At 43.7% G+C, this 121,896-nt stretch overlaps 1 protein-coding gene across 1 annotated transcript; it reads left to right on the plus strand.

Annotated features, from left to right (window-relative positions):
• Nucleotides 1-55,643: 55,643 nt before the first annotated feature.
• On the plus strand, nucleotides 55,644-101,007 carry LOC120031499 (semaphorin-6D-like). The gene is made up of 18 exons (XM_038977280.1): nucleotides 55,644-55,846; nucleotides 60,275-60,389; nucleotides 60,758-60,815; nucleotides 66,329-66,385; nucleotides 66,788-66,889; nucleotides 68,941-69,031; nucleotides 69,281-69,403; nucleotides 69,641-69,729; nucleotides 71,632-71,849; nucleotides 72,164-72,295; nucleotides 72,490-72,645; nucleotides 73,499-73,672; nucleotides 73,974-74,111; nucleotides 76,193-76,270; nucleotides 78,966-79,024; nucleotides 79,409-79,459; nucleotides 85,023-85,187; nucleotides 97,231-101,007. The coding sequence occupies exons 1-18, from the start codon at nucleotides 55,699-55,701 to the stop codon at nucleotides 98,595-98,597; spliced, it is 3,321 nt and encodes a 1,106-aa protein (XP_038833208.1). The 5' UTR covers nucleotides 55,644-55,698; the 3' UTR covers nucleotides 98,598-101,007.
• Nucleotides 101,008-121,896: the final 20,889 nt, after the last annotated feature.

The following is a 121,896-nucleotide window of genomic DNA, read 5'->3' on the forward strand; positions in this document are numbered from 1 at the left end:
CAGTGCCCTCCCGTGTACCCCATTGTGGTCAGTGTATTTGCCAGCAGCGTCAAGCAGTTGTAACTATGGTGACTGTGCTCTGAACCCCTTGAGGTTTCAGAGCCCCCAGGGAGTACCACTGAGCTATCTGAATCTGGATGCCTAGCAGCCCTTGTTACCTTGCAAGGACTTTTTAAAATGGTTATATTATTATGTGTTGTCAACCGTGACAGAAGTGAGAGTGTATACATATCTAACCTGCTCACTTCCCAAGCGACACTATAATTATACATACAATGAGATTACCAATAGGTTAAACAAAATTAACATTTCAGATGCTCTACTCTCTCCCAACTGTCCTTATATCCCTTTGGCGTGAATTTGCAATAACACAGGGGGGATATGGGAAGCTTTAGCCTGAGAGGTCACTCACGCAGGGTTTGAATTCTGGGCCCGCAACAAAGAAAAGCCGTATTCCCTGTCCTCAGGGCTTGATTCAAAATGCTCGGCTTGGGTTATATGGAACAAATAGGCGCCCTCCCTGTGACTGCATGTGCTGTTTTCTGCCTCGACTAGCACCTGTCTGCTTATCAGTGGGGCAGGCAGGTATTGAGCTTCTGCAGATGACAGAATTTCCGGGTTCCATCTCTGAGCCTTGAACAAAAGAATGAGACTGGCAGGGAGGTTGAAAAGATGGATGTCACACAGAGGCTGAAAGTAGGACAGCTCTCAGAAGGACAGCGGAGTGACAGCGCCAGGGCAGGGATGATACCAAATGGCAGACGGTTCTTTCTTAATTCGTGGGGAATACTGGCCTGAGCACACCTGCACAGACATGTTTATTCATCAGTCTCCTGCGCTCTGGGGTGTTGCGTCTGCCATGTTTTAATAAAGAATTAGTAGAAGTGTTTCTGATGTGGTGCACCTTGAGTACACCTTGAGTAAAAATCAGCTGTGCATCCACTTCAAATACAACCTTTCCCCTTGATTAGCAGATCCTGAAATCATTGTTTTCATATCTATAACCGTGGATGAACTCCTATATATAGCGTTTCTGTCTGCTCAGGTCTCTGGACAGTCTCTCGTGATCAATTCCTCAGCCCATCTGTCGGCCAAGCTTACTCACAGGGCAGCGCAGTTGGGAGACGGACTCTCACGGCAGGAGTCTTCATTAAACCAATCCCTCCCTCCACCTCATCCTCCCACACTCCCCGGGCCTGGCCAAAGTTAATGAGAAGATGCGAGCCCCTTTGAAACCCTCCCCCTCATCCCCAGTTCCTTATCACCGCCACTGCTTTTCTCTCATGGCTGCTTGAATCATGGCTGTAAGGGTAGTGGCTGGTTAGCCACCTCCCAGCCTTCTTTAGCTTTGTCTCATTCCTGCTGTTTACTCTGAAGGAGTGGTAAGGAGTGGTAACTGGCTGCAGGGTGCTGTGTGGGGAAAGAGCAGTGTGGATCAGTTGTTTTCACCTAGAGAAATGGATTTGCAGTGATGGATTGCATCAGTTGAGCCCTACAGGACGCTGCCTGTAGCTGAATCATAGCTTTAAACAAATTACGTGGGCATAGCGGAGCCGTTGTGCTCCGTGCCCAAACTCAAGACCTGGCTCGTCGAGTGCACTGCTAGGGCATGCATGCCAATTACCCCTGCTGACTTGCCAAGAACAATGAAAGAGAGAGAGATAAAATAGAGGTATTTTCTCACTTGCTGAGACAAACACATTTCTAAAGCACCATTTCTATTCACTACATGAGTCAAAAGAAACAGTCACGCAATGTAATGACGTTTCAAATGACAATGTTTTTTCATGGTAGGTTATGGACTGCATCCATAGGCTTTGTTTCTTTCACATGTGGCTTGGCCTAACTGCATAAGGCTGGCAGTGTATGGTCTGTGCTATCCGGGATCCTCATCACAACCCTTGGGCGGTGTAGGCCTGTCTTCATATAGATTGTAGGGACTGCCATAGCAATACAGAGAGCACAGGATCTGAGTAATCATTTGTTGTTTGTATTGTCTCATCTTTTACTGGACCCAGAAAAATGCATACACTCTGTCTTAAGGGAGGTTGAGTGGCAGTAAATAACAAGGTTAAACTCCTTTGATAGCCCCGCCAACACCTCCCCAACCCGAGCAGGGAGGTTGAGGCAGGGCTGCACGACCCGAGCCCTTGCTTTTGGGTCTGGCGTGAATTAAGACGAATGGAGCCATCCGACTGTCAGATGATGAATTGCAGTCTGGAGGAGAGCCTCTCCTTTATGTAAAAGAGGTGCTCGCAGACATGGCACTTTCATCAATCAGACGGGGCCCACTGTAATTTCATTACAACGGCAGAAAGAGGAGCCAGTGTGCCGATGCAGCAGACAGACTCCTTGACAGACCGCTGTTTTCCTTTTGCTGTTTGGAGACTTAACCCTCTCTGGGTCTATGGCTGTGACTGGGGATGAGACACTTTCACTTTATTTGGAGGCAAAAGCTATTCGTCCCACTATCTCAGTAAGGTTATACATTGTTGCAAAGTTAAAATGTCCACCCACAATTCAGTTGTATTGCTCCTACAGCAGTATCTCAGTCTCAATTAAAGTGACACCTGGGTCTCACATTCACACCTTCCACAAAGCCCAGTACAGCTCCCTGACAGTGGCCCCCCATGCTTAGTCAACCCTTCACAGGCTCCGGAGATGAGTTTGGCACAGAGCGCTGCCCCAAATGGAATTCCTGTGCGTTACATTGGGACTATATTGAAATGGCAGCAGAGGAGGTGGAACGAGCCGTGAGTGAACAGCGGAACAAGGCTAGTGTAATCTCCAGGTGAGGGAGTGCAAAAAGTAGAGAGAGAGTGTGATTCCTCCAACCTATTTTTTCTTTCCCTCTACCACGCTTTCCAATTTCCTCTTTTTATACTGTTTCTCTCTCTCTCTACGTGGGGTCATTCAGTCGCGGCGGCGCTCACAGCTGGGGATGCGGAGCACTCCAGCTGCTTTGGCAGATAAGCCGCTGCCTGCCCGCCTGGCTTCCTGCCGCTCGTCAGTCGAACGGGACTCGCACTGTCACCGTTATTCACGCGGGACGGGCAGGTTTCTACTGCGAACGAGACCCCATCGCCAACCTTCGCCTAATCCCCTGTCCCAGAGAGAGATGGCGAGAGACCAAATCAACAGAGCAGCTCCTTCTCCTGCTACACAGATAGTGACGGTAATGGAAATAATTAACTGAAAATAGAAAACCCTTGTCCACATGGCTGAAGATCCTATGCATCACAGCGATGGTATGTTCGAAGTAGCTTATGTTGCTAAGATGGTCTTTAAACAATAGGACAGAACTTTCTGAATGATAATAATTCAGTCATTTATTTGGACTTGCTCGTACAAGTGTTGCTGTAAACTGTCAAACCAAAAGCTTGTTGCCAAAAAGCCTGTTGCCAAAACTTTTCCAAAAGTTTGGCGCTGAGAAAGGGTGATGCTGAAAAGCTGTAGTTCTATAATTTTCACATTCTGTCCTATTGTTTATTTTTTTTCCTTGTATGTTTTTATAAAGATTCAGTATCCCATAGACCAGAAAGTGGCTTGCAATTTCACACTGTCATAATATGGAATGTTGACATTCACCCCATAAATGAATGATGTGTGTTCCTATGGCAATCAAAGGGACATGATATGAGTACTCAAACAGTGTGCGCTGCATTCAGACATTGTCTCTCACACCCCCTTGTGTATGGAGCCTTTCAGCTCCATTTATTACAGTTAATTGATTTGTTATTCCACTAATTATTGCGATATATCTCATTGTCATCCATGATGATTTTATCAACTCTGAAAGGAGTGACAGCTGACACTACTGAGACGTACAGTCCCATAGGCGCTCGCAGCTGTACCCTGACGTACCCTGACGTACGTCCCTGACGTACCCTGATGTGAATGGAGAATCAGGGTTAGCAGCTCCATCCAACTGGAAGGTGGCGAGTTTATAGCCGAGGGCAGAGGTCTTAGATTATATTTCTGTATCTGGAGCAGGGAACTGATTGCCTGATGAAAGCCCATGCAAAAGGTCAATAAACAGCGGCCCAGTTATTGTGTGGCAGATTGGAAAGGAAATTGTTTTGCTGTGCTGGGAGGTGTGGTCTGTGTGTGCAGCCTCGTGCCTGGATCTTTCCGCTGTGGGTTTCTCTTGGCAGCGAGTCTTCCAGCTGACCTGTCAGTGTTAGTCAGTCTGTGGGACTGTGAAATGGCCCACCACGGGGCACGCTCGGGGCCCCACCACGGGGCACGCTCGGGGCCCCACAACCTCTTTAGCTTTCTCCTTTTATTTTGTCTTTAGCTTGCTCCCTCTCTTGCACTCTTGTTTCCCTGTCCCCCTTTCTCTTCACGGGAGGTTTAGTGTTTCCTGTTGGGATCCCGTTTGCCTGGCTTGAATACGAATCAGTCGAAAGAGAGAGACACATGTTTCATAAAGCGCTGGGAGCACGCCAAGAATCGGAACAGGCTATCTCAACAGACCATCTTGCTTTCAGTTTTTTTTGGCTGTGTCTGCTGTTGAAGTATCAGGTACGGGGTGAGTTTGCCGAGTCGCTTTTCTCTTTGTATGTGGGTTAGTTTGTGTTAGAGTACAGTCCTGCTGCAAATATGTTCCTCCATGTGCAATACATCCACCTTTTGTGTACAGTATTCTATGTCTATGCCTGTGTGTTTGTATGTTTGTTCATTATGAGTGGGTGTGTGTTTGTGCAGGGCTGGCCAGCGGGACTGCAGTATTTTTACTCAGGTGGAGCGATGGAAAGAGGCTGGTCCTTCTGGCATTCACATCAGTCGGGCCGACATTGGCAGCCACAAACCCCGAGGACCATTAGCAGACCAGAGTAGTCCTGTAGCGGGCCTGCCTGGCGGCCCATGTCCCACTGGTTTCCATGAGTCTCCTTCCAAAACACTGGCTCATGCCAGGCTCCGACATGTCAGTGTGTATGGGCACCCTTGCTCCCTGGCCCTCACTACATCCATTCATCCAAACAGCATGTTGACATATGGTAGTGCGGTCATTAATGTGCACCCTCCAATGGTTCAAGGGTCAGAGTTTTTTTTGTATTTTCTGAAACATTTCATGAGTAATGGTTTATAGTAACTCAGTGGCTGTCAAAAATGAATTTATTATCTAGTAAAAAAAAAAATTGAATGTATGTTTTACACCGCTTTTGAAACATGAGGCATATCCAAGGCTGGGGAATTGTAATTTTTGTGAAATGTTAGCATTACATTGGAAACATGCTCCTTTTCCAACTGGATGTGTAACAATTTGTGTTGATTTGATTTTGAGGAGGAATTTCACTGCTCAGCAAGTCCTCTCTTTATTTTAACTGTTTCTCTACTGGGTGAGAGGTTAGCTTGCCTGCGTTAATTAACCAAGCTCTGTAAAGAGACATTTTGTTTTTCTGAATGTCAGCATGTGTTTTCTCTTTGTTTGAGCAGCTGCTTTTGTTGAGGAAAAAATCTCTAGTTTTTTGTTAAAATATATATAATGAGTCCGTTATGGGGAGAGAAGCATGAGCTAATTCTAACCTGCTGCCAGAACTCCAAGTCTGTCTGCTATAGTAACTGTTAAATTAGCAGTACATTAAGCACCAATGGATGTTTGAAGGGATGAACAGTATGAAGTAGCCTAATAAGCTTTTGGGACTGTAGATGAAGTTACACACACCCTTGGGTTTAGTAGAACTTCCCATTCTAAAAGTATTTTAAAAGACAAATAGGTTGAGTAAATACTGAGAAAGTCCATACTAGTTATTCCTGTTTGACCTTTTTAAAGTCATGTTTTATTCACAAGGTGAAGGCAGTTAGAGGTAAGAATCACTTAAGCAATGAATATACAAAAAGCTAGTCTGAAAAATGGTCTGTCATGCATATGAAATGCTTAAGAGAAGCGGAGTTAAAAAGTAGAGCGTTAACCTGAGGTATGAGGACGTTTTGTGTTACCTAGAGGTTGAGAATGCTGAAAAGCTCAACCTGTGAATGTTTCTCTGAACCGTAATACCAACACATCACACGCTTTTCATTTTACATACATTTAAAGACATTTCTTTAGTCATGGCAGACTGCCTACATCATGAGGAAACAACTTTTCAGTTTGTCTGAATTTGATGTTTTGGAGTATGGTTGACACCATGTTGTTACAGAGTGCTCCCCCACAGGAAATGTCATAGTATGCTGTGTCTTCTCAAGTCATGTAGTAGAGTGATGAACCTAAGAGGGCTTGAAGCAAAACCAGAAAGTCAACCACTTCTAACCAGAAACCAACCACCATAATTACAAGCCAATGCTCACTTCCGTTTGATGTATGACTTTAGGGAAGTTGGTTGGATACCGCCCTATAGCGATAATTGTGCTGTGAGCTTACTGGTGTAAACTGGCTGTAGTGAGTCACCCAATTGGGGACGAGATAATTTTTGTTGCTCAGGGTGAGTTCGTTCCACCCAATATAAAGGGCTATTAAATCCTCTGATATAAAACACCCCATGTATTGTCATTGTTATTACCAGGTTGCTGGCTTTGAGATCGGAGGCAAAGCGTGACCTTTTCCTTGAGGAGCATTTTACATGTTCCCCTTATAATCATCACCTGCGTGGAAGTAATCAAATCAAATGTTATTTGTCACATGCACCGAATACAACAGGTTACAGTGAAATGTTTACTTACAAGCCCTTATACAACAATGCTTTAAGAAGTTTTAAGAAAAACAAGTGTTAAGTAAAAAATCTAAAATAAAAGTAACAAGTCATTAAAGTGCAGCAGTAAAATGACAATAGCGAGGCTGTACACAGGGGGTGCCGGTACAGAGTCAATGTGCGGGGGTGCCGGTACAGAGTCAATGTGCAGGGGAACCGGTTAGTCGAGGTAATATGTACATGTAGGTAGAGTTAAAGTCACTATGCATAGATAATAAACAGAGTAGCAGCAGTGTAAACGAGGGGTCTGGGTAGCCCTTTGATTAGCTGTTCAGTCTTATGGCTTGGGCGTAGATGCAGCCAGGGTAGCCCTTTGATTAGCTGTTCAGTCTTATGGCTTGGGCGTAGATGCAGCCAGGGTATGCATGCTCCATTCCTGGTTTCCAATCAGAGACTGAGGGATTTCAGACAATATGAAATCTCATCTGCCTCCTGGACCCCCATGATTACCAAAGAGCCTGGTGGGGAAGGAATGGGCAAATGGGAGCTTAGAGCACGGTGGTAGAAAGGACAGCGTTGACAAGGCAACTAGAGCTCATTATTTCTCCATCTATGCAGGGGCACGGCGCTCCGTTGATGGGCACCAGAGGAGAGGATGGAAGGATGGATGAGGTTACGCCCACGTCTAAAGGGCATCCAGGATATGACACGACTGGACTGTAATCCAGGATTACCTGTCCGATTCTGTCGTCTGTGTCAACGATCCACGTCAGCAGAGATAACGACACCGGCCAAGACTTTGACTCACAGTATGAGTGTTTCTCTGTGTTATGGCTCTGCAACATCAGCACAGCAGCGGTAGTTGGTTGTGAGTTGCCCAGCCTGCACAGTGCCCAGGTTTCCACGGTGGGTCTGGGAGGATGTGTGGTATTGACACAGGTGAGGGGGCTGATGTCTGCTGGCAGAGAGACTGGGGGTGTCTGGTTCTGAAGCATGGCAGGGTGTGATAAAGATCTATACTGAAGCTCTGTGTGTGTGAGAGAGGTCCTCTGAGACTTGCCTCTTGTGGTTCAGAACTACAGGTCACATTACAGTGGAATGGATTACAAGAAAACCCCAAGAACAGCCCTGACTCTTGTCTTTGTATTATCCACTTCTTCAACGGTATTGCTACAAAATAACAACTGCTATTTAAATATCATGTCTTCAGTAATGTCTTTCCACAGTAAGGCTCGGTTTGGAGGTTATGTTCCTCCTGCAATGTTTACAGAGGGGCACTTAATGTGTACACACGGATTGGAGGGGAAAAGGGTATTTGGGAGTTCTCTCCTTTCGGAATTTGCATTATTTTGGTTGAGAGTACTGAGACAAATTCAGCTTTCGCTGCCTTTCATTTGATTGGTACATGCATCGCTCAGTGAGTTTAAACAGTCAACGGCTTTGCCTCTAAAATTAGACACTGTCTAATAGATTTCTCTACCAAAGTTCAACTCAAAATGTCACTGTCAGCTTGAGCGACTTGTACTCAGTGAGGGGTTGGTAAATGTACAGTAAGCTTCATTTGCCCCAATGAGCGATGGATCTAGTCTCTTGACAAAGATTCAGTGAGTCTACAGTAAAGTATTTCTGTGAACTTTAAAGAGAAAGCTTTCATAGATCGAAAGAGCACATAATCATTGTCTCCTTCTCAAAATGTTAATGTTTTTATAATAGGCCTGCTGGTCCTTCAGGTTCGATAAGCTAGACCTGTGGGATGGCTTATAATTGCCTGTTCATTTAGTTTTATTACGTCCCTGGGCCAATGTTCTCTCCATTTTGGATGTGCTATGTTGTAATTTCTCTGTGTGACTGTGCTATAATTATCGAGAGAGCCTAAGATGGCTATCTTAGACCGTACATTGCTACGGTTTGTCAGAATCCATGTTTACGTTGACATTTTCCAATTAAATGCTGTCAAAATTACTAAAAGGAAACAAATGCATGCATGGACCCATGCAGGCAGGCAGCCAGGCAAAAACCAACCATACTGTGTGTATTTCTGCACATACAAACACACAGACATGCACTGAAGTGTGCTTCTTAACTACAGCCATCACGCTAGCATTCATGACCCTCCCCTCTCAGGCCACATGTCATACATTTACACGGCATGTATAGCATCTGTGTGTGTGTAAAGGATGTATGCTTTTCCAATGGAGGATAGTTGGAGGGAGAAGAGGGGGTCTCCCCCGTATAATGTGGTCTTTAATAAAGACACAGGTTGCCAGGTTGGAAGTGTCAGTGTGTTGCAGCATGCAGTCTCTCAGGGTGATTTATGACTGTGCTGCGAGGCTATTAGATTATGGGCTCTGCTCCGTGTGGGTGATAAGAACAGCCTACCGCCATGGGAAAACTCCCTGTTCACGCGCCTCATTTCAGGGGGGCATTGCTGTTTTTTTCACAACGTGCCATCTGAAGGAAATGATATCTAAGCACATTGCCTGTGTTGTGGGTGTATCAGAGTTCCAATTTAATGTTTTATCCTTTAAAAGTTTGGGGAGTCTCGCTTAGAAAGGGGATGTAATGAATGATCATCAGCAGCACTCAAACAAAGTATTTAAACATCACTGTCTCATTTACACCTCTTGGGTTGCTGGCTCTAATAAGTGGACCATTATTAAAATGACTTAATCCACTTACATGCAATTCTGTCTAATTTTGACAAACCATTCTTACCTTAAGCAGAACAACAACCAAATCTGCAACTCTGCAGTTTCTCCGTTTCACCATGGGCCTGAAAATGGGATGTGGGGGGAGAGGGGTTAGATCGAGAGGACAGAGTGCTGGGGTCAGAGTTTGCGCTGCAGCACGCCGCGGCTGAAAGGCCAGTTGTCAACGGCCGGTGAAAGAAAACAATGGGGCATCGGCTGGAGCGCTGGGGGAAAGGACGAGTCAGGGTCGCTTTCAATTAGCGCAGCGGGCCATCTCTGCAGCTAGCCACAGGGGCCGGGAGGAGGTGGCGGGAGCGGCTGAGGAGCGGAGTGGGTGGAGGCGATGGGGGAGCAGGTGCAGCACAGCACGAGAGAGAGAAAGACACCGAGTGAGAAAGAGAGTCGTGCTTGCCCCAACTGCTCAAGGAAGAACGCTTTTGCATGCCTGGAAGGAAAGTGTGTGTGTGTATGTGCGCGCTTTGAGAGTGAAGTGAAGAGATTCATGTTTAGATAGGCTTACTGTTTGAAACCATGATGGAATCCTGACAACACCTCGTTGGGAAGAAAGCGGAATGATCTCATACTGTCAAAAATCCTGATGAGGGATGAGGATCTTCAAATGATTCATAAGACAGAGAGGATCAGACAAAGGACCTCCTCTATAAATCCCATTACAGTAGTGTATCACTCTGACATTCTATACTGGGGAAAGGATGAACAGTATGAAGTAGCCTAAAAGGATGAGGCAGTCCTGCTGTACTGTATTCAGGAATGATGAGTTGCCTTTGTAAATTGTATTTTCCCTTCAAAATAACCTGATGAGATTGGAAGTAGGACAATACGGTGTGTTGTTTCACACACTGTACACACACTCCTGAGGTTTCTGTGCCCCAGCTGGCAGGATATGACTTGCTATGCTTTAATGTGGACGCGCGTGCACACACACACACACACACACACACACACACACACACACACACACACACACACACACAATGATGAGTGTCAGATCCATGCATAAGTGGATTTGTTTCTATTGTGGGTGTTGGCGTGTTGTAATAAGTTTGGTCATACCAGCCAAAATATACAGTATACACACAAATACACACACTAGTTATTCCAACCATGATCTATGCCTGACCACCAGTTACCAATGGCAACACATATAAGCACAGCATTAGACGCATTAATATGCACATACATGCCAACACTGCACCACAGGGCTCTCCAGAGGGTGGTACGGTCAGCCCAACGCATCATCAGGGGGAAACTCTGCCTCCCCTCCAAGACATCTACAGCAACCGGTGTCACAGGAAGCCCAAGAAGATCATCAAGATCCTTAGCCGCCCAAACCTCGCCCTGTTCACCCAGCTGCCATCTAGAAGGCGGAGACAGAACAGGTGCATCAAAGCTGGGACCGAGAGACTGATAGAAGCTGTTTATCTCCAGGTCATCAGACTGTTAAACAGTCATCACGAGCTGGCCTCCACCCACTACCTTGCCCTGAACCTTTTAGTCATGGCTCATCCTATATAACAAATTTTCTATTCACATACTGTCTATACACACCATTCACATACATTGTCTGTGGAGTTTATTTGGTACACCCACCACGTTCACGAAAATGGTTCGCTCCTATAGATAGTGAGTCACGTGGCCGTGGCTTACTATATAAAGCAGGCAGACAGGCATTGAGGCATTCAGTTACTGTTCGATTGAACGTTAGAATGGGCAAAACTAGTGACCTAAGCGACTTTGAGCTTGGTATGGTTGTCGGTGCCAGGTGTGCCGGTTTCAGTATCTCAGAAACGGACGGCGCCCTGGGATCTTCACGCACGACAGTGTCTAGGGTTTACCGAGAATGGTGCGACAAACAAAAAGCATCCAGTTAGCGGCATTCCTGTGGGCAACAACAGCTCGTTGATGAGAGGTCGAAGGAGAATGGCAAGAATGGTGCAAGCTAACAGGCGGTTCACAAACAGGCAAATAACAGTGCAGAATGGCATCAACAGTTCCTGTTGCATTTTGCTGATGGCAGAGTCAGGATTTGGCGTAAGCAGTCCATGGCCCCATCCTTCCTGGTGTCAACTGTACAGACTGTTTGCTGTGTTGTAATGGGGTGGAGAAGGTTTTCCTGGCACATGTTAGGTCCCTTGATACCAATTGAGCAATGGGCCAATGCCCCGAAGCATTCAGGCTGTTCTTGAGGCAAAGGGGGGTCTAACCCGGTACTAGATGAGTATACTTAATATCTGGCCACTGAGTATGTGTGTGTTATATATATATAACACACACACACACACACACACACACATAGCAAACATTAAGAACACCTTCCTAATATTGAGTTCCTAATATTATTTGTGTCCTTTTCCAATTTCGTGGTATCCAATTGGCTGTTAGTCTTGTCTCATCGCTGCAGCTCCCGTACGGACTCGGGAGAGGCGATGGTCGAGAGCCGTGCGTCCTCCGAAACACAACCCAACCAAGCCGCACTGCTTCTTGACACAATTCCCACTTAACCTGGAAGCCAGCCGCACCAATGTGTCGGAGGAAACACCGTACACCTGGTGACTGTGTCAGCGTGCACTGTGCCCGGCCCGCCACAGGAGTCACTAGTGTGCGATGGGACAAGGACATCCCTGTCGGCCAAACCCTCCGCAAACCCGGATGAAGCTGGGCCAATTGTGCGCTGCCCCATGGGTCTCCCGGTCGCGGCCGGCTGCGACAGAGCCTGGACTCGAACCCAGAATCTCTAGTCGCTCAGCCAGCACTGCGATGCTGTGCCTTAGACCACCGCACCATTCGGTGGGCAGATTACAGAATGTTTCTGATGAATAACACTATCATTACACACATTATACCAAATCTACATCTCTGTCATATCAAAGTGTGTAGCCAGATGTTGATGGCTAAGCAGATACATCCAAAGGAAATAGGAGGAAATAGCTAGCAAATGAAAGTAACGATATCATCAGGATGGGTGATTTGGTATACAGGGGGTTGAGTTAATTTCGTTCAGCAGACACACACTGTGCAATAATGGAGAAAGCCTCCATTGAGAAGCCGCTTGATCAATTCCTCATTTCTGTCAAGTGCATGTTGCACAAATGTTACAGTATCTCAAATGACATACACTCTCAACCCTGGCGTCAACCAAAGAAACTGAACAGGCAACCCCAGTCTACCCAACCCCCTCACAGTTTACGCTACCCGTTTCAGCATTCGGTATCCCTATCTCTGAATGCCTGCATGCCAAATGCACTCCCCTCTCAGTTGCCAGCTAGGCCTCCAGACTATTACATTCTCCTCCCCTAAAAGACGGCAATTAATCCAATTAGTAATCAATCAGCCGTCCGGGCCCCATGTCTCCCCCAAGCTAATGGAGGATATGACAGCCGGGCCCTGCATTATTAATACCTCAATTTCAGGAGCCCAGGGGCCCAGAGGTGCCAGGGGCCATTGATCACCTCTACAGCAGCACGAACCACCACACTGTGCTATGCCTGCTGGGAGATATCTGGAGGGAAGAATGATCTGAGAGATGGAGGGAGGGTGTGGAGGAGGGAGAGAGGGTTTGCAAAGACTTAAGGAGGACACTGAATGGTTTTTTTGGAAGGCGGGAGGAATTGCACATAAATGGTAGGTGAAGGTTGGAAGTGATAAAAATAGAGAATAGGAGGCGAGAGGTGAGGAGCCTGCAAGGGAAGAAGGAGGGATTTGAGGGCAGAGATGAACTGGGTACTGGGGGAGGGTAGTGCCTTTTTTCCCCTGGTTTGCATTTGCCCTTTTGCAGGTTTTACTATTATAAATTCTTCCATCCTAGCCAAATGTCCTCATCTGCTTGAATGCACCTCCCCTATATCAAGGTGTTTTGGTACTTCCCATGCTACTTCCCACGCTGTCTATCCTGCCCTCCATCCACCATTCATAGTGACAATAGTGGTAGGTGGATCGTTTGTCCAGTTCTGCAATATGCAAACTAGCAATCATACTACACATACAATCATTCAAAGCTGCACCAATTTTCAATATAATTGGAAAGAACAGTGAAGACATGAGACACGCAGCTACCTTATTGATCTTGTTTAGGAACAATACAATGATCCTACCTAGACTAGCCTACAACACCACCTTACAATGCATAATTGCATTATTGTTTTCAAGTGAGTACAAAATTCTACTCTAGGCCGTAAACTGCAGTGCAAATGTCATTTGAATAATGCCCTGTGATTTTGAATATTTCATCCCATTTGGATCAGGGGTCTACTGAACAGTTTATAAGGCATAGAAAGGCACAGTAGCAAGCCAGTCTGGCTGTATTTTAAGTTGTGATACTGAGATGCGCTGTCTGTTGTGGATCATCATTCTCTCAAGTCGTCCTATAAGAATGTGGCCACATATGCTCCCAGCAGGCCCAGTTATTCAGGAAAGGTTAACGCGCACTCTGCCTCCTCTCCGATATTCCTTACGCACGTAGAACCAATAAAGCTTCAATATACCCTAAATATTTGTCATTTAACTTTTAAAATGTATTACCTTTTATGTGTGGCATAAACACATCCAGACACAATTAGGGGACGGAACGATACCAGTAATACCAGATACTCGTTACTATCGTGGCAAGGAGACAAATTTAACTTTAGGAAAACTGCCCTAATATTGGAAACAAACATCCCACTGGGCAAAAACGGGTGGAATCAACGTTGTTTCCACTGGGGATGGGCATGAGTACTCAAATGGATGTCAAAGCTCAATCTTTAACCAGAGATCACAATTTTTTCAAATGCTGTAAAACTATTTGGTGGAATGTGCTTTGTGGCTGCCCAAAATGGCAAGTGAAATTGTCTTGACAAGTTCATTTGCTTTGACTCTAGTGTTACATGTGTTCATGTGTATTTGTGGGGCACAACAAAGAAGAAACCTAGCGAAGAATCACACAGTTCTTCTCCCTAAATGTCTCATTCACTCAATTGTGTTCCGACCGCTCCCTAAACACATGCGTGCTGATTGCACACACAAGCTCCCGTTAGGCCTACAGAATGAAATGCCTATAAAAACGGATTTATCTAATGGAATACACAAGCTACATTCCTTGCCAAATGACAACAGTTTTATCACAAATTCAAAATGGACTGGTTGATTTGAAGTAGGAAAATACACTGTGTACAAAACATTTCCATGACGTAGACTGACCAGGTGAATCCAGGTTAAAGCCAAGATCCATTTAGAATTGTTTAGGCTTAACATAGACAGGTTTCACACTGAAAATACACATACCTGCTCACCAAACAGATGCCATGGCCATCATTTATCACCATGCAGTATTCAATGTGGAATTGTTAATCCATTTGGGAAATTCCAAAGAACAGTTTGAGTATATTAAATGAAATGTCTGTATATTGAAAATGATTTCAACTCAACATATTGAGCCCTGTTTCAAATGATCACTCTTTGAAAATAGCTGTTCCAGACTCGAGATGTGCATCACTTTGCACTGGCATTATGTTCTATTTTAGTCTGTTATTTTAGATGTTTTTTTTACTATAAAATAGGTGTCTTGACTGTGATAAGGGCTCAGGAGATAAGGGCTGCTATATTAATAACGCTAAGCTATGCCGTTGCAGTCATAGGCTTCTACAAGCAAGCCCCACTGCTGAGGTTACTACTTTTTTGAAGATTGTGTTTCACAATATAATATAACTAGTTGACTCGTACACCCCAAAAAAATGTATGCGAGTACTTGAACAGTAATAAAATGTTAAATCCCTAGTGTCCATATCATTTCAACCAAGAAAAGCAATGTGATCAAATAAAATGAATTTGTCACATGCTTCGTAAACAACCGGTGTAGACGAACAGTGAAATGCTTACTTACGGGTCATTTTACAACAATGCAGAGTTAAAAGGGATGACATTGAATCAACGTGGAAAACTGATTGGATTTTCAAAAAGTAATCAATGTAAGGGCATCTTGTCTTTTTCCCCGACTTTTAACCTAAAACTATATTTGTTGTTGAATTCAAGTTAGTTAACTCAACCAAATGTAAATCAAAACTACATTTTGAACTGACATCTGTGCCCAGTGGGATCATCATGTTGTCATCCAGAGTCACATTTATTTATTTTTCAAGCACACAACATTTTACATACAGCAGGATTTTAAAGGACCAAAGAGTTTGGGCTGCTTCATGTTTTCATTTTTGCCATGGAAAAAATATTGCGATACTGGTATCATCACAGCTCTAGTCACAATGTTTTAATCTGATTAGACTACTTCAAAAATCTCCTGTAGGCTACCTGTCCACGTTCGTCCAAAATATAATTCCAGCCTCCAAACTGTGCAGATGGTGGTGTTGAAATCGCAAACCATGACATTGAAGCGGCAAACGTCGGTATGCTTTGCTTATTGGTTGTGATGCGTTGGCACAGAAACCTGTTGGTGGAAAATTTGTTTCATATAAAATATATATGATTATAAATATAGCATCAAAATGTTGAAAGTCTGATTTCCACCTAGCTGATCATTATCTTCAGCCAGCTATGATCGTAGTGTAGGTGTAATGAGAAAGGCAGGGAGAGTAGCTTGTACGTTGTGGTCGGCGAACCCTTAACCTTCTGGCCCTTAGCCCTGCTTGGCATCGACTGAGTCACAAAAGCATGCTGATGTGGCAAAGTCTATATCCACGTTAATAAACACAGGGTCGCTACAGTTAGGGGAAGGGTGTGCACATTTTTTGTTACAGTACAAGGGGAGGGTCATATGAAAACATTTGTAATGTTGGGTACATTTTTTTTTATGACACCAAGTTGAACAAGCTGTCTCTAAGGCAGGTGAAAGTGAGCCGCAGTGCGGCCAATTCAAGCAAATTAGATGATAAATTATTGGACAAAATCTGAACAGTAAAAACGTGATCAATGCTTTATATTCTCCATATTTATGTGTGCAACAAAACCAATTCTCTCAACTTCAGTTCCAGGGCATGGTATTGTTTGTTTTAAGAAGAAAAAAAAGTAAAGACCCCGTCTAGAAGTTTTTTTTTTTTTAATTTTGTGAAATCAATACCGCAAGTCATTCAATGTTGGGCTGGGGAAAACAAGCAAGCAAAAACAACAAAACCCCTTGCTCATGCCTCCTCTTAGCCTCTACTCTGAAAAGACACGTTGTGTGCCAATGAAATCAGCTGACCTTAATTTGAGCTATCCTTTGTGCCAGAGGCTGCTAAATTAGCTATCTAGGATGCTTGTTGTTGTCGTCTTTCAACACATGTTGACAGGGCCTCTGCAACGGTTTAGTGTGACTCCAAAATGGCTGCTCTGTGCCAAATGTGACCACTGTGGTCTTAAGTATGTGAAAAGGGAAATGAGTGGTAGAGGGTATTTGTAGTTGAACCTGGTGATCTTAAACAAGTCTTTTGCACTGACATCAGTCCTATACAGCAAACTTCTGTTTCCCATGATTGGGAACCTTTGTCATGTAGACCAAAACGCATCCCCTTACCGACCCACACTGTGCGAGTGAAGGGTCGAGTCCCCCTCTTCACCACATAGGTTTAGTCACTGTGGGTCGTTATGCCAAGGAACCCACGCTAGCCTAGTTAATGTGGAGAATGCTGGGGTGGTTCTGGGTTTATAGCCTTATTCATGGGTGCATTAGACCACTGTTGGTTAGGCTCCTGAGTCACTCTGCAGTCTATAGCAGCTGCAGTCAGCTGGGTTAATATCCAGGGGGATCAGAGAGATTGATGTCCTTCATCTGCTGGGCTGTGTGAGTCAGTTTAGTGAGTGGACATACTTTAGTAATCACAGGATGTAAGGGAGAGCTCCAGGGTCATGACCTGCAATCCGCAGCCATTTGTGTGTGACCCTGTGCGCATGAATGGATGTGCGGCGGGGGGGGGGGGGCGTATTTGCGGGCGCAAGACGCATCGACCACAAGCCATTAGTCAGTGCTGGTCGTTAGCAATGGGCGCAAGATGCATCGACCATATGCCATTAGTCTGGAATGGATTGAAGGGAAGTTCATCTGTCACGGGTTCCCATCACTGCAAGGGGGTTTCTTTAGGAGAGATGGTAAAACCATGACGATACAGTTAGCTGACAAGGCCGGTTATAATTCAAACCCCCAGATAGTTCCGAACCGATGAGGCTCTGAAGCTCTTAAACAAGCTTCACTGGAATAACCATTTGTAACAGAGTTGTTAGCAGCAACTTTATATGAAGAACCATTAGGCTGTTAGCGTTACTACTGTATGTAACAAACAACCTTCGGTGATTGACAGCTCTTTTTTTCCATTTAGTGTCTATATTACACATCCATTGTAGGCTGTTTGAATAATCTAAATAATTTGGGACTATGGGGAAACTGGCTATTTAAAACTTCTTATGGCTGCATCCCGCTACCGGGATCGATATGACAACAGCCAGTGAAAGTGCAGGGCGCCAAATTCAAACAACAGAAATCTCATAATTAAAATTCATACATGTGTCTTATATAATTTTATAATAATATAATTTTAAAGGTAAACTTGTTGTTAATCCCACCAAAGTGTCCGATTTCAAATATGCTTTTCAGCGAAAGCACTACAAATGATTATGTTAGGTCACCACCAAACCACAATAGGCACAGCCATTTTTCCAGCGAAAGATAGCTTTCACAAAAAGCAGAAATCGAGATAAAATGAATCACTAACCTTTGATTATCTTCATCAGATGACACTCATAGGACTTCATGTTACACAATACATGCATGTTTTGTTTGATAAAGTTCATATTTATAACAAAAAATCTGAGTTTACATTGGCGTGTTACATTCACTAGTTCCAAAAACAAGTGATTTTGCATAGCCACATCGTTTCAACAGAAAAACTCATCATAAATGTAGATGATAATACAAGTTATACACATGGAATTATAGATATACCTCTCCTTAATGCAAACGCTGTGTCAGATTTCAAAAAAACTTTACGGAAAAAGCAAATCATGCAATAATCTGAGACGGAGCTCAGAACAATAGCCAAATTAGCCGCCATGTTGGGGTCAACAGAAACCAGAAAATACATGATAAATGTTTCCTTACCTTTGAACTTCATCCGAATGCAGTCCTAGGAATCCCAGGTCCACAATAAATGCTTGATTTGTTCGATAATGTCCGTTATTTATGTCCAATTAGCTACTTTGGTTAGCGCGTTTGGTAAACAATTCCAAAGTCACAAAGCGTGTCCACTATAACGTGACGAAATGTCCAAAAGTTCCGTAACAGTCAGTAGAAACATGTCAAACGATGTACTGAATCAATCTTTAGAATGTTGTTAACATACATCTTGAATAACGTTCCAACCGGAGAATTAGATTGACTTCAGATGAGCGGTGGAACGGAGGTCTTCATGTGAACGCGCATGTGAAAGCATGGTCAGCTCGTGGCAGTGGTGACTAATTCCTGTCTCCTTCGGCCCCCCTTCACATTAGAGTCATCAGACAAAGTTCTATTGAAGTGGAATCTAGTGGAAAACACATCAATATCTCGCTGTAATTTCAATGAGAGCTTGGTTGAAAATCTGCCACCTCAGAAAAAATTCAAACAGGAAGTGGAACTTCTCAGGTTTTTGCCTGCCATATGAGTTCTGTTATACTCACAGACATAATTCAAACAGTTTTAGAAACTTCAGAGTGTTTTCTATCCAATACGAATAATAATATGCATATATTAGCAACTGGGACTGAGGAGCAGGCAGTTTACTATGGGCACCTCTGTGCACCTTTCATCCAAGCTACTCAATACTGCCCCTGCAGCCATAAGAAGTTAAGAAAGGGATAAGTATAGAGATAAGTTCTCACTATACTGTAGCGCCGCAGCGTCTCTGTCGCCTCACCGCCTCTACCCTTGTGGAGCCCCATGCATCTGGTTCTATTTAGAGCTCATCTGCTTGTGTTATGCTGCTATGTTATGACAGTAAAGCGACTGAGGAGATTATGCTAAGAGGAAGTTTGCCCCCCCCCCCCCCCCCCCCCCCGCACGTCTTCCTCAGTCATGGGTCAGTGGCCCGTTGCAGTATCCTGCCGAGGCTGTGCGTTGAAAAGGCAGAGGTTATTAGCCTGTGTGTTTGCAGCGCAGCTGTGCTTTGAGACTCTCCCTCCTGTTGTTTTACATACTGGGCCATCACTGCTGCAGTGCACCGCTCATGTTGTTTGTCTCTTGTTTTTTTCTCTCACAGGAAGTTTGCTGAGGATTGCAAAACGAATTGTGAAAAAATCTGAGGGGGGGTTCAACCCCCTGACCCTCCCCCAACTGCACAACCCCTCCCCCTCCGTACTTATTGGATCGGACCCTCTGAATTCTTCACATCTGTTGGGAGGAACCAAAGATCGACTGGGCCATTTGGCGGTGTAATCCATCTGTACTGATACAGAAAGTGAGTACTGTCATCATTAATCTTCCCTCTTCATGTCTACATTTCAGACATAGAAACTTGGCTTGAAAACAGGATCCAAGTAGTCTAACCCATGGGTTGAGATGGAGTATGACGTCAAACATGCTGGGTGTAATAAATGCTGACTCGTATCTAATGGGTGTTCTATAACTCAAGGGTCACAGAGTGGTGTGCTATGATGCCTATAGTAGATGGTTCAATGGCCTTCCGGATAACACCCGTATCTGATTACGTAAGCCCTCACATCATGAAGTGATTGTTGTCCGCCGTGGAAATGAGCCCTTGAGGACTTTCATTGAAGCCTTACCTGTACAGGCCCGGCTTTGATGGACAACCGCCCTCAATGCTTTATATAACAACAACACAGCTGCTATTCTGTCTCTGTCACCCTTTTCACTCCCTGTTGCCCGTATTTTCAACCTTTTGACGGGACGAGGGTTCACATTGGACACCTCTGCTTTCATACCCCTTTATGTGCATTGGCTTTGTACTGATAGCCCTCTTTTGGCCGGCTATGTATACAAACACCACGGGCCATTGTGTAGCGTTGTGCATCAATCAAAGTGAGTGCAAGCCAGCCACTTGCATTGTTGTCAAATATGTTAGCAGGCAAACAATGCATTAGGGTTTGGTGTGCAGGCCATGTAAAAAGAGGATATAGGTGTTGTGCTCAGTTGGTCACTGGCAGAGTAGTTGGGTGTCTACAGCTGGCTCTATGGTTGGACATTTTCTGCTTTTCATTATGGCTGCCACAAACGGTAAAATGGGAAGGAACACCAGTCAGTGGGAGCATAGGCATGAAATGTGATCAGACGGAGCACTGAATGGAGGAATTGTCAGAGCAAACTGTGTGTGTGTATGTATATGAGATGACTGTCTCGCATTGCTTTCATACCTTGACACCCACTCACTTCACAATAAAGCACAGTCCCCGTCCCACTGGCCTCACACACTGGCACAAGTGTGTAAAATTCTATTCAGATCTTCCATGCATCGCTGCAAAGGTTGTTTCACTGCTTTTTCTAGTGAAAGATGGTAAGAAATAAGCTCTGATTTGTAGTGTTGGCACCAGTTTATTGCCCTGTCCCAAACCTCACTACTCTATAACAGCTCATATAAGACATTCATCCAACTGTTTCCATTGCCACTGGAGGGTCTTCACTGATCTGTCTGAACTAGAAAACACTAATTTCCTCCACAAAACTGAACTGCCTTTCAAGTTTTCAAGCAAGTTCACACACTCAATGCTGGATACTCACGCTAGCTAGTGTAGTGAAATTCTAGCCAATAGCACTAGTGAGTTTTCATGATAAGGCAGTTTCTGTTCTGCCGTGACAAGTGCGCCGAGTTTTGCATTATGGCGTTGGCCAAATGTTACAAAGTAGCGAGCCACAGTGCCAGCTGTCAGACGCATGCAGATTTCTTAGAACAGTCCCATAACTTTGGTGCCGTACAACTTCATCAGCAAGCTGGCAAACTACCTACTCTAATGGCCATTCAAACAGGGTAGCACTAGTTGGCTCAGCTGATCGAGCATGGTTTGCTGTAGTAGCCAGTGCATCATAGGTTCAGAGAGTGTAGAATTATGAACTAGTGTTAGGTGGATGAGCAAAATCATGATTCTTAGAGATGAGTTCCACGTTTGTTTAGACAGATGGCTCCTCGCAACTGTGTGTCACGTTAGTGACGGCATCTTACGTGAGAAAATGCTGGAGGGTGTTCACCTCAATTAGGTAATTCTAATTCAGTTGGGTGCAAACTAAGTTCTGACACCAGTCCAAACCAGTAGTATTTCAATAAGTTCCCAAAAGTTCCTTAGCCAGTTTGCCTTTGCCAACCGTTCTGAACTCCTGCCGCCGTTCACACTTGGTTTCCAGGGTTTCAAGCTTAAACCCTGTGCCAATGCTATTTTCTCCTTCCTTCCTTCCTTCCTTCCTTCCTTCCTTCCTTCCTTCCTTCCTTCCTTCCTTCCTTCCTTCCTTCCTTCCTTCCTTCCTTCCTTCCTTCCTTCCTTCCTTCCTTCCTTCCTTCCTTCCTTCCTTCCTTCCTTCCTTTTCCCCACAGCCATCTTCCTCAATGTTGAAGGAGGGCATCGCCACACATGACTGTGCTGTGACAAATTGGCTTGGGGACAAGGCAGATGGTGACTGGGAGGGGACTGGTTGTCACGCCATTTGCCATGGTGACATGAATTGATCTCGCGGAGCGGCACACATGCTCCGCTTGTGTAATCCTGACTTGCTAACCCCCCTGCATACACACTTTCTCACACACACCCCTCCCTGCCTACTTTACCTCCCCATTACTATCAATGATGTGTGCAGTGGATGCACGCGTAACATGTCACAGGCTTTCCACTCCGCTCCCCTTGAAAAGAAGCGAGGGACAAGGAGGGATTTGACAGAGACAAGAGTCAGACTAATGCCAGGCCTAGGAGACTCTGGGGTTTACAGCAATATAGGAATATACGCACTGTACATGTCAGGATGTCAACAACGAAATGTTCTGTTTACACAGTTGCCGTTGTTGACGTTTGAGCAATGAGTTTGTGTCTGAATGCCCGAAGTCCTTGTGGACACTATTCAAATAAATCCAGTTCCTGCGTTTCAACGCAGGTTGATGCATGTTGCTTACTTTTGATTTATGCAGCAATGTTTTGCTTACAGATGTAGCTCTCGCATTTTGTAAATCGACAGACTCCTACCTGAAAGTAGTTTTTCCTCTGTTCATTGATACGATTTGCATTTGATCATCTCAAACCGTAGCGTGGTGGGTGGGTGGCTGGCTTAGGATAATTGTGGGCTTTGGCTCTTTTCACCTGGAGCGTGATGGGATAACTTTCCCACGATGACTTAATATTCTGTGAACACACTGCGTTAAGCTCCGGATATTGATCCACAGATCCTTGCATCCTGTGGGACTTTCCCCTGAGCATCTGTGGGATCTTCTGTGTGGGAATGCTAATGCACCCCAACCTCGGCTGGTCCTTAGAGACCATGGGAGGCAACACAGTGGAGATGAGTGAGAAAGAAACGAGCTAGGCTGGAGAAAGCGTTCACAATATCTCCTCTGTGTGTTCTTCCTCTCAAGGAATTAAATAGCGACGAAGCGAAAACTTTATTAACTGTATTGTTTGCATTTTGATTGCATTTTAATATAGGGAAGATAGGCCATGTAGATATGTTCATATTGAAACATGTCCTCTTGTTTGTGTTCCTAACTTGTTTGATAAGATTAGTACAGATTTTCTCAGGGCACCCCACATGGGGCCCTGACCCCAAGTTTCGGAACCACTGTAATGACCTCTCTCTTTGCTTGCTTCCGTTCTGTCTGTCTCCTCTGCTTCCTCCTGCAAGCATTGCAGCCTGCCTCAGCCTCACCACTGAGCGCCACCTCACTGTCTGTCTCAGGAGCCTACTCTCTGTAAAGAAAAGTTATTATGAGAACTTAGTAGCCTATTTTTTTTATCCTGCTGAGGTAGGCTCCATTTATTGTTAGCTTCTTACTTCATCCTTCTAGCTGGCTAAGTAATACTAGCCAGACCAGCGACCCTTCAACGTTACTTAAATAAAAGTGTCTGCTGGCAGCTAGCCACCTGACTGAAGTGCCTTCAGAAAGTATTCACACCCCTCCCACATTTTGTTGTGTTACAACCTTTAAAATTGATTATATTTTCATTTTTTGTCACTGGCTTACACACAATACCCAATAATGTCAAAGTGTAAATACACTGAATAAAAATATAAATGCAACATGTAAAGTGTTGGTCCCATATTTCATGAGCTGAAATTAAAGATCCCCGAAATGTTCCATACGCACAAAAAGCTTATTTCTCTCAAATTTTGGGAACACATTTGTTTACATCTCTGTTAGTAAGCATTCCTCCTTTGCCAAGATAATCCAGCCACCTGACAGGTGTGGCATATCAAGAAGCTGATTAAATAGCATGATCATTACAGAGGTGCACCTTGTGCTGGGGACAATAAAAGGTCACTCTAAAATGTGCAGTTTTGATACACAACACAATGCCACAGATGTCTGAATTTTGAGGGAGCGTGCAATTGGCATGCTGACTGCAGGAATGTCCACCAGAGCTGTTGCAAAATAATTTTATGTTAATTTCTCTACCATAACCCGCCTCCATGGCCCCATGTTGCAAGGATCTGTACACAATTCCTGGAAGCTGAAAATGTCCCGGTTCTTCCATGGCCTGCATACTCACCAGACATGTCACATATTGAGCGTGTTTGGAATGCTCTGGATCGACGTGTACTACAGCGTGTTCCAGTTCCCGCCAATATCCGGAAACTTCGCACAGCCATTAAAGAGGAGTGGGACAACATTCCACAGAAAGGTAACGTAAGGGTAATGGCGGACTGAAGGGATTTATGTAGAGCACCTCAAGATAAAACATAATATTCGAAATATCTGCTAAATTAGACTAAAATATTAGCACTACTTAATCTGGTGAGTGATAACCTTCAATCTGGACAATAACACAAAACAAATCCTAAAACTAGAGACATTTATCGACAAATATTACGAAAACAGGCAACAACCAAACATGACGGAGAGTAAGACAGGGGAACCGATTACAAAACGAAAACGTGACTCTTCTACAGACACTGATGACTTAATATTCTCACCACCGGGAATGGTAAAGGTCGAAACCGATCTGTTAAAATCAATAAATGATAAACTGGGTATACTTGAATTAGTTAGTAAGGATATAAAAGAGTTGAAGGCAAGCCTAGAGATGAGTGATGAAAAAGCTGCGACATTGGAGAAGCAAACACACGCGCTAAAAGGGACAGTCAATAAGATTGAAACCGAAATGAATGGAATTAAAAAGGAGAACACCGTTCTGAAGGAAACCTTACTAGACATACAAACTAGATCCATGAGAGAGAATTTGGTACTTACAGGTATCCAAGAAAAAGAAGGAGAAGTTCCTGAATCTATAGTTAGAGAGTTCCTCCTTACAGCGCTTCAGATTCCACGTGAAGTTATCGACAAAATCCAACTTGAACGCGTTCACCGCTTCGGACAGAGAGGGCAGAGGTACGAACGCCCAATCGTTGCCAAATTTGCTTCATTTAAAGATAAAATAATGGTTAAAAGCCTGGGTAAAAGACTTGCTGGGACCAAAATTGGCATGAATGATCAGTTTCCGAAGGAAATAGCAGAACGGCGCAAAGTTCTGTATCCAATTTTCAAAGAAAATAGATTAAAAGCGAAACGAGTAGCTCTCGTCGTTGATAAACTATATATTGATAACCAGTTGTTCAGAGACACAAAGACTACTCCATGGTTATTTTAAAAATTACAAAGTTCTCATAGACGAGGGAAATAAACACAATTCAAGCCCGGTTACTGATTGTAACAATACAATAAAAAATATAGCTTTTCTATAAATCTTCACATATAACTAATTGAACACACAAGCACTAATTCAACATAGTGAAGATAAAAACTAAGTAAACAGAAGGCACAGTATGTGTGGATGGTATGGTTTGTGTTTATTTTTTATTTTATTTGTTATGTTTGGAAAGTTGAGTGAGTGAGTAATGAAATGGTTGCATATCCCAGAGCCAATGTATTGCTGTGAGCCGGGTATGAGAGGGCTTTCAATGTTGTTCAGATGATGGATATACCTTTATAATGAATTATACGTCTTATTTATTTATTGTCCTATCATGGAGAACTACATTTTTTATTTATTTTTTTATAAATTATATCTAATTATTTATTATCCTATTTTAATGGTACGGTCCATGGCACTATACCCTAGACACCCACCTGAATGACCCAGATACTAAGGAGAAGTCCCTAACTGTTTTATGTGCCCGCTGTAAGCGGTCTGTATGCAGCTAAAATGAGGTCAGAGACCAAGAGCAGCACTGCCCCCTCAAGATTCTGAGCCTGCTTGGCAGGGTTGGTCCTGCAAAGCCAAAGCCCCATAAAGGGAGAGCATAATATACAAGGAAATTCTCAAAGCTGCTAATGAGAACCTTGACGACCTTGTACCTAGCCGGTGGGGATTCCGGTGGGGTGCCCCCACCTAGGCAGTGGCAGTGCTGGCAACACTAGCTGCAGTAACCCATGGGGAGGGGGTCACACTCGGACATTCAGAGAGGGGGTATATTATTGTGGCCCTGGCGGCACAAAATCAAAGTCGGACTGCATGGAGATGCGTGGGGACATGGTCATGACGGGTGGCCGTATTGTGGGTGTTTCAGGAATAAGGTGTACATTTGACCTCCATTATCTAGGATATGACAATGGTAAATAAATCTCTCAATTTTTGCTAATTTTTTGTGCGGTCTTGCAGGCCTTCTCATGCAGCTGCAACTGCAAGTGCATTTGTAAATCATGACCCATCTTGAGTTGGGCTCTGGGATGGTGCAATTGTTGAGAAAGTGAGCTTATGGTTGTGTGGGGGTAAGGGCTGAGTGTGTGTGGGTGTATGTGTGTATCCCACAACTGTTGCGAAGGAAGAAGTAAAAGATGTTAGGGACAATAGAGGATGATCCACAGATATATATAATACAAATCGAGGTGAGGGCAATGGAAATGCATATGGTAATTGATCTTCTTCAATTCGGTAAATGGCACTGTATGCTCTTTTCAAAGAATGGATCCCAGTCAGTTCAGGGCTATGGGATACAGGGGGTCGAGGGTGGTCTACCGGGCATTGGGATGACAAGCCATCTCGAGATGAGGCCTTTTAGCGGGTGGAATAGTAGGGACCAATTGGAGGTTTACTTAGTAGAAATGCAAATATCATGGTACAACTATATAGACACTCAATCATTATGTTACTTTTTAATAGTACGTTTACAAAAATATATTCTGATTAAAAGAATGAAAGGTGTGTCTCATTATGGTAAGTGGTGAAATAAGTATAGCCAGTTACAATTGTAATGGCTTAGCAGATAATAAGAAAAGACGATCAGTATTTACCTGGCTAAAAGAGAAGGATTATAATATCTATTGTTTACAGGAAACCCATTCAACAGTTTTAGATGAAGTTTTGTGGAAAAAGAACTGGGGGGGCAAAATATATTTCTCCCATGGGCAAAGAAATTCAAAAGGGGTGATGGTTTTAATTAACAATAATTTTGATCCAAATGTGCAAATTGTCCAAACAGATCCTCAAGGTAGATGGATTATTTTAAATATGTTATTGGACAATAAACAAATATGGCTTGTTAACCTATACGGTCCGAATAATGATGATCCAAGCTTCTTTGAAAATATATATAAGAATTTATCAACTCTACAAGCAACACTAGACTCTATTATTATAGTGGGAGATTTTAATACGGTCTTAAATACCTCTATAGACCGGAAAGGAAATCACACTACAAACTATCACCCTCAGGCACTTAAGGAAATCATGAATGTCATGGATATATTGGAATTAGTGGATATATGGAGACTTAAATACCCTGATTTAGTGAGATATACATGGCGGAGGCTGAATCAAGCTAGTCGTCTTGACTACTTTCTTATACCATTCTCTCTGGCACCAAAAGTTAAAAAAGTGTTGATAGGGGACAGAATGCGGTCGGATCATCACATAATTGGCATATATATTTCTCTTACAGAATTTCCACGTGGGCGAGGATATTGGAAATTTAATCAAAGTCTACTAGATGATAAATTGTTTAGAACTAGGACAGAAGATTTTATAACTGACTTTTTCAGACATAACATAGGTACAGCAGATCCCCTTATTGTATGGGACACTTTTAAGTGTGCCTTTAGAGGCCATGCAATTCAGTACTCATCTATAAAACAAAGGGAATTTAGATCAAAAGAGTCCATATTAACAAAGGAAATTGAAGGACTAACAGTACAGTTAGATAGCAATAAAAACGGTACCATAGAGGCACAGAATAAGTTAGAGGAAAAACAAAAAGAAATGGAGGAACTTATTCAAGAAAGATCCAGTGTAATATATTATAAAAATAAAGCGAACTGGATGGAATATGGGGAAAAATGCACCAAATTCTTTTTCAATCTTCAATATAGAAATGCTACCAAAAATGCTACCAAAAAAAATGTATTAAAACTTGTTACAAATGATGGAGTCACGCATGATTCACCAAATGATATTTTGAAAGAGGAAGTAAAGTACTTTAAGAATATGTTTTCGTTTCAGGCTCCTCCATCTCCACTAACTGAAACTAATTGTATGGATTTTTTTCCTATTAATAATGTAAAATTAACATCTGTACAGAAAGACTCATGTGAAGGCCAAATTACAGAGGAGGAACTGCTTGATGCAATTGGGGCCTTTAAGGATGGGAAAACTCCAGGGCTGGATGGCATACCAGTGGAAGTATACAAAACTTTTTTTGATATACTCAAAGGACCATTATTAGCTTGTTTTAACCACTCCTATATAAATGGTAGATTATCAGACACGCAACAAGAAGGTCTGATATCGTTATTACTGAAACAGGACCCAAGTGGTATATATAAAGATCCAGTCCAATTAAAAAATTGGAGACCTCTTACACTTCAGTGTTGTGATGCAAAAATCCTAGCAAAATGCTTGGCGCATAGAATAAAAAAAGTTTTGTCAGATATTATTCATCCTAATCAGACAGGTTTTTTACATGGACGATACATTGGAGATAATATAAGGCAAGTACTGGAAACAATAGAACACTATGAAATATCGGGGACACCAGGTCTGGTTTTCATAGCTGATTTTGAAAAGGCTTTTGATAAAGTACGACTGGAGTTTATATATAAATGCCTAGAATATTTCAATTTTGGGGAATCTCTTATAAAATGGGTTAAAATTATGTATAGTAACCCTAGGTGTAAAATAGTAAATAATGGCTACATCTCAGAAAGTTTTAAACTATCTAGAGGAGTAAAACAAGGTTGTCCACTATCGGCATATCTATTTATTATTGCCATCGAAATGTTAGCTGTTAAAATTAGATCAAACATTAATATTAATGGTTTAGAAATACGTGGCTTAAAAACTAAGGTGTCATTGTACGCTGATGATTCATGTTTTCTTTTAAAACCACAACTAGAGTCTCTCCACGGCCTCATAGAGGATCTAGATACCTTTGCTATCCTCTCTGGATTAAAACCAAATTATGAAAAATGTACCATATTACGTATTGGATCACTAAAAAATACACATTTTATATTGCCATGTAGTTTACCAATTAAATGGTCTGACGGAGATGTGGACATACTCGGTATAAAAATCCCAAAAGAAAGAAATGATCTCACTCCAATAAATTTTTATAGAAAGTTAGCAAAAATAGATAAGATCTTGCTACCATGGAAAGGAAAATACTTGTCTATTTGTGGAAAAATCACCCTGATTAACTCTTTAGTCATATCACAGTTTACCTATTTGCTTATGGTTTTGCCTACACCTAGTGACCTGCTTTTTAAATTATATGAACAAAAAATATTCCATTTTATTTGGAACGGCAAGCCAGATAAAATTAAAAGGGCCTATTTATATAACGAATATGAATTCGGAGGGCAGAAATTATTAAATATTAAAGCATTAGACCTCTCACTAAAGGCATCAGTCATACAAAAGTTATACTTAAATCCAAACTGGTTCTCTAGTAAATTGGTACGAATGTCTCATCCTATGTTCAAGAAGGGCCTTTTTCCCTTTATTCAGATTACACCTGCTCACTTTCGGTTGTTTGAAAAGGAAATAATCTCCAAAATATCCTTATTTTTTAAACAAGCCTTAGAAAGTTGGTTGCAATTTCAGTTTAATCCACCTGAAAGGACGGAACAAATAGTACAACAAATATTGTGGTTAAATTCAAATATAGTAATTGATAAAAAAACTGTATTTATCGAAGAAATGTTTAAAAAAGGTATAATTTTTGTGAATGATATCATAAATAGGACTGGTGGAGTTATGTCACACATGCAGCTAACACAGACATATGGAAATGTCTGCTCTACCCAAAATTACAACCAATTAATTGCAGCATTACCACAAAAATGGAAGAGGCAAGTAGAAGGGGAAAAAAGTAAGGAACTTGTATGTCGGCCCTGTATTAAAGAACATAAATGGTTAAAGAAAAGTGTGATAAATAAAAACATATACCAATTTCATTTAAGGACCAAAAAACTGACAGCTGTGCCATATAAATTGCAAAATAGTTGGGAAGAGATTTTCGATGTACCCATTCCATGGCACATGGTTTATGAATTGATACGCAAAACAACGCCGGATTCAAAACTTCGAATTTTTCAATTTAAATTACTGTACAAAATTCTTGCAACTAATAGAATGTTATATATATGGGGTATACAATCTTCCCAGCTCTGCAGATTCTGTTGTGAGGAGGCAGAGTCATTAGATCATTTATTTTGGTATTGTCCATATGTAGCTCGTTTTTGGTCACAGGTCCAGGAATGGCTGAAGAATTGCAACATTTGCCTAGAACTAACGCTACAGATAGCAATACTGGGGGATTTGAAAAGCCATAGTCAATCAATCAATAATATAATAATTATTTTAGCAAAAATGTTTATTTTTAATTTACAATCTGTAGAAGCTATGAGAATAGGAAGGTTCAAATCTTTTGTGAAGCATCACAGCACAGTTGAAAAATATATGGCAAATAAAAATCCGAAATGGATGATGTTGGAAGATAGATGGGAAGGGTTGAGTGGAACTGAAGGGTGGGACTAATAACAAGATAAACAATGTAGGGCATACGGGATCTGTGAAATGTGTATAGGTGCGGAGCTTTTGTGAAATAGCACAGTTACAAGTGGAAATAAAATTGGATGGACAACAGAAATAGAGGAAGGACTAAGAACAAACAAGAGAGAACTATTATAAAGTAGTCTGTGTCTGTAAAATAGGTATAAGATGTATAAATTGAAGGTAAAAGCAGAAGTGTTTATTAGTTTACTCCAATTGGGGGAGCGGTGGTAGGGTTGCGGGGAATAATAATAAAGGTATATTCTTTAAAAAAGTATGTATGTCTATATAGGTATGTGTATGTATATATGTATATATGTATGCATGCGTGTATGGATATATATATTTACCCCAAAAAATATGGGGGATTGGAAATGATGCAGACAATTACATTGAAAGCAACATTCTTTCCGCAATATTAAGCTGATCCACCCCAAAAAAAAAAAAAAAAAAAAAAAAAAAAAACATTCCACAGGCCACAATCAACAGCCTGATCAACTCTATGAGAAGGAAATGTGTTGCGCTGCATGAAGCAAATGGTGGTCACACCAGATACTGACTGGTTTTCTGATCCATGCCCCTACCTTTTTTTTAAGCTATCTGTGACCAACAGATGGATATCTGTATTCCCAGTCAAGATAAATCCATAGATTAGGGCCTAATTTATTTATTTATTTAAATTGACTGATATCTTTATATTCAAATCTTTGAAATTGTTACATGTTGGGTTTGAAATATTTGAAATATTTTTGCTCAGTATGTTTTTTTCAATTTTTATAAATAAAAATGAAAAGCTGATAGTCTTGAGTCAATAAGTATTCAGCCCCTTTGTTAGGAGGGTATTCACCTCCTAACAAAGCCTAAATACTCCATGTTCAGGAGGAAAAATGTGCTTAACAAGTCACATAATAGGTTGCATGGATGGACTCACTCTGTGTGCAAATATATTGTTTAACATGATTTTTGAATGACTGCCTCCTCTCTGTACCACAAACATACAATTACAGTGCATTCAGAAAGTATTCAGACCCCTTCCCTTTTTCCACATTTTGTTACGTTACAGCCTTATTCTAAATACATTAATAAATACAAATGATTATCAATCTATACACAATACCCCATAATGACAAAGCAAACACAGCGTAAAAACTGAAATACCTTATTTACATAAGTATTCAGACCCTTTGCTATGAGATTCGAAATTGAGCTTAGGTGCTTCCTGTTTCCATTGATCATCCTTGAGATGTTTCTACAACTTGATTGGAGTCCACCTGTGGTCATTTCAATTGATTGGACAAGATTTGGAAAGGCACACACCTGTGTATGTAAGGTCCCACAGTTGACATTGCATGTCAGAGCAAAAACAGAGACAGGATTGTGTTGAGGCACAGATCTGGGGAAGGGTAGGAAAAAAATGTCTGCAGCATTGAAGGTCCCCAAGAACACAGTGGCCTCCATCATTCTGAAATGGAAGAAGTTTGGAACCTCCAAGACTCTTCCTAGAGCTGGCCGCCCGGGCCAAACTGAGCATTCGGGGGAGAAGGGCCTTGGGTTAGGGAGGTGACCAAGGACCCGCTGGTCACTCTGACAAAGCTCCAGAGTTCCTCTGTCGAGATGGCAGAACCTTTCAGAAGGATAACCATCTCTTCAGCACTCCACCAATCAGGCCTTTATGGTAGAGTGGCCAGACAGAAGTCACTCCTCAGTAAAAGGCACAACAGCCCGCTTGTAGTTTGCCAACAGGCACCTAAAGGACTTTCGGACCATGAGAAACAAGATTCTCTGGTCTGGTGAAACCAACTTTTTGGACTGAATGCCAAGCGTCACATCTGGAGGAAACCTGGCACCATGCCTACAGTGAAGCATGGTGGTGGCAGCATCATGCTGTGGGGATGTTTTTCAGAGGTAGGAACTGGGAGACTAGTCAGGATCGAGGTAAAGATGAACAGAGCAAAGTACAGAGATCCTTGATGAAAACCTGCTCCAGAGTGCTCAGGGCCTCAGACTGGGGCGAAGGTTCACCTTCCAACAGGACAATGACCCTAAGCACACAGCCAAGTCAATGCGGGATTGGCTTCAGGACAAGTCTCTGAATGTCCTAAAGTGGCCAAGCCAAAGCCTGGACTTGAACCCTTTCGAACGAATGGCACCTATTAGTAGATGGGTAAAGTTATGAATTACACTTTGGATGGTATATCAACACACCCAGTCACTACAAAGATACAGGCGTCCTTCCTAACTCAGTTGCCGGAGAGGAAGGAAACAGCTCAGGGATTTCACCATGGGGTCAATGGTGACTTTAAATCAGTTACAGAGTTTAATGGCTGTGATCGGAGAAAACTGAGGATGGATCAACAACATTATAGTTACTCCACAATACTAACCTAATTGACAGAGTGAAACGAAGGAAGCCTGTGCAGAATACACATTTTCCAAAACATGCATCCTGTTTAAAATTAGATATTTTTATTTTTCATTTTCAATAAATTTGCTAAAATGTCCCCCAAAAAATGTTTAACTTTTTCATTATGTGGTATTGTGTGTAAAAAAATATAATAATCATACATTTTGAATTTGGGCTGTAACACAACAAAATGTGGAATAAGTAAAATATCTCAGGCCCTCGGCCTGTGCTGCGAGAGGGTGGAGTTAGCCGTTTGAGAGAGTGGTGAATGTGTTGTTAAAAAGGCAAATCCGGGAGGCAAATCAGGGGGATGCAGGTGATCATAACGAACAAACCACTGTTCATAATTCCACTTGTTCGCAAAGGCAGGTGCGATTAGAGTGGTCAAATAAAGAATTTAAGCATCCTGAGCGTTGATGAATGCTAGGAGCAATATTTAGATGTTGACCCGTAATTTATTTTCTTTATTGTGTACAAAATATATATTTATTTAATTTAATTACAAATTACAAAAAATGATTGAGGTCTGGCCCTCGGTGTCCTCATATGTAGTTACGGACATGCTCTGCTTTTGTACTTTGCTGAGTTCGAAGTAGCATGGAATGTTAAAGGGGACAAATTAATGATGCAACTTCTTCATCCGGTTAACGTTCCTCTGAAAAAATATGAACTTCACACAGCATGGAATTTTTTATGAGGTGTGCTCTCAGACACTCAGGTTTCGATCCAAACCTCTCCCTCTCCCTCTCTCTCACACACACACACACACACACACACACCCTTAAAAGTACTTAAGCTGTGAGGAGACAAGCAGCACTCCCTCTGTGATAACAGCTCAACTGTCAGCACATACTATCTGCAGACCTTACTCCCCCAAACGCTAGGACTCTCTCACTCCATAAAATCTAGCCAAATGAAAGCTGCAGGCAGAGACATGTAAATAAATCCTCTCACAAAGTGGAAGAGAAATGCCTCTAAAACCACAGAATGAGTTCTACAATGGCAACAGCAAGGCTGGTTATGTATGGCCCATCTGACCTCCACTGCCCTCTGTCCTACTCTCTCTCCTCCTCTCCTCTCCCAACCGTCCGGTCTGGATGAAAACATCAGTCAGGTAGGAGATTCAGGTTTCCTGATTGTGTTTTGCTATACCCCACTAAACCACCTCCCAGGGCGATTCTTTGCCAGTCTCTTGGTTTGAGGTCTAAATAAATACTGAAAGTGTTCTCATTTCAGAAGGTGACTGACTATATGATGCTTGTTGGTTCTAACAGTCCTGGTTTTGTTGCAGATTTAGAAAGTCCTAAAGCCTTTGCAATGTTTTACGATAAACTAATTAAAGAAAATTCAGTAGATTAATTAATGCAGGTTTGCCTGTAAGGTAATGGGACTTGCTTGTTTTTGCCATTTGACTTAAGACATTTACTGAGTTTTCTTGGAATGTAACTGCATGTATGCAAATGTGTTCAGCTATTGAATAATGTAAACTGTGAAGGAAAAATCTAAATTAATTTAATCATCTTAAAGTTCATATTTCCTTATTAAAATTACATCACTTTCACCCTTCAGATAACTCCTGAACAAATTAAAATTGATTTACTTGGACAGTTGGCTGTCATCCAAAATGGATACTTTAGTTTTAATAGGAAGTCCTTTTTTAGCTTTTGGCTGTTTGCACTTGTCATCTTGACATTGCCCCTTGTCTGTACTTTTTCAGTGCAGGGCATTGAGGTGAACCTAGAATGCTTTTAAAATCTACATAATTGGTGGGCGCACATAAATGCACGCACATGCACTCGTGCAAATGCACTGTCCTTAAAGTACTGTATATTCTGAGTAGGAATTCTGATTTGATGTTGTACAGTGGAACATGAGTGTGGTTGAAGTCTTTCATCTGCCATCTGCATTATTATGTCAATATTGTCAACATTATTCCGCAAAAGCATCTTTCACACTTCACCTTTCCTGATTGAATTGACTGCATACTCCCTTGGCTTGGCTGCCTAAGAGGCTAGAGCAAGTTCTTTATTTTTTACAAAGAAAAATGTATTCATTTTTTGTTGGACATAAGACTAACAACATCAGGAAATCAGCTACAAGTGACTTTAATTTAAGAAATCTGTTCCCAAGTATTCCCACGCGTAATAGAGAGAAACTTGATCATATACAAATGTAAGCAAGGTTTGAAATTATTGTTTTAGTCAAACATTATACACTATATATGACGTGTATAAAATCGAGCACACAGTCATCTCCATAGTCAAACATTGACAGTAGAATGGCCTCACTAAAGAGACTTTCAACATGGCACCGTCATAGGATGCCTCCTTTCCAACAAGTCAGTTCGTCAAATTTCTGCCCTGCTAGAGCTGCCCCGGTCAACTGTAAGTGCTGTTATTGTGAAGAGGAAACGTCTAGTAGCAACACGGCTCAGTCGCAAAGTGATAGGCCACACAAGCTCACAGAACGGGACCGCCGAGTGCTGAAGCACATAGGGTGTAAAAATCGTCTGTCCTCAACTGCAACACTCACTGCCGAGTTCCAAACTGCCTCTGGAAGCAACGTCAGCACAAGAACTGTCCGTCGGGAGCTTCATGAAATAGGTTTCCATGGCCGAGCAGCCGCACACAAGCCTAAGATCACCATGCCCAATGCCAAGCGTCAGCTGGAGTGGTGTAAAGCTCGCCGCCATTGGATTCTGGAGCAGTGGAAATGCCTTCTCCGGAGTGATGAATCACGCTTCACCATCTGGCAGTCCGACGGACGAATCTGGGTTTGGCGGATGCCAGGAGAATGCTACCTGCCCGAATGTGTAGTACCAACTGTAAAGTTTGGTGAAGGAGGAATAATGGTCTGGGGATGTTATTCATGTTACGGTCTAGGCCCCTTAGTTCCAGTGAAGGGAAATCTTAAAGTTACAGCATACAATGACAATCTAGACGATTCTGTGCTTCCAACTTTGTGGAAACAGTTTGGGGAAGGCCCTCTCCTGTTTCAGCATGACAATGCACCCATGCACAAAGCAAGGTCCATACAGAAATGGTTTGTTGAGATCGTTGTGGAAGAACTTGACTGGCCCTTACAGAGCCCTGACCTCAACCCCATCGAAACACCTTTGGGATGAATTGGAACGCCGACTGCGAGCCAGACCTAATCGCCCAACATCAGTGCCCGACCTCACTAATGCTCTTGCTGAATGGAAGCAAATCTTTGCAGCAATGTTCCATCATCTAGTGGAAAACCTTCCCTGTTATAGCAGCAAAGGGGAGACCAACTCCATATTAATACCCATAATTTTGGAATGAGATGTTTGAGCAGGTGTCCACATACTTTTGGTCATGTAGTGTATCTGTTTGGGCTTTTTGCGGTCAATTTGCTGTCTTCAAATTATTTGTAATTATGTTCCGGCCCCCCGACCATCCGCTGAAGACAGAATTGGACCGTGGCTGAATCTAGTTGATGTTCCCTGGGCTAGAGGGATAGAGGACTTTCCCTCTCATTATCTGCTGTATATATTCAGTTTGTGTAATGCCAGCCACTAAAAGATGTAAATAAAATGACTCCTATGGGTCACAGTAACTCACAGTTATTAACTTTTTGCTACCCAGGAATGTGTGTGATGAAGCTCAGCACTGGATGCAGGCAGCCAACAGGCTCAGAGCATGGCTGTATCAGTCCAGGACTCAAAGCTTTAGGCCTAAAGGACACAATGTGGTCCATCACTGAGCGCTGATTAAAAGTGTGCATGTCAGGGACAGGGCAGCTGCGACATATGGCTATGAAGCTTAAGCACACAGAAAAGATATCTGCACCGCCAATCCTTGGAATGAAGAAAAAAATAACAAAGATTAAAGTGGATCTCTACCCGGGCGAGAGACTATGAGCATTGCTAATTTTAGATGACACAGGGATGTAATGTAATGGAAGGTAGTCGTCACTATTGCTACTTCCAGACTTTAATTGGCATGGCATTTCAACACAAAGGAAGCTACTTTTGTCTCTTTACAGCATGATTAGTAATTTAATAGGATAGACAAAAATGTAATTGTACCCACTCCCAAAATAAATAATATTGCTATAGTTTCTACTCTGGAAGACAATTTGAACATTAGCTCATTTTATTTTGGCTGTAACTATACCTAGGTCTCGTTAGAGATGCCAGTCTGTTTCGATTGAAACTTAACTATCGTAGGGTTATGGTGTAAGAGACATGACTTGCAAAGTCGACCTTTGCTTTACAAGGCATCACTTGCTATTTGGGGATTTTATGAACCCTAACGCCCAAGCGTAGCACTGTATGGAATGTTTTGACGGGTCCTTTTTAAAAGTATGTATGTAAAGTTGTAGTGAAAGTAGGGGGTGGGGTCCTTGCTCCTTGTTTCAATTCACACAAACATGCTTTTGATTTGGATGAATGCCAGACCACACATTTGAAAGATTTAAGAGGGGGAAAATGAGTGCAGTCATGAAATGTACATTTTATTGCATGTTTACACATTTTGATACATTTTGACGCTAATGTAGTCTGTTGGGCAGATTTGTGTAAATAAACAATACAACTCTCAGAAGGAGCTATTTTATAGCATGCAGAGTTGAGTTCGACTCAGCTTTTTATGCTTCAGTTGTTTTCTAATCATATTTCCCTTGTTTCAAAGTAATATCCATCCAAATAATTAATAGCATGTTATCTTGGTAATTCAATGTAAGACCTGGGTCAGATTGAGAAGTAAACCATGAAAATAATATTTAGAAAGTTATTTCCAGTACACAATCCATTAAAAGCTATTTTGATGCCACCTTAATGATAACTTGAAAATATAATATCCTGCGCACTTTGTTTGGAAGACCTATTTAGGAAAGTTAATTTGTACCCCAGTACCATATTGGTTCATTTCAATCCTTAGACATCCGCAGAAACCTGTTTTATATGGTGTCATCTTATAGCTTTAAAAATATCTCACTTCATTTAGATTTAGCTAGTTATTTTTCTAACCTGATGATTTGAAGAGCAGATACTGCAAAGGGCATCTATATTAAAAACTATTCTCATATCCTTCTTAGTTGTTATGCGGAATCTATTGCACCACTTTCTATTGCAGTACAATGCAGTCTCCGTTCTAGAGGACATTTCCTATTCGAAAATAAATTAAATTCAAAACATGATGCAATTCAACATCAAGGTCAAGATAGCGGTAGCGTCGCCACATTTCACAAGAGGGGGAAAGTCAATCTCTAAGTGAGCAAATGCGGTCGGTGATGATGAGGCGGCCCAGGAATAGTTTGACAAACCCTATCACCCGAGACAAATTAAAAGTGTCACCAACCTGTAAGTGGCTGTTCTCACATTTCCTATGATGTTCTATGATAAGCCAGCGCTGATATGAACAACTGACAACAAAGGGCTGCCTGCCCATTGAGCAGGGGGAGAGGAGGCTTAGGGACGACAGGGTAACAGGACACCTGGCCAGACACTATCTCCAAGTATTGATTGGAGCAGAGCAGACGTCCAGACGACCCACAGGTCGTTCTGCGGCTGGCTGCTGCTATAGCTGTGGCTGTCTATACCTTGAAGGGAGCATTTGAGAAACCTGACACAACACACAAAGCAAAAACACACGTTCACTTCCTATATACACTGAGTATGCCAAACATTAAGAACACCTTCCCCCCGCCCTATGTTGACTCCAATGCTTTCCATAGTTGTGTCAAGTTGGCTGGATATCCTTTAGGTGGTGGACCATTCTTGATACACACGGGAAACTGCTAGACGAGAATAACCCAGCAGCGTTGCAGTTCTTGACACAAACAGGTGCGCCTGGCACCTACTACCATACCTCATTCAAAGGCACTTTTTTGTCTTGCCCATTCGCTCTCTGAATGGCACACATACACAATCCATGTCTCAAAGCTTAAAAATCCTTCTTCATCCACTGATTTTGAATTGGATTTAACAAGTGACATCAGTAAGGGATCATAGCTTTCACCTGGTCAGTCTGTCATGGAAAGAACAGGTTTCCTTGTATACTCAGTGTATGTAGACACCTACAGAGCATTTCACCATGACACAGAAGGATATTATTATCAAACTCTTTTACACACCCTCACAGTTGTACGTTGCCACACACGTGAAACACACATTCCCTTCGTACGCACGTACACAACAAAACACAAACACTAGATACAGACACACACACACACACTCGGCGTGGTGTCACCGCAGCCACAAGCGTAATAGCCTCCGGTTCCCTACTGCACACAGAGAATCTCAAATACGACAAGCCGAGTGCATTTATCACGTACTCGCACGTAATGACACCATCGCCCAGGCGTAACAGCACCCATACACCACTATCTAGCCTGTTATAGATGGGCCTGTTGGTCTCTTATCTTTTCCATTACGGCTGCCTGCTCATACCTTCCCAGCAGTGGAGGCTGCTGAGGGGAGGACGGCTCATAATAATGGCTTGAAGGAGCAAATGGAATGGCATGGAACACATGGAATCCATGTGTTTGATGTATTTGATACCATTCCACTAATTCCACTCCAGCCATTACCACGAGCCTGTCCTCCCCAATTAAGGTGCCACCAACCTCCTGTGCTTCCCAGGGCTGCTGAGGGAGAGGAGGAAGAGAAGTGAGTAGTGGGTGACGGTAAGTCTGGGGGATACTGGAAGCAACAGACAGCTTTTGTTTTTCTCCCCCTCTCGCTCTCTCTGTTTTTCTGTCCATCTTTCATTCTCGCCCTCGTCCTGTGGATTTGTCTAGTCTGTCTTTGTGACTGCCACGTTTCGCTTTTTGACTTCAGGACAACAAATGCAGATGAGTGTTTGTGCATGGACGGAGGAGCAGCGGGAGACTACATCTGGCGCTTTGATCCACACTGTGACTGTTGTGGGCAGCGTTCTATACAACGGCTCTCACCTCATCTCGACCCTAACGAAATGTCTGTCAAGAATGACCAGACTGATTTGTTTTCTATACATTTGAAACAAGGGTTGCTGCAGTGTACAGTATTTAGCTAGCTTGATAAGTCATTGATCGTGCTTTGTGAACTGTAGTCAGTGTCTCAACTGAATGGTAGAATGGCTGGATACACAAGCTGTTTTATACTGTATGTCCATCATAAAGATCTATCTAGAAGGAGAACATTTGGTAACACTTGACAGCAGCGTCATGGCATGGTCATAACTATGTCATATGTCATAACAGCTGACATAACTTGTTATAACCTGTCATATGGGCATAACACTGTCATGGCCCATAAATGTACACCTGTTGTGACATATTGCACTATTTTATGGCTGGTCATAACTATGTCATATGTCATAACAGCTGACATAACTTGTCATATGGGCATACCACTGTCATGACCCATAAATTTACACCTGTTGTGACATATTGCGCTATTTTATGGCTGGTTATGAAACCCACATTTATTCAATAGTTTTTTCCCTGCCAAGAATGGTCTTTTGTTTGAAAGTTTGTTTCTTTAAGTTCTTTGTTGTTGTAATGAATTCTTTAGTCATTTTTTCCCCCCATCATATTTTAAATAACTTGTAGAAAATACACTTTATGACACTGTCAAGAAGCATTATGACCATCATAATCATATGAGCCAGATAGACCTATCACGTACATGCCCTTATATCAGTCATCAGTCAAAAAGAGGGTGTCTTGTCCTGCTCCTGAAATCTACTCATGCATTCTTCCCAGTCATCAGCAACAGATCAATGGGCTAGGTGCATGTCTGATTTGTGCGCAATTACAATGATAATTTAATATGGTCAATTTCTGAAAATTGTATGTAACATAGCCTACTTGTCAACAGTATGTTTATGGTGTAATGGAATGTTTTGCCTTGTTATGTAGGTTTCATAACCAGCCATAAAGTAACGCAATATATGTCACAACAGGTCTAAATGTATTTGTCATGACAGTGTTATGACCATATTATGACAAGTTATGTCAGCTGTTATGACATGGTTATGGCCGTGTCATTACGTATTATGACGCTAGGTGTCAAGTAAAGTGTTACCGAAAATGATTTGAACTCTAATTAGTTGGACTTCTAAGCAGCTCCGGCGCCCCTTAATGACTTTTGGGATTTAGTCGAAAGATAAGAGCTTTTCCTCCCTAACGGCAGCAGGATCTACAATATCTGCACTGTGATCAGAGATTCACTTTAACAGCTCAGACACACACAGACAGACTACTAAATAGTAGGGCATACCAGTATCGTCATATTTTTTTCCATGGCAAAAATGAAAACACCAAGCAGACCCAACTCTTTGGTCCTTTAAAATCCTGCTGTATGTAAAATATTGTGTGCTATAGCTTGGAAAATAAATTAATGTGACTGGATGACAACATAATGATGTTTGTTTTCAACATTAGGGTTGTTTTCCTAAAGAAGTTTAATCCTATTTATGGTTTGTTTCCTTGCCACGATACTAATGAGTATCGCGATACTGGTATGGAAGTCCTGCTCCTCAATGACTCCTTTCTCTTCCCGTGCACCTCTAGCTCTGGTCTGGTGCACCTCTAGCTCTGGTCTGGGCACCTCTAGCTCTGGTCTGGTGCACCTCTAGCTCTGGTCTGGTGCACCTCTAGCTCTGGTCTGGTGCACCTCTAGCTCTGGTCTGGGCACCTCTAGCTCTGGTCTGGGCACCTCTAGCTCTGGTCTGGGCACCTCTAGCTCTGGTCTGGGCACCTCTAGCTCTGGTCTGGGCACCTCTAGCTCTGGTCTGGGCACCTCTAGCTCTGGTCTGGGCACCTCTAGCTCTGGTCTGGTGCACCTCTAGCTCTGGTCTGGGCACCTCTAGCTCTGGTCTGGGCACCTCTAGCTCTGGTCTGGGCACCTCTAGCTCTGGTCTGGGCACCTCTAGCTCTGGTCTGGGCACCTCTAGCTCTGGTCTGGGCACCTCTAGCTCTGGTCTGGGCACCTCTAGCTCTGGTCTGGGCTAGTGCACCTCTAGCTCTGGTCTGGGCACCTCTAGCTCTGGTCTGGTGCACCTCTAGCTCTGGTCTGGTGCACCTCTAGCTCTGGTCTGGTGCACCTCTAGCTCTGGTCTGGTGCACCTCTAGCTCTGGTCTGGTGCACCTCTAGCTCTGGTCTGGGCACCTCTAGCTCTGGTCTGGGCACCTCTAGCTCTGGTCTGGGCTAGTGCACCTCTAGCTCTGGTCTGGGCACCTCTAGCTCTGGTCTGGGCACCTCTAGCTCTGGTCTGGGCTAGTGCACCTCTAGCTCTGGTCTGGGCACCTCTAGCTCTGGTCTGGGCACCTCTAGCTCTGGTCTGGGCACCTCTAGCTCTGGTCTGGGCACCTCTAGCTCTGGTCTGGTGCACCTCTAGCTCTGGTCTGGGCACCTCTAGCTCTGGTCTAGTGCACCTCTAGCTCTGGTCTTGGGCACCTCTAGCTCTGGTCTGGGCACCTCTAGCTCTGGTCTGGTGCACTTCTAGCTCTGGTCTGGTCTAGAGTCATGAGATCCATTGTTTACTGTAATACACTATCCAGAAATAAATATTATAGGTAGTGTTATTCTAGTGTGCCTGTTTTGTTAGCTGCTGTTGTTTTGGCACCTTAACCTCTCAATGTTGTGTGGAGCTGTCAGTACATCTGCTGAACTGAGATTGAGTGGGAGGATTGATTGCCTGGCTGATTCCAGATCAGTGCACTGCGAGGTCACAGACATCATCCTCATTTACAGCGACTGGTTCTTTCTCAGCACAACAGGGCTAGACTACATGTCTCCAGGACATAGTCTAGTCAGACAGGCCTGCGCTACCAACCCAAGTATTTTGATAGTACTTCAGACTGACACAATATAGCCTTCAGCACACCGAGAAGAGCCTCACTTCACATTCTGTGTATGAGTAGCCAATGGTCATGGACTTTCTTGAGCTGAGAAAGAAGTGCCACAGCAATAACATGAGATAAATGGAGCAAAAAGTCCCCGGGGCCTCAGAGATGCCTCTCGATGATGTCATTAGTTGTGAGAAGGCGTTAATGATGTCAGGTTCATCCACTAGGCCATAACCCCAAACGTAGGGATGCCCTGAAACCCCATGCTCTCTCTCGCTCGCTCCCTCTCTTTCTCGCTCAGGCGGTGTGTGATGGTGCTGTTGAGAGGCAGCCTGGTGGGTCTGAATGGGAAGGTGTTTGATTATGGGATGTATGTTGGGAATGGGGACTGTTTGTAGCCAAGACAATGATAAAGTGTTTAATCTCCACAGGAACAGTGAAGCACGCAGGCATGATAATACCATTACAGCGAGGAGCATTCTCCAGAACCCCTCCGCCGCTCCTCACCTGATTTATATGTCCCTTCATCAGCATCGACTTCTCAGATTGGAAAATCTTTCATTTATTAAAGAGGTCGGCCATTTTGTGCGCCGGCTGCTAAAGATGCTCGGAACATACTGCTGTCACCAACCCGTCTTGTGTGCCCACTCTTCCTTTTTTTAATGATTTTTTCGGGTAATGTGATAAGGATGGATCTGGTGGGTGATGGCAGCGTGATTGCAGATGCTATTTATCTTCCTTTCACAACTACTCTGTCTCTAATGTTACGCCTGAGTCCTTGACTAGGTGCTTTCTACATGTTTTCACATGTATCATTGTGTGCTTGTCCTGCGTTATAAGGGCGCTATCTATGGCTCTGACGAACATGGTGCAGGTCCTTCAAACAGAATGAAAGAAAGATATTCAATTGGCACGATGCGACTGAGATAAGTCAAACCCCTCAATTTACTCATCTTCCTTCACTACCTCTAAAGTTCACTCGCAAATGAAACCTAACTCCGGAACACCGTGACACTCCAAATTCACTTTTTTATCAGGGGGGATCAAAAGTTCTGCAACATCGATAATTCATGTGTCTTCGAACTTTCAGAATTGGAACGCAGAGATTGAAGTGCAAACAGTGCACCCATCTAATTGGTGCCTGGGGAGGTTCCATTTGCTGGAGAGCATAGAGAAAGATGGAGATCAAAGAGCTTTCTGTTAATAGAGATGTCGCACTCTCTCATTGTTCCCCACCTTAAATACAAAGACGGATACAAAGGTGTCATGAGCGCATCATCACCAGCAGTCCTCAGCTCAAGCACCATTAAGGGCCGTAAAGAAAAGTTGCTCTCCACATGTTCTAAAACATTTGATTTACTTAATTAACCCCATTTCTATGGGGTCAGTCTCAATACCTCTCCTTGTAAGGCCATGGTGTAGAAAAACATTTAGCAGAGAACACTCTGTCTCCTTCATGAATTGCTCCTTCCGTCATGTTAGAACATTTAGTTCTTAAACCTACTGTACAGTTTAAGGTTGGCCATAACAGTAAACTTTGTTTCTTCTATTTTTCATCGCTCTGCAGTGAGCATAATTACTGTTGTCCTTCAGAATCAGCCTGGCTCCGATGCGCTGATAGACATGCTTTATATTGGGCGCTCGCTTTCTGCATTGGCAGCAGAACGAGGGCTCGCCAAGCCAGAGAACCACCGTAGTGCCTAATCAGAGCCGTGTGATGAGGGGGATCAGCACCACACACGCACACCCTTGCTCGCTCTCTCGCTCTCACAACGAGCCCAAATCTAATCACAGGGAAACAGACCAGCCACTTAGCTCGGTCGCCCCTCCCATTAGCTTGCACCCCCACCCAAGGGGCCCTGGTACCAGCAGGAAGACACATTTCCACCCCGCTGCTGCTCTGTACTGTACCACCAAGGCTGAACTCAGGGGTCCTAAGTGATAGGAGGTTCCAGGGCTAGCCCCCCCCTTGGTGGTAATAAATAGCCACTGGAGAACGCTGAGCGATCAGCAACCTGATGAGCACTGACAGCGCTGCTTATTCACCTCATCCTCTCCTCCCGTTCTACTCTCCTTCGCTCTATCGGTGCAGCGCGTTTCATCTTTCCCAGCAGGAGTGTGGTGAATAGCATCTTCATCTGGCTGCTCTCTCCTCTATCCGCCTCTCACCTCCCCTCCGGGCGGTCGGTAGTTCTGGTGAAATAATGATAGGCTCCGCTGGTACTATAGTCTACAAAGCGTAGTGGGAGGGAGCACTATCTCTGTTCCTATTGTTGACCTGTCAGAGAAGAGGACACTGCACGACAGCACCGTTGAGTTTGCCATATTTGTATATTGTGCATAAAAGCGAAGCTTTGAATACCACTGACTTTGTCGTTGAAGATGTTTAGTGTGAATACTGTAGTTCCGTTTTTGACAGTTTTGCTATTGTTTAAACTTTAATCTAGCTCTATGAATGCTGTATCTTTTTTTGTTCTACCACCCGCATCAACACTGAAATATTAAAGCTGTTGACATACTGCATGTTATGATACAATTGTATGTCATACTGGTGAGCCTGTTATTTTTAAGCATGTACTGTGGGAGTTGCTTTGTGAAATCAAACTCCTCAGAATTGTAAGCTTCCCAAAAGCTGTCACTCCTGCTTGCAATGCACCTCTCTTCACCTTTTGACTTGTGCCAAACAACTGCCCTCTACAGGTTTGATAAAGAGCTTCACTGCCCTTCCCAATCTGACTCATCTGCAATCCCTCCACAATCCTTTCTCCACAGTGCTAGATAACCAAGCACTTTCCCGCCCACCTTTTAAAACACCCCTGAGGGGAATGGTCCTAAGACCGGCCGAGTCACTCTATGCACGGGATGGCTCCTGCTGTGTGCTGTTGGTTCTGGAGGCAGCCGGTTTGGAGTACTGAAATAAATATGTAATAATAAAAACAAACACACCACACACACACACACAATGACACCTCAACAAAAAACATAAACACAGACTCCTGTTCCCCCGCCTGGGTCTGCTGCAGCAGACTTTGAGGATCCAATTATGATGCCCTTGAGGGAATGACAGTGCTTGAGTTTCTGTCAATAGAGGTCCAGGTAGTGTTTCTCAATAACACTTTGAATTATTGATGATGGGGAGATTGAGAGGAGGAGGTAGATAACATTCAGTTTTAGTTATGAGGTGGAGACGACGGGAGGAGGGTCGAGGAGGGAGCTTGAACGACATCTGCATTTTCCTGCCAGTAGGTCTGATGAGGTGACCCGGGGTTACACTCATCTGAAGATGTCACTAGAAACAGTAGAAGAACATTGAGATGGATGGATACTGTAGATGGCTGGATGGATGGATACTGTGGATGGATGGATGGATACTGTGGGTGGATGGATACTGTGGATGGATGGATGGATATTGTAGATGGATGGATACTGTAGATGGATGGATACTGTAGCTGGATGGATGGATGGATGGATGGATACTGTGGATGGATGGATGGATATTGTAGATGGATGGATACTGTAGATGGATGGATGGATGGATGGATGGATGGATGGATACTGTGGATGGATGGATGGATACTGTGGATGGATGGATGGATGGATGGATGGATGGATGGATGGATGGATACTGTGGATGGATAATATGGATACTGTGGATGGATGGATACTGTGGATGGATGGATACTGTGGATGGATGGATGGATACTGTGGATGGATAATATGGATACTGTGGATGGATACTGTGGATGGATGGATACTCTGGATGGATGGATGCATACTGTGGATGGATGGATACTGTGGATGGATGGATGGATACTGTGGATGGATGGATACTCTGGATGGATGGATACTGTGTGATGGATGGAAAATGTAGATGGATGGATACTGTGTGATGGATGGAAAATGTAGATGGATAGATACTGTGGATGGATACTGTAGATGGATGATAGATAGACTCTGGCAATCACAACATTCTTTTTGGCAGACTCAACAGCCTTGGTTTCTCAAATGATTGCCTCGCTTGGTTCACCAACTACTTCTCCGATAGAGTTCAGTATGTCAAATCGAAGGGCCTGTTGTCCGGACCTCTGGCAGTCTCTATGTGGGTGCCACAGGGTTCAATTCTCAGGCCGACTCTCTTCTCTCTATACATCAATGATGTCACTCTCGCTGCTGGGGATTCTTTGATCCACCTCTATGCAGACGACACCATTCTGTATACCTCTGGCCATTCATTGGACACTGTGTTAACAAACCTCCAGATGAGCTTCAATGCCATACAACTCTCTTTCCATGGCCTCCAACTGCTCTTAAATGCAAGTAAAACTAAATGCATGCTCTTCAACCGATCGCTGCCCGCACCTGCCCGCCCGTCCAGCCAGCATCACTACTCTGGACGGTTCCTACTTAGAATATGTGGACAACTACAAATACATAGGTGTCTGGTTAGACTGTAAACTCTCCTTCCAGACTCACGTTAAACATCTCCAATCCAAAATTAAATCTAGAATCGGCTGCCTTTTTCGCAACAAAGCATCCTTCACTCATGCTGCCAAACATATACTCGTAAAACTGACCATCCTACCGATCCTCGACTTCGGCGATGTCATTTACAAAATAGCCTCAAACACTCTACTCAACAAATTGGATGCAGTCTATCACAGTGCCATCAGTTTTGTCACCAAAGCCCAATATACTACCCACCACTGCGACCTGTATGATCTCGTTGGCTGGCCCTCGCTTCATACTCGTCGCCAAACCCACTGGCTCCAGGTCATCTACAAGTCTTTGCTAGGTAAAGCCCCACCTTATCTCAGCTCACTGGTCACCATAGCAGCACCCACCCGTAGCACGCGCTCCAGCAGGTATATCTCACTGGTCACCCCCAAAGCCAATTCTTCCTTTGGCCGCCTCTCCTTCCAGTTCTCTGCTGCCAATGACTGGAACGAACTGCAAAAATCTCTGAAGTTAGAGACTCTTACCTCCCTCACTAGCTTTAAGCACCAGCTGTCAGAGAAGCTCACAGATCACTGCACCTGTAAATAGCCCATCCAATCTACCTTATCCCCATACTGTATTTATTTATTTATTTATCTTGCTCCTTTGCACCCCAGTATCTCAACTTGCACATTCATCTTCTGCACATCCTTTGCCACCATGGCCTATTACTTTGCCACCATGGCCTATTTATTGCCTTACCTCTCTTATCCTACCTCATTTACACATGCTGTATATAGATTTTTGTATTATTGATTGTATGTTTGTTTATTCCATGTGTAACTCTGTGTTTGTGTATGTGTCGAACTGCTTTGCTTTATCTTGGCCAGGTCGCAGTTGCAAATGAGAACCTGTTTTCAACTAGCCTACCTGGTTAAATAAAGGCATAAAATAATTAAAAATAGATAGATACAGTTGAAGTCTGAAGTTTACATAAACCTTTTTTAAACTCAGTTTTTCACAATTCCTGACATTTAATCCTAGTAAAAATTCCCTGTCTGAGGTCAGTTAGGATCACCACTTTATTTTAAGAATGTGAAATGTCAGAATAATAGTAGAGTGATTTATTTCAGCTTTTATTTCTTTCATCACATTCCCAGTGGCTCATAAGTTTACATACACTCAATTAGTATTTGGTAGCATTGCCTTTAAATTGTTTAACTTGTGTCAAATGTTTCGGGTAGCCTTCCACAAGCTTCCCACAATAAGTTGGGTGAATTTTGACAGAGCTGGTGTAACGGAGTCAGGTTTGTAGGCGTCCTTGCTCGCACACGCTTTTTCAGTTCTGCCCACAAATCTTCTATGGGATTGAGGTCAGGGCTTTGTGATGGCCACTCTAATACCTTGACTTTGTTGTCCTTTAGCCATTTTGCCACAACTTTGGAAGTACGCTTGGGGTCAATGTCCATTTGGAAGACCCATTTGCGACCAAGCTTTAACTTCCTGACCGATATCTTGAGATGTTGCTTCAATATATCCACATAATTTTCCTACCTCATGATGCCATCTATTTTGTGAAGTGCACCAGTCCCTCCTGCAGCAAAGCACCCCCACAACATGATGCTGCCACCCCCGTGCTTCACGGTTGGGATGGTGTTCTTCGGCTTGCAAGCATCCCCATTTTTCTTCCAACCATAACGATGGTCATTATGGCCAAACAGTTCTATTTTTGTTTCATCAGACCAGAGGACATTTCTCCAAAAGTACGATCTTTGTCCTCATGTGCAGTTGCAAACCGTAGTCTGGCTTTTTTTATGGTGGTTTTGGAGCAGTGGCTTCTTCCTTGCTGAGCGGCCTTTCAGGTTATGTCGATATAGGACTCGTTTTACTGTGGATATAGATAGTTTTGTACCCATTTCCTCTATCTTCACAAGGTCCTTTGCTGTTGTTCTGGGATTGATTTGCACATTTTGCACCAAAGTACATTAATCTCTAGGAGACAGAACGCGTCTCCTTCTGGAGCGGTATGACGGCTGCGTGGTCCCATGGTGTTTATACTTGCGTACTATTGTTTGTACAGATGAATGAGGTACCTTCAGGAGTTTGGAAATTGCTCCCAAGGATGAACCAGACTTGTGGAGATCTACAATTCTTTTTCTGTGGTCTTGGCTGATTTCTTTTGATTTTCCCATGATGTCAAGCAAAGAGGCACTGAGTTTGAAGGTAGGCCTTGAAATACATCCACAGGTATACCTCCAATTGACTCAAATTATGTCAATTAACCTGTCAGAAGCTTCTAAAGCCATGACATAATTTTCTGGAATTTTCTAAGCTGTTTAAAGGCACTGTCAACTTAGTGTGTATAAACTTCTGACCAACTGGAATTGTGATATAGTGAATTTTAAGTGAAATAATCTGTCTGTAAACAATTGTTGGAAAAGTTACTTGTGTCATGCACAAAGTAGATGTACTAACTGACTTGCCAAAACTGTAGTTTGTTAACAAGAAATTTGTGGATTGGTTTAAAAACGAGTTTTAATGACTCCAACCTAAGTGTATGTAAACTTCCGACTTCAACTGTAGATGGATAGATACTGTAGATGGATGGATAGAGAGAGCGGGATTTGCCTGTGAATTACAAGGCTTGTCTGAAGATAAAAATAAATAATGAAGACGAGGCAGACATGTAGAGGATAACATTAGTGTGTGTCTGATCTCTCTCTCGCTGATAGCCTTTGGGGCATTTTTTCATCTCAAGTAGACACAAAGACGATGGATGACACTCTCAGCGGTTCTCCCGATCGATCGAAAGACCGCCTCAGTGTCTGTGTCTCGCATAGATCCCTTTCTGAAGTCTGGCCACCTCGCCCACTGTGGCGGGATGCCTTACAGGTTTAGGCCCAGACTGGTGGCAGAGGCACTTTTCTCAGAGATTGATACCAGTAAACAAAAAGTAATGGGTGCCAGTTATTTTTCTATGCATCACTGCTGTAGTGTGTTTGAGTTGTCAACATCTCTCGGTCCTTGAACATTTATGCGATATTTCAACCTAATGTTTAGATGCTCCCTTTGTCTCATTTTTAGAGAGCCTTCAGCCCAGGATTACTGAACATGTTTTCGCACTGACTTTGTACAGTATCACTTCTTCCTACAGTACAACTTTAGTTGACTCTCACTGTCAACTTGATTCAGCTCAACATCATTACTGGAGAGAGGAGCTGGTAGGGATGAGTTGGAGGCTTGATGTGCTGCCCGTGGCTGACAAACAGGCTTTAATCTGTGGGGACCCTTCCATGTGGAAGGTGTAGAGCACTCTTACGTAGGGTGACAATAGATGGCCCATCTCACAGGACGACCCGTCACTTTGTCTGAACCCTATGGGTGAGGAGGGCATCACAGCATCCCTTTGGGGCAAGTTGAGTGGCAGTGATGGCAGGGAGGGTCCTGACCTCCACTGACAGACACATCTCGCCCTGGATGCCATGGTGCCCCACATCTCCGCTCCCCTCACCCAACCTCTTTCCTCCTGCCCATGTAACTGTTCAGATAAAGACTATAAGGAGAGATTCCACGACACTGCCCCCATCAGTTTGAAATGCAAATTCCAGAACTAAGGGACTATTGGGGCCAAAAGGAAAGCAGCCAGCCGTCACTCCCTCTTGACCCAGCATGCTAATAGAGCTTTCTGAGACCCCCCCTTGAGCTGCTCTCATGTTACTACTGCAGGGCCTCTGAAATTCCCCATCAACTTCAACTGACATGTTGTTATTCAACAGCAAGTTTAAGTTTCTGTCCCTCATCTAGATCAAGTGTTGACTTCATTCACAGAACTTGGCCTGTCAAACGCTGCCAATATTGCAACTCTGACCCTGACATCCAAAATTGTTGCACTCCTGCCCCAACTGAAAGTAGAATTCAGAAGTAACTGATAAAGAAGTGTTTAAAAACTACTGTGAAAGTAGTTACACCAGCAGAGGCTATAAACGGCCTGGAGCCTGCTGGCCTTGCTAGATGTGGTTGAACTCGTAGAGGTGCTTTCAAAGTCTCCAGGCTTAAACTAAGTTAATTTACGAGCAACAGTAGGATGAACTCCTAGCACCACCAATAGTAGTCGTCTGAAAGTCACCCATAGAAATCTCCTCCGTATCCTGCGGGGTCTGTTCCCCAATTATTGCCCAATGCTCCTTGATCCCAATTCCAATTTGCCTCATCGGCATCTGTGTGGTTAGCCATTGGACATCTAATTAGCGAAGTTCCTCTGTCTGAGTGGGTCATGTAGAGAGTTGCCCCTGGGCAGTTGAGGGGCTTGTTGAGAAGTAGCATCTAACACAAAATCTACCGAAGGCGGAGAGTTGAGAATTCAGAGTGATAAGAGGAGCATCATACTTCCTGAAAACCATATGTGACTCATCAGCTGCATACAGTGCTGCCACACTGTGAGGACTCTGTAGGGGAGTGGATGTCTCGGGGTAAGAGGAGAGTTGTGTGTGAGACTAGAAAACGGTCTCTGTGCAGCAGCTAATCATCAGCCTTGTGATGGTGCATCATGGGACAGTGTTCAGATATCGACAGTCAGATGAACTCTCAGAGAGTAGGGTAAGGACGATGTTGCCCATTCTTAACAACGGGATCTTTTGTAGCGCAAAGTCACTCACAAAACGCATGTCTTGGATGAGTTTTCTTCCAATGAAGTTGTTTTTGCACAGCAGAAAATGTATAAGGTGTTGGTCAAACTTGTTTGTCGGAATGAAAAGAAAGTTCTGAAAAGAAATTCCTGAGGTAACCTCAGTCTTGAATAAACAATGTGCTTCCTCAGCTATGAGTTGTGAAGATCATTGGATCACTGAAAGTAAACAGACCAGAGAAAAGTCACGATAGCTAGGGGATACATGGTTAGAGAGCTAAACAGGCATTGCAGTGTTCCCTTTCCCAAATGAGGTAGACACACATCCACAAAGGCCTTCACACTCCGACCACACACACATTCTGCGGCAGATCATCTGGCCCCCTGTCCCTGCTCATCGCCATGGTGATGTGATAGTCCCCAGCAGAGCCCCGGGTGGGTAATGGTCCATGGCCAGAGACATGCACCCTCATTATGTAGGCCCATGTATACTGGGGGTGGACTCATTCAATTCCTACTTCTCTGGGGCCCTGTGGCATCCCAAGGCACAGAGGCGGGAGGTGAGAGGTGTTGGCTAGCTATTGCCCTGTTATCCAAAACAATGAAGGGATTCGCCTCCCCCCAGTGAAACGGCAGCGGTGTTCAGTTTGTGAGGTCACAGCATGTCAGAGGGGGTGGGTCTGCATTGGGATAATGCGCCTCGATTTAGTTTGAACGACAGGTGTTGGCAGAAAATAAACGTCCCTGGAGGAGATGGGTGCATAAAACGGTTGATTTGAGGATAAAATTGACATTTAATATCTAATTGCGTCTTTTAATGATTTAATGAATTGTGTATGAATGTATGTACTTGTAAGTCGCTCTGGATAAGAGCGTCTGCTAAATGACTTAAATGTAAATGTAAATGTAATGGAACAGTGGCCAAACTGAAGCTGGGTCATAAAGATTGACTTGTTTATGTATGAATTAAAATGGATCCTTTTTAAAGATGACACCGTGGCCTCATCCACCCCTCATAAAGGCTCCCATTTTCTCATCATGAAGTTTCCTTTTCGCACAGTGCTGTGAAAAGCCCTCAAACCACCAGACTGAAGACATCTCATCAAACCACAGAACCAGCACTGTGGTCTAATCCAAATGAATGTCAGATAATCAATGTGCGGCCCTCAATTCCTTGCCCTACAAAGAGGCCCAACTGCCAGTATCTCCCAGATGGCTTGACAAGTCCAGTTCATTAAAAACAAAACGATCCCACACCTCCCATCCAAAACAGAACACAGAGAGAGAGTGTGGGTCGGGATAAGCAGTGGCTTATTTCCCATCGACAGCTGTCAGCTCATCAGCTTGCCTCCCCATTCACTCTGTAAAAGGCGATTGATTAGAGAAAGAAAACGGAGAGCAACACATTCCTGAAGGGTGCTGCATGGTTTACATGTTTATGGGGAGGGTGCGGTGGGTTTGTGACCTGGCAAGTTTTGGCGGGCGGCATTCGGTGTGGCGGTAGCAGCTGGATCCTGGTATCGGGTTTTAGATCATGCCCCCTGTCGCTATTGAAATATCCCATTGAGAAGAAGCTGAAGAATTTACGGGTTGAGGCGATAAACAACATGAACACATTAGATGCTCCACATGCAGGGCAATTTGAAGGCAGTCCCCAAATATATTTGTAAAACCACATCTTAAAAGACTGTTAAATGAAGCCATTGGCTTTATGGGGATTGAGCGTAGTGAGCCTCTGAGTCTCTGTCCCTTTTGTAACTTCCAAAGATGTTGACTTTGTCACTGTCGACTGTCTATGCATGTCTTTTAAAGAGGTGGAAGTCGGCCCCTGCTCTCGCAGTGATGCTTACCATCACATCTGTCACTCACTCAGCATGAAAGTCTGGACGTGCCTCACATACAGTACGTTTCAAGTCTACATGATAGGGTTCTTTCTACCATGTCACTGTCATCAACCCCTAGATAAAGGCTCCTTGCCAAATCCCCACCACCAGCACCCGTCTGGAAGTGAACCCCAGGACAACAGTGTATGCAGCAGATCAAAGGGACTTATGCTGGTTTATATTACATTACTGTAGCTAGGACTGAATTGGATTACGTTGGGCATTTCGTAATAGCATTTTCCACTTCCACAAGCTCCACATCCATCTCCAGCTGTGAGGCTCGTCAACATGTGGAGAACGTCATAAACAGAAACGGCAACTCTTCAGGGTGCTGCTGATAAACACGCCAAGAAGCTCATCCACTCAGCGTCTTTGTGTGGAAATCTGTGGAAGGTCCAGAAGCCTCAGAGGGTCTGTAGGGTCAGTGCATTTGTTGGTCTGTCTTGCCTAAGCTCCTGCAGGCACTGTGCTTGTCTTGTTGTGAGTCATCTTTGCATTTTCCTGGCTTTATAGCCATTGGATAAATACTCTGCACTTGTCGATATTTGATCTCTGCCCAGTCTCCATAACCTTTGATTTTCGCACTCTACATGTTTATGATCGTTGGTCGAGTCTATGCATATTCATGAGAGCAGAGAGACAGTTATGCAAATAATTTCTGAGTTTTATTGAGTTTTATTTAGCATGTTTTTAACTGCAACTTTACTAACTGTTTTTTAAAATTTCAAGATCCCTCAAGCATTTGCATAAGCAGTATAAATGTGAGCCTACTCTTTAACTTGATGGCATTGCTCAACCATCAGAGCATGTACTAAGATCTTAGTTCTTCAATGATAGATTCAGGTTAGATGGGGTGACAGTGGTGTTTGGCCTGCTCAGACAGGAAGCCACCGCATCATATCCTGTTTGCTCAAGCTGTCTACCTCCTCTGAGAAGCCGAAAAGCCTGTGAGTTAATCCATTGGGAGTAATGTCCTCATATATCGCCCAGGCAGGACACGCAGGAGGCGGTAATTCATGAAGTAAACAGGAGCATACACCGCCTCCCCTCGATTTATGACACTGTGATCATCGCTTGACCTCATCGCTAAATGCAACCGTCTCCTCTGAATCAGAATGAGGCAGCCCGTTATCAATATTGATGGGGTTCATATCTCTGTTGACTTTGTTTTCGGCTCCCCATTTAAAAGCTGTGTGGCAGGATCTCATTGGTGCAGTACATCAATCTGGGCTGTGCTGAGTTGAAACCCTTAGAGGACACGCTGCCCTTATTAAGTTGGTGCCAAAACACAGGTCACAGCATTCTAGAGATTTAGTTGAACAAATCCCTGCGCAATCTGCGTCCATCTGTCCCGGTCTCATCTCAGAAATCAAGCAGATGTGGAAATTAGCATTTCGAGACAATTCAGGTCTGACGCATAGCTTACCTGAGTGATTAATATTGCAGAGAGCAAACTTTGCTCAAACTTGAATCTGCTGACCTTCTTACAGGAGCCGCTCGTTTTTCCCATCTAGTCAAACAATTTATAGTTTGTTTTGTATATTAGGTGAAAGTGGGTACCTGTCGCCTCCCCTTGGGCCTGGTGTCTTGGTGCAGACAGAGGGAGTCGCGTTCCCCTGTGGGGGCGGTGGTTAATTGTGTGAAGTCACCTGTGAAAGACTGAAGGCTGGGAGTAAATGAGCCAGGTGTCCCAGTCAGGGGCCCTTGTGGCCTCACCTCTCTCTCCGTTCCTGTCTCTCTCTCTCTCTGTGTTCACACTGCCATCACAGTTCAGCTAACACTCAATCACAATGCCGCACTGGCAATGAGCATCGCATGCTAATGAGAGCTTAGCATCCAAACTCAGAAAGTTCCATCAGCTACTGTAGAACTTGATAGCAGAATTATAGTGATCATTATGAAGCCGATGCTGCTGTTGTAGTCATTCACATTAGCCTGTGACCGTTTTAACAGATATGGGTACAGCTAATGTTGGTTGTAGCTATGTTAACCTGTGTCTCACTCTCTCTCCTCTTCTAGGTGGTGGTGTGCCCGCTGTTGGCCATGCTGTTCTGGTGAGGTGTGGTGAACCCCTGCCAACATGAGGCTGGTGCCCGGGTCGCCTCGGCCCCTCCCCCTTCTGGAGGTGGGCCTGGCTCTAGCCCTCACAGCCCTCTTACCTCACCTGGCCATGGGAGTCACACCCTTCCCCCAGGACCTGGAGCCAATCAGCATTGTGGGGAGAGAACGTGAGTGCAAGCCCGTTATGATGCAATGTTGCTCCTTTGTTCAGGGGTGCATGATGTTCTGATGTACCGTTAAAGGGCAGCATCTTGTCAGTTGTATGTACACATATTTTGTCAGTCGTCTTACAGATCTACGTCAGTAATAGTATGACTTCTTCTAATACAGGGCTGCCCAACCCTCTTCCTGGAGATCTACCATCCTGTGGGTTTTCAATCCAACCCTAATTTAACACACCTGATTCTACGAATTAGCTGCTCAACAAGACCTTAACTAGCTGAATCAGATATGCTAAATTAGGGTTGAACTGAAAACTTACAGGACAGTAGATCTCCAGGAAGAGGGTTGGGCAGCCCTGTTCAAATACATAATTACCACTATCGAAATAAAATAGCTATATATTTTAGCTATATGACATAATACAACATCTGATTGGGCCACACGTACAGCCCATCAGTGGCACCTAATCGATAGGAGGTGTGGTAAGGAGGTCCTGGCGTTTACAGTCGCCAGCCCCATCCTTTATTTAAGAGGTGACAGAGACTGAGGCCTGGCGCTTTAATTGATCTATCTGGAGGAGTGGACCATTAGCACAAATAGCCACACTAATAGATCTATATGTGGAGCCCATCTCAGGTGTAATGAGGGCCATTTGTCAGCAGGTCTGAAGGTGTCTGGGCGTCAGAACCCCTCACAACTCCCCAGGATGTCCATTATGTATGGTAATACATCCAGTGCCCAGCTCCACCGCCGGAATCATCTCCCTCGCAGAGGCTAATTGGAGGAACTGGGTTAGAGGTTTCCATGGCGACGTGGCGCCAAAAACTTTAAAGGAAGTGAAAGTGCTGAGGAGTAATTAAAGGGACGAGAGGTCGCCGGGGTGGACTTATCCCTCTCCCTTTCTGCCCCACAGCGAATCACTGCTCTGCTTGACCCAATCACCCCCGAGTTAAAATCTTTAAACAGTCGAGTCGGACTTGCTTGGTTGGGGGAAAGATGCTTCCCTCGAGGAGATTGTAATTTCAGATAGTGTCCCATTTTAGAGGTCTGCTAATTCAGCTACAACTGCCAAGTTGGACAGGAAGGCCTAAGCCAGGGGTGTCGAACTCATTTTTCCCAGGGGTCGGACCCCCTCCGACCCACGGGCCATATGTTTGATACCTCTGGCCTGAACAGTTAATGCAGCACTATGGGAGAGAAGATGGTCTACAGGCCAGCCTCGACGGATTGATTTTGATTTAACTAGGCAACTCAGTTAAGAACAATTTCTGATTTGCAATGACGGCCTACCAAAAGGCATTAGGCCTTCTGCGGGGACGGGGGCTGGGATTTAAAACATTATAATAAATATATGACCAAACACACATCACGACAAGAGAGACAACACTACATAAAGAGAGAACTACAACAACATAGCATGGCAGCAACACATGACAACACAGCATGGTAGCAACACAACATGTCAACAACATGATAGCAACACAACATGGTAGCAGCACAAAACATGGTACAAACATTATTGGGCACAGACAAGAGCGCAAAGGGCAAGAAGGTAGAGACAACCTTACATCACGCAAAGCAGCAACAACTGTCTGTAAGAGTGTCCATGATTGAGTCTTTGAATGAAGAGATTGAGATAAAACTGTCCAGTTTGAGTGTTTGTTGCAGCTTGTCCCAGTCGCTAGCTGCAGCGAACTGGAAAAGATGCGACCCAGGGATGTGTGTGCTTTGGGGACCTTTAACAGAATGTGACTGGCAGAACGGGTGTTGTATGTGGAGGATGAGGGCTGCAGTAGATATCTCAGATAGGGGGGAGTGAGGCCTAAAAGGGTTTTATAAATAAGCATCAACCAGTGAGTCTTGCGACGGGTATACAGAGATGACCAGTTTATAGAGGAGTATGGAGTGCAGTGATGTGTCCTATAAGGAGCATTGGTGGCGAATCTGATGGCCGAATGGTAAAGGACATCTAGCCGCTCGAGAGCACCCTTACCTGCCGATCTATAAATTACATCTCCGTAATTTAGAATGGGTAGGATGGTCATCTGAATCAGTTAGTTTGGCAGCTGGGGTGAGAGAGGAGCAATTACGATAGAGGAAACCAAGTCTAGATTTAACTTTAGCCTGTAGCTTTGATATGTGCTGAGAGAAGGACAGTGTACCGTCTAGCCATACTCCCACGTACTTGAATGAGGTGACTACCTCAAGCTCTAAACCATCAGAGGTAGTAATCACACCTGTGGGGAGAGGGACATTCTTCTTCCAGACCACATGACCTTTGTTTTGGAGGTGTTCAGAACAAGGTTAAGGGCAGAGAAATCTTGTTGAACAATAAGAAAAATGCTCTACAACAAAGTTAACACAACATCCGGGGAGGGGCCAGCTGAGTATAAGACTGTATCATCTGCATGTAAGTGGATGAGAGCACTTCCTACTGCCTGAGCTATCTTGTTGATGTAAATTGAGAAGAGCGTGGGGCCTAGGATCGAGCCTTGGGGTACTCCCTTGGTGACAGGCAGTGGCTGAGACAGCAAATGTTCTGACTTTATACACTGTACTCTTTGAGAGAGGTAGTTAGCAAACCAGACCAAAGACCCCTCAGAGACACCAGATCTCCTTAGCCGGCCCACAAGAATGGAATGGTCTATCGTATCAAAAGCTTTGGCCAAGTCAATAAAAATAGCAGCACAACATTGCTTAAAATCAAGGGCAATGGTGACATCATTGAGGACCTTTAAGGTTGCAGTGACACATCCATAACCTGAGCGGAAACTAGATTGCATACCAGAGAGAATACTATAGACATCAAGAAAGCCAGTCAGTTGATTATTTAAAAAACATTCCCAACACTTTTCATAAACAAGGAAAAATAGAAAGAGGCCTATAACAGTTAGGATCAGCTTGATCTCACCCTTTAAATAAAGGACGAACCGTGGCTGCCTTCCAAGCAATGGGAACATCCCCAGAGAGGAGAGACAGGTTAAAAAGGTCAGAGATAGGCTTGGCGATGATAGGGGCAGCAACCTTAAAGAAGAAAGGGTCTAAACCATCTGACCCAGATGTTTTTTGGGGATGAAGTTTAAGGAGCTCCTTTAGCACCTTTAGCACCTAGTGACCACCTGCAGGGAGAAACTTTGTAGCGGGGCAGGGGAAAAATAGGGAGAAGCATCGGGGACAGTTGCATTAGAAGGGGTGGGAGATGAAGAAATGTTGGATGGGCAAGGAGGCATGGCTGAGTCAAATAGGAATCCTGACTTAATGAAGTGGTGATTAAATAACTCAGCCATGTGCTTCTTGTCAGTAACAACCACATCGTCAACATTAAGGGACATGGGCAGCTGTGAGGAGGAGGGTTTATTCTCCAGGTCTTTAACCGTTTTCCTGAACTTCTTGGGGTTAGACCCACAGAGAGAGAACTGCTGCTTAAAGTAACTAACTTTGGCCTTCCGTATAGCCTGAGTGCACTTATTCCTCATTTGCCTGAACGAGAGCCAGTCAGCGTGAGTATGCGTGTGCCGAGCCTTTCGCCAAATGCAATTCTTGAGGTGGAGTAACTCTGAAAGATCACGGTCAAACCAGGAGCTGAACCTGTTTATAATTCTCATTTTCATTATGTGGGCGTGTTTGTTAACAATACCACTGAAAATATCAAAAAAGAAGATCCAAGTGTCTTCGACAGAGGGGATCAAGCTGATTCTATACCATTTTACAGAGGCCAGTTCATGAAGGAAGGCTTGCTCATTAAAGTTTTGACAAATCAGGACAGGTTGTTTCACTGAGCAGCCATTACGAACGCAGGCTGTAAAACAGTGATAACTAAGGTCAATACAGAAAACACCAGACTGATACCGATCAGGATTATTTGTGGGGATAACATTGAGGAGAGTAGCATTTTTTGGGGTGTTTGGTAATAATTTGAGGAAGATTTCGGGAGTCCCATTGCTTTCGGACTTGGTCAGGTGGTTTAAGCATGTCCCAGTTGTTGCAGTGTTTTTGTTTTGTATAGCTCTTGTGATAAACTTAGGGTCGAGAGATGCTTCCCGCTCCCCCCTCTTAATTTACACAGTTAAGTGTATTATCTCTAGCAGCACAGCACAGAGTCATGGGATAGCCCACATTAACAACCACATGACAGTTAGAACAAATTGCAAGCTGGGCATCTGCAGCAAATGTGGGGCAAAGCAAAAGCATACAAAATAGAAACTGAGAAAGCATACTGCAATCAGAGGGTTTTATCAAGTCAACAACCTATTTTCTCTCTCTCTCTCTTGTACTCTCTCAAACAATCTTTATTTTTGTGCTTGAATACACCTTATTTTCAGATTCACACCCTTGATTTCTTTAGTGCTTGGTTTGTCGTTATGGAGATTTTTTCCCCCGGATTAACACTGTCACTGAACTGAGCTTGCTACTCTTTCCCCCTCCCCATGCAGACTCATACCTGTACCCAAGCTTCCATGGCCTCATGTCGGACAACGATACAGTACGACTGGGCCTGGATTTCCAGAGGATGCTCCGGATCAACCACATGCTCTACATCGCAGCCAGGTCAGTCAACACGCCTCTCAGTATTGTTCACTCATCTTCAATGCACTGGACTGCCTTACATTAACCCTGTATTGACTACTCTTCATTGAATCCCTTTGTAGTATTTCTGTCATTGTATCAGTCAACCATATTGGATAGCTCCCGTTACGTTCATATTGTCATACAGTAGGTTTATTATGTAAAAGGTTCCTCAGGCTCAGCAAGAAGCCATTCTACATCAATAAGCCTGCGTTAAAGAACTGTGTGACTGACCCTAATCAATCTAATTTAGGCCAAGAACAGGCAGCTTGGGTGTGGTGTGGTGGGATTCGGTTTCAGGGCAGAGAGTAGACATCTTCAAATGTTTTCTGACCTTTGACCTCTTACAGGGATCATGTGTTTGCTATCAGTCTCAGCGCCTCCTCTGAGCAGATCGTCCCACAACAGGTAAGCCTTATGTTGTCTCACAAACACATTGTTTACATGAGTCATGACCTCATGGGTCATAGAGTAGTGTATCATTGCAGCTGGCTGGACGTAAGAGCATTATTGGTGGTTCAATGGCTCCTACTTTTCGGCTCATCTTTTAAATATAGTTTATTTGTGTTGTTTTCTTCTTACTTCTTACTATCCAATAGAAGTTATGTCGTGCACTCCTGGTTTTGAAGTGCTATGCTCTTTCTCTTCCATCTGAATCCCATTTGTCAAACACGATTGCTCTTAAATAAAAATCACTTTAAGGCCTGGTTTTGTGTTTGCTTGTCCCTATCGTAGTTAGATTAATTTACAGCATGAGTCATCTCCATAAGGGACCCACTCAACATCAATGAGATCTAACGTTATTGACTTGTATTTGATTGCAGTGGAAATACATGAGCAGAATGATGTGTAGTGCAGAGAATTGTCAGAAGAGAACGTATGTTTTTTTTAAGAAGTTAGGAGAACTAACAATATGTGCATTGCATAGTACATAGTGCATTTTTTTATTTCACGTTTATTTAACCAGGCCAGTTGAGAACAAGTTCTCATTTACAACTGCGACCTGGCCAAGATAAAGCAAAGCAGTGCGACACAAACAACACAGAGTTACACATGGGATAAACAAACGTACAGTCAATAACACAATAGAAAATCCATATACAGTGTGTGCAAATGTGGTAAGATTAGGGCGGTAAGGCAATAAATAGGCCATAGTGGCGAAATAATTACAATTTAGCAATTAACACTGGAGTGATAGATTTGCAGAAGATGAATGTGCAAGTAGAGATACTGGGGTGCAAAGGGTAAAAAAATATATATAATATGGGGATGAGGTAGTTGGGTGGGCTAATTACAGATGGGCAGTGTACATGTGTAATGATCGGTAAGCTGCTCTGACAGCTGATACTTGAAGTTAGTGAGGGAGATATAAGACTCCAGCTTCAGTGATTTTTGCAATTCGTTACAGTCATTGGCAGCATAGAACTGGAAGGAAAGGCGGCCAAATGAGGAGTTGGTACGGGTGGGTGCTGCTATGGTGACCAGTGAGCTGAGATAAGGCGGGGCTTTCCCTAACAAAGACTTATAGATGACCTGGAGCCAGTGGGTTTTGCGACGAATATGTAGTGAGGGCCAGCCTACGAGAGCATACAGTTCGCAGTGGTGGGTAGCATATGGGGCTTTGGTGGCAAAACGGATGGCACTGTGATAGACTGCATCCAATTTGCTGAGTAGTGTTGGAGTCTATTTTGTAAATGACATCGCCGAAGTCAAGGATTGGTAGGATAGTCAGTTTTACGAGGGTATATTTGGCAGCATGAGTGAAGGATGCTTTGTTGCGAAATAGGAAGCCGATTCTAGATTTAATTTTGGATTGGAGATGCTTAATGTGAGTCTGGAAGGAGAGTTTACAGTCTAACCAGACACCTAGGTATTTGTAGTTGTCCACATATTCTAAGTCAGAACCGTCCAGAGTAGTGATGCTAGACGGGCGGGCAGGTGCGGGCAGCGATCGGTTGAAGAGCATGCATTTAGTTTTACTTGCATTTACGAGCAGTTGGAGGCCACAGGAGGAGTGTTGTATGGCATTGAAGCTCGTCTGGAGGTTTGTTAAGTGTCCGAAGAAGGGCCAGAAGTATACAGAATGGTGTCATCTGCATAGAGGTGGATCAGAGAATCACTAGCAGCGAGAGCAACATCATTGATGTATACAGAGAAAAGAGTCGCCCAAGAATTGAACCCTGTTTCACCCACATAGACTGCCAGAGGTCCGGACAACAGGCCCTCCGATTTGACACACTGAACTCTATCTGAGAAGTAGTTGGTGAACCAGGCGAGGCAGTCATTTGAGGAGCCAAGGCTATTGAGTCTGTCAATCACCATATTCTTATCGGCAGAGTCGAAATTCTTGGCCAGGTCGATGAAGACGGCTGCACAGTATTGTATTTTATCGATGGCGGTTATGATATCGTTTAGGACCTTGAGTGTAGCTGAGGTGCACCCATGACCAGCTCGGAAACCAGATTGCATAGCGGAGAAGGTACGGTAGGATTCGAAATGGTCGGTGATCTGTTTGTTGACTTGGTTTTCAAAGATTTTAGAAAGGCAGGTTAGGATAGAATATAGGTCTGTAACAGTTTGGGTCTAGAGTGTCCCCCTTTGAAGAGGGGGATGACCGCAGCAGCGTTCCAATCTTTAGGGCTCTCCGACAATACGAAAGGGAGGTTGAACAGTCTGGTAATAGGGGTTGCAACAATTGCGGCGGATAATTTTAGAAAGAGACGGTCCAGATTGTCTAGCCCTACTGATTTGAAGGAGTCCGGATTTTGCAGCTCTTTCAGAACATCAGCTATCAGGATTTGGGTGAAGAAGACATGGGGAGGCTTGTTGCTGTGGGGGGTGCAGAGCTGTTAACCGGGGTAGGGGTAGCCAGGTGGAAATTATGGCCAGCCGTAGAAAAATGCTGATTGAAATTCTCGATTATCGTAGATTTATCGGTGGTGACAGTGTTTCCTAGCCTCAGAGCAGTGGGCAGCTTGGAGGAGGTGCTCTTATTCTCCATGGACTTTACAGTGTCCCAGAACGTTTTGGAGTTTGTGCTACAGGATGCAAATTTATTTTTGAAAAAGCTAGCCTTTGCTTTCCAGACTGCCTGTGTATATTGGTTCCTAACTTCCCTGAAAAGTTGCATATCGTGGGGGCTATTCGATGCTAATGCAGTACGCCGCAGGACGTTTTTGTGCTGGTCAAGGGCAGTCAGGTCTGGAGTGAACCAAGGGCTATTTCTTAGTTACTTTTTTTTTGAATGGGGCATGCTTATTTAAGATGGTGAGGAAAGCACTTTTAAAGAATAACCAGGTATCCTCTACTGACGGAATGAGGTCAATATCCTTCCAGGATATCCGGGCCAGGTCGATTAGAAAGGCCTGCTCACTGAAGTGTTTTAGGGAGCGTTTGACAGTGATGAGGGGTGGTCGTTTTACTGCGGACCCATTACGGACGCAGGCAATGAGGCAGTGATCGCTGAGATCCTGGTTGAAGACAGCGGAGGTGTATTTAGAAGGCAAGTTGGTCAGGATGATATCTATGAGGGTGCCCGTGTTTACGGATTTCGGGTTGTACCTGGTAGGTTCCTTGATTATTTGTGTGAGATTGAGGGCATCTAGCTTAGATTGTAGGACGGCCAGGGTGTTAAGCATATTCCAGTTTAGGTCACCTAACAGTACAAACTCTGAAGATAAATGGGGGGAAATTAATTCACATATGGTGTCCAGGGCACAGCTGGGGGCTGAGGGGGGTCTATAACAAGCGGAAACAGTCAGAGACTTATTTCTGAAAAGGTGGATTTGTAAAAGTAGAAGCTCGAACTGTTTGGGCACAGACCTGGATAGTATGGCAGAACTCTACAGACTATCTCTGCCGTAGATTGCATCTCCACCCCCTTTGGCAGTTCTATCTTGGCGAAAAATGTTGTAGTTGGGGATGGAAATTTCAGCATTTTTGGTGGCCTTCCTAAGCCAGGATTCAGACACGGCTAGGACATCAGGGTTGGTGGAGTGTGCTAAAGCAGTGAATAAAACACACTTAGGGAGGAGGCTTCGGATGTTAACATGCATGAAATCCAGGCTTTTACGGTTACGGAAATCATCAAATGAGAGCGCCTGGGGAATAGGAGTGGAATTGGGGACTACAGGGCCTGGGTTAAACTCTACATCACCAGAGGAACTTAGGAGGAGTAGGATAAGGGTACGGCTAAAGGCTATAAGACCTGGTTGTCTAGTGCGTTGAGGACAGAGAATAAAAGGAGCAGATTTCTGGGCATGGTAGAATAGATTCAGGGCATGTACAGACAATGGTATGGTAGGATGTGAGTACAGTGGCGGTAAACCTAGGCGTTGAGTGACGATGAGAGAGGTTTCGTCTCTGGAGGCACCATTTAAGCCAGGTGAGGTCTCCGCATGTGTGTAGGGTGGGACAAAAGAGCTATCTAAGGCAAGGTGAGCGGGACTGAGGGCTCTACAGTGAAATAAAACAATAAGAACTAGCCAAGACAGCCGTAGTCAAGGCATATGCCAGGTCGCAGTTGCAAATGAGAACTTGTTCTCAACTAGCCTACCTGGTTAAATAAATAAAAAATATTGACAGTAGAGAGAGGCATAAAGCAATCACAGGTGTTGATCAGGAGAGCTAAGACAACAACGGGTAAATGGCGATGAATGGGCAGAGCGGGTCAGTTAGGTACATACAGGACCTGAGTTTGAGGCTGGGGCCGACAGGTAAATAAAATTAGGGGCATCAGCTGTGTAGACGAGTGATCATAGGGTCAAAAGATCAGCAGTAGGTGAGTCAGGGTGGCTTTCGGTAGTCACTACTACGCTAGGCGAGCAGGGGACACCGCGTTCAGAAAAGCTAGCGGGCCAGGACTAGTAGATGGTCATTGGTCATCAGCCATAATACCAACCTGGCTTTCTCACCTTCCCATGCTTCTTATCTGTCTCAGAGAGCTCATTAGTGTGCGCCTGAGTCATAATCAAAAACCCACAGTCTGCTTCATCATGGATCTATTCCATTTCTATGGCCCAGTTTCAGTTCTAATCCCGTCTCCTCACCAGGCCCACCATGATCCCCCACTCAGAGATACTGTATATCAAAGGCCTGGATGGGTAAAAGCAATAAATAGCTAACTCCACCCCACTCTGCCAGAGGGCTAGGGGGAACTATTAGCATATTGCTGACGTCTATCCTATTTATCCTATCATATTGGATCTTCAATAGGGAAGTGAGAAGAGCCTTGGGGGAAACATTTCACTCCACTTTAAGGCCCAGAAGGGTAGCAGTTGAGTCTTGAGCCAAAAGAGGGATTTCACCTTAGTCTGGATAAATCTTATTTCCCAGCATGCCCCATGGTGTTGATGAGTTTGGAGCTCCTGCAGGGAGGACAGCGGGGTCAGCAAAACACCCTCCCAGTCAGTCGGCAGTGGAACAGTGGATCTGCACTGGTGGGCAGTGCATTAAACCACCTTCAACCAGGCAACCTTGTTAACAAGTTGATGGATCTCTTCCTATTCACTCCACTAGCAGGGGTCACTGGGGGGTCAATGCTAGGAGATAAGGACATCCAGGATTGCCCTGATACTAGCTATCTATGGTCATCTACTTCCTATGGGAATGCATTGCAGATTCCTTTCTTATTCCTTGATCTTCTTGTTGGTCTAATTATCCATAGAGATGTCTTGTTGTTAAGAAGTACAGGTGGATTGGGATGGATTGTATGGGAGATGGATTGTAGAGGAACAATAGTTTTTAGTTGCACGCTGACAAGGTTAGACACAGCTCCTCGTGTGTTTCAGATGTTTGTTTGTCAGAAGCTTATTTGAACTTGATGAGATTTTCATTATAGCTGTCTCCTAATAGCATTTGAATGTTTGGGTGAAAAAAGGGTCTCTTTCTTGCTCTGACAGTTGGTTGTCTGTGTGTTGCAGAAATTGACTTGGAAGACAAAAGATGTGGATAAATGCACAGTGAGGGGGAAGAACAGCGTGAGTATCTCTCTCCCTTTCTTTCTCTCTGTGTCTCGCTCTCCCACTGTCTGGTCTGCGATGTGGGAGGGTAGTACTAACAATAGCATAGATTGCTTATCAAAATCAGCGCCACAGGTATCTGTAGTTCCAGAACCAGTCTCTGGCACAAGCAGTGTCAGCCTCCCAGAGCTCTAGTGAAACCATAGAGATCAGCACAGGGATTATGGTAATGACAAGAATAGGAACAGAAGTATGACTGAGAAGGAGGTTGTGTGTATGTGTGTGTGCGTGTGTGCGCCCTTAGCAAAATGCCATTCAGTGCTTAATAAGCTGTGCAATGACACTGCAGGTGGGGTGATAACACCAGCAGCCAGTAGTCACATTGCCGTCCCCTGAAACCCAGCTGTTTCCCTTTGACAGGATGAGTGCTACAACTACATCAAAGTTCTGGTCCCACGCAACGACGAGACGCTATTTGCCTGCGGTACCAACGCCTTTAACCCCACCTGCCGCAACTACAAGGTAGGATACCACACCTCAGTCACCTTTCTATCTAAAGCCCCCAGCTCCATACCCAGCACTGTTCTGAAACATAACAGCTGGGGTAAATAAGCTTAGTTTAAAAAAATTGTTAGCATGGGGAGGTTTAGCGGTTAAGGGCATTGCATTCAGAGCATATGCCTCTACAGGTGTTGACATCCTGACTTTCTCCTAACTTTTTGTGAGAAAAAAGTGTCCTCTCTTTATCTACAGTATAAAATCATCACGTCAACATTGTCGTGCACAGATAGACCCCTATAGCGCTCCAGATTGCAGAACCACTTCAAAGGAGTGCTGCTATCCTGGATGTTGATGGAGAAACATGTTGACTCAACCGAGGTTGGCAGCGGTCTGTTGACTGAACACAGATCCAGGATGATAATAACAGTCTTTATTCGCACATCTGAGGAATAAACTGCAACCGCAGATGATTTGAGATCATGTCATCCACTGAGAGAGAGAGTGGGGGAGAGAGGAGAGAGTGGGGGAGAGAGGAGAGAGTGGGGGAGAGATAGAGTGGGGGAGAGATAGAGTGGGGGAGAGATAGAGTGGGGGAGAGAGAGAGTAGGGAGGGGGGAGAGAAAACAAAACATGCCTGAAAACTAGAGTCAGAATCCCAGGGGAGCCACTACTATAGTTCCATAAAGGAACTCACGCCACCTACTCTCCATGGCTATCTGACTGCTCAAATGATTAACAACCTTAAGTGTGCCAGAGAGAGATGTCGGCTAAGTGGAAACATACAATAGGAAAATAGCGATACGTTAATTGTGACAACGGTGCATAGATAGACTCATACTCCCCAGGATGTCTACCAATACAAAAGAAGTCTGGTTGAGCTGAGATGACATCACGGTTCTGGGCAATGGAAGAGGGGATGTAATGTCTATAGTCTGAGAAAAACCAGGAGCGATGACTACCTGGAGAACTGGGAATAGTGTGCTGAAGTGTAAATCATATCATGCAATCTGTCTGCAGCATTCCTTGGAAAGACTGAGGAGGGCAGTGGGGTCAGGAGAGGGTGTGTTAGGGTGAAGGGGATTGGATTGTGGGTGTGGACGGGTGGAACATGTTTTACTTTGCACAGAGTGCATTTTCCATGTAAATTGATCGCCACAAAACACTCTGCCCAATGAGCCAGCTGGATCAAAGACAGGGGTTGTGTGGCCAGGTGGTAGCTAGACCAGGAAGTGAAAACCTGTAGCCTCTAGTCTAAATCACACTGTACTGTAGTACTGAAGCCCCAGAACCATGGTTTAGCAGACAGATCAGAGATGTAACAGCCACAGTAACATTGGTGGATTTCTCACTTAAAGAGTGTACCTATAGGGAACACTGAGCAGTGACACAGCATTAAATATAAACACAGATGTTGACAGCTGTCACTGTGTGTGTTTGTGAAGGTAGCTGTTTGCTGGAGTGTGCTGGAGCTGCCGAGAATGACCTCTCCTCCGGGTCGCATTCTGCACCCCCCCCCCATCACAGCGGGATTCACACATATTGTCTGAGCCGAGGTTTACGACCTTGTTAACGGTGGGGCAGGAATAGCTGCTAAAGATCTGTGGTTAGGAGATACTGTCTCCTCACAGTGCTGCCAGAGTAGCAGCCATAGCACAGGCTGACAGGAGTGTTACTCCTGACCTTTTGACTTCACTGTTGTTACAATGCAGTGTAAAACGTAATAAATAAAAGGTATCTTTATGACACGTGTTCCTATTTATTCATCAGGATTGACTAGAGGCACATTCTGTCCATGACTTTAAGGGGTCGACTTTATAACTTGGCAGTTCGCAGTAAAGCTAACCTGATATAAAACAGAACAATACTCAAGTTTGGACTGAAATAGATTTTTCAGTAAGGGGAAAACAGTAAACTTAACAACTGCAAACACTGACCTAGTTATTTTAGTTGAGGTTTTTCAATATAAGCTCCTTGGAGTTATTTTGTTTTAGTTACACTCCTATAAATAGCTTTATGAAGTACCCCCTTCCCTCTCTGAGTCCCCTCTTCTCTCTCTTCCCTCTCTCTCCCAGATGTCCACACTGGAACAGGATGGTGAGGAGGTCGTGGGTCAGGCCCGCTGTCCCTTTGAGTCTCGCCAATCCAACGTCGGCCTCTTCGCTGGTGAGTTGCTCTGGACAGAGACAGAGAGACAGCAACTTGATCAGTAAACCTGCCCTCAATCTTGCCAATTTGCCAGTGACATTTAGACATAGTTCACACAGTGTTATTGAGAGCAGCACAGACCCTTCATCAAATGTAGCCATGAGATGAAAATGCACATTGGGACGCATGGGTTTCTAGTCTTCATTGCAATTGTTTTCATTTGAAAAAAGCAAACCTTTCTTAAATTAGTGATTTTGTTCCTCTCAGGTGGTGATTTCTACTCGGCCACCATGACAGACTTCCTGGCGAGTGATGCAGTAATTTACCGTAGTCTGGGAGAGAGCAGCCCGGTGCTTCGTACCGTGAAGTACGACTCCAAATGGCTACGAGGTGAGCACCTGGCCTTGGCCTTAGGTCTTAATTTGAACCAACTTGTGAATTTACCTTTAGAATCTTACTCAAAATCTTCCTCAAATATCATTATCTATAGGTATGCAGTATTTCATTCTAAATCAAAGTGTGGTACCCACATGAGTGATGCTTCCTACCAAAACACTGACTGCCTAATGCTTAACTGTTGTGAATACCAAGTAGTACAGTCAGTGTTACTGTTTTTTGTCTCCTCAGAGCCTCATTTCCTCCATGCCATTGAGTACGGGAACTACGTGTACTTCTTCTTCAGTGAGATTGCTGTGGAGTACACCACACTTGGCAAGGTAAGAGAGTTGTAGTTCAATACTACAGAAGGGGGTGGTAGGTAGCCCAGCGGCTAATGACCTGTAGACGAAAGGTGGCTGGTTCGATTCCCGGGACAGGCGCTGGAAAAAAGGGTACAATTGATCTGGCAAATAGAGGGCTGCTGGGTTCTCATCCTCAAGACATTCCCCTACCGTTGGGCCCTTGAGCAAGACCCTTTACCCCATAGATTCGATTTCCGCGGCCCCATGAAAATCTAATTAGCATAATAATAAAAAATCCCCTTCAAAATCAGTCAGTTTAAGCTAGAGATATGTTTTTTTGCATTGGATGCGTCTCAATCCACCGCATCCGCTGATGTCGCACTTTCACATCTGCAGGGAAAGTTGGCAGTGCTAGAGTGGTGTTTGTCAGACCAATCAATCTTCTCACAAAAACATCTGTAGCATCCGACAAACTATTATGGAAAGATGAGACTCTCACGAACACAATAGTGTTCTCTGTTTTGCTGTACGGACCCCACAAGCGTCTTGGGACTCGTCTGATGTCGGTACAGCCGACCTGCCAACTTCTGTCTGTAACGTCCGAACAGTTTCGTTTACACACTAATATGACCGCTCTGTGGAAAGGTGAGTTACTCACAAATACGTACATGTCCGTTGTTTTGCTCCAGGACGCCGACAAGCCTCAAGACTCATCTGAAAATCACCCTGTACCAGTAAAAAATAATCTACACACAATACGCCATAATGACGAAGCAAATACAGGTTTTTTGATATTTTTGATAATGTATAAAAAATACAATAAAAATGAAATACCTTATTTGCATAAATATTCAGACCCTTTACTCAGTACTTTGTTGAAGCACCTTTTAGCAGTGATTACAGCCTTGACTCTTCTTGGGTATGACGCTACAAGCTTGGCACACCTGTATTTGGGGAGTTTCTCCCATTCTTCTCTGCAGATCCTCTCAAGCTCTGTCAGGTTGGATGGGGAGCATCGCTGCACAGCTATTTTCAGGTCTCTGCAGAGATGTACTTTGCTCCGTTCATTTTTCACTCGATCCTGACTAGTCTCCCAGTCCCTGCCGCTGAAAAACATCTCCACAGCATGATGCTGCCTCCACCATGGTTCACCGTAGGGATGGTATTGGCCAGGTGATGAGCGGTGCCTGGTTTCCTCCAGACGCTTGGCATTCAGGCCAAGTTCAATCTTGGTTTCATCAGACCAGAGAATCTTGTTACTCATGGTCTGAGAGTCCTTTAGGTGCCCTTTAGAAAACTCCAAGCGGGCTGTCATGTGCCTTTTACTAAGGAGTGGCTTCCGCCTGGCCACTCTACCAGAAAGGCCTGATTGATGGAGTGCTACAGAGATTTCTACAGAGGAACTCTGGAGCTCTGTCAGAGTGACCATCGGGTTCTTGGTCACCTCCCTGACCAAGGCCCTTCTCTCCGATTGCTCACTGTCTTCTTGACCTTCAATACTACAGAAAGGTTTTGGTACCCGTCCCCAGATCTGTGCCTAGACACAATCCTGTCTCGGAGCTCTACGGACAATTCCTTCGACCTCATGGCTTGGTTTCTGCTCTGACATCCACTGTCAACTGTGGACCTTATATAGACAGGTGTTTGCCTTTCCAAATCATGTCCAATCAATTTTATTTTGAGGAACGACGTCCAGTAACGCTGTAGAACCCTGGGAGAACCTCCGCTGTCTGGGGGGGTTAAGAAGACAGAACTTCTGTTGTTCACTGTAACATATGAACAATAATGTTGTATTGAATAGGCTGCAATGTAATGTCATGTGAAACAGTGTAATGTCATGTCACTGTGTTCTGTTACTGAATGAACACAAAAGGAATGAACATTTGTTGGAAAATCCTATAAAATCGAAACTTTCTCCATTCTCTCTTTCCCCCTCAGGTTGTGTTCTCCAGAGTGGCTCGTGTATGTAAGAACGACAACGGAGGTTCTCCCAGGGTTCTAGAGCGTTACTGGACGTCATTCCTTAAAGCGCGGCTCAACTGCTCGGTGCCGGGCGATTCCTTCTTCTACTTTGACGTTCTGCAGTCGCTGACCAACGTGCTGCAGATCAATCACAGACCAGCCGTGCTGGGGGTCTTCACTACACAGGCCAACAGGTCAGTCACAGTACCAAGCGGCAACATTACAGACGGCCATACAGATATACAGTACATACTCATACAATGAGTATGAGGTTTTACTGTACCTCTTCTTCTAGAAAATATAAAGAAAAAAAGATCATGTTCACATTTGCAATATCATAACCCTTGATATTGTATATTTTTAAAAGCCTATTTTATAAGATTGTTGTTTAAGGTCCTTTACAACCCTGGGCAGCAGTCTTGAATGCTTTATAGCTATACAATCCATTATAACCTGGGTTAATATGGGCCTTTCCCATGACAGATGTCTCTGTTGTTTTCCTCATCAGTATCACAGGCTCGGCAGTATGTGCATTCTACATGGATGACATTGAGAAGGCCTTCAATGGGAAGTTCAAGGAGCAGAGGAACAGTGAGTCAACCTGGACGCCCGTGCCTGAGGAGCAGGTACCCAAACCCAGGTAAGACCAACACATATGAGTGGGAACTTTGACAGCCTCAGTCCAAACATATTTACTTTATTCCAGTGTAAACACTGTCAACAAATGTTTGCATCTACAATATCATATTCCCTCAGCGTGAGTTCTTAGTAAATCTAGCCCACTGACTTTGAAACTCCACTGACTAGCTTCTTCTCCGCCTCTCTGTCTCACAGACCAGGCTGCTGTGCCGGCGACGGCTCTGCCGCTGCCTACAAGTCGTCCACGACCTTCCCCGACGACACCCTGACCTTCATCAAGAACCACCCCCTGATGGATGAGGCGGTTCCCTCCGTCAACCACCGGCCCTACTTCACACGCACAACCAGCAGGTAGCTACAGCAGCAGGGTGGATGGAGGGATGAAAAGATAAAAGGGAAAATTGATGGGTAGAAAACTATTTAATCGATCTCCTTGGTGAAATAGATAACAGTTGGTCCCTTGTATCAACATGAAAAGCCCTTTAAATATAAAAGTTAGACGCAGTCAGGATGGGGTTTTTCAAAACACCACATCAAAGATCGACACAAGCAGGATAGGGCCTCCCCAAATTATAGATCCAGCCAGAAGGGGGTCTGTGAAAAGCTGAAAAGCGCATCAACTAAAGACAACATCCGGATGTGGTCTACCAGACTAACACAGGAAATAGCTCCAGTGGCTCATTAGAAGCCCAGCCATGTAGCGGTGCTGAATGTAGAGTGGGTGTCAGAGGGCTGTCAGACAGCCCCCTAGCTCGATCCCCTGCCGTGACTTACGTGGTGAAGCCGAGCCAGTCTGACAGACAACCAGGCGTCTTCACACAGCGGAGGGAGGGCACGCTGTCTGTCTCACATCTGCCTCCAAACGTCACATCTGCTTCAGAACTCTCCCGAGACGAGTTGAACAACGGAACTTCAACGATGAATGCATCACTTTATTGAGTCATTTAGCTAGCGTAGTGCTAGTCAGTGTGATGTTCTGAGTAAACATGTCGTCAACTTGTGTGGGACTGAAGGAAAGTTGAGAGCAGCTGTACAATAGTTTTACTTACAATAGTGTCCTGCATAATCTTACACAGTGGGGTCACGTTGCAGTGCATGGACACACTCTGACAATAATTCACATCTTTAATTGCAAATGCTTAGTCTCTTCGGAGGTATCATCATGTTAACCCCGAACCACAACCCTGTTGTTGTGTCCACCCAGGTTCAAGTTGACCCAGCTAGCAGTGGATACGTCTGCTGGGCCCTATAAGAACCACACGGTGCTGTTCCTGGGGAGCGAGGACGGCAGGGTACTAAAGATCCTGGCCAGCACCCATCTCAACGCCTCCTTCAGCACACAGCTACTGGAGGACATCGATGTCTACAACCCCACCAAGTCAGCCTCCCTTTCTCCATTCTCTTTCAGATATATGATACAAACTATTTGTTTTATAATACAGTCCTCTCATAACATTCACTTTTATTGGTTCAGCAACAAACAGATGTATGTGATGCTTTCAAGACGACTCCACTGTAATAAGACGGAGATATGTGTTGTGGGGCTGTTAGTACATATCCTGAAAAGCTTTTGAACTCCTCTCTCATTTGCATAGTCTCCCAGGATGCTGTTGTTGTCACCATCCATCAGCATAAATTTCGGAAATAATGAGTCGTGTTTGTTGTTTCCCCTTTCCTAGATGTAACGTCCGCGGAGAGGACAGACGGGTTCTGGGATTGGAGCTGGACAGGGAACATCACACCCTGTTTGTGGCCTTCTCCAGCTGTGTGATCCGAGTACCTCTGAGCCGCTGCAACGACTACGGCTCCTGCAAGGAGTGAGTGATACCCGGTCTATTATATAGAGTTAGTACTGCGCTGTTAACAGTTGCCAAGTGTATGTTAATATAATGCAGTGGAATTCCATTGTTCATGTGTTTGCCGCTATAGAGGCTTCCTTCCCCCAGTGCTACTATGGTGATGTGAAGTTACACATGTGTGACTTACAATCAATCAGCAGCAGGGTGGTATCGTTTATGCCAAATTGTAAATATGCTGTATGCAACAGACTATATTCAAAATATGAATCACCAAGAGTTTAGAAGCTGACGTTGTTATGAGGGAAGTGAAAAGGGCTTCTTGCAGTCAGAGCAACTGCTGTGATTTCTTTTGTCAGGGTTGTTTTTGTCCGAGCTAGTGTACTCCACAATTGTGTCCTATTTTGGGGTTGTGGAGGAATGTTCCCCACCGCCTCTACCCAACCTCCCAAGAAAAACATTTGTATTAAATTTGAACAGGGGTGCGTATCCCCCATAGCATGCTAAACCCTCATTGCGAGCCTTAGAGAAGTGCTCAACAGCATCCCTGTTGAGGGACGCACAAATTGGAACCAGCTGATTGGCGGCAGGCCAACCCACGGCCAGGGTTTCAACTCGACGAGGAGAAGGATAGGGCCTGCTCACTTTAGAGGGCTTAAAGCCCCTCCATCGCTGGATCCCGCTGAAACAGCCCAGTGCACATCAACCAGGGATTAGGGGCCCCTTAAGCCCCATGATGCTTTGCAGGGGTCAGGTTTCAGGCCCATATCCTCCTCTCCACACTCTCCATCTGTCTGCCTCCAAATTAGGTTTGGTTGGTTTGGTCTATCTCTCCACCTTACTGTAGCCTCTATCTTGCACAAAGAAAAACCATTTTTCTATCTCTCGCTCTCGCTGCAGCTGCTGTTTCTATTAGGTTTCAGAAATGGATATGGTTCAGACAGCAGAAACACATTGAATGAAATATATAGAGAAAAGAGAGTTAGTGAAAAAGATGGCAAAGAGAGATATCAAAAGTTGTGACATTCTCAACCCTCTGACCCACACAATGTTCATAACATTTTTATTTCCCCCCTTTTTAGTTATTTAAGCACAAAAGTTTTTAAAAAGTTATCACATTTGCATCTGTTTTCATCACAGTGCTGGATTAATGAGAACCCCTAGAATAGGTCAGCTGTAACCCCACAGACCAGGGGTGATATTCTCAGTAAAGAACAGAAAATCAGCAAAACAGGACAAGCCACAGGTAGGGAGGAGACATCATGTATTTACACCACAGAGAGAGGAGAGACTAGACATGGTGGACCTTTGTTCCAGACAGACAGTTTCTAATGAGTGGTTCCATACAGAGCTATAAATATATACACAGCTCTAGTGGTCCCATAGGTGAGAGGAACACCTGTGTCTTCATCGTGTCCTGACAGGCACAGAGAAAAGGAGCCAGCAGGAATGCTTCAAGTCTCCCCTACAGATAGGGGTCATTACCTTTAACTCTGACATGTTGTCAATGCCGGTCTGGTGGAGACTCCTCCACTCTCCCTCTCTACACGGCCCTCTGTGTTGTAAACCATGTTGAGCATGACTGACCTAACTCTCAGTCCTCCTCTCTGGCTCCCTACATCTCTTCTACATACTGGCCTGTTAGTTGGGCTGTGTCGCTGAGTCCCTGTCCAAGACTGCCTCTGGCTACCAGACACCCAGGGGGCTTTGCTTTCACCAAACACTGCTGTCTGCAGCCTCACAGACCGACAGCCAGTCACACTACATTGACCATCTCTCATATTCATCTCTGCCTCTTTCTGAGCTCCTAGATAGGAGAGTTACAAGCTAGGTTCACCCGGCAGTTGAAAAAATGAAATGGCAGGTTTTTTCTGAGGTAAAATGACACCCTGGCCTGATCTGTTTTACTTCGTCTGGTGTGACTGTGGCCTGTGATGTTAATGAGACACTCCAGAATATGGGGTAGTTGATAGGTGAATAGATATCACATATCACTTCAGGTCATGCCTCACCAAAGAGTCTTCATTAAAATATGTATTTGGTCTCTATTACTTTTTGATAGTGTTCACACACCGAAATCTGACTGTCTGTCTGTCTCGCAGGAGCTGTCTGTCCTCGAGGGACCCTTACTGCGTGTGGCAGAGGATGGGGAGCTGTGCTATGGTGGTGCCCGGATTCAGGTACGTCACAGACGCTGCATAAGCACCACCCCACCACGCAGCCAATCATAAGAGATTAGGTTTAGAGGCCAAGTACCAAACCCATCCCTAGCCCCTACTCTTTGGTCCTGGTTTTGTTGAGTACTATGTGTCAAATATTACTGTTGAGTCTTCGATCAGAAAAATAACATTTTGCTGACAATTTATCAACATCAAATGGCCATATGATCTTGCATGAAACATACAGTAAATGAATGAAGTAGCAGTAGCCTCATAGTACTCTGCATACCACTTCCTTGTATGCTTTCAATAATCAATACCTAATCTGGAGTTTGATTTGCCCAGATTGTCAACGTGATGAATACGGCCTCTAAATTACAGTAAAAACATTGGTCTGTCGGCTCCATTTCACATATAGGACGAGCATCCATCTTGTTTATTTCTAAGTGGTGGACATACATCACGTCTGCAATCACTCGGAAATGAAACCCCAGATACCCGCTTGGAGGGGTCGTGCGTCACTTGGGGTGGGACTGAAAGGCATCGATCAAAATGACCTCAATGTAATTTACTGATCCATTCTGATGAACTGGAAGGAAGCCATTTGACACTTAGAGCTATCGACTGGCTCAGCGTCAGCGCCAAGCAGGGTGTGTGTGTGCAAACAAAAAGACAATCAATTCCTCTGTCTGAGACTCCCTCCTGACCCACTGTCTTTCTCTTTCTGCACTGTAGCATGGAATCGAAAGTAATGCTCAGCTGGGTGGATTTCAATCATGTTGTGTGTACCTCACTGTCTTCCGAACAGAGGGAGTGAGGGAGGGAAGGAGAGAGGTAGAGGAGGAGATGCAGTAGAATACACTATTTCATCTCCTATGTTGCCTCCTGACACTCAGGAACTGGGCTGTCACTGTTTCTCGGATTTTCAGTGTGGCATTAAATCACCTGCTGTTGGTATTCACCTCTGCAAACATGGGCTGTAAACTTAGTGTGGATGGGTGGACAGGCATCACAGTAAAGGCAGCTGCCACTATCCTAATAGTCATATGGACTGCTTCAAATTGATTATTCTGCTGGGGATTGACTTATTGCATATCCTGTGATTGGCCACCCATGGGTTTTATTTGCCATAGCTTCACAGCCAGAGGTTAATGGAAGATTCCAAAAGTGTGTATGTGTGTGTGCGGCGGTGTGTACGTGCTGGGCAGGTAATCAGAATTGGACTGAGGCTTGATTTATCACGTTTTTAACCAGCGGGACAGTGCCATGCAGCAAGCCAATGGAGTGGAACCGAAGAGATTGGCAAATATTATACATGCAGTCAGTAGAGCTATTACGCTGTGCCTGCTCTGTCCACGTCAGAGAGAGTGAGAAAGAGTTGATATGGTGTGAAATAGTCAGAACCCGAGCATGGCCATGCCTCCAGAACAGATGCAACAGCTCATAAAGGCTGTAATGGGGCTGGACCGGAGAGCAACGGGACACACACACCCCCCCCCCCCCCCCTTCTCTCTCCTCCCTTACTCTCTCGCTCCAGAGGTGGCATAAATTCTGCCGGCTGCTTTTGGGGGGGGGGGGGGGGGGGTTGAGCCAGAGGTGAACCGTTTCCATGGTTTCCTGTCTCTCTCCCATCACTGTCAACGCCTGGGGACATGGCGTGCCAAAGAGGCCAGTCTAGGTCTCTCTCCATGGCTCTTTCTCTCACACTCCCAGAAGAAAGAAATACATTAATAGAACAGACAGAAAGGGAATGGAGGCATATGGTAATACTGGTTACTAGTTGTGGTCCACACACACGGACACACAATCACGCAAAATCCCCCAGGCCGACCTATTCACTCACAAACAAACCCACTCTGCTGTGGTAATACAACTAATGCTATCGGCTGTCAGTGGGCCAACTGCTGAGCATAGAAAGATAAGTGAAGTTATTATTTCTCTGAGTTTATTATTTCTCCCCTCTGAATTCCATGTTTTATTTTTTCACTCTTGATTTGCTCACTGGGTCTGTATTCACTCATATAGGCCTGCTTTTCATTTAGATGTAATTTGTTTTTGGCCGCGCCTGGAAAGTCTGTGTGTGTGTTTGCATATGTGTGAATGTTCATGAGTATTTATATCTGTTATTTTCTTTGATTGCCTGTTCAGCCGATACTGCGTTGTAGAAGATTCAGTGCCATTGATGTTATGTTCTGCTTGACTAAGGGGCCACTCACTCCACTGTGCATCAACGCAATCACATTACTCACCAGGGGGAATGCATGATTTCTGAATGTGTACAAGCCTTTGATTCATAGAAGAAGGATGTCCAAGAAAGTGTCCAATGCACTGGAGCACAACCAAATGTAAATAAATACTAGAGGTACTAAATGTCTTACAAGAATGCAGTGTTTATTTTGCTATATAAGAGAAAAAGTGGAGAACTAGAGAATCATCATGGGTGCAACTGGTGGTGAAACAACATTCTAGCTAGATGATAGCACCTCGACACATCCATTTGAACAGTCAGCCTGACCTTGCAGAGACTAAACCAATTAAATGGTTTTCTTTTGCAGCACAATTTATTTAAGTCTTTGTCATCAACAGAACCATTTTGGAAAGCTTGACAATCTACCCAATTAATGAAAGCGGAGGTTGTGTTTAAATGGTGAAAGAGGAATGACACATACACGCTGACAGGCCGTTTTGTCCTCTTCTGTTTTTTGTTTTTCCTCAGGGGCGGATTTGAGCAGGATGTGGAGAACGGCTACCCTCACTACCCAGACAGCTGCCACGGTAAGGTGGACCAATCATCTGTTCTTAATGGCTCTCCACTACTGGCACAGAGCCATCATAAAAGCTCTTTCATAACAAGCGGAGCTTATCAAGTGCGTTTAATTGTCCAAAATGATACAGAAAAAGTGATTACCATACTTGGGGAATGATATTACAATGAAATTAATCAGCAACTCAATACAAGTATAAGTAGCCTGTCATTTCCTAGCTGAAGAGAGTACCCCAGTGGGAATTTTGCTCTCAATTTTCCCCTGCAGATGGTCACCTTAAACAAGCAGTCAATTATACATTTAACTAAAAACAGTTTGAGTATTTAACCACTACTCAGACTTACACAATGTACTGTTCTGTCAATATGTCTGTTGCTTCCCTTTTCTTCTCTAGACGTCCTGGCGACCACACGCAAGCAAAGCACTCTTGCTGATTCAGCATATGGTCAGTTGACATTTCTTTATCCTCTATTTTTAAAGCTTGTCGAACTGCCTGAGGTTGTTAGCAAACAGGCTAATGCTAGCAACGCCTGGTAAGCAACATCTCTATTCCCCATTTTTTGAACTTGTTATGCAACATGAGTAGTTCAGGAACATTTGTTGCAGAGAACACCACCTCTCTCACACAAACAGCTATCTTTAACATTGTAGCTGTTGTCCAAAGCTAGTCCTGGCAGCAGCACCAGCATGGTTGTTTAACAGGCTAGCAGCGCCAGTGGCCAAGCTGCCTACTTCCCTTTATCAAGGAGAATCATCATCCCTGTAATGCTCCATTACTCCCCACTGCCTGCCCATAGAGCAGGGTGGCTACAGAGCTCAGTGGCTGGCAGCAGGCGCTAAAGCACATTGCTAGCGCTCTCAGCTGAGATGTATTCTTTTTTCTTTATTTGATTTATTTCACCTTTATTTAACCAGGTAGGCAAGTTGAGAACAAGTTCTCATTTACAATTGCGACCTGGCCAAGATAAAGCAAAGCAGTTCGACACATACAACAACACAGAGTTACACATGGAGTAAATTAAACATACAGTCAATAATACAGTAGAAGAATAAGTCTATATACAATGTGAGCAAATGAGGTGAGATAAGGGAGGTAAAGGCAAAAAAAAGGCCATGGTGGCGAGGTAAATACAGTATAGCAAGTAACACAGTGGAATGGTAGATTTGCAGTGGAAGAATGTGCAAAGTAGAAATAGAAATAATGGGGTGCAAAGGAGCAAAATAAAAATAAAAATACAGTAGGGGAAGCGGTAGTTGTTTGGGCTAAATTATAGATGGGCTATGTACAGGTGCAGTAATCTGTGAGCTGCTCTGACAGCTGGTGCTTAAAGCTAGTGAGGGAGATAAGTGTTTCCAGTTTGAGATTTTTGTAGTTCGTTCCAGTCATTGGCAGCAGAGAACTGGAAGGAGAGGCGGCCGAAGGAGGAATTGGCTTTGGGGGTGACCAGAGAGATATACCTGCTGGAGCGCGTGCTAGAGGTGGGTGCTGCTATGTTGACCAGTGAGCTGAGATAAGGGGGGACTTTACCGAGCAGGGTCTTGTAGATGACCTGGAGCCAGTGGGTTTGGCGACGAGTATGAAGCGAGGGCCAGCCAACGAGAGCGTACAGGTCGCAGTGGTGGGTAGTATATGGTGCTTTGGTAACAAAACGGCACTGTGATAGACTGCATCCAATTTATTGAGTAGAGTATTGGAGGCTATTTTGTAAATGACATCGCCGAAGTCGAGGATCGGTAGGATGGTCAGTTTTATGAGGGTATGTTTGGCAGCATGATTGAAGGATGCTTTGTTGCGAAATAGGAAGCCAATTCTAGATTTAACTTTGGATTGGAGATGTTTGATGTGAGTCTGGAAGGAGAGTTTACAGTCTAACCAGACACCTAGGTATTTGTAGTTGTCCACATATTCTAAGTCAGAACCGTCCAGAGTAGTGATGCTGGACGGGCGGGCAGTTGCGGGCAGCGATCGGTTGAAGAGCATGCATTTAGTTTTACTTGTATTTAAGAGCAGTTGGAGGCCACGGAAGGAGAGTTGTATGGCATTGAAGCTTGTCTGGAGGGTTGTTAACACAGTGTCGAAAGAAGGGCCAGAAGTATACAGAATGGTGTCGTCTGCGTAGAGGTGGATCAGAGACTCACCAGCAGCAAGAGCGACATCATTGATGTATACAGAGAAGAGAGTCGGCCCAAGAATTGAACCCTGTGGCACCCCCATAGAGACTGCCAGAGGCCGGTACAACAGGCCCTCCGATTTGACACACTGAACTCTATCTGAGAAGTAGTTGGTGAACCAGGCGAGGCAATCATTTGAGAAACCAACGTAGCATTAATAAACAATTACTGTAGAATTATCTTCAAATTATGATAATGACATTCATGGGCCATGACTTGATTGTTTTCTGTCAGAGAGCAGAATTGTTTACTGCTTTTATTGACGTAGCTCAATGGTTTTCGGTTAGCTAAGTTAGCCGGCTAGTTAGTTAACTAGTCAGGTAGGTAGTGATACAATTGGCGAACTCATTCAGGCTCACTCCTCTCAAACTTACTTATCAGTCTAGTTCAATGGGAATCCACAGTTTTCCCCAAAAGTAGTTGCTGGTTAAAAAATATATATACAGTTGAAGTCGGAAGTTTACATACACCTTAGCCAAATACATTTAAACTCAGTTTCACAATTCCTGACATTTAATCCTGGTAAAAATTCCCTGTCATAGGTCAGTTAGGATCACCACTTTATTTTAAGAATATGAAATGTCAGAATAATAGTAGAGTGATTTATTTCAGCTTTTCTTTCTTTCATCACATTCCCAGTGGGTCAGAAGTTTACACACACTCAATTAGTATTTGGTAGCATTGCCTTTAAATTGTTTAACTTGGGTCAAATGTTTCTGGTAGCCTTCCACAAGCTTCCCACAATAAGTTGGGTGAATTTTGGCCCATTCCTCCTGACAGAGCTGGTGTAACGGAGTCAGGTTTGTAGTCCTCCTTGCTCGCGCACGCTTTTTCAGTTCTGCCCACAACTTTTCTATGGGATTGAGGTCAGGGCTTTGTGATGGCCACTCCAATACCTTGACTTTGGGGTCCTTAAGTCATTTTGCCACAACTTTGGAAGTATGCTTGGGGTCAATGTCCATCTGGAAGACCCATTTGCGACCAAGCTTTAACTTCCTGACTGATGTCTTGAGATGTTGCTTCAATATATTCACATCATTTTCCTACCTCATGATGCCATCTATTTTGTGAAGTGCACCAGTCCCTCCTGCAGCAAAGCACCCCCACAACATGATGCTGTCACCCCCGTGCTTCACGGTTGGGATGAGGTTCTTCAGCTTGCAAGCCTCCCCCTTTTCCTCCAAACATAACGATGGTCATTATGGCCAAGCAGTTCTATTGTTGTTTCATCAGACCAGAGGACATTTCTCCACAAAGTATGATCTTTGTTCCCATGTGCAGTTGCAAACCGTAGTCTTGCTTTTTTATGGCGGTTTTGGAGCAGTGGCTTCTTCCTTGCTGAGCGGCCTTTCAGGTTATGTCGATATAGGACTCATTTTACTGTGGATATAGATACTTTTGTACCAGTTTCCTCCAGCATCTTCACAAGGTTCTTTGCTGTTGTTCTGGGAATGATTTTCACTTTTCGCACAAAAGTATGTTCATCAGAACGCGTCTCCTTCCTGAGCGGTATGACGGCTGCGAGGTCCCATGGTGTTTATACTTGCGTACTATTGTTTGTACAGATGAACGTGGTACCTTCAGGCGTTTGGAAATTGCTCCCAAGGATCAACCAGATTTGTAGAGGTCAACAATTTTCTGAGGTCTTGGCTGATTTCTATAGATTTTCCCAAGATGTCAAGCAAAGAGGTACTGAGTTTGAAGGTAGGCCTTGAAATTTTCCACGCTGTTTAAAGGCACAGTCAACTTAGTGTATGTAAACTTCTGACCCACTGGAATTGTGATACTGTGAATTATAAGTGAAATAATCTGTCTGTAAACAATTGTTGGAAAAATTACTTGTCATGAACAAAGTAGATGTCCTAACTGACTTGCCAAAACTATAGTTTGATAACAAGAAATGTGTGGAGTGGTTGAAAAATGAGTTTGAATGACTCCAAACTAAGTGTATGTAAACTTCCGACTTCAACTGTATATCCCTTTGTCACCTTACAAATTATCCATGGGTACTGATGGTGGCTGCTTATCCCTAGAAGTGATAAACACAGCATTGAGACCATCTTAGTGAGAGTTGCTGGCCATTATATCTCAACAATACCATCCATCCAGTGTCCAGTCCAGCCTTTCCATCTACTTCAGAACCGATGCAATACTGTCTGCACTGCAGCTTAGCCTCAGACCTCCACATTCCCACAATGCCTTTGTTCTCCGTATCCTCTCTGCTGGAGGAAGTAGTGCCGCTCAGTGGGCAGTGGGACTAGATGAGCAACCCCACTGGCTAATTCCGCCAGGCGATTACTCCATCCATGCCTCTGTACTCTGTTTGAAGTACTTCACACACTGTCATACTTCAGACTCAGACTTGCAGAATGACAAAAACCTTTGAGTCCAAACTGAAGATCAAGGTCTCCCCACAATAGAACACCCCATAATGTTGAACAATGCCATTCTCGCTGGTGTGCATTGGTTTCTAAGTCCTCTTTCTTACTATTCCACGGAATGGAACAATCCCATCCCATAGAGAAAGCAGCGAGAGACAAACACCCAGCAGAGTGGACAATCAAACCATTCCCCATTGTATATTGTGCTTTTCTCCTTTTCCTTCTGTAAAGGAGAAAACAATGCACAGGCACACACACAATGTTGATAAATTGAAGTAATAATGCAGGCCTGGAGCTGTTGTCTGGCATGCCAAGGCTGAACTCCCCGGTGTGCCGTTTTAATTTGCCTGGCGCAGATGGTGCTCTGACAGGGCACCTTATTCAGAGTGAAAACTATCAACTGGCATCGAGAGCGGGCCTTTCGCTTTCAATCTGGGCTGGCACCCTCCAGTATGCTAACATTATGGCCGGCTTATTAGCGAAACGTCCACGTCTATAGCGGCGTGCTGCACACAAGGCCTCACGGACATCCACTGTCAGAGAATTAGGAAGACACTCATGATGGGTGTTGTGACGATGACAGTGCTTTCTTCTGCCAGGTCTCTCACAGTACAGACCCGTATTTGATCCACAGACTCAGACACCACATAACCCCACAGTACCAGTATAGATCCTAATTGGATATGTTGCCATTGTCACATTTTCCGTAAACATTGTCACATTTTCCATAGACCATTCCATATGTAGGTTAGACGGTAACTACCTGTAAAACAGTTTAGTGAAGCAGAGAACCGAAAGTGGCTGTAAATCATTACCTACCATTACCTCAGCTACTGGTATCTATTTCAACTAATCTGTCAACTACTTAGTAAAGAAAATCGGCCGTGAAAGGTAACTGTATATCAAAGTTTGTATGTGCTGGAAGAGTCATTCATGCACCAGCAGTGCCAGGTGCAAGAGATTCCTCACTGGTTCAGTAACAAAGGTAGCAGGTTTGGAAATCTTAAGGCCGGCACTGCAGCCAAATCATGACCATATTGCCCCTGAGTGTTTTTCTCCAATGACTCGTAATTGCTGCAATGCCTAAATGTTTTATCTATTAAGGGCATTAAACAGTGGGGGAAAACGTTGGTTCTAAACCACTGAATGTTGCACCTATGGAGGAGTGCTTTACGTGTAATGTATAGGCTACCTACTTTATTTATTGCAGTCATGGATTCAGTTGAATTCTCTTCAAAGCACTCTTTATGTTAATGTCCTCATTGTCATCATCAGCTTAACAGTAATTATGACAGTAATCTTTTTTTCATGCTGGATTTATGTTTTTTTTCTCCAAGGCACTAAGAATCCTTCCCTTGTCATAAAACAACATTATATTTAGGTGTTTTTGTGTGCTGCATTTCCATTTCACTAACGGGTTACTTTGTTACCCCTCCCCCACCTGCACAACAACAGGGAAGACCACACCCACAACAACCGCCAGCACAACCAATCAGGTGGCCCCATTCCCAAAGGTGGCAGGTGACTCTGAAAGAGGTACAGGTCCAGATGGCGGTCCTCCAGTCTCAGTTGGGGACCAGGGGTCACCTGACTCGGAACCAATCAGTGTGGAGATGGAGGGTAAGGGGGTGGGGTGTCTGTGTCTGCTGAACTTCGACCTGCACTGGATTGCATTGATGGGCCCTGAAGCTTCACTGCACACTACTAACCAGGCTGAGCACTAACACTCTAATCTCTGTGTGTAGGACACTGAACATTTAACATATATCCACTCACTTAATGAAGCAACCATGAGTTAGAGAGGCTTAATCACTTAAATAGATACTGCATTTGCTCCAATTAACCCTTCAATTAACTCTTCAAATCAATCTCCAAACAGAATGACTCCTGCTTGTCTCCTCATCTCTTAATTTGTCCGTATACTAGGGTAGCTTACTCTCCGCTCTCCAGCGGGACACACTTTAACAATCACACACGACCAAGCACGTCTTCTCTTCTCACGCTGTCTAGAGCGCTGCTTCCTAAATGTCATTCCCAGATTACTCCCAATAGGAAACCAACCGGAGCTCCTAATATTCAGCAGGATGGGAAGGCTGTTCGTTGATGCTATTTCTTTTAGCCCAGGCTCTCCTTGCTGCGCTCCTCTGGCGCCTTGTCAGGAGTCCATAAATCCTTGCTAGTGATGGGTTCCATTCAGGCCGACAGAGTCTCCGGCTGTAATGATGAGCTACCCAGGCTCAAATGAGAAAAGCCTGTAACAAATAAATAACCAGCAGCCGGTGCGCGGACAAGGGGAAACCGTAATAGAAACTTGGGCAACGCAATCTATTTCAGCATGGGCTAGTGTCGCCTGGCTGCCGGTTCAATCAAAAGCACGGGGAACCCGACTGATAAGGCGAGAGAGGAACCTTTCTGGAAGTAACAGCGTGGCAGTTCCAGGAAGGCCTCTCTCTCTGATGCACCCACACACTGTACTAGCTATTGGTTTCGGTTAAGGAACATCGTGGAAACTTCAGATGAGATGCAGTATACTGTAGGTAGAATAGGGGTCAAGAAACTCTGGTCCTGGAGGGCAGCCGTGGGTGCAGGCTTTTGTTCTAGCTCAGGACCAATACAACTCATAATGTACTTCTGTAAACTGAGGTTAATTTGAGAAGAGCCTAGATAGTGCTGATGTAAGTTTAAGGCTGGCCTTGAGGCAGGTTTGAAACATCTTTGGCACAATAAGCAAACTATTTACCGCAAGCTACAGTAATAGCAATTCTGAAGCCCTCTAGAATTGCATCCCAACAGCTTTTGTTTTTATTTTATGTAAGGCCTACACAGACGCAAATACAAGGTGACATGATTCATCCAGCTACGGATAGAAGCAATGTATTATATAAAGACTATGACTGACCAAAATACAAGTACAAGCACCCCTTGTGAGACCTCGCTGTTATGAACATTTCCAGCAATCATTTAGCTGCGGTTCGGCCCTATGTTTACCTCAAGGGAGAACGCCTACCTCCCTATAGTGTCAGAATGCTTCAACCTACGCGTTTGCAAAAGCACGATATTTAGACCCAGCTTTTAGACCTCACTGTTTGTTTTCCCAGTGTTATTTCCTGCTTAGCTTATTTTAAACAGACCTCCTGGGTCGTCTCCATATTCAAATGAACCTGTGTGGGTACGGCGGGAAAAAAACTTGCTAGCAGCTAATTTAGCCGACAAGTTCAGGGAGACAACTCGATAATAGAGGCAAACAGGCAGGGCTCTGAAACTCATTAAAGCACTAGGAGAAGAGCAGAGAATGAACTCAGGCTGAACTTCTCTTTGCTGCTGAAAAGGGGTTGGTGTCCTGGAGAGACGGTGCCAGTTCCTTACTCTTGTTTATATCTCAGTGGCTCGAGGAATATAGACACCAGATTACATCACTTCCCGTCTAGCCATCAATACAACTCAACTCTCATGTCACCTCTCTTCTTGATAACGACATCATCAGTCATGCTATGTCGCTAAATTCATTTTAAGTTGTGCATTAGAAACTCAAAAAATGTGGATAATTTAGGCATATCAACAATCCAATGCAGCATCCTCCTCAAGCTGGTTGTGTAAATTAAGCTATTCATCATAACCAGGAAAATGTTGCCCACCTCACTAAAATGCCTCAATCACAGCTGTTACAGCCAATTTGGTATCACTACTTAGTCATGTGGTAATGACACTAAATAAAGGTCACTTTAACTAGATCACAGTTTCCTTTAATTCTTCTGCCCGAATTACTCGCTCTTCATGACAGCTATGATTAACATCAGGTTTTACTATGAAAACACACACTGTAGGGCTCTGTACTGTACACCTCCCCACGGGTCATATACAGTACATGCACAATACTACATCTTTCCATACGCAGCAATATGAACACCTCAAAACATGCACTCTACTGAAGTTGTTCACAACATGTTCTTGCCTGTTTGTCAACATTAGGGACTGGTTTCCCGTTCACAGATGAACCCTAGTCCTGGACAAAAAAAAGCTGATGGTGATTCTCCATTGAGATTCTCCGTTCTCCAATCCAGCACTAGGCTTAATCTGTGTCTGGGAAACGTCCTATATGTTTACTGTCACCCTCGAGTTCAGAATATTTAGTGTCACCATTACATTTTTATTATCATGTTAACACCATGGAGACCAGAGTGTTAGTCAACATCAGTGTTGAGTGTCCCAGTGACGTTTGGGCCCACAGTGTACAGATCCACACACGCAGTTGTCCTGACTACCCCCAACCCCTTACCCCTTTCTGTCTCCTCGACCCCTGACCCCTGGGGAATAGTTGTCTATTAACCTGCCTGTTTTTCGGTTGGACTGACTAACCCTTATCTGCCTCCTTTGTTGAATCCTCCTCTCCTTCTCTTCCCCTTTCCCCTGTGACCTCTCTACCCAGTTTCAAAGCCTATGACTGAAACTGTGCTTTGTGTGTTTTTGTTGCCTACAAGCAGTTGTTTCTCTGTGGCTTTAGGCGTGCTTTCAGGCCACTGTTTGGTAAAGCTATGGTTCTTCCAGCGCAGCTTTTCTATCCAGACAGTTAATATGTTTGTGTAGGGATTGGCTCTGGAATACAGTAGCTTTTCCAGGTGCTGAATGGTGAATGCCCTCATTATTCTCTCTATTTTATTCCTGATGCAACTGCATGTAAAATGTCCGACTGCATGTAGTGCCATGCTTGATTTGATGGTGGATGATGAGGCTATCAGACACTACTTGAACTATGTCTGTTCCAAAGCTGTTTGAATATAGAAAATGTGTCTTTGAACTGTATTATCGCTCATGTTTTGACAGATAATATCTTGGTTTTCAAAGTCAGCGTTGAGTGATGTACTGTACTGAGATATTATGGCAAATTGGTCTCTACTTGCCAGGTTCTAAGGGATTGTATGTTATTTGTAACGAGGAATACTTGGAGAAAATCGGATCTCTGAAATTAAAATGGATGGCCTTCCCTTCAGTAAAATATATTTTATCTGACCCTCCATGAACGTTTGAAAAAATAAACTCCCTAATACCCAAAATAATAATTAAAATATAAAGTGGATAGCAAAAAACATGCCTACCGTTTATCCTCACTCCTAGGACAGACGAGAGCTTTTTTGTAAGAATTACAATGCAAAGTAGCCAGAAGGTTGTGGATTCTCAAACCACCACGGACAAGAGGGGTGAAAAGATATCCATCTATTCACTTAGTCTACGAATAAAATGCCTTTTATAAATGCATTTCTATGCAATTCTACGTCATTTCTATGAAAATGACTGGAGACAAGCAGAATCTTTTTAATACCACAACAGAGCATGACAACGAATGAGCGCATGCTGCAGCACCGAAGCCATTTAGATTTAAATTGTGGCTATTGTTAAAAAAGAGGATAGTCGGCTTACCGAGTTGAGCAGAGGTCTAAGGCGGATTTGGAGGATGCATGGCTCTAGAGTCTAGAGCTTCACCTCTTCCGAGTAAGTAGGGGAGTTGCAGTGATGGGACAAGACTGTAACTACAAATTGGATATCACGAAATTGGGGAGGAACAAGGGGTAAAAGTACCACAAAAAAAAGAGGATAGTCTAAGTTTGGAACAGTGCTAGAGTGATCAACTGTTAAAATGTATCGCAAGAGAATCAGTTACAACTGAAGTATCTGATCATCAATGAATAAGAGAAAAAGCCATTCATTGTTTAACACCGCAGCCACATAACAGGTAGGCATATATGAACAGTCTTTATGGGAAACTATCATTTCCTAATTTATTATATTTTATTCCATGATATTGTTGTTACACTAAACCCTCCCCCTGACTGAAATTGAAAAAGCTTGACCCTCCCCCATTTTCCTCCAGGTAACTATTGTGTACATTTCAATCTCTCCATTAGCGCCTTTTACATTTTTTGACTAGTATTCAACACAAGTCTCCTCAGTGAAACCTCTTGATGCTCTACATGCATCAGCACACTTCTAATAAAATGCCATGTTCATTAGCACTATTTTTCAATTGGACTGAACCAATTACATTACAGCGTATCATATTACCTTGTGTGTGCATAAATCAAGCTGCGTCCAATTGGTTGGGCACTGATGTGTAATATTATGCATATTCTTAATAATGAGAGTACATGGTTGAATTCATTCACATGAACACCCAGACCCCCTTTTGCACACGCTCACACACCACACACACAAACACAGAGCGTTAACTGTGTTCATCATTACCCGAGCTATTTGAACTGTCAAAGTACTCCGAATTTTAGTTAGCAGACTCCTGTTCGTGTCTAATTTTGAAAACACTCACAGTGCTTGTAGTATATCAGCCGATGATTTGTTGTTGTGTTTTCCACGGCAGAAAATACATCTCTGGCAATAGTTGGGGGTAGTAGTTGCCTGCGAAGCCTGGGGCCATTTTGACTCATTGCAGCACTATGGAATGAAGTACCCTTTAATGGAACTATTACATTCTCCCCTCAGCTGTAGAGAAACAGAAACTAATTAGGCTATTTTGGAACGTCTTTACTTGACGCAGATATAGAACTCAGGAGTCGTTTCCAGTGCCTAGCTACAGTGCCTAGCTACAGGGCCTAGCTACAGGGCCTAGCTACAGTGCCTAGCTACAGGGCCTAGCTACAGGGCCTAGCTACAGTGCCTAGCTACAGTGCCTAGCTACAGTACCTTCAGAAGGTATTCACACCCCTTTTTCACCATTTTGTTGTGTTACAGCCTGAATTTTCAAATTGATTAAATTTAGATTTTTGGTCACTGGCCTACACACAATACCCCATAATGTCAAAGTGGAATTATGTTTTTCGAAATGTTTACAAATTCATAAAAAATTTAAAGCTTTTAATCTTTAAGGACTGGGAAGTTTTTCAAGATAAAAATGAAAAAGAATGGAGCTAAGCAAGGCACAATCCTAGAGGAAAACCTGGTTCAGTCTGCTTTCCACCAGACACTGGGAGATTAATTAACCTTTCAGCAGGACAATAACCTAAAACACAAGGCCAAATCTACACCTGGAGTTGCTTACCAAGAAGACCGTAAATGTTCCTGAGTGGCCACATTACTGTTTTGACTTAAATCTACTTGAAAATCTATGGCAAGACCTGAAAGTTCTTGAAGAGCTTGAAGAATTCTTAAAAAAATTATGGGCAAATGTTGCACAATCCAGGTGTGGAAAGCTCTTAGAGACTTACCCAGAAAGACTCACAGCTGTAATCGCTGCCAAAGGTGTTTCTACAAAGTATTGACAGGGATGTGAATACTTAATTAAATTAGATATTTCTGTTTTGAATTTTCAATACATTTTGCACATTTCTAAAAACATGTTTCCATTTTGTCATTATTGGGTATTGTGTGTAGATGGATAAGAAAAATAATACATTTGATACATTTTGAATTCAGGCTATAACACAACCAAATGTGGAATAAGAACAGGGGTATCAATACTTTCTGAAAGCACTGTAAGTGTGATCTTCCCATCTTGAGCAGTGTATTGACACAATGGAAAAGTTATCTTTAAAGGGATAGTTCACTTTGAAAACAACATTTGCGTACTGTACTTTGTAATTGCCCCAAAGTCGAGCCGTGTCTATATTCCAACATTCCACACCATAGTTAGGTATCAGCAATCAGGATTACCAAAAGCACCGTAGTATCCCAGCTCAATAATCGGTTGATGTCCAGTTTATCCTAAATTCCTGATTCTCAAGACCATCCATTTGGCCATCAACACTGCAGATGCCTAGCTGATTCTATGGTGCACATGCAGTAGAATAAAGCACAGCTTGACGCTGATACACTTCTAAGGTATGTAGAGTAGTAGTTCAGTTGGGCATTTTATGGAGATAAATGAATCTGTATGATTTATATAACTATCGGTTTTAAGCATCTCAGAGAAGGGTTAGATGTGAGTAAAAGGTGAAAACCCCTGCTTGCGTTGTTTGCGTTTCACTTTTTTTGTTTGTTTTGGAGCTATTTTATCACCTGCCGAAATAGCACTTCACACTCCAGAATCGCTCCTCGCACAACCCATCCCCAATTAGTGAAACGCAGAACAGACTCCAGGTTGCGTATCGCTTTAGCTCAGTTACATAATGCACAGCGTTGTCTATTTTTACCATTATGGTAAAGAGCGTCAAGCGGGGTCCTTCTACGTACCAAAACACAGCTGCTTCTGAGAGCGATGCTTCAAAACCCACCAGGCTGACAATCTGTCACTCACTTTGACACATCTCTCTCTCTCCATCATCATCTCCCAGCCTCCCCCTTACAATCTGCTCCCTGCACATTCTTTCTCACACCCTATTTCTGTCACTTTTTGTCCCCAGCTTTCTGCCACATTCTATTTCATTTTATTTTCTCTAGTTCTCTTGCTCGCTCTCTCTCTCTTTTCCGTTGCCTGGCAGTTTCTTACTGAAGTTATATTTTCTCTCCCTACTGTATCTCTCTCTCTCTTTGTCGCTCTCTTCCTCTCGAGCATGAACACTTCCAGCTGTCCCCCCTCTTTCTCCCTTTCTGTCACCATTTCTCCCCTCCTTCCCTCCTGTCAAATCTCAACCATATGTGTGTTTACCTTTTTAGAAGACTTGAGAGTTCTTAATGTGTGTGTGTTCCTGTTCGTCACGCATTACATGTATTGTAGGCCTCTGTTTAGCAGAGACCATGCTGAACCCACACTTTGGCTAAAGATATAGTGTGACAATTGAGAAAAACAAACATGGAAAAACACTGTTAATAACATTATATAAACCATTGAGAGGAGGTTATTGTTGCTTTGAGTAGCTTCAATTATCCTGCGGCACCACATATCTTTATATAACACACCTATATTTCACTAACATTTTTAATGCAACTCTACCACTACACAGGTGCAGACAACTCCAGTTAATTGTCACATGTTACATTAAAGTAGCGCTCTCAAACCTTTTTGTTTCACCTCTTTATCAGAGGTGTCATACGATATTGGATCATAAAATGATTAATTTGACCCTTTTTAAAGGTATTTTCTTTCAACACTGTACTGAGGCAATGCTTTATCATCAACTGGCAGTATACTGTTTGCCTGCATGCTATGCCTCCTGTGCGCCATCTAGCAGCACACCAGTCCCCCCATGCCATGATTCAGTGGGTATTAATTTCACTGTGACCATGCCACCATATGTCACGCATACGGCCCGATTGAGTCATCCACTCCAGCCCCAAACGTGTTGTGACAGGTTGTGCGTGGGGTTGGAGATCTGTGTATCCCCACTGTGTCGCTTGACTCATAGCTCCTCGGCCATGTGGAACCCTTCAATAGTCATAGGGTCCTGGTCAGGGGTCGCAAGAGTGACTGGACTGGGAGCTGGGAGCCACAGGGAGGCTGGGGGAAGCCACACAGAGACATGGGCATCCTGGCCTGTATTATTCATAAAACCCCCATGCTGCCACACTGCCTCGGCTCACTCCAACACACTGGCCTAGGACAGATAGGATAAACGAAGCATCGCCATGCCAACGCCATAGAAATACAATGGATATAGCACTTGAATGGATAGAACTCGCGATTTCAAAGCATCACATCAAACTTACTCTGTGAATTTAACATTATCGCCAGGAGAATGTGATAGTACAGTATATTGCATCTCTCTATAGGGGAATGGCACTGATGTAGAGCAAATGGCCAAATTGATAGTGATGGAGAGCTTTGCAGTGCTCTAAAAGCCTTTACTTCCTGATAGCGCTGGGAGAGCGACAGGGAGCAGACACTTTTCCTGTAACTTTGTGACCTACATATAACTTTCCATCAACACCAGGCAAAGAGAAGACTCGTGTCGGCAGCTCCTTCAAGACCAAAGAACGAAGCCCTGTTTGATGCTAATTCTGCCCCATCTTCTCTCTGTTTGTATTAAGAGACTGTCGAAGAAAAACGGTAATGGTGACAAGTACCCTTTAGAGTTACTAGCAAAGTGCCAGGAGCTTCAAGGCTGATGCCTGTGCTCCTCTATTGACACATTGAGATTTTCCCTGTTGTGCTTTTGTTACTTGTATAGATAGATTCATGATGAGTTTGTGCTTGAAGCTGCAGTGGAGCTTTGCTACTCATTTTTTCAGCCTACAGTGTGTGTGTGCACTGCATACCTGTTCTCCACATTCAGAATATACCTGAGGACATACTGTGTGTGCACTGCATACCTGTTCTCCACATTCAGAATATACCTGAGGACATACTGTGTGTGCACTGAATACCTGTTCTCCACATTCAGAATATACCTGAGGACATACTGTGTGTGCACTGCATACCTGTTCTCCACATTCAGAATATACCTGAGGACATACTGTGTGTGCACTGCATACCTGTTCTCCACATTCAGAATATACCTGAGGACATACTGTGTGTGCACTGCATACCTGTTCTCCACATTCAGAATATACCTGAGGACATACTGTGTGTGCACTGCATACCTGTTCTCCACATTCAGAATATACCTGAGGACATACTGTGTGTGCACTGCATACCTGTTCTCCACATTCAGAATATACCTGAGGACATACTGTGTGTGCACTGCATACCTGTTCTCCACATTCAGAATATACCTGAGGACATACTGTGTGTGCACTGCATACCTGTTCTCCACATTCAGAATATACCTGAGGACATACTGTGTGTGCACTGCATACCTGTTCTCCACATTCAGAATATACCTGAGGACATACTGTGTGTGCACTGCATACCTGTTCTCCACATTCAGAATATACCTGAGGACATACTGTGTGTGCACTGCATACCTGTTCTCCACATTCAGAATATACCTGAGGACATACTGTGTGTGCACTGCATACCTGTTCTCCACATTCAGAATATACCTGAGGACATACTGTGTGTGCACTGCATACCTGTTCTCCACATTCAGAATATACCTGAGGACATACTGTGTGCGCACTGCATACCTGTTCTCCACATTCAGAATATACCTGAGGATATACTGTGTGCGCACTGCATACCTGTTCTCCACATTCAGAATATACCTGAGGACATACTGTGTGCGCACTGCATACCTGTTCTCCACATTCAGAATATACCTGAGGACATACTGTGTGCGCACTGCATACCTGTTCTCCACATTCAGAATATACCTGAGGACATACTGTGTGTGCACTGCATACCTGTTCTCCACATTCAGAATATACCTGAGGACATACTGTGTGTGCACTGAATACCTGTTCTCCACATTCAGAATATACCTGAGGACATACTGTGTGTGCACTGCATACCTGTTCTCCACATTCAGAATATACCTGAGGACATACTGTGTGTGCACTGCATACCTGTTCTCCACATTCAGAATATACCTGAGGACATACTGTGTGTGCACTGAATACCTGTTCTCCACATTCAGAATATACCTGAGGACATACTGTGTGTGCACTGCATACCTGTTCTCCACATTCAGAATATACCTGAGGACATACTGTGTGTGCACTGCATACCTGTTCTCCACATTCAGAATATACCTGAGGACATACTGTGTGTGCACTGAATACCTGTTCTCCACATTCAGAATATACCTGAGGACATACTGTGTGTGCACTGCATACCTGTTCTCCACATTCAGAATATACCTGAGGACATACTGTGTGTGCACTGAATACCTGTTCTCCACATTCAGAATATACCTGAGGACATACTGTGTGTGCACTGCATACCTGTTCTCCACATTCAGAATATACCTGAGGACATACTGTGTGTGCACTGCATACCTGTTCTCCACATTCAGAATATACCTGAGGACATACTGTGTGTGCACTGCATACCTGTTCTCCACATTCAGAATATACCTGAGGACATACTGTGTGTGCACTGCATACCTGTTCTCCACATTCAGAATATACCTGAGGACATACTGTGTGTGCACTGAATACCTGTTCTCCACATTCAGAATATACCTGAGGACATACTGTGTGTGCACTGCATACCTGTTCTCCACATTCAGAATATACCTGAGGACATACTGTGTGTGCACTGCATACCTGTTCTCCACATTCAGAATATACCTGAGGACATACTGTGTGTGCACTGCATACCTGTTCTCCACATTCAGAATATACCTGAGGACATACTGTGTGTGCACTGCATACCTGTTCTCCACATTCAGAATATACCTGAGGACATACTGTGTGTGCACTGCATACCTGTTCTCCACATTCAGAATATACCTGAGGACATACTGTGTGCGCACTGAATACCTGTTCTCCACATATATACCTAATGATACACACACACACTTGACCTAAGAGCATTTACATTTTTTTTTATCCAAGGTCATTCTGTGCTGTGTTCTGCATGTACTGTAGATTCATGTGAGTTATTATTCACATCTCCCTTTCCCTTATAGATTAATGAATATCTTTCAAATGGTATTGGTATGCTGCCTGCATTTACCCTCACAGACTCCAGTTTTCGGCCCAACAATGTTTTTCTTATTCAGACAGAATAATGTATTGGCAACCTATTTGAACAAAACCCATTTAAAGAAATTATGAAGTGTAAGACATTGCTGTCATTGTAATTGTTGTACGAGATGTTTGATTCCGCTAAAAGCCTAATTGTAAATTCCCTCAGTGAAATTCCCTTCTAATCAAGTGCCCTCACTCTGTTAAAGCTGAAGCATGTGGCAGCTCTTTGTAATTTCATCGAAAGAGAGAAACCCTCGACAAGTCTCTCTTAGGCCCAATCATTTACACCCCCCACCCCCACCCCCACCCTCCTCCTCATCTTCAACATCCCATCACCACAGTTACGTCTAAAGCTGGCACTATCATTGCCCATTACTGCCTAACCTGAGCTCTCATTACGGGATGAAATTAGCCTATTTGGGACACCTGCATTTCTCCTCCCAGTGCGGGCCAATTCCCCTCCCCAGACTTAGCATTTTCACAGAGACTATCATTAAGGTTGGAGAAGGGCCTGACACCACAGATGGCAGCAGCCTTTGTAAATGAGCTCTGATTGCGAGAGAGGTGGCTAGTATCACTCCTCCTGTTGAATCTCAGATGCCATTAGGCAAATATAGTGGCAGGGTCACACCATCCAAGGGCGTTTTCATAGTGTTGAGATAACTTTGAGATGTTCAGGTGCTTAGTTGCGGCAGTTCAGATGTTTTCCCAAACAACCATTTGAATCAGTCAGACTCTCGTTCATTTAAAGAGTGATGTATTCTATGAGCTAGTTAGTCGAGTTGGTTATTTTTGGCAAGTTCATTGCAGGTGCACTCACCCTGATCCATGCATTTGAAAGCACAGCCAGTGTGAATGACATCAGACTCCTGCCAGTGCACCCATCAATATATAAAGCCCAAACTCATTTTGGAGTTGATTTCTCACTGACTGGGGAGCTCTTGCCCTCTGCCACTCTTTGCAGTTGGAGACGAAAGATGAGGTCTTGGCAAGAAAGAGTTTATTGATTCATTAACAGAGAAGGAGGAAAGCCAAGGGGCTAGTTCCAACACCTCTGCAATGCTGCTTCCCACGTAGTAGAGCTTCTGTAAACACAACCGGTATTTTCCAGCTGCTGCCTGCTTGACCTCATAGAAATTATAGTCTCTTCTAGGTCTCTGGTTTCATTACACTAAAGACCATTTTGTTCTCACTCTCTTTTTCTGTGAAGGTGTCCGACGGCCTCCCGAGATGGAGAAGACCAACCACAGTGTCCACTACACCCTGCTGATTGCCTGTGTGCTGGTGGCCTTTGTCCTTGGAGCCTTCCTCTCAGGCTTTCTGGTCTCCTGCTACTGCAACCACACCGGCAACAAGACTAAGAGGCTGGCCAAGGACCCGGAGGCCCCGATCCCTCACGCCCTGTCCCTTCGCAGCCTGGCCAAGCTCAATGGCCTGCTGGACAGCCAGAACAAGGAGGATAAGATGGAGGTGTCCTCGCCCAAGCTCTACAACTCCTTCTTCCAGAACGGGAAGGAGCATCATCAAGGAGCACCCAGACGGACCGGTGGTCACCACCCAGGGATGACCATGGGAGATCTGGTCCACCCCCATCACCTACACCACTCTTCGGAGCTCTCTGGTCTGCCCACCCCAGATTCCACCCCTGAACTGCCTATCAAGAACATGAAGGCTTTCAAGAACCAGTGGGAGAAGAACCAGAACTGCAACAATGCCAAGGAGCCCAAGTCCCACAACATGGGACAAGGCTCCAGGTCCAGCTCAGGCCAGCTCCACCAGCAGATCTACCCCTACTCTCACAGCTTCTCCAATGGGCAAGCTCTGGCCAATGGGCATGCCTTAGTTGGTGGACCCCAGCACCTAGAGGAACGCAAGATCCACAATACCGAGCGCATGTTGGTCCAGCAGCCTTACCCCTGCTACCCGCAGAAGGTGATGGAGGTCACATCGCTGGACGAGCTGCTCAAACACATCCACGAGGCCAACTCCAGCAAAAACACCCAGGTCATGACTTCATCCGGCCTGTCAGCCAGCGGCGGGTGCCATGGGGGTCAACTAGCTTTTGCCAACCGCGTCCAGCCGCACATCCCAGAGACCGAGTCGGCGCCTTACTACAGCTCGTCCACCCTGCCCCGAGACAGCCTGACCCGCCGCATGGACGTACCTCCGGACATGCCCCCTCACCACCAGTCCACCCTGGAGCGGAGGCACTCTTCACAGAGACACTCGCTGATTACCGCTGCCACTAAGATTGCCAACGGAGGGGGTGGTGGAGGGATGGTCCACCGACAGCAAAGCTTCAGCCAGCGTAACGGCCACCAGCACCAACCGCCCCCTATGCTGGCTCGAATGAACTCCACCGGCAGCGCCTGCGAGATCCACTACCCGCTCATCCCCAACGGGTACCTGACGCGCCAGCAGAGCTACAATGGAGAGCAACAGGAGGATACCGGAGGATACCTCCACCGGGGGGCCATAGTCCGCCGGACCACCTCCCTCAAACCCGACGTCCCTCCCAAACCCCTCTTCATCCCCGCCTCCTCTCCCGTCAACCAACAGGGAAACTTCAACTACTGAGGAGGAAGAGGAGAGGAGAACAGGACAAGAGTGACTGTGCCTCGTCCTCTCCTGTCAATGGGTGAAAAGTGGAAGACCTTTATGAGAAGACGTGCCCTGGATTTTGTGGCAGCCATTCTCGCTGTCGACAAACCTCAAACAAACTTCTTATTTCCCCCTTTTTGTCCAATGAATATCTTTGTACCATATTGGTATTGCTCAGCTACTTGCTTATAGAAGGTGAGGGACTGGGGTTGGTGAAACGCGACCCTCTTATATTATGCTGCCAATGTCCTCAGTGTGGATTTACCATGCAACTTAGTTATGGAAGGGTTTGCCATCAAACATCGGACAGCTTAAGATTGAATCTAGAGCTTCTTGCGATGCCTATGAAACTTGCTTTTGCTTACCTTTTTCTTATGTAGTGTTGACAAAAAGTCCTGATCCCCCTAACGTGTTTCTATATATGCATGTGTGTGTATATATATGTGTGTTTATATCTACACCGTATATGTATACATATACATATGCAGTATATGTATCCCGTGAAACAACATCAACAAAACTCCTTTAAAGGTAGCTCTGTCTTTTTGCCTTACTTTGAAACTGATCCCATTATGTTGAAATACATTACTGGTTGGTGTTTGGCATCTCAAATAGAAGTTCTCGAAATGAGGCAAGGCCCCTTCTGCCCCTGTTTCAGCATGGTTAGTATGTGGACTAGGGGAATAAGTAATCCTTTACCATATTAACAAGTTCATGGGGAATGTACTACTCACATTCAAAAAAAGAGCCAAGATGGTGGATACTGACAAGCAAAGGAAACTACTCAAAGCAACTATGCTAGGCGTTTCTCTTTTTTGGAAAATGGAGACCCTACTATCCTGCCAAGTCCTGAGAAACAGATGAAAGGCATTAATACAGCTGGTCTATGAAGTAGGGTCTACTACAATTCCTAAAGAATGTTTTTATCACATTGGTGCTTAGTTGATCCTCATGAATTCTAATATAATTATCATGTATCACACCCAAAGAGGACCAGACACTCAACCCCCAAAGAATCAGAATCAAGATCAGACCATCCGCCCCCAAAAAACACTCAACATGGTACAGACAGCAATTATTATAATTATTAACTTTGGCTATTGGTTGTAAATAAAGGAATAATACTAGCCAAATGTTAATTGTATGTGTAAATGTGTGCCTTATTTAATTATAGTATGTGGTATGGGGTAGGGGTAAATGCAAGGCGCCAAGATGCTATATAATAGGTGTTAGATTTTTTTGTTATGGTCGTCGGAATGTGTCATATCTATTGTAGATTTGTATTTCTAACTAGGGTTTTTGATATCCCTGAACTGTGAGCCTGCCAACACTGGCATAGCGACTACCACAGCTTGAGGCTGCATCTTTTTTGTTTGCCTCCTTTTCATGTGTTTTCACTGGGTTGGCTTTTTCCCTGATTGCTAACTTTACCTTTTGATTGTTTGTAGCATAGCAGGCTACTCAATAGATTAAAAGGGGGGACATCAGTCCCTCAGATGTTAAGATTATTCAGGCTCTCTGATACTCCCTACATATCACTTGATCTCAACCTCAACACCACAGGTAGCGAAAAAGATCAGAAGGTTGGGATTTAGTGTTTTCTTGTCTGATCAGAAGATGTTATAATTGTTTTAGGTAGAAATTGAATGGGCTCCCTGATCCGATAAGCATAGACCGGAAGGGATCGGAAGCGTCTGCCGGGTGTTGTCCTCAGGGAGAGAGAGGGAAAGCAGTCAGATCGGCCTCAGAAATACCACTCCCTCTGGAACTCTCTGCTGTTGCACTTTCTGGGCTACTTCATGGGTTGCTGGATTCATGGTCAATTATTTGAGAGAGAAAAAAACACTATTACTGTATCTGAAAATAGTATTTATGCCCTAGATTCCTGAAGCTGGTCTGACACCAAGTTTACCATTTGCACTTGAATTCACCTTGGGACTGACCGATAGATACATGAGCCTGAACTACAACATTAGTTATAGATGGCTACATTCTTGCGTTTTAGGCAAACTAGTTGTTTGGATGCAACACACGCATAAGTAGAATCCTCACAGATCATATGGATCCCTCCCATTACACATGAAACCAGTATTTTATTTTGAATGTGACCATATCTCGTAACAGGAAAAGGGCAGCTACAGTACTTATTGGTGAGTGAAGTGAAGTTTATTTGAGTTTGCATTGAGATTGTATGGGAAAGGGAATGGTCTATTTGACTTTTAATAGCTATCAGTATTGCACAGAGTGTAAATACCTTCTCTTGGGGGGGGGGACTCTCGTTGATTCAGAATGTTTTCATTCTCTTGGCAGAAGCTCTTGGGCTTTTATGAATTTGGTCTCACAGAATACCATTGTATGTCTCTTATAATAGAAATAAATGAAAATACATTGCAAGTGTGTCACTGACTGTGATGTGTGTCATGTTATTCTCACATAGAAGTTACCTGTGTTTTATTACAAAAGTATTTAACAACTTTATAAACCATTGTCAAGAGTAGGGTTGAATAGTGGGAACAGGGTTACTGAGACTTCCCGCCCAAACCCACTCCCTTTTCCCCGGGATAAATCACTGCGAAAAACCCATAAATTGTAATAAATTATTTCTATCAACAGCAGAACATGAAATTGAACTGTTAAATTATATCTGGCTAAATCTGGCTTCTCACCGGCCTTCTCTCTGCTATCTGCATGATCAATCATCAACGCTCAGGGTTGGGACAGAGCGCATCTCAGTAGGCTATGAAGCGCAGTCCAATGCATGATCTTATCATGATAACTTATTTTTGACAGATAGGTCTACATTAGCTGCAGCATAACCTTTGCCACAGTAGGATCATATAAGGACTGAATGGACGTCTAATTTACACATCTCCATCTTTCGGGGTTCACTTTACTTTTTAATTGTAACAATATTTATATTTTTATTCGCAGCTGCAGAGTCTTTTAACAGCCTATCACTCGAATATAATTGCTTTAAATCAGTGGATACTTGAGCATTCAGTGTTTCCCCCTCTGAATCAATTTCATTCAAATTGCATCCCAAATAGATCATCCTATTCAAGATTTATATATACTGAACAAAAATATAAACGCAACATGCAACAATTTCAAAGGTTTTTATGAGTTACAGTTCATATAATTAAATCAGTCTATTGAAATAAATGAATTACGCCCTAATCTATGGATTTCACATGACTGGGAATTACAGATATGCATCTGTTGGTCAAAGATACCATAAAAACAAAAGTATGGGCGTGGATAAAAAAATCTCGTTCATATAGTGTTGATTGGGCTGTTGAATGTGGCCGGTGGAATGTTGTCCCACTCCTCTTCAATGGCTGGGTGTTGCTGGATATTGGCTGGAACTGGAACATGCTGCCATACACGTCGATCCAGAGCATCCCAAACATGCTCAATGTGTGACATGTCTGGTGAGTATGCAGGCCATGGAAGAACTGGGACATTTTCAGCTTCCAGGAATTGTGTACAGATCCTTGAGACATGGGGCTGTGCATTATCATGCTGAAACATGAGGTGATTGCGGCGGATGAATGGCACGAAAATGGGCCTCCGGATCTCGTCACGGTATCTCTGCATTCAAAATGCCATTGATAAAATGCAAATGTTTTTGTTGTCCGTAGCTTATGCCTGCCCATACAATAACCCCACCGCCACCATGGGGCACTCTGTTCACGACGTTGACATCAGCAAACCCCTCAGCAACACGACGCCTGGTTGTGATGCTGGTTGGACATACTGACAAATTCTCTAAAACAACGTTGGAGGTGGCTTATGGTAGAGAAATTAACATTAAATTATCTGGCAACCACTCTGGTGGACATTCCTGACAGTCAGCATGCCATTTGCACGCTCCCTCAACTTAAGGCATCTGTGGCATTGTGTTGAGTGACAAAACTGCACATTTTAGAGTGGCCTTTTATTGTCCCCATCACAGGGTGCGCCTGTGTAATGATCATGTTGTTTAATCAGCTTCTTGTTATGCCATACCTGTCAGTTGGATGGATTGTCTTGGCAAAGAAGAAATGCTCACTAACAAGGATGTAAACAAATTTGTGCACAACATTTTACAGAAAAAAGCTTTTTGTGTTTATGGAACATTTCGGGGATCTTTCATTTCAGCTCATGAAACGTGGGACCAACACTTTTTACATGTTGCATTTATATTTTTGTTCAGTGTATATTCTATACAGTGCCTTCAGAAAGTATTCAGACCCCTTCCCTTTTTCCAGATTTTGTTACGTTACAACCTTATCTTAAAATGGATTTAAAAATGATAATAATCCTCAGCAATCTACAAACAATACCCCATAATGACAAAGCAAAAATGGGTCTTTAGAAAAAACAGAAATACCTTATTTACATAAGTATTCAGACCCTTTGCTATGAGACTTGAAATTGAGCTCAGGTGAATCCTGGTTCCATTGATCCTCTTTGAGATGTTTCTACAACTTGATTGCAGTCCACCTGTGGTAAATTAAATTGATTGGACATGATTTGGAAAGGCACACACCTGTTTATAGCAGAGCAAAAACCAAGCCATGAGGTCGAAGGAATTGTCCGTAGAGCTCCGAGAGAGGATTGTGTCTAGATGTAACAGTATAGCTTCCGTCCCTCTCCTCGCCCCAACCTGGGCTCGAAACAGGGACCCTCTGCACACTTCAACCACAGTCACTCACAAAGCATCGTTACCCATCGCGCCACAAAAGCCGCGGCCCTTGCAGAGCAAGGGGAACAACTACTTCTAGGTCTCAGAGCGAGTGACGTCACATATTGAAACACTATTAGCGCACCACCGCTCACTAGCTAGCCATTTCACATCAGCCACATAGGCACAGATCTGGGGAAGGGTACCGAAGAATTTATGCAGCATCGAAGGTCCCCAAAAACACAGTGGCCTCCATCATTCTTAAATGGATGAAGTTTGGAACCACCAAGACTCTTCCTGGAGCTAGCTGCCCAGCCAAACTGAGCAATCGGGGGAGAAGGGCCTTGGTCAGGGAGGTGACTAAGAACCCGATGGTCACACAGACAGAGCTCTAGAGTTCCTCTGTGGAGATGGGATAACCTTCCAGAAGGACAACCATCTCTGCAGCCCTCCTCCAATCAGGCCTTTATGGTAGAGTAACCAGACGGAAGACGTTCCTCAGTAAAAGGAACATGACAGGCCAGTTGGAGTTTGCCAAAAGCCACCTAAAGGACTCTCGGACCATGAGAAACAAGATTCTCTGGTCTAATGAAACCATGATTGAACTATTTAGCCTGAATGCCAAGCGTCATGTGTGGAGGAAACCTGGCACCAACCCTACGGTGAAGCATGGTGGTGGCAGCATCATGCTGTGGGGATGTTTTTCAGCGGCAGGGAATGGGAGACTTTTCAAGATTGAGGCAAAGATGAACAGAGCAAAGTACAGAGAGATCCTTGATGAAAACCTGCTCCAGAGCGCTCAGAACCTCAGACTGAGGGCGAAGGTTCACCTTCCGACAAGACAACGACCCTAAGCACACAGCCTAGACAACGCAGGAGTAGCTTCTGGAAAAGTCTCTGAATGGCCTTGATCCACACTTAAACAAAGTAGCCTACTGGAGCTTGTTTCAGACAGAATAGCTACATCTATGGGCTTTTATGTTTTCTGTCGTGCGTAATGTGAGGTAACCTATATATTTTATTTTACCTTTATATAAGCAGGGAGTCACCATAGGTTATGTATTGGATGACTGTACAATCATTTGGGCTTCATTGGGCTTGGGCTCATAAAATGTATTTAATGTAGAGCTCATAAAATGTCCGTAGTCTATGGCTCATCAGGCAGCATCCGGCTTGAATTTTCATCCCGATCAAAGCTCGAATCAAATCCAGACATACAGTATTTGTAGGCTTTAGAATGACACTTCCGGTTTTGGCGGGAAACACTGGGTTACCCAGGAGAAAGATGATTTATTTTTGGGATAGAGCATTTGTAAAATACCGGGGAAATATTCAATCCTAGTCAAGGGGACTGTTTACATGTGTTGATGTGACCTGGGATTGGCTGTAAACCTTCTCCATGTTGTTGATGTGGTCCAATAATGCTGTGCTGAAAATGCTTGACTTTGGCTCCACCTGACAGGCCTGTATTGATTAGCGTACACAATTATCCTCGGTGCTTGTTGGGTAATCATGACTGCAGTAAGCATGGGTGTAGTGGTGGGAGTGAGGAGAGTGTACAGAGTCAAAAGGCCCCACTCACACAGAGGTGAGGCGTTTATTTATTTAATAGGAGTCTACTGCTGTGGTCAAATAAGTAGACGTCCCTTGAAATAACTTATGATGGCTTATCAGAGAGACATCACTTAAACCACTTTGCACCTTAATGAAAGAGCTGTCCTTTTAAATGCCCTTGAACAAGGCAGTTAACCCACTGTTCCTAGGCCGTCATTGTAAATAAGAATTTGTTCTTAACTGACTTGCCTAGTTAAATAAAGGTAAAAAAAAAAAAAAAAAATGTATGAACCTTATTTTGGTGCTTTTAACTGCAAATATTTTACTTTGGGAAACTAAAGAGTATATTCAATTGCTTGTATTCAGTTTATTACGCAGAAAGCTGGTTTATCTGACACAAATCAAGCCTACACCTGTGTGACTTGAATCCATATGGGAAGACTGTTTTTTTTCTGTGTCTCGTCTTTGAATTGAGGTGTATGAGAAAGCCCTCTGACCTCAAATAAAGGAATTTCACCCCTGGAAGTTCATGTGAAACAAATTCGATCAGAACACCACCTACACTTTTTCCTCCTGATGAGAAAAATCAAACGCCCTGAAATAAGTCACTGTCTGGCAAATTCCAGGACTAGATTGGTCCTTCAACTTTCTACATCGAAGAAAAACTAATAGAATACCGATGTAAGAAAACACCACGTATGATTGACAGAAAAATACATTTTCCAATTACCTTGCATGGTCCCACACCTCCCTTAATCCGCCTGACTGTTGACTTCACAAACCATGTATTTTTCTCCTTCTAAATAGGTTTATATGCTGTCAGCTATTCCATCGTGACCTACCTGCACCCCCCAACCCATTCCACTCCCCCCATCCCCCTCCCCTAACAAATATAGCTCAAGTGGAATCATGGAATCGCCTTAATATTACTTCCTATTCCCGACGTGTCCACCCTGGCGACAGCAAACTGACAGCTGGCATCAGAATTCATTACATATCTCCCAACGGAACGTCTGAAAGGCTGGGCAGACGCAGTCACCATTTCTTACCAGCGAGACCTGTCAGTGGAATAATCACTGTCACTGAAAAGTTGACAGGGTTTTGCCGGCAAAAAAAGACGATGCTGAGAACATTGATCCAGGTTTCAGGACACGTGTAATGCTGCTTGTCCCGTCCTTGTATTCATACTTTTCCCTCCATCAACCTTTCTTGTGTTTTTCTGTTCATATAGTCCCATTCATCACTGTCACTGGCCTTAAACAAAGAAGGTGGCCTCACTGCACCTGGCTGTCACTATACAGACCACAGCATTGCTGTTTGACAATCCAGACAACAAATATGACCACAGAATAAAGAAATACAGTGGAGTCTTTTCCCACTGCGAACATTTGATTGAGTTCTCAACTAATTTGAATCCAGGCTTTACAATATTAACACACTTTATTTGATTGCACATTATTTGGTGAATGATAAATACTGTAAAATCTCTAACCTCAAAGTTCCTCATTTTCTTTTCACAGTCAGCGCATGTGTGCTTCAACTAAGAGATGTAGGAACGCCAGCCTTCTGAGGGCAAATTCAACCCTGTGCTTTTTCTAGAGAGTAGAATACAAGGACTCCATTTATGAATGCCCCCAAGACTCGATGGAAACGATCTGAGGAAGCTCCTCATTAAACTGGATATTAATTTGCGCTTGTTTTATTCTACACCACCAAGGCTTTCATCTCATTTGGCGACAGAAACATTTTGCTGAAGTTGACAGTAAAGAAGTTTTCACTTAAAAGTCAGTGGCATACTATCTTCTGTCAGTATGTATCACAAGGGGATGAGGAAACCAAGGTTAGGTTTTTTCAAGTCAGCTTTGAATTAACTTTGGTATGCTTTGAAGGGCATTAGTACACATCTGATCAGATAAGGGGGTTATTGAAATGACTAATTTGGTCCAGTACCCTATGATGCTTGTTCTTGGATGCAAAATGTTCCTTACAGACTCGCTTAGTGTATTTTAGTCAAGATAGCTTAAAATCATAATTAATAATGTTCCTCTTTGATAAGAATACTATTTATTATTTGTTTGAGAAGAAGAGGGACACATCCTCAAATATCTTGTTTTGGTCTTGTACTTGAGTATGTGCAATAGATCCTCTCAGAATGGTTTCCTTCTGAAAAATGAAAACATTTATTGACCAGATCATTGCTAAGCTCTGTAGAAGCTATACTCAGTGAAATAAAAACGGATGCCAGAACGATGGAAGCGCTTACAGACGTATAAGCCAAAAACTCTCTATCCACAAGACTAGTGTCCATAACGCAGACTCCTCACTATTTCTGCAGTATTTGTTTTTACAGTAGGCTCAGTTTGGCCTCGCTCCCAGAGAGGAGTTGGGAAGGACTAGTTGGCCACAAACCACAGTGCATTTGGAGCCTTTTAAATGGCCCATAAACACTGGTGGAGAAACACAAGGTTTCACCAGCACACAGAGACAAGCAGCCTCTAGTCTCTTTCCTACTAGGGTGAAAACCATTTCATTTTCCTGAAAATTGCAGTATGAAAAATATGACATGTCTCTCATGCTCTCCTTCTTCCTTTATTGCCTTTTCATGAAAGACCCTTTCATGCTGAAAAGAATGTGGGGGAATTTGCTGTAATAGTATTTCATCTACACCACATAGATACTATAGGATCCATTCTTTGTTCAAAATTCATTATCACCAACACAAACGTGTCGTGCGAGGGTGATTGACAGGCATACCTATTATGAATTAAGGGTGAAATCCTATCAGCTAGGCTATAGGTCTCAAAGGCTTTTTACACTAATACTAACCATATAGTGGCCTCTTATGGCCCCTGTTCAGCATCTGACTCTGGACCCATGCAGGTCTTACAGTAGCTTGCCCAACATGATCACACTGACCTTGTCCTCTCTTACCCTCTGGCCTCCTACCACTGCAAAGCAGTCAACCACGTACCATCAAGTCTCCCTCTGAAATGTATTGGTTTACCAGACAGTTTCTCTGTTTCTCTTCTGCATGTTTTGTGATTGATTGGATAATTCTCTTCAGGGCTTTCTAAATTGCTTTCCTTTTTTTCTGCCCACAAATCTGATCTCAAGGGTTATTTGAACATTTTCAACTATTGCCTAAAACAAGATCCTATTTCGTGGACCTAGAACATACAGTACATTTAAAATGGACTTGGATAAAATTAGCTTACAGGAAAGTTATTATGTTTAACTAAATTCACTGGCTTGTTCATTAATCCTTTGTGAGCTAGCCATTGAGAAAGCCACAGACTGTGTGTATTTTGTTCAGTGGGGAATGTGAAGCATATGCCCATATCCACAGTGCTACACTCTCTGTTCCAGCTATGTGGCCTTTACACTGTGGGGTGAGGAGGCTTGTCGCGCTGGGCTCAGCCACAATAAGGGCTTAGGTCAGTAGAGAGCTATGCTGTATGGTTGGCACGCCTGGTACGTCCGGCACCCGTGGACCGTAGCACACCCCCAGTTGGCAGAGGGCGGTGCGGAAGGATGCCAGTTCAATCCGGCCCGTTCCGGCACAGTAGAGGTCTTGACTCAGCACTTCTGACACTTTCACCCGGAGACAAGAAGCCACCTGTGCTTGTCCGTTTCTGACGAGTCTCCTCTGCCCCTCCCCTCCTTCACCACCCACTCCTCGCCCTTCGTGCCCCCTCCCATTTCTTCCCATGTTCCCTGCCTGTCTCAACCTGTTCACCCTGCACCTGTCCAGACTAGGACATCCCGTCACAGTTACAACCCCCAACACACAACACTTGCTGGCCTCAGACCTGCCAGACAACTGGAAGTCCCCCAGCACAACCAGTCTAAACAGCCTTCAGCCAGTCCAGTCCACACTGATACCTATCATAACACTTAACCACAGCTGCCCTGGAAGCTACACCTATATTTAGACTGTGTCCTCAGACAAACCCAAGGCTTTCTGTTGCAGTCGAGAGCGGACCAAAATCGATTATCCCGACACCAATACCACGACATCAACTATCGATGTCTTTAGGGACGGTATGTTGAGTGTCTTGCCTTGTGATGTGGTGAACACCTCTGGGTTTTAACACCTGACAGGGTGATTATTGTTTGTTTGGTTGGTTCTGTGTTGCCCCATTAAAGCCTCTGTGATGGAACGGCTGGTGAGCATAAACAGAGAGGTGATCAGAGCCAGAGGAAACAGGAAGTGACAGGTTGAGTGTTCTCATCATGGCCCGTTATCCTAGTGTTAAACAGAGGCCGTTCTCAACTTGGCTCTGAAGATGATAGGTGCAATAAAACAGGCTCTCCCTCTGCACTGAAATCCTGAATGCAGAGATATACGTCCTGCCCAGTTGTGGATGATGAAGTGAAATGGATGATGAAATTGGTTTCCACTTCCAGCTCAGTGGGTAGCTCATCTAGCAGCTATGTGGTTATAGCTCTTGAGGAATACCACCATTTCTAAATTCTTGACATAAAAAAAGAGTGGGTATATAAACTTCACGTGAAGTTCACTGAGTCATGTAAATGGCTTATGTGACTTGCAGGATGTGAAGCAAGGGAATGATATCATTATTATCTTAAAAGTTAAGATCTACAAGTAACAAAGCTGAAAGCTCCTCCACCCATGTGTGGTGATTCTGCAAGACTCTAGGCTGCAAGGAGTGAAAAAAAGATAAGATCCTGCTAAAGCATTCAACTACTGTTCACTTTGTTCCAGTGTCTGAGAAAGGCGGTGTGACCTGGATTTTAAAGTCATTGTTGAAATGAGCAAGATCAAACAGAACGGGGAGTGTACTGTGACAATAGACAATTTTTCCACTTCCTTACACATCTTCAGGTGTTTGTACATTCTAATTAAATTGCTTAACTCAGCAGTACGTGTACCTAACCTCACTTAACACGCCATACACTCCCTCGCTCTGCCTTTCATGACCTTTTATGCCGCCCACCGCTCATCGGTTGAATCGGCTCAGTCGCCCCTATTAAAATGCACTCCTGCCTGGAAATGGGGCTTCATTTTCCTAGCTTTACAGCCGCCCACCTGGTTATGCTGACGCCGGCGCTTTGAAGCCGACCCAACGATGGCTCACCCGGACACTCAATTAGTCCCGTAACAGCGGCACTTCCACAGAGCTAATGATTCGGAACCTCCTCCCATCCTTCCCCGAGACATCATTCCTTCTTTCTTTTTTTCCCCAAACTAATTTTTTCCTACAATTGCACAGCCTAAGGATCATTACTGTCTTTAGGAGATTGAGGAGATGACAGTTTGGAGAAATGCTGATTTTCTTTTCAGGCAGTAACATTTTAGTCTTTGTCATTTTAAATGAGTTGGGCTATTTCCGGATTCTCTACAGTTCCATCAGGTAAAAAGCCAGAGAATGAGAGAGGGGAACGTGAAGACCAGAAGCACTGCCTAAGAATTGATCATGAAGCCTTAGCTCATTGGTTTTTCACCTTGTTTTTGTGAAGAATGAATGTATATTGTCCATCGTGCATAGTGCGAGGCTGCTGATAACACAGAGGTGTGTATCATGTAATTACTCATTTCTCACTTTCACAAATAAATCTGTCATTCATCTGCTAATGGATATTACATACAGTAGATTGCCCCCAAAGTACAAGAACACAAAATAAAGATGGGCCACAGAACAGAGGAATCTTTGTGTGATGAAGAATACTCGCCAATAGGGATTCTGCAGTCTGAGAGGCAGATAGTTCATGTTGTATTTCATTTCTGTTTTCACACCAAATGTATCTGCTCTCTGCCTCGTTAATTCAAACGATGTGATACATCATAGAATCCTGTTGTGGCAATCAAATGGTTGATTACTCATGGTAATTAACAGCAAAGTATATGTTTTAAAAGCGCTTGTGATCCCCTTAATTTACATTGTAAACAGAGCAGGATCAAGTCAAAAGTATCCAGACATTACTAGCTCCACATCACCACTAAAGATGAGAGTACAGTGATTTCTACATTGATTTTTATGGAAGAGAAGCAAATATGCTGTAATAACTTAGAGAGAGAGCGTGCGAGCGATTGGGACTCTGATCTTTTTAGTGGTCTACTCTACAGTTGTATAGAGTGAGCCAGCTCTGCTGCAGAGCTGCCAAGAGCATAGAGGCCACAACTCTCCCAGACTTCAGGAAATTAAACACTTGTCAAACTTCCTGTACAGTACATGGAGGATATTTTCCAGGCACAAAAGCCACTTTCAGGGCTGCTGTTGTGAATCAAATTTACAGAGCAGCAAAATCCATGTTCGACAGGATCTAGACAATGATCAATAAACATTTGAGATGTTTATTTACTGCTTTATACATGAATGGCATCTGACTAAAGGTCCTTTTTGGATTATGTACATGAGATGTATAATATTATACTGCCCTCTTGTGGATAGAAACGTAGCAACCATTAATCCATTTGTGACTTCCTTCCATGCCCTTATATGAGCTCTTTGATGGACAAATGTCATGTTAACTGTTGCATGAACTGTCAATAATGAATTCTCTTTATTTTGACATTCGTGTTCAAGATTCAAGGGTTTACTTACATTTTTTTCACTACACATTCAATAGGCCACATGTTTACTGACAGATCAACACCATCCAACAACATAGCATATTACTACAATACACACATGAAATCAGTCAGACTACTGAGACGTGGAGGTAGGTATGTTTCCAAATAGAATATATTTTTGTCACACCTAGTCCATTCAGGCCCCAAAGCCACTAAACGTCATTCTAGTAAATAGACCTTTCATTAATACATTTAAATGTCATCAACACATTTCTCCTTGTCAAACTCGAAAATATGTCTCAAGAGTGTTGCTAAGTGGGACACGTGCATTGTAGGTATTATTCTTGGTTCAAAGTCAAACTAATGCTTAATAATGTCTGAGCGGACTCTGACTATTACACTCCTCTCCAAATTACATTATTGAGGTTATTCCTACTGGGATTTTTGTCTAAGAAATACAGGGAATAGATTTGTTGAAGTGAGCACAAAGCTATTAATTAATTGAGGCTGGGGAGAACACACAGACGAGTCTACATGGAATGGAGAGGAACTATTGGTGTCAGACAAAGTATGTCTTAGCTGGAAATGCCTAAAGAAAAGCAGGGATTTGATTGATTGATTTCATTACTATAGTGTCACATCTTCAGGATGCCCAACCCACATGGGCTTATAAAACACTGCATCTGCAGTAGCAAAGAAAGTAATAATATACTGTATATGCACGCATGCATACACATTCACTATATTTACAAAAGTATGCGGACCCCTTCAAATTAGTATATTTGGAAATTTCAGCAACACCCGTTGATGTCAGGTGTATAAAATCGAACACACAGCCGAACAGGACAGAATGGGACCGCCAAGTGCTGAAGGGCATAGAGCATTAAAATCGACTGTCCTCGGTTGCAACACTCACTACCGAGTTCCAAACTGCCTCTGGAAGCGACGTCAGAGCAAGAATTGAAATGTTCATCAGGAGCTTCATGAAATGGGTTTCCATGGCCAAGCAGCGGACACAAGCCTAACACATGCTCAATGCCAAGCGTAGACATGAGGGGTGTAAAGCTTGCTGCCATTGGACTCTGGAGCAGTGGAAACACGTTCTCTGGAGTGATGAATCAAGCTTCACCATCTGGCAGTCTGACAGACGAATCTGGGTTTGGCAGATGCAAGGAGAATGCTACCCGCCCGAATGCATAGTGCCAAATGTAAAGTTTGGTGGAGGAGGATTAATGGTCTGGGCTGTTTTTTATGGTTCCAGTGAAGGGAAATCTTAATGCTACAGCATACAATGACATTCTAGATGATTCTGTGCTTCCAACTTTGTGGAAACAGTTTGGAGAAGGCCCTTTGCTGTTTCAGCATGACAATGCTCCTGTGCACAAAGCGAGGTCCATACAGAAATGGTTTGTCAAGATCGGTGTGGAAAAACTTGACTGGCCTGCACAGAGCCGTGACCTCAACCCCATCAAACAACTTTGGGATGAATTGGAACGCCAACTGCGAGCCAGGCCTAATTGCCCAACATCAGTGCACAACCTCACTAATGCTCTTGCTGAATGGAAGCAAGTCCCTGCAGCAGTGTTCCAATATCTAGTGGGCAAGCCTTCCCAGAAGAGTGGAGGCTGTTATAGCCGCAAAGAGGGGATCAACTCCATATTAATGCCCATGATTTTGGAATGAGATGTTTGACGAGCAGGTGTCCATATACTTTTGGTCAGGTAGTATACATACATTCATACAAAAATAATGAAAGGAAATCAATTTCAGCCCACTAGTTAAAAAAATATATATATAATAATTTTTAATGTTATTCTGAGGCTGTGCCTGATGAATAGTTGAGGAAAATCGTGATTTCACATGAGAGGATATGTGTGTTTTTGTCGAGTGGGCATTTATGTGTGTGGACGTGTTTAACTATACAAAAATAATAAACAAACAAAAATTTGACCAACTGGGGGACATTTTGTTAGTACCCACAATGTCAAAGGCTCCTTCTAGGGGGTTTAGGGTTAAGGTTAGAATTAGGGTTATGGCTAGGAACTAGGGTTAGTTTTAGGGTTAAGGTTAGGGTACGGGTTAGGTTTGGGGTTAGGGAAAATAGGATTTTGATTGGGACTGAATTGTGTGTCCCCACAAGATTAGTTGTACAAGAGTGTGTGTGGATGTGTTTAATTATACAAAAATAGTAAACAAATGAAAATTTGACCAACTGGGGACATTTTGTTAGTCCCCACAAGGTCAAATGTTACTTCTGGGGGTTTAGGGTTAAGGTTGGAATTAGGGTTAAGGTTAGGTTTTTGGGTTAAGGTTACAGTTAGGGTTAGGGGTTAGGGAAAATAGGATTTAGAATGGGACTGAATTGTGTGTCCCCACAAGGTTAGTTGTGTGTCTCACAGGAGGTTGGTGGCACCTTTTTTTGGCACTTTGGTACTATTTTCACATGTACAGTGCCTTGCAAAAATATTCACCCCCCTTGGCGTTTTTCCTATTTTATTGCATTACAACCTGTAATTTAAATTGATTTTTATTTGGATTTCATGTAATGGACATACACAAAATCGTACAAATTGGTAAAGTGAAATGAAAAAAAGAACTTGTTTCAAAAAATTTGAAATTATTTCAAACTGAAAAGTGGTGCGTGCATATGTATTCACCCCCTTTGCTATGAAGCCCCTAAATACGATCTGGTGCAACCGATTACCTTCAGAAGTTACATAATTAGTTAAATAAAGTCCACATGTGTGCAATCTAAGTGTCACATAATCTGTCACATGATCTCAGTATATATACACCTGTTCTGAAAGGCCCCAGAGTCTGCAACCAAGCAAGCGGCACTATGAAGACCAAGGAGCACTTCGAACAGGTCAGCGACAAAGTTTTGGAGAAGTACAGATCAGGGTTGGGTTATAAAAAAATATCAGAACCTTTGAACATCCCACGGAGCACCATTATATCCATTATTTAAAAAAAATGGAAAGAATATGGCACCACAGCACACCTGCCAAGAGAGGGCTGTCCACCAAAACTCAGGGACCAGGCAAGGAGGGCATTAATCAGAGGCAACAAAGAGACCAAAGATAACCCTGAAGGAGCTGCAAAGCTCCACAGCAGAGATTGGAGTATCTGTCCATAGGACCACTTTAAGCCGTGCACTCCACAGAGCTGGGCTTTACGGAAGAGTGGCCAGAAAAAAAGCAATTTCTTAAAGAAAAAAATAAGCAAACATGTTTGGTGTTTGCCAAAACGCATGTGGGAGACTCCCCAAACATATGGAAGAAGGTACTCTGGTCAGATGAGACTAACATTTAGCTTTTTGGCCATCAAGGAAAACGCTGTGTCTGATGCAAACCCAACACCTCTCATCACCCCGAGAAGACCATCCCCACAGAGAAGCATGGTGGTGAGCATGGTGGTGGCCGCATCATGCTGTTGGGATGTTTTTCATCAGCAGGGACTGGGAAACTGGTCAGAATTGAAGGAATGATGGATGGTGCTAAATACAGGGAAATTCTTGAGGGAAACCTGTTTCAGTCTTCCAGAGATTTGAGACTGGGACGGAGGTTCACCTTCCAGCAGGACAATAACCCTAAGCATACTGCTAAAGCAACACTCAAGTGGTTTAAGGGGAAACATTTAAATGTCTTGGAATGGCCTAGTCAAAGCCCAGACCTCAATCCAATTGAGAATCTGTGGTATGACTAAAAGATTGCTGTACACCAGCGGAACCCATCTAACTTGAAGGAGCTGGAGCAGTTTTGCCTTGAAGAATGGACAAAAATCCCAGTGGCTAGATGTGCCAAGCTTATAGAGACATAGCCCAATGCACACTCAAGTTTTCAGTTTTTTTCTTATTTCTTGCTTGCTTCACAATAAAAAATATTTTGCATCTTCAAAGTGGTAGGCATGTTGTGTAAATCAAATGATAAAACCCCCCAAAAATCTATTTTAATTCCAGGTTGTAAGGCAACAAAATAGGAAAAGTGGTGTGAATACTTTCGCAAGCCACTGTATGTGGTGAATTTTCTAAACTCCACACTGGTAACACTTGTTACGCAGCCAGTCTGACATTCAAAACCTTTCATTGTGCATCCATTTAGTTTGTATACATCTTTCACCACACAACCATTGATCCAGAATATAAGTTTACTGTGAAATATAATGAGTACATTGGTTTAATCACCAAAACATATTGATATCTTCGCTTTTTTGTTGATTATAGTACATGACTATCACGTTTCAGGTAAGACCCAGATGCAGACAACGTCAAAGTAACAACAGTTTATTAACAGAACAGGGGCAAGCAAAAGACGGGTCAAAGGCAGGCAGAGGTCAGTAATCCAGATAGGTGGGGCAAAGGTACAGGACGGCAGGCAGGCTGAATGGTCAACACCGGGAAACCTAGGAATCAGGAACAATCGAGAGACAGGAGCAGAGGGAAAAACGCTGGTAGGCTTGATGAAACAAAACAAACTGGCAACAGACAAACGGAGAACACAGGTGTAAATACACAGGATAATGGGGAAGATGGGTGACACCTGGAGGGGTGTGGAGACAATCACAAAGATAGGTAAAACAGATTAGGGTGTGACAATGACAGTTTTTCAATACACTACTGTGACGACTCTCCCACTCTGTCTGCCGTATTCCCTCTTTGTTCTTGTTTCGTTATTAGGATGCTAGTGGGCGAAGTTGGGAGGGTCGTCAGCTACATGGGAAACACCTGGGCCCAGTGTGTCCCAGGATAAATACACCACTTCTCCATTCATGGAGGAGACTCTCTCCATGCAGACACCTTTATAGATTTTGTTGTGTTTCTTGGTGGTTTTTTGGTTGTTTACTTTAGCATCTTTCAACACCCTGCATTATCACATTCATGCATGCAAAACACTCACTTACACTACTGATTACTGATTACACACACCATTGTATATTATACCTAGTTACTTTACTTAATAAATATATACACTGCTCAAAAAAATAAAGGGAACACTTAAACAACACAATGTAACTCCAAGTCAATCACACTTCTGTGAAATCAAACTGTCCACTTAGGAAGCAACACTGATTGACAATAAATTTCACATGCTGTTGTGCAAATGGAATAGACAAAAGGTGGAAATTATAGGCAATTAGCAAGACACCCCCAATAAAGGAATGGTTCTGCTGGTGGTGACCATAGACCACTTCTCAGTTCCTGTGCTTCCTGGCTGATGTTTTGGTCACTTTTGAATGCTGGCGGTGCTTTCACTCTAGTGGTAGCATGAGACGGAGTCTACAACCCACACAAGTGGCTCAGGTAGTGCAGTTCATCCAGGATGGCACATCAATGCGAGCTGTGGCAAAAAGGTTTCCTGTGTCTGTCAGTGTAGTGTCCAGAGCATGGAGGCGCTACCAGGAGACAGGCCAGTACATCAGGAGACGTGGAGGAGGCCGTAGGAGGGCAACAACCCAGCAGCAGGACCGCTACCTCCGCCTTTGTGCAAGGAGGTGCACTGCCAGAGCCCTGCAAAATGACCTCCAGCACGCCACAAATGTGCATGTGTCTGCTCAAACGGTCAGAAACAGACTCCATGAGGGTGGTATGAGGGCCCGACGTCCACAGGTGGGGGTTGTGCTTACAGCCCAACACCGTGCAGGACGTTTGGCATTTGCCAGAGAACACCAAGATTGGCAAATTCACCACTGGCGACCTATGCTCTTCACAGATGAAAGCAGGTTCACACTGAGCACATGTGACAGACGTGACAGAGTCTGGAGACGCCGTGGAGAACGTTCTGCTGCCTGCAACATCCTCCAGCATGACCGGTTTGGCGGTGGGTCAGTCATGGTGTGGGGTGGCATTTCTTTGTGGGGCCGCACAGCCCTCCATGTGCTCGCCAGAGGTAGCCTGACTGCCATTAGGTACCGAGATGAGATCCTCAGACCCCTTGTGAGACCATATGCTGACACATGCACATTTGTGGCCTGTTGGAGGTCATTTTGCAGGGCTCTGGCAGTGCACCTCCTTGCACAAAGGCGGAGGTAGCGGTCCTGCTGCTGGGTTGTTGCCTTCCTACGGCCTCCTCCACGTCTCCTGATGTACTGGCCTGTCTCCTGGTAGCGCCTCCATGCTCTGGACACTACACTGACAGACACAGGAAACCTTTTTGCCACAGCTCGCATTGATGTGCCATCCTGGATGAACTGCACTACCTGAGCCACTTGTGTGGGTTGTAGACTCCGTCTCATGCTACCACTAGAGTGAAAGCACCGCCAGCATTCAAAAGTGACCAAAACATCAGCCAGGAAGCACAGGAACTGAGAAGTGGTCTATGGTCACCACCAGCAGAACCATTCCTTTATTGGGGGTGTCTTGCTAATTGCCTATAATTTCCACCTTTTGTCTATTCCATTTGCACAACAGCATGTGAAATTTATTGTCAATCAGTGTTGCTTCCTAAGTGGACAGTTTGATTTCACAGAAGTGTGATTGACTTGGAGTTACATTGTGTTGTTTAAGTGTTCCCTTTATTTTTTTGAGCAGTGTATATTGTTACTCCTTACGTTGTCTCCCTTTTGTTACGGGCTTTGAGCCGGTTCGTGACACTACCCATTAAAATTAACTGAACATCAAATTTACAAAATGTCTATCCCATCTGTGATCAAAGGTGTCACCATTCAAGACATCTTTCACAATGTTATCAATTTAAAGAAGCAATGTTTAGCAGGCACCATTGCATCAAGCATGTCTTGAGCATTTGGCCATAGGTTCATAGGTTCTCATCAACATCACAGTAAAAGTACTTGGGGAAAAACCTTTTGGCATGGCTAATCCAAGCCTGACTGGTCTGGATTGAAATCATTGTGTCCTCATCATCCATGGCCTGAAGGAGAGTGGTACGCTCATGGGGATGGAAGTCCTACATCTTCCACCTGAATTGTAATCGTGTGTTGTATTTTACAGTATTGTACGTATGTATTGTTGTGGTCCTGTACGTGTCTCAGTTCATAAGAGCATGGCATTAGCAACACCTGAGCTGTGGGTTCGATTTCCACTGGGGTCAAATACCAACATGTGTGGACTGTTGTCACTTTGGATGAAAGTTTCTGCTACGTAAATGGCTTATATTACGGTATACAGTGCTGTATTGCGCATTGACATTGTATTAATGCACTGTAGGAGCTAGAAACACAAACATTTTGCTGCACTTGCTGTAACATCTGCTAATCTGTGTATGCAACCAATAAACTTTTAATTTGATTGGATTTGTTATGAACAGTACATCTCTGATCTTTTCAATAAACTTTTTTGAAGTCACCATTTAGCCTATAATAGTTAATTGGAGTATATATCATACTTTTTATGTTTCTACTTTATAGACATACATTTTCATTATGTTCTCAAAATTTGTAGTAGACAAACCAGTTCAAATCTATAGGTTCACCAAACGTTTAAGTGATCATCATTAAAGAGCATTCGGATTAAGTAATATAACAAAAGTAATGTGAGCATTGCATTGTAAAAGGCAATTACTTTATATGAACATGTATTGCAATGTGAAACATGTATTTCTGAAACACTGATTAAGTTTGGTGAAAAAGTGACTGTATGATTTTGTGTGTTGTTCAATCAGATGTCAGCCGCGAGGGTTAGGCCTATGGCTTTGTGACAATGATCAAGAGCAGTTGCTTACAGATTTTGACAGCTCCAATGCAGTTACACCTCCGACACATCCAAAACATCAGCTATGACACAGCCAAAATATCAGCTATGCGGGTGTCGGCTATCGCCGGTTAACGCTTGATCTGATTAAATCTAGGCTTGTGCTTAGAGTTTTGAACAACTGCCTTATAGATGACCTGTTTTGAGTTTTGTACTAAGAGTTGTAAAAATGTACCACGTACTTGTGAAAATTGCACCAAAGGGATTTTAAAAAATCTGTAATTGGGGAGGATGGGCTCATAGTAACGGCTGGAATGGAATAAATGGAATGTTATTGAACTCATCAAAAATATGGTTTCCATGTGCATGATACCATTCCATTCACTCGATTCCAAACATTATGAGCCATCCTCCCCTCTGCAGCCTTGTGTGTGTGTGTGTGTGTGTGTGTGTGTGTGTGTGTGTGTGTGTGGGGGGGGTGGAGGTGTGTTTCACATGAGAGGGTGTGTGTGCACATGTGCCCACTCATTTCTCAGTAGAAATTTGACCTTAAAGCTCTGTAAGCTATGTAGCCAACATGAAAAGCATCTATCAAGGGATGGCCTGAGTGCATGTTTGAAAATGTTTCATCTGTTCTGCAACCACCTTTCCCCTGGGTAAAATATATGTTTTATGCTCCTCTTTCAAATGTAAATTCATATGGGTTTGTTTTTGGCGTGTGAACTAAAGTGTTATGGTCAAATGTACCCAGCTTCTTGAGTATATAGCTTCTTGAACGAATTATGCAAATGGTGTTTGATATGAACGGTGTTCATTTCAATTCATTTCCAGAAAAGAACATGAAGTGAGAATGTCTACTAATTGGAGGGTAGGTAATCAAAGACTGTGTTTCAGTTCTCTATTGGAAAGAAAGCAAAAAACAGTCAGAGGCTACAAATCCCCAAAGTGTTAACAGTGGAACTTCCATAGGGATCAACAATTGAGTACATCTTTGATTCTTACTTAAACATAAAAAACTATTGTTTGCCTATACGTGTATTGTTTTGCATAATAATAGCCTGCATGCAGTGAGGGTGTAGATTTATTTAGATTCAGCTTCCCTTTGAGTCAATGGCAGCACTGGTATAGGCCCATCGCTGTCCGGTAACTGAACGCCTGAGGCTCAATACCAGGTTATACAGTATATTCTTATACACTGAGTGTATAAAACATGAGGAACGCCTTCCTAATATTGAGTTGCACCCCCTTTTGCAGTCAGAACAGCCTCAATTCATCGGGGCATGAATTGAGGCTGTTTCCCACAGTTGTGTCAAGTTGGCTGGATGTCCTTTGGGCGGTAGACCATTCTTGATACACAAGGGAAACTGTTGCAGCGTTGCAGTTCTTGACACACTCAAACCGGTGCGCCTGGCACCTGCTACCATAACCCGTTCAAAGGCACTTCAATCTTTTGTCTTGCCCATTCACCCTCTGAATTGCACACATACACAATCCATGTCTCAATTGTCTCAAGGTTTAGAAATCCTTCTTTGACCTGTCCCCTTCCTCTACACTGATTGAAGTGGATTTAATAGTTGACATCAATCGGGGATCATAGCTTTCACCTGGATTCACCTGGTCAGTATATGTCATGTAAAGAGCAAAGGTTCCTGTTTTGTACATTCAGTGTCTCCATTGTGTGCTTTGAACTGCAATGCATAAAATACCCACCAGAGAGCTCTGTGGTGCTTTGTATGCCAGGCCCATCAGTGAGTTTCAGATTAGTGAACAACAATGGGGATTAGGTTTTTGCAAGCAGTCTGACCCGTCATTCTTAAATGTGGAAGACTAACTGCTTGATGTCTGGCTCAGAGCAAATCATGTTCATCGAACACTGAGGTCAAATAACCCACTCTCTGTGACCCAAAACAGTATTGGTCTGCTTATTTTATGAATCAAGTAATTTAGTCACATTTTACCACTGAGGTATGTCTATTGTAGCCTATTACTCACAGACCATTAAGAAACTGACTTGCATGGTCATCATTGTTTTTTAATGAAAAATAATTCGGATATTAGGCAATAGTTTGGTAGCCTGGACTATCGGTGGGACTCAGGGAATGGGATATGAGTCAAAACCAAAATACTAGTCTGTGCAAGGTTTCTCTACATGTTTCTTCCAGCGAAGTAAAAAAAAATGTTTTAAATCAAATGCCAGAATTTAGTCTTTTCGATGTGTTATCTCTATTTATTGCGATATTCTGCACATTTTGCAATAATTATCTAACAATGAGGTTGTGGAAGAACCAGTTATTCGTATATGTCTCAAACAGAAGCGTATCAATTTGCTATGTCATGAAACACACAGACAGAACCACACCTTGCTTTCTCTCGTGCACTTACACCTGTACGGATGGATTACTATGGCAACAGGTTGCCATTGGCGACGAGATAGCCTACTACATCTCTTTGGTGGGAGTGAGTGAGGGGGACGACAAAAGCTCTGGGTGGATGAGCAGGCAGAAATATTAACAGCTTGAAAGAAAGAGAATGAAAATGGGTATGTTTAGATAAAATGCTTGTTATTGTTTTTCTCGCAAAATACTGAAAAATATTACGCTATTCATAAATGTATTGCCTTTGGTGCGCGCGCTGACGGAATTTCCCGCGCTCTTCTGATACAACAGGTAAGCGTCACGCCATCTTCTCACTAGTCTAAAGTAGGCCTAATACATAAATTATTTTGAGTAATGTTTTGGTAATTTATTTTAGCATTTAAATGCCATGCTGCTCATTGAGTGACATTAAAGAGACAAACTTGCCTATTTTTCTGTATTATCATTTTGGCACCTGCGCACAGGCGAGAGAATGCCTTGAATTTTCCTTTTAATTTCCC

The sequence above is a fragment of the Salvelinus namaycush genome, chromosome 37 (genome assembly GCF_016432855.1).
Source record: "Salvelinus namaycush isolate Seneca chromosome 37, SaNama_1.0, whole genome shotgun sequence".
Taxonomy (NCBI): domain Eukaryota; kingdom Metazoa; phylum Chordata; class Actinopteri; order Salmoniformes; family Salmonidae; genus Salvelinus; species Salvelinus namaycush.

Coding starts and splice junctions, on each gene's coding strand:
- LOC120031499 (XM_038977280.1), top strand. CDS start 55,699: ATGAGGCTGGTGCCCGGGTCGCCTCGGCCCCTCCCCCTTCTGGAGGTG. Junction 72,646..73,498: donor TTCACACGCACAACCAGCAG/GTAGCTACAGCA, acceptor GTGTCCACCCAG/GTTCAAGTTGACCCAGCTAG. Junction 74,112..76,192: donor GACTACGGCTCCTGCAAGGA/GTGAGTGATACC, acceptor TCTGTCTCGCAG/GAGCTGTCTGTCCTCGAGGG.